The sequence below is a fragment of the Phragmites australis genome, chromosome 10, assembly GCF_958298935.1.
Source record: "Phragmites australis chromosome 10, lpPhrAust1.1, whole genome shotgun sequence".
In the NCBI taxonomy this organism is placed as follows: Eukaryota; Viridiplantae; Streptophyta; class Magnoliopsida; order Poales; family Poaceae; genus Phragmites; species Phragmites australis.
In genome coordinates, this window is record NC_084930.1 from 3290490 (window position 1) to 3416647 (window position 126158).

General features: G+C 44.0%; 12 protein-coding genes and 1 pseudogene across 24 annotated transcripts; 5 read left to right on the plus strand and 8 right to left on the minus strand.

Moving 5' to 3' along the window:
- Positions 1 to 2126: 2126 nt before the first annotated feature.
- On the minus strand, positions 2127 to 3783 carry LOC133931428 (protein IRX15-LIKE-like). The gene is made up of 2 exons (XM_062378301.1): positions 2705 to 3783; positions 2127 to 2567 (listed from the first exon to the last, which is right to left on the minus strand). Exons 1-2 carry the CDS (start codon positions 3424 to 3426, stop codon positions 2300 to 2302), a joined length of 990 nt encoding a protein of 329 aa, XP_062234285.1. The 5' UTR covers positions 3427 to 3783; the 3' UTR covers positions 2127 to 2299.
- Positions 3784 to 7367: 3584 nt separating this feature from the next.
- On the minus strand, positions 7368 to 11938 carry LOC133931429 (uncharacterized). 4 transcript variants are annotated; one of them, XM_062378302.1, is made up of 10 exons: positions 11505 to 11935; positions 11295 to 11357; positions 11039 to 11123; positions 10865 to 10927; positions 10415 to 10490; positions 10188 to 10254; positions 9776 to 9882; positions 9632 to 9701; positions 8562 to 8644; positions 7368 to 8087 (listed from the first exon to the last, which is right to left on the minus strand). In XM_062378302.1, exons 1-10 carry the CDS (start codon positions 11793 to 11795, stop codon positions 8039 to 8041), a joined length of 954 nt encoding a protein of 317 aa, XP_062234286.1. In that variant the 5' UTR covers positions 11796 to 11935; the 3' UTR covers positions 7368 to 8038. The 4 variants fall into 4 exon arrangements, 2 of the variants coding, with proteins under 2 accessions (XP_062234286.1, XP_062234287.1); XM_062378303.1 differs by having other exon boundaries at positions 10218 to 10254; positions 11505 to 11933; XR_009911903.1 differs by having other exon boundaries at positions 8028 to 8087; positions 9632 to 9693; positions 11505 to 11938.
- Positions 11939 to 19460: 7522 nt separating this feature from the next.
- On the plus strand, positions 19461 to 26058 carry LOC133931427 (probable methyltransferase PMT9). The gene is made up of 7 exons (XM_062378300.1): positions 19461 to 19869; positions 19968 to 20132; positions 20241 to 20423; positions 20512 to 21106; positions 24400 to 24512; positions 24615 to 24835; positions 25516 to 26058. The coding sequence occupies exons 1-7, from the start codon at positions 19663 to 19665 to the stop codon at positions 25829 to 25831; spliced, it is 1800 nt and encodes a 599-aa protein (XP_062234284.1). The 5' UTR covers positions 19461 to 19662; the 3' UTR covers positions 25832 to 26058.
- Positions 26059 to 27111: 1053 nt separating this feature from the next.
- Positions 27112 to 31045, plus strand: LOC133931430 (protein PECTIC ARABINOGALACTAN SYNTHESIS-RELATED-like). 2 transcript variants are annotated; one of them, XM_062378304.1, is made up of 11 exons: positions 27112 to 27598; positions 27690 to 27740; positions 27847 to 27937; positions 28391 to 28467; positions 28795 to 28883; positions 29001 to 29120; positions 29475 to 29591; positions 29693 to 29836; positions 29921 to 30044; positions 30153 to 30344; positions 30538 to 31045. In XM_062378304.1, exons 1-11 carry the CDS (start codon positions 27281 to 27283, stop codon positions 30898 to 30900), a joined length of 1686 nt encoding a protein of 561 aa, XP_062234288.1. In that variant the 5' UTR covers positions 27112 to 27280; the 3' UTR covers positions 30901 to 31045. The 2 variants fall into 2 exon arrangements, with proteins under 2 accessions (XP_062234288.1, XP_062234289.1); XM_062378305.1 differs by having other exon boundaries at positions 27463 to 27598; positions 27690 to 27748.
- A 187-nt stretch (positions 31046 to 31232) lies between these two features.
- On the minus strand, positions 31233 to 41124 carry LOC133930408 (ras-related protein RHN1-like). 3 transcript variants are annotated; one of them, XM_062377049.1, is made up of 8 exons: positions 41089 to 41124; positions 39914 to 39919; positions 32625 to 32702; positions 32361 to 32528; positions 32004 to 32052; positions 31717 to 31790; positions 31515 to 31608; positions 31233 to 31428 (listed from the first exon to the last, which is right to left on the minus strand). In XM_062377049.1, exons 1-8 carry the CDS (start codon positions 41122 to 41124, stop codon positions 31325 to 31327), a joined length of 609 nt encoding a protein of 202 aa, XP_062233033.1. In that variant the 3' UTR covers positions 31233 to 31324. The 3 variants fall into 3 exon arrangements, with proteins under 3 accessions (XP_062233033.1, XP_062233031.1, XP_062233032.1); XM_062377047.1 differs by lacking the exons at positions 39914 to 39919; positions 41089 to 41124 and adding an exon at positions 32801 to 32907; XM_062377048.1 differs by lacking the exons at positions 39914 to 39919; positions 41089 to 41124 and adding an exon at positions 32797 to 32907.
- LOC133930407 (uncharacterized) lies at positions 40035 to 44219 on the plus strand. Its single transcript, XM_062377046.1, has 6 exons — positions 40035 to 40420; positions 40724 to 40856; positions 41137 to 41240; positions 41639 to 41783; positions 41884 to 42024; positions 42124 to 44219. Exons 1-6 carry the CDS (start codon positions 40380 to 40382, stop codon positions 43837 to 43839), a joined length of 2280 nt encoding a protein of 759 aa, XP_062233030.1. The 5' UTR covers positions 40035 to 40379; the 3' UTR covers positions 43840 to 44219.
- Positions 44220 to 56336: 12117 nt separating this feature from the next.
- On the plus strand, positions 56337 to 57021 carry LOC133931437 (uncharacterized). The gene has a single exon (XM_062378311.1). It carries the CDS (start codon positions 56472 to 56474, stop codon positions 56733 to 56735), a length of 264 nt encoding a protein of 87 aa, XP_062234295.1. The 5' UTR covers positions 56337 to 56471; the 3' UTR covers positions 56736 to 57021.
- A 219-nt stretch (positions 57022 to 57240) lies between these two features.
- LOC133931436 (probable serine/threonine-protein kinase At1g09600) lies at positions 57241 to 61679 on the minus strand. 2 transcript variants are annotated; one of them, XR_009911907.1, is made up of 4 exons: positions 61550 to 61679; positions 58576 to 58797; positions 58132 to 58450; positions 57241 to 57653 (listed from the first exon to the last, which is right to left on the minus strand). XR_009911907.1 is itself a non-coding variant. In XM_062378310.1 (4 exons), exons 1-4 carry the CDS (start codon positions 58732 to 58734, stop codon positions 57616 to 57618), a joined length of 399 nt encoding a protein of 132 aa, XP_062234294.1. In that variant the 5' UTR covers positions 58735 to 60805; the 3' UTR covers positions 57241 to 57615. The 2 variants fall into 2 exon arrangements, 1 of the variants encoding a protein (XP_062234294.1); XM_062378310.1 differs by lacking the exon at positions 61550 to 61679 and having other exon boundaries at positions 58132 to 58244; positions 58362 to 58450; positions 58576 to 60805.
- A 447-nt stretch (positions 61680 to 62126) lies between these two features.
- Positions 62127 to 64947, minus strand: LOC133931435 (non-specific lipid transfer protein GPI-anchored 9-like; annotated as a pseudogene).
- Positions 64948 to 66254: 1307 nt separating this feature from the next.
- On the minus strand, positions 66255 to 70631 carry LOC133931438 (uncharacterized). Its single transcript, XM_062378312.1, has 9 exons — positions 70012 to 70631; positions 69237 to 69481; positions 69078 to 69162; positions 68423 to 68608; positions 68168 to 68335; positions 67866 to 68081; positions 67151 to 67322; positions 66887 to 67058; positions 66255 to 66799 (listed from the first exon to the last, which is right to left on the minus strand). The coding sequence occupies exons 1-9, from the start codon at positions 70324 to 70326 to the stop codon at positions 66706 to 66708; spliced, it is 1653 nt and encodes a 550-aa protein (XP_062234296.1). The 5' UTR covers positions 70327 to 70631; the 3' UTR covers positions 66255 to 66705.
- Positions 70632 to 76863: 6232 nt separating this feature from the next.
- LOC133931440 (auxin response factor 18-like) lies at positions 76864 to 80399 on the minus strand. 3 transcript variants are annotated; one of them, XM_062378314.1, is made up of 5 exons: positions 80167 to 80399; positions 80000 to 80058; positions 78803 to 79909; positions 77775 to 78676; positions 76864 to 77251 (listed from the first exon to the last, which is right to left on the minus strand). In XM_062378314.1, exons 3-5 carry the CDS (start codon positions 79892 to 79894, stop codon positions 77182 to 77184), a joined length of 2064 nt encoding a protein of 687 aa, XP_062234298.1. In that variant the 5' UTR covers positions 79895 to 79909; positions 80000 to 80058; positions 80167 to 80399; the 3' UTR covers positions 76864 to 77181. The 3 variants fall into 3 exon arrangements, with proteins under 3 accessions (XP_062234298.1, XP_062234300.1, XP_062234299.1); XM_062378316.1 differs by lacking the exon at positions 80000 to 80058; XM_062378315.1 differs by having other exon boundaries at positions 78803 to 80016.
- A 19432-nt stretch (positions 80400 to 99831) lies between these two features.
- Positions 99832 to 106982, minus strand: LOC133883745 (synaptotagmin-3-like). Of its 4 annotated transcripts, none has more exons than XM_062323163.1 (12): positions 106585 to 106982; positions 104651 to 104749; positions 103578 to 103628; positions 103323 to 103446; positions 102841 to 102959; positions 102665 to 102766; positions 102519 to 102593; positions 102328 to 102404; positions 101667 to 101916; positions 101158 to 101511; positions 100236 to 100364; positions 99832 to 100133 (listed from the first exon to the last, which is right to left on the minus strand). In XM_062323163.1, the coding sequence occupies exons 1-12, from the start codon at positions 106687 to 106689 to the stop codon at positions 100005 to 100007; spliced, it is 1614 nt and encodes a 537-aa protein (XP_062179147.1). In that variant the 5' UTR covers positions 106690 to 106982; the 3' UTR covers positions 99832 to 100004. The 4 variants fall into 4 exon arrangements, with proteins under 4 accessions (XP_062179147.1, XP_062179148.1, XP_062179150.1 ...); XM_062323164.1 differs by having other exon boundaries at positions 104539 to 104749; positions 106585 to 106634; XM_062323166.1 differs by lacking the exons at positions 103323 to 103446; positions 104651 to 104749; positions 106585 to 106982 and adding an exon at positions 104539 to 104556.
- A 12007-nt stretch (positions 106983 to 118989) lies between these two features.
- LOC133931397 (uncharacterized) lies at positions 118990 to 121376 on the plus strand. The gene has a single exon (XM_062378270.1). It carries the CDS (start codon positions 119484 to 119486, stop codon positions 121230 to 121232), a length of 1749 nt encoding a protein of 582 aa, XP_062234254.1. The 5' UTR covers positions 118990 to 119483; the 3' UTR covers positions 121233 to 121376.
- The last annotated feature ends 4782 nt before the right edge of the window (positions 121377 to 126158 follow it).

Below are 126158 nucleotides of genomic sequence, written 5' to 3' on the forward strand. Positions count from 1 at the left end.
ACGGAAAATAGCAGTACTATTCATCGATCCTGATGTCTTTTTTCTTTATTTTTTAATAGACGGATCAGAAAATTTTTAACGGCTGACAACCTGTCCACCAGGAGAGGATGGGAGCATGAACCGGTTTGCTGTCTCGGCGAACTGACCCAGGAAACAACGAAGTACCTGCTGATACAATGTGATTTTGCGAAGGCTGTTCTGAATTTTGTAGGCACATGGATGAACATGGAGGACCTCCTGCCAGGTTTTCGTCAAAAATAAAATAAAATAGACGTATCTTGATGTCTTGTAAAACAAATCTAGCGCACGTACAGTTCAACTCTAAAGTCAACTTTTAGTCAATAGAAATGTTAGTTACATGTCACAGACGCCATGAATACGAGCTCTGTTTACGAGACAACTATAGATGCCAAACCAATCCGTCGTTGTTAATAGGGAAGGGAAAATTAAACTAGCTTTACGCACGTGTAACCTATCAAAATCGTTTATTTAACTTAAAATTTGTGTTAAAAATTATAAAATAAATAAGAGAATCAATCAAAGGATAAATATCAGATAAGATAAACGAGTGAACAAAATAAACCAAGTGGCTACACTCTATGTGAAGTTGTCTCTTACGAATGCATCAGCTTCCACAAGCTACTTGCATTGGCTTACACATTGCAGCGACGACACTTGCACGTACAGTCCATGCCATTTCGAGTTTTCGACGTCTCAGATATGCCTCCTGTCTAGCACACTGCATGCATGGCAGGGGATGGAACATCCGAGTCCGCGTCGGTACGTGGAACAGCAACAGCTCGACAAGCAGCGTCCGGTGCTTAACGTCACACGCGTCACAGCACGGCAGCATTTAGTAATTCGATCTTCAGAATCCAGTTCGCCGTGCATCCATTCCAACAGTGGCTGGTCCAAGAACTCGTGACGATGGACTTTGCAACACTCACTTGGCCCTTTCCGCCCAACGGTGCACCGATCGCGTGTGTTCGAACTTACGGTGCTCCCAACTTTTACTGTTCACTCCACTACGAAAGCGTGAGCCCGTGCTCTACAGAAAAGAAAATTCTGTTATATGAGCTGTCAGAACTATTATTTATATTAAATATTTGTACTAGAGAGATATGTAAAAAATCGTAAGATAACTAGAGAAATCAGATGAGAAAAATAAATGAGCGAGATAATCTATATTTCTACGGTCATACAAAATTGTTTTTTCCCCTTCAATGTGTGATAGGAGGCGCACTCGCGATGTGGTGGAGCGAAGGCGATGGATGGCCTCGCAGGCACGTTGTGTGCCAATCGAACACGAAACTTGTCGATTCTTCCACCACCCTGCCGAGCCTGCACCGTGTGTCGCGTCAAGCGTGACCAGGAGAGGAACGAGACGAGCGAACAGTCGCCGGACCGGACGAGAGGCTCCACTCCCGCCGCCCATTCCGCTGCCGGCACGGCCGGCCATGACCGGACTACGCGCGTCTTCGCTCCAATGGGGACGATGATGCTGTCCGGTCGGGAAGCAGTGGGCAGTGGATGCTGCGGACAGCGAGGCCCCGCGTCAGTGAAGGGTACTCATGCTGCAAGGCTAGAGAACCAAAAATGGCAGCATGTTAATGCTGCCAATTCGGCACTCACTCCATGCTTCCTTCATTGCGGTCGCGAATTCAGATTCCCGGCGCTGCTACTGGGTGTATCTGATACTGTGATGCACACATTCTGGGTGTATTCTGGCCTCCTTCGCACTTGAGAACTAGTTTACAGAAACTTTTCAGGGGAGTTCATTTGATCCTCATTTGCCATACTGTCCCTATGACTTTTCCAGTCTTTATACGAGGAGGAGAAAGTTGAGTTCCTAGCAGCTGCAGATCCAGAGGGAAGGCCCCCTACAATTTTTTGATACGAAAGAGTAAAAAGAAGAGGGGAGGAAGAGAAAAAAGAAGAGGTAGGGAAGGAGGAAGAAAAAGAGGAGAGGGAGAGCCCTACTTCTACTTCTTAGCTCTGGACCCGTTTAAAGATCCTGGCATCTTGAGAATTTGATTTTTGAGGGAATTTTGGTGGTCCTGGCTGTGGTGAGGAAACGTGAAAAATTCGTCGAAAAAGGAAGAACAGAATCAACCACCACCAAGGAGTCGTCGAAGACAGAGACACATTCCTCTGCTTTTTTTGTCACACCAATTTTTACAGCCTTCACCATTCACCCTTTGTCTTCTTTTCACGCATACGACAGCAACATCATCATCATTAACCATCACTCGTGAAGGAGGTTAAAAAAAAGTAGAAGAAGATGAAAGTAAGGGTAAATCTAGTGGGCGGCCGCAGCCGCGCCGCCGCAGAAGGCGTCCCGGAGAACGGCGCTCCCGCCGCGCACGACGAAGTGCGCGAGCGACCGCGTGCTGGTCTCAGCGACGCGGTTCTCCTCGCACAGGAACTCCCTCGAGCACGCCCGCTCCACCTCCCGCTCGTAGTCGTGCACCAGCACGTCCGTCGCCGCGCCCTCCGCCGACCGCGTCCGCGCCAGCACTCCCGCCGTGAATATCGCCGACATCCTCCCCGGTGACGACGCCGTGTACCTGCAACGGACAGTGCAGAGGGGGATTTAACTGGCTGCTGTAGCACGAGCGAGAAATGAAGCTGATAAAAATTGCATGTGCTATTGGAGAAGACGATAATAAAAGTTGGATCTTGGATGGTAGAGTCGAGTGGGTACCCGCGCGGGCCGTCGACGAGGATGACGTCCCAGGAGACGTCGTAGAGCTGGTTGGGGAGGTCGTTGATAGCGAGGCGGCAGTCGGAGAAGAGGAGGTTCTGGACAGGGCGGCACTCAGCAGCGTGTGCGGCGCGGGCGGCGTCGAGGAGGTCGGGGAACTCGCGGACGGTGGTGGTGTAGGCGACGTCGTAGGCCTCCAGACCCGGGTGCCGGCCCTCAAGGTGGGACACGTAGTACTGGTTCTCGTCGAGGAACACGGTGCGCCCTCCGTGGTTGAGCGCGCGCCACAGCGGTGTCTCCCCGCCGAGCCCGAACACCAGCAGGTTGCACGGCGCGCGCCGCTTCAGCACCGCCGCGATGGCCCGCACGTCAGCGCCAGGCATGCTCGGCGTCGAGTTCCCGCCCGCCGATGCGTACTGCACCAAGGCGTCGAACACGTACCCCGGCAGCCCCGCCTCCGCTGCCGCGCCGCCGACACCAGCCCCCGCCGGCACCGCGAACGCCGCCGACGACCTCCCGGATGCCCCACCCGCCCCCGGGTCCCGCGCGGCCGACAGCAGCGTCGTCGCCAGGGACACGCACGCGAAGCAGGCCAAGAACACGGCGGCGCACACCCGGCGCCGCGGGCCAAGAACCGCGGCCCCCGGGGACCCCGCGCCGCCGGACGGCTTGTTCGAGGACGGGTGGACCAGCAGCAGCTTCGGCCCGCTCAGCCCCTTCATCTCCTACCCCCCCCCCCCCCTCCCCAACCACAAGATACGAGCTTGGAACAAAGACAATGGCGAGGTGGAGCCGACGTGCAGGTGGTTGTGACGAATTTAACCGGACCGATCTACTCCTCCTTGTGCTAGAGAGAGTGTGAGTTGGGAGCGGAGATAGATATGGAGGAGGTGGTGGTGGCCGCGTGCGATGGGGACGAGTAGGGGAATGGATGGAGTGTCAGCTCAGGTGGAGGAGGATGAGCAACCGAGCAAGGAGAAGATGGGTTCGGTCAGGGTAGTTGGAATGGGGGGAAAGGAGTTTAATCCCGCCGGGATTTGCGGTGGGTGGTGCTCTTCGTTTTCGTGTGCGACACTTGCAATCGGCATGGAGCCATGGAGGATTACCATGGTTAATGCAAATTTCTTGCGTCTTAAAATGTTGAGACAAAAATAGCAGTAATACTATTACTACTAATACTCATCTCTTTTCCTTAGAGTTTTTTCATCTTAAAAACTGCTTGAATTCACTAGTGATGCTATAGAAAATGACAAACTCTTCTACTATTGCGAGGAGCATATCTTTTGGAACGAAGATTTGTAACTGTTTTCTGCTTAATTAGCTGATAAATTAGCTTCTACTAATGAATGGTTTAGTAGTACTGTGGAGGTCAATCTGGTCGTATCAATGTCGTATGACGCGAGTTTTGTCATGTGGGAGGAAATCTCTCGTTGTTAGGCCGTCAATGCTCCTTTGAACGGACGAAATGTGGAGCCAAGGAAGCCATCGTTTTCTGCCTTCATTCAGTTGCAAGTCAGCAGGAGAAGTCATGAGTATAAGTCAGCAATAAAGGTCATGCAATATGCTATCAAAGTTTGGTGCCAGGAAATGAAAATACGTTTGACGAAAATCTGCACTTCTCGAGCCCAAAATGGGTTAGATGGGGAGATGTTATCAGTACTCGCTGCTTGGAATTTAAGTCACGGGCCTGACACGTATGAGCCAATTTGTCCATCCATCGACGTCCATTCTCTGCATCGCCTTCCAAGTGACGCCTCAAAGAACACAAGCTGCCGACGCACTGACGACACCATGCGGTGCAGTGCTGCCATCCTGAAGCATACGATTTCAGGGTCGGACCGAGCATGACAGTGTCCGGCTCTTTACAACTTTACAAAAAATGACAAAGTCTAAAGAAAAAATTAAGCAGTGCCCTCGCTAGCTATATGCTGGATCTGCCCATGTATGATTTTGCCTCCTTGTTCTTTATTTTTTTAAGAATGGATTCGTGAGCCATTGGTATTTGTTTTTTGCGTGACCGAGAATGAAACAATTGTAAGCTAATCTTATATTAGTATAGCAAGCCCCGACAATTAACACCAGAAAGATTTGTCTTACTGGTACGGAATGCTACGACATTGCATCAGAGTATCAGACAAAATACAGAGCTAGTTTGTACTATTCTACAGAATCTTTGTGTCATGAAAAACAGTGTTATTTTGATACCGAAAACAGGGCTTTGACCATTAATTTCTCTGAAAACATATTTATTTATATTTGGAATTAGATAATATTATGATATTACAATCTATGAATACCTGCAGATATTGTAGGCTGGATTTAAAATTGACGGACAGCATGCTATACAAATGGTCACTTTTCTGTGACGCGAGGCAGTCCAGTACAGGCATCAAAAGTAGGAGTTGATTACATCTGAAGAAAGGTGAAAACAAGCATGCTGTCTTGGTCTTAACATTGACGGCCATATTTTTAAGGAGGATTCCCGAGAATGTTTGGCGTGTCATAACGCCATGCCGCTCCCTTGCAAGAGGAAAAGGAGAGCTGCTAATCTGATGCTACTCCTCCACCAGACGATAAATTATTAGGTTGATAATCAAAAGCAGGAGCATCGAAAGCAAAGTCTCGCCTTCTTTTCAGATCTGCTCTTAATGGATGCTGTGATTGCTCCCAGGATCAGAATCTTGCTGAAAGGTTTGGAATGGTTTAGTTTAATTCAATCCTGGTAGTTTGCAGTTTACTGCTCTTATTTGATACCTTTTCGCAGTTTAGGTTTCTGAGAATGGATAGAAGAAGCTAGAAAGTTTAACCAGCTGGGATGCAGAAGGCAAAACCTCTGAGAGCCTTACACTTAACGGATTCTCAAGTAGCCATGCTTAACAAACAACAAAGTGTTAGATACAAATAGATTCCGACAAGCATTGATCGGAATTGTTAAGTTGATGGCAAATTGGCAATGCATTTTGCCCTAGCATTCCAAAATGAAGTGCCAGCTAACTGAGTTATTGCAGAAAATCTGGACAGGAAAATAAACAATGTTATTGTCAGTTTTAACAATAGGAGCAACGAACATGGCAAATGCAAGCAGACACCATTTCGACGTACCTATAGACTACTTTCAATCATACACCATTTCGATGTACCCATAGACTAGTTTCAATCAGACACCATTTCGATGTACACATATACCAGTTTCTATTTTTCTCACCCAACAGTGGCCACCACTAGCACATTGCTGTTCCTGCATTTCACAGGGCTGATATGAACTCTGACTGCACTACAGCACTAGTACTCCTTCACTAAGGTGCAGCAACATCGTGCCGGAGCACAAGACCGGAGATCAAAGCAGCAACATCTGACACAGCTCTTGTGAACAGCACTCGCGTTAGCTATACGATTCCTGAAAGCACCAAAATGTATATGTACTTATTTCTCCACTCAAATAAATGGTATTATTATTTTGATTTCCTTTTGAAGGGGATGATGGCTATACAGGTAAGTGGGACAAACCAATCACCCTGACAACCCGATAGTTTCTTCGAAACAAAATGTCAAACTCAACCACTCACTAGAGGTACAAGATCAGGTAGCTTACGGGTTCTGTTGCAATAATAGAAGGGTCGACTGATGACTGCAGTTAATAGCCCAAATTTGACTGAGCTCGTTGCCTACGTTCAGTCATATCCAATAATTGTACCTCGATATTTGCTTAGCAAATCATAAACAGGGCTCATCTCAGCTATTTGGTAGGACAGGCATGCAGAAGATAGAGCAATGTGAACCTTTCCGGTGCCCGGTAGATTTACCTACTAATGAATTGTGTGAACAATCATAGTTCAGATAGGGGAAAAGAAAAGAGTGGGTATAGTTCAGCAGAACCATCACTATTAGATACAGTACTTTTACGCAGAAAGTAGGACAACCTGCGAAAGAGCCAAAATATACCAAGATAATGTTTGAGTCTCTTTCCTTTTATTTTCTAGTGCATGTTTGAGTATTTTGAGGTGGAGGATAAGAGACGGCACTCCAGTGTTACGGCAAGTGCCAGGCCATAAGTGTCTTTCTGTTGAACTTTATGATATGCCTCCAAAATTTTCCATTGAATACGAATTGATCAAACAATCTGATATAGACGTGGCAAAGTGGACGCTGAACAACTAGTGTCCCCGGCTATGATACAGAATGTATCTTCCCAACTACTAGTATAAACCTTGCAAGCTTCCTACTTAAATGAATGGGCACTTGGGCAGTGCTCCTGCTTTTTTTTTTTTTTTAAAAAAAAAGCTACTAGTATAACAAAAGAAACGCACCTGGAAGGCAAAGATGTCCTATGAGCACTGCACCTGATTGGTTTCCTGAAAGGTACACATAAACAGGAGACGCTAGGTTTGGACAATCCATTCGGTTTTTACCACAGATCAGCTTTATGAACCAGAACACACATAATCACAGGGAACACTACATCAAGCTTGGCCTTCCCTGAATTATAATGAGAAGCGGCAATAGCACCAACAGCAACACTCCAGAAGAAAACACCAACAGTTGTATGCAACATAGGCCCATACCGCAACAAGACCCTTGTTACAAGGGATGGGTGAGAGAAGAGCATGCACAATCTAGTTTAGGCACATGCTAACCTGAATGATAATAAACAACACCAAGAACATTTCCCTCAAGTATATTCTTGAAGCGTGAAGGCTGCAGTTAAGATAATATTACAATCTTTCTGCTCTTATTAGTACCTTCAATAACAAACTCCAGTATCTCAAAGGTATTTAGCATGAAAAGATAAAATACAGATCACATACAGAGAACCTGCGACCAAACCTACCATCTAATATCTGTTTTTCATATCAGGCACAGTAATTACAAACACCAGACACACACCATTCACCAATCACCAGTACATTCATTAACCTTTCTAAATGATACCCTAATTGGATCTTACTCTGATATCCACCAACAAGTACAGCAAATTCTCTGCTGCACAATTGATTTCTTACAACTATCTTAAGCACAAGCTTTCTGAATTCAGCTTTAAATAGAGAACAATCTAACTTAATTTTTGTAGAAGACACAGAAACAGGATCTGGAAAAACAAGTGATACGTGCAGACGATAATAAGGGATTCAACCAAACCCTGTTACATCATGTCATATTGTCATGCATCTGACAGACCTGCACAACCTAGCATCATGAGCAAGACATTCGCTGCATAAATGTCTTCGGACTAGATAGCATCAGAACGACCAGTCATAAATCATTAATCATGCTTGGCTGCCACTTCTACTCTTCTACTGTATGAAAAACAACAGCTGCCTCATCCTCCAGCTGTATTTAGGGGCGCTTATCATGCTTACGGAGGCCCATCCGTGATTTGGCATATCTAAAACATGTTAAGGAACTAGATTATACATAAAAGAAATATGAATGAGAGTTAGTGAGGTAATATTTGGTTACTCTTAAAAGCTCTAGAATTCATCAATTGATTAGAGCTACAACTAACTAATTTAAACGAGACAATAACTGCTTGCACAATGATTGTGTGGATTGGTGAAACTGAGACAAATAAAAATGGTTTGCTTCATCGTTAAAAGGTAAGATTCGACTTGCAGTGCCGTGCTCTATTAATTGAGGTGACACTAAACAAACATGAATTAAAATCAAACTAGAACTTTCTAGAGCATTTGCCTAAATGAGCTGGTGATGCACTTGAAAGTTCAGGCATAACAAAGGTATAATGTCACCAGCTCTTATCAAATGATACTAGTTAAAGCAACAAAATAAACCATACGAAAAGAATTTGCAACCAAATATTATTGCAGCAAAGTTAAATTCACAATTCACTACTTTAGGATACTCTAAACGAATTCCCTCGCCAGGTGATGAATATAGGATAACTCCTTGGAGACGATTTAGGGCTTCAGTTGAACTGTTCACATCCTGCAGGCAGGAGGAATTAGGTTTAAGATTTAATTTGGAAAAAATTTCAAACACACAGATACTAATAGTAACGTTGGAGGAAATGTGACTACAGGAAAAGCAACATTGCATCACAAAAACATAATTCTAGTTTCAGCTGTCTAACAGTTGCTAGCCACTATTTCATGACATCGCATCAGAATAGCTTTGTATTGACAACTGTGTAGGCAGCAGCAGATCAATATTCAATGGGATCCATATATATTATAAGAACAATTAAAGTAGAAAAAAGTAGATAGAATCGCATGTCACAAGTATTAGGGAGAGCAAGTGATCTCTCATTAAAAAACAACCTGGAAGCGTCCAAATTATTCAAAGGGCAATTACACACACATCCTAAATTGACTGAATTCATCTTGTTTGTTAACATGCCAAACTGAAATTATCAGAATTCAGAGCTATAGGGTGGGTTATATATGTTTTAATCTCAACAACCCTACTTAACTAGAACATTTACCAACAGCCCATAACTATATTTCCTCAGTTCCAACTTCTTGGACTCCAAAACGCATTAAACAAAGAGAACCTCCACAGCATTTAATCTTCAGGAGGTAATCTAATTAGATACTCACATCGTTTGAGATGTCTCTTTGGCTCAATTTATTGGGCATTGTTGTTTCACAATACCCACTGATGAAATCAAGTGTGTGGTTATTGTGGCCCTTCTAACCTATTCTTTTAAATTTGGAAGAAACTGAAAGGCCAACCATAATAGAATATTTTACCCTATATATTATAAGCCACCCAACAAAAAACCCATTATTAGTCAACCATAGTGGCTGGACAATAAGAATAAGATTAAAATAGTTTACATAACTGAAACAGTGATTCACAGAAAATAAAATAAATAGATTAAAATAGTTTACATCACTGAAACAGTAATTCACAGAAAATAAAATAAATAAAAATCAGGAAGACAGGAAAATTGTGCTACTCTCTATGGTATACCTTGAAATCAACAAATGCAACTGGAGCTCCAGGCTTGTTTTGCATCTTCAGCTTCACAAATCCTCCACAACTAATCATGGAAATAAGCTTGTCAAAATAAAAAACTTTATCTTGTGTCATGAAGCACCAATATATTTGACATACCTCAAGAAAACATCTATTAGCTCTTGCTCTGAGCAAGTTGGACCAAGGTTTGCAACAAAGAGTGTAGGGCACGGAGGGTTATTCTGAGGGGCAAATGTTGATGGGTCCTGCAGGCAAATGCACAAGATAAGGAAGCATTGCATCTCTTTCAATAAAGTCTTTCATCCAAAAAAGGAGGAAATGGTCTAAAAGCTGAAATTATCAAAGCATTTCTGTTGCCAAGATTTTAAATTTTACTGTTCCTATTCGTAGAGCCATGGGACCTTTATTCAATTTTCCATTCAACTACTTCAATAGTTAATATGGCTCACTTCAAAGGTATACATATTATTGGATAGACCCCCTAAAAATGTAATATTGGTCTTGTAGCTTCAAAGACAACAAAGCAAGCACTACATAAAGATATACATACCAAGAGGCAAGGCGCAAGAACATAACTCACCTTGCTGAGAGTAGTACTAGACTCAAGGTTTGTGTAACTGCAGGATGGAAGCAATATTAATTATAATCATGATATTTCCTAAAAATATAGCTTCGATCTAGTATTGATCGTGTACATTCTAGTATCAGTTAGAAGGTAGCTCAAGCTGATTCTCCTAACAGATCAGATAAAACTGTGCTCAAGTAGTGTGCCGTAACCTTTGTGCAGAAGGATAACCATTCAAGCTGTGTGAAGAATTACCCATTCCAGACATGTGAATATTTCTTCCAGCACCTGATAGGGCGCAAAATGTGCCAAAGATGTGCAACGTGAGTTTTTTGTAAGAATGTTCAGCAACGTGAGAAAAAGAGGCACTTCAATGAGGATATCAAGTCACAGATAACACATACAGTAGGACATGAACGCAAAGAAATTAGTGGAATATAACTCAAGATAGTTGTTTCCCCTGACAGTGAGACAAATCATTTTACAGACTGCTGGGAGCGAAAAGAAATGTGGATTTGAAACAGCCTATCGATAGTTCAAGTGATCATAATGGAGCTACCATAAGCATGAGCGTCATAGTGGATAGATCAAAGGTGTGTGAACTGTGAAAAGACAGATGATTTTCTTCATGACACTAGTTCTAAAATCTACTTGAATCATACCTGAATCTGAAAATCCCCTTGGTTTTCTAGTTTTTTCCTCAGAAGAATAAGGTAAAGCATCATCTGGTGAAAAGAAAAGTATGTCAACAGCAATGAAGAACCACATATTACGGTAGGAATTCTGGAACTGAAGGCCAATTGTTTGAACTTTAAAACTGAAGGATAATTGGCTACCTGATCTCAAACGCTTTGATCTGGAATTGGATTTTGCAAGATCTACATGGAGAGTACAGTTCTTCTCAAGGTCAAATATCATTCCCTGCGGCAAGAAACGGAGAATCATTAGTATTGTTGGTCACTTGATATAACAGATTGTTTGCAGCTGTAACTTCTGACACGGAAAGAAACACTTCAGAGCAATGGTGCATCAAAATCATAAGACTGAGTATAACTAGCTATATTATTCAAGAATGTTGTACTGAGCTCTTACATTTGTGGCACTCAAGGCAGCTAACGCAGACGGTTGATCTGCAAATACAGCAAACGCATACGCCTGCAATGCAGAAACAGTTTGTCTAGGGTTAAATACAGCTTTTCGAGGAAGGAACAGCAAAAGGGAGACCCCCATGCCACGGGCGCAAGCCCCAGTGTGGAGAAAAAACTGAGTGGTAGGAGGTAAGGAGAGAGGGGGAGGGGGAACCTGAGAGGATTTGCTGGATCGGAGGTGCGACGAGACGTATCCGGGGAAGTCGCGGAAGAGGTTGTACACCTCGCGCGGCTTGGCGTCGCCGGGGAGACCGGCGACGAAGAGGGTGCGGAGCTCGTCGCGCGGCTGCGCGCGGTCGTAGTAGGCGCCGTAGGCGGAGGGCTGCGGCGGCGGCGGCGGCGGCGGCGGCGGGTAGGCGGCGTGGCGGTACGCGCCGTACGGGGAGGTGCCCGGCGGCGGCGGAGGGTAGGACGAGGAGGAGTGGTTGAAGTAGGAGGCGGCCATGCGGCGGCGTGCGCGGATAGCGGAGACAGGGAGGCAGGCGGTGGCGGTGGCTGCGGCTGCGTCTCGGCGCCGGCGTGGGCGGAGGAGTGGCGGAATGGGGATGGTTTAGCTGCAGTATCTATTTATACGCGTACATACACTTCTAACACAACAAGTACACGCAACTTAATAGATCACGTTTATAAGACTCTCTTCAACGGTTTTTCTTCGACGAGAATCCTTCACGAAATTTTTATTCCCTTTAAATATTAAAGGTTTCTCTTCCCAGTTATTATAAAAAAAATTCTAAAATTATTCCCTTCAAAACAGGATTATAAATAAATAAATAAAAATACAAACAAAGAAGAGAATCGAGAAAGAAATGAAATAAAAAAAATAGTTAAGATAGTCTAGGGAAACAACGAGAACATCACAATTTTGTTTGATATCACACGTGAGGGGTAACAATTTTAATTTTAAGTGCAAGTCCTGGTGAGACAACCAACCGGTTCTCAATTAGAATAGTTTTCGAGTGTCTATGTACTGTTTGGGCTCGTTTGGGTTCGGTAACTTTTGGCTGCCGTAGCTAGTCACATAATAATATTTGTATTGCTTCTCGATTTCTAGATTCAGGGTGCGTTTTAACAGTGCCTAGCTAGCCATGCTAATCCGCTGGCTTACCAAAAAATTAGCGGAGCATTTGGTCACGATCGTTTCACCGCGCGTGGACGTTAAAACAAGCCGGGCGTAAGCGTGAAGACGTGAATGAGCTAATAATCGACGTCCATCCAAATCCACCCTTAGTCCAAACGTGTCCGAAGTTCTGGGAGATCCCACGCACATGTGTTCCTCGAGACACATTTAACGTTTACCTATACATTTACAAAACTGTGATCATAAACAAACTTATAGGGACAATAAATATGGTAATATCGGCTAAGACGGATGTGTGGTAGAGAGGCAATGACATCGAAACAAGGTGGTCTATCGCGATTGGAGCGTAGGTGTTTTCATGGACACATATCGTTAGGCAAGTAGGCATTAGGCAAATCTAATAGCGGGCTAGCGATGGAGTGGACAATAACCGGCCACTCAAGGACAGAAAATGCAGCCCAACAATAGTTGGATAGAAAGCAGAAAATTGAGATGTACTAGTTATTAGGTTCATCTACGTATGAGTATTAGTCAGAAGCTGCAGTAGTTAACCGACGTGTATGTCGCGCAACGCGCTGAGGAGGTGGGCGCGCGAGCTATAGGTGAAACACGGGAGCGGAATATATACGAACAGAGTAATAAAGATTGAGTGGTATGAGGAGTTTAATTTCTTCAAAGTTTAGAGATAGTTTGTAGAACTAGAAGTAAGACATACTACTTGGTAAAAAATCACTATATTTTTTTTAAATAGTAAAGATAAACAGGATACTTAAGGAAGATATATAGAACTACAAGAGCAAAGCGATGCAGCCGGTTCAGCCTGAGATTTTTCATGCAGAGCTCTCGCGATTGTTTCTCCGGTAGGTTTTCGTAAAGTTTCCAGTGGCGTCACGTTTTTATTATGCCTTTCGTTTTTAAAACTCTAATAGCGGCTACCATAGTAGCTGCCACATGTACTTCTTTCCTCTTAAATCTTAATGAATGGCAGTGCTCCTGCCGTTTCATGTCAAAAAAATAAATATCAGTTGGATAGTGAGGTTTAACTCCTCCTCGCATGGATTAGAGTTGTTTACAAATAAAGACTCTACATATAATATCACGAAGAAGCACGATTCTGTGCATTCAGAGCTGTGCCTGTGCCGCTGTTGTTAACACGATGCAACTCATAAAACAAACTTCATTCTGCTCTCTCCGTAAGATCTGCATCAGATGGTGTGCAAACAGGCTACACAAGACCAAGCTGTAAGATCGAATGGCCCTGCAGCGTCGTCGCCGGCAAGCGCGTACACAGGAGGACGACGCGAGGCACCAAGGGTGCCGTAGGCCGTCGCGCGTCCGACCAAAAGTCCGAAGAAAACACGCGCTACCCGGCACCGGGCGCGTGAAAAGCTCCCAAATTCCTCCACACCCGCCGTAATCCCCCGAACAACGGGTTTGACACATTGTAGTTTGGACTTGATGGCCTAATGGATGATTGGGTTAGTCAAGTTAGAGCTTAATTACTGCTTGGTCCGGCTGTTTAGGAGATGACTGAGATGTTGATTAATCCATTCAGACGTCAACAGATTGAGACGCGCATCGCATCTGAGAAGCAAAGAAAAGCAAACCAGCTGCATGGGACTTGCCCTCAGTGATTGGCAGAGACAACCAAAGAGCTCATGGATCGGCATCCCCTCCAAATACATACAAATATACTTATATCTGCTGGCTACAATTCCAACTGTCGTACCGCATGAGATCAAACCCGACGGCGATTGCGCGTGTGAAGATCTGCATGGGAGGCTTAGCGTGATCAGCTTGGAGATATACTCGGCTCAGGATAAAAAAAGATACGTAACTAGTATGACCAAGTAGTAGGAGTTGTACTCGGATTAAAAATTAGAGATAGAGATTAAGCATCTGTGATTGGTTGCTTAAGACTAATAGGACAGGTCTTTCGGTCATGGAAATATTGGAGATACCGAATAGTGTTGCACTCGGTCTAAGAAAATAGAAGGGATTTTCTATATATATCAATAGGTGACCGAGGGTAATACGATTTAGCATGTCACGAAGGATGTGACCGAACAAAGAATCTTCGGTTTATAGGATAGAAAAAGTTGTCCTAGATTAACACCGTAAAGTCCTACTGCCCTATATATATGCATGAGGGGTGCGGCCGATTGAGGATATCCAACAAACGATCGATAAAAATACAATTTGCATTATTTTTCATTTTTATCTCATTTTGCCTTGATTTCCTTTTCAATCTACATTGTTATCCGTTCTTGATCTCGACGACAAAAAACAAGCCATCGTCCATCTACACTCTAACAGGGTCACTCCTAAACGTGGGTAACGACGAAGGTCCAGCGACGCGGTACCATGACTAGGGTTCCCTAGGTGCTGCTCGTCGGATAGTTCTTATCGGAACTTCCGATTTTTCCTAGTTGGAACTTCTGGTACAAAATTATACACGAAATGCTTAGTGTTTGGCACACGGCACTTCACTCGTCAACACAGTAGTAGGCAGTTTAGTCCATTTTTGGCATCGTGTAAGGCAGTGTAAGTGTTTGGAGGAAAGCGACGTTTGAGGAGACGTTCGACGCCTGAGTGAGCAAGATGCGTGGAAGGGGCAGCAGGCGCTCCAAGGCTGGCAATTCAAATGGTTATTACAGTAGTACGCGAAGTTAGTGTTTCAGCCATGATTAGTGTTGTGGTTTGCGGGCGCTCAAACATATTCTTAATATGTCAAACAAACTAAGCATTCACAAGTTTGTTTTTCTCAATGGATACTCTTACACTGACGCTTGATCATTCTCTGGGTTGTATGGATGAAGAAGGAGATCACAAAACTGGTTTGGTAATAATGGAAGGGGGTGTGTTATCGGCGGCACAGTTGATTGCTCAATTGAAAAGAATAGTTCACAATACATGGAATTGGGAGGTGGATGTTGTTGATGCCTCATCTTTCATAGTACCGTTCCCATCTCAAGATGACCTACTCCGGACCATAGCCTTTGGAAGTGTAGACATTAAAGAGCATATTGTGAGGTTTAAGTTTGCATAACATAAGGAGGAGCACGAGGGTTTCCCTCTACCTACGTATGGATATGGGTCCTCAATCTATCAAAGAAATTGAGAAAGCATCATATTCTATGGGCCTTGGGTACTATGTTTGGAGCTACACAAACGATAGATATGGCAACTACAAAATTCAAGAATTTTGGGAGATTTCAAGTGGCAGTACTCAATCCAATCTTAATTCTAGATACTATGGATGTTATCATGGGACTTGATATTTTGAATTAGAACTTATTATTGAGCAAGATACAATAGAGGGTTCTCCACAAGCCCTTGTTATGGATCATGATGGTCATGGGGATGATGTTTCAGCAAATCATGGAGATATGCCAATGCAAGATAGAGAGGCTAAAAGAACTAAAAATGGTGGAACCAATGGGGGTCCAGGGATGCTTCGAGTCCAACTACTAATGAATGATCTACTGACGCTCCAAACATAAAACAAAATGACAACAAAATACATGACATGGTGGAGGAGTTTCTTGATATGGCTTTCCAGAAGGCTGTTCATAAGATTTGTGATGATGTCTTGGCTAAAGAAGAAGTGATAGGTGTTGTAGAGGAGAAGGTGCAGGGAGTTTTGACAACGGAGTTGTTGGGAGTTGGGGATGCTTCCTTGGAGGAGGAACACACAGCTGACTACAGGTGGTCAGGTGGATGCCATGTCGCTGACCCCAGCAGCTCATTCTTCTCATCCTACTCTGGCTGAGGTGCTGGCACTTTCCCAGAAGTAGGTGGGGCAGGTCGAGCTGGGACAACTCTTGTCTTCCCTGATCTACAGGTCATTGGCACAAGGCGTGGCCACAGATGAATAATGATAGATCTGATGGTAGTTTTATTTGGGCTAACTCAAGGCCGGTTCCTACTTTTGAAAAAGCTAGATTGTGTTCTGGTTACCACGGAATGGGAGCAACATTTTCGTTTAACTACTATCCAAGTTCTAACTAGGGATATTTCAGATCACACTCCGTTATTGCTTAATACTGGGAAGGTGACTCATGGTGCTAACTAGCCTTTGTTTAAATTTGAACTAAGTCTGTTTACACATGAGGTTTTTTTTGAGCTAGTGGAGGAAGTGTGGAAAAAAGAAACAAGAGGGGACACACCTTTACAAAGATGACATTTCAAAATCAGACGGCTGCGACAATTTTTGAAAGGATGGGCTAAAAATTATATAGGGGTTTCTAAAAAGGAAAAACAAGCTTTGCTACAACAGTTAGATGATTTAGATAAACGAGTTGAATATATGTTGTACAAGAAGTAGAATTAAAACATTGTCCAAACAGAGGCTAGCCACGTTGTTAAGAGAAGAGGAGATATATTAGCCCCAGCACTCTAAAACAACAGAGTTGCTTCAAGGAGACAATAATACAAAGTATTTTCAAATGGTGGCTAACGGTAAACATAGAAACACTCACATCTTTCAACTTGAACACGATGATGGTATTATTGTAGGCAAGGAAAATCTAAGGAGATACATTACAGATTTCTCTATGGATGAGTCGCTCTCAGATGATAGCCCACATTTATCTAGGGTTGAAAATGATTTGCTAGAAGAACATTTTTTTTAGAAAAGGAGGTTAGAGAGGCTATTTTTCAGATGGAACATAACAAAGCACCAGGCTCTAATGGCTTTCTGGCAGAGTTTTACCAAAACTTCTAGGAAGTTATTAAGGATGATCTTATGCCAATGTTTGACGCGTTTCATAATTGTGAACTGCCTCTATATAGCCTTAATTTCGGTGTCATAACTCTATTGCCAAAAAAACAAGGAGTAAAGCAAATCCAACAATATCGTCCGATTTGCTTGTGGAATGTGAGTTTTAAGATTTTTACAAAGGTCATTGCGAATAGAGTTAGCTTAATTGCGCAGAAAGTTTTATGTTCAACACAAACTGCATTTTTAACATGTCGTTTTATTATGAAAGGTGTAGTGGTGTTACATGAAACCATTCATGAGATGCATAGAAAGAAACTGAATGGTGTAATTCTTAAGATAGACTTTGAGAAAGCCTACAATAAGGTGAGATGACTTTTCCTACAACAAGCTTTACGTATGAAATGTTTTTCTCCTTGTTGGTGTAATTGGATTGAATAGGTTGTCTCAAGAGGAAGTGTCATAGTGAAAGTGAATGACAACTTAGGTCATTACTTTCAAAACAAAAAAGGGTTAAACCAAGAAGATCCTCTTTCCCCTATCTTATTTAACATTGTCGTGGATATGCTTGCAATTTTAATCAAGAGGGCTAGTGAAAGTGGATAGATCAATGGCGTAGCCCGCATTTACTTGATGATGACATTTCTATCTTACAATACGCAGATAACACCATTCTTTTTATGAAACATGATTTTGAGAAGGCTAAGAACATGAAACTTTTTCTTTGTGTATTCGAGCAATTATCTAGCCTTAAATCAACTTCTATAAAAGTGAGATATTTTGTTATGGGGGAAGCTAAGCAATGTGAGGGGGTATACTCTCAGATCTTTGGATGTCATATGGAGTTGTTCGCGTTTAGATATCTTGGGATTGCTATGCATCACAAGAGGATTAGTAACAGAGATTGAATAGAGGTTGAACAACATTTTAAAAAAAGCTCTTGGAAAGGTAAATTGATGTTAGTTGGAGTGAGACTTGTGTTAATCAATCATGTCTTGTATTCTTTCGATGTTTATGCTATCTTTCTTTGAGGTGCCAAGAAGGGTTCTTAAGAAATTGGATATTATAGATCCAGGATTTTTTTTGGCAATGTGAGGAGCATAAAAAGAAATATAGATTATCAAGATGGGGTATTCTCTATAAGCCTAAGGATTAAGGGGGGCTTGGAATCCTAAACATTAATACCTACTGAGTAAATAGTTATTTAAATTAATAAATAAAGATGGGGTGTGGCAACAAATTTTGAGGAATTAATATCTACAAACCAAAACTATTGCTCAAGTTGATAAGAACCCAGGAGACTCACATTTTTGGTCGGGTCTGATGAAGGTGAAAAAGACTTCTTATGCTTGGGCTCTTTTAATTTGCATAATGGGAGACAAATTAGATTATGAGAGGATGTTTGGATAAGAAATTCGGCCTTCAAAGATAAATATCTTGTATTCAACATTGTTTACAGGAAAAGTGCCACTGTATTAGATGTGATGAAGTTGGTACCTCTAAATGTTTCGTTTCGTAGACCCTTATTTGATGACAAATTGGTTGCTTGGCATGATCTAGCTAGAACTATTATTAATGCGGAACTACATGACTAGCGAGATAACTTTATATGGTCTTTACATCAGAATGGTGCCTTTTCAGTGCAATCTATGTATAAGGTTTTAATCAACAATGGTGTGATCCCCCACAAGAATATTATTTGGAAGCTATAGGTATTTCCGAAGATTAAGATCTTCCTTTGGTACTTGTAACAAAGAGTAATTTTAACAAAAGATAATATAACAAAAAGATAATGGAAAGGTAGCCTAAAATGTTATTTCTGTTATGCTAATAAGTCCATACAACATTTATTTTTCAACTATCCCTTCACTAGTATTGTGAATATACCAGATACTTGGTTAGGAGAGATCAATCATAACCTACGTAAACAAAATTTTATTGGGGCAAGTGCTATATGTTAGGCTATTTGGTTGAGTAGAAATGAGGTGATTTTGATAAAATATCAAATCTTTCTTCTATGCAGGTTGTTTTTAGGCACGAATTGAACATGTTTCTAGACTGTTTTGTAGAAGGAAGATAAACCTCTCTACTTGAAGGTTGCATGTCGTCTTTTGAAGATTAGAGTAATGGGAGTTTTTATCAAGTATGGTTGGAAGTTTAGTAATAGAATTTGTGTTTGAGTCTTTAGTTTATGGTGTAATAATAAACGGCTATATAAGTCTATATACTATCTTAAAAAATCTGAGCATTCTTATATTATGCACGTTCTAGGACACGGGACCACGGCTCACCCCCAGCCCTTCCCTGCCGCGTTGCCACCCTGCTCCCACCCCACCAATCCGCCGCTCTCATTTCGTTTCCCACGCGGACACGGCCACGCCTGCCTTTTCCCCTTCCGTGTTCGTGTCCGTGAGGCCCACTGCCCCACTCTCCGCCGCCGCTATCACCCATGCCAACGCCGCCCAACCAGTAGAGCGCACGCGGCGCGGCGCAAGCGAGCGAGAGTGAAGGACGATGAAGCCGCCGCCGCCGCTGGGCAGGCGCGCGTTCGCGTCCCTCCTCGCGGCGGCCGTCGTCGCGCTCGCGCTCCTCTGCCTCTTCTACGGCACCGCCTTCGGCCCCACCCTCCGCCGCGCCCGCCCTCGCCTTCCTCTCCGGCTCGGGCTCCGGGCCCAGACGACGGAACCGCTCCCCACCGACCTCATCCTCTCCTCCATCCCGGTGCGCTAGTTCACCCCGCGCTTTCTGCTTCACTCGTTCATGGGGGCCGTGATGGTTTGGTTTGCTAACCCCGCGTGCGTGTTGAGGGGTTTGTTCAGGTCTGCGACGCGCGGCACTCGGAGCTGATCCCGTGTTTGGACCGGGGCCTCCATTACCAGCTTCGGCTTCGGCTCAACCTCTCCCTCATGGAGCACTACGAGCGCCACTGCCCGCCCGCGCCGCGCCGCCTCAACTGCCTCATCCCGCCACCCGACGGCTACCGAGTGAGAGAATCCATCATGTGTTTGTGTTACGTTGCCGATTGCTCTATTGCACCTTGTTTGCTTTTCTCATGCTGATCAGCTGGTGTGATGTGTGCGATGCTTACTTAGGTGCCCATCAGGTGGCCGAGGAGCAGGGACGAGGTGTGGAAGGCCAACATACCCCACCCCCACCTTGCCGCCGAGAAGTCAGACCAGCGGTGGATGGTCATCAATGGTGATAAGATCAACTTCCCTGGTGGGGGCACCCACTTCCACACTGGCGCCGACAAGTATATTGTGCATCTTGCGCAGGTTTGATATACTCTTGCAATTAATCAACCATATATGATAGCTTGCCTTCTTATGCTAATGAGACCAATGCTGCTTGGTATGGTGCTAGATGCTGAATTTTCCAAACGACAAGCTCAACAATGGAGGGAACATTAGGAATGTGCTTGATGTCGGCTGCGGGGTTGCCAGCTTCGGGGCTTACCTTCTTTCACACGATATAATTGCTATGTCTCTTGCCCCCAATGATGTGCACGAAAACCAAATTCAGTTTGCCCTTGAGAGAGGGATACCAGCAACCCTTGGGGTGCTGGGCACAAGGAGGCTGCTGTATCCAAGCCGCTCATTCGAGATGGCACATTGCTCCCGTTGTCGGATTGACTGGCTGCAGAGGGACGGGATATTGTTGCTGGAAGTGGATAGGGTTTTAAGGCCTGGAGGATATTTTGTGTATTCGTCACCGGAGGCCTATGCTCTGGATCCCTTTAACAGGAAGATATGGAGACAGATGAGCGATCTTGCTCGAAGGATGTGTTGGCGGGTTGCATCTAAGAAGAACCAGACAGTGATATGGATCAAACCATTGACTAATGGATGCTATATGAGGAGAGAGCCTGGAACACTTCCTCCCATGTGCGAACAAAGTGATGATCCAGATGCTGCTTGGAATGTGCCCATGAAAGCATGCCTAACTCCATACTCTAAGAGTAAGCTCAGTTCCCTGATTTTCCTTGAGATCACCAAATACTACAATCTTTTATACTGCCTCTAACTTTCTTGTGGAGTTTAAAATTATTATTTATTACATGTGAAGAAAATACATGGTGCCAAAACGGTTTTGCTTGGGCCGCCCATTCACCTACCAATAGGCTCAAACCCAAGTCCCATTGTAAACCTCACAAATTACTCTTATCTTTTTTTTCACGTCGTTGGTCACACCGATGTGGTGATGTCCCTAACTCACCTTCGTTGGCTTATCATGGGGCCTTTTTGGTACTTTTTTCTTAAAATACCTCAAAATGTTTTATTAGGAAGTCACAATACATAGTTACTGCTGATGCTATGTCACATGTTAAATGATTTACCTAGAATTGTTCCATATTTCTTACTGTTAAACAATATGACCTGTCATGTTATAGAATATCAGTACATCTTCCATGCTGAACTGACATATAGTTTGAGAATTATAGGACTACTAGTTGAATACCCGTGCGTTACAACGGGAGCAGAAAATAACATTGTTGACTCATCTAAAACCAGCCACCAACTCTGAGTAGAAAGAAAACGGTTGAAAAGTATTGTTAATCAAAACTTTCAGTTACAAGTTATCATCATGTTGTGGCGCTTGTCCACTAAAAAAGGCAGTAGTGCTAGCACGTCACTTGGCACCTTGGTTGAGCAACCAGCAGTTCTCTATCTCCAATAATGCCCGTGTGTTGCAACGGATCCCAAATAACTTTTTGTGACACATTGCACACATATATGGTTCACAAATTTTGAACATTGATTTTTTAGTAAAATTGTATGTTTCAACCAAATAAGATTATGTATATTGAGAGTACCTTCCATTGCGAATATATACACACCGTTTTTCATGTGAAATATAAACACATATTTTTTCTTAGACTTAAGTGGCCTCCTGGCTTGTATTGCAAGCATCCATCTAGGTTCATACAAGAGAAAGTAAAGCGCTGCAAAATGAAACTGGAGATACCTCTTTATATTCTAACCAAACATCTAACTAAAAAACATGTATGAAAAAACCGGAGATACCTGTTCCGACAAATCAATTTGTTCTCAAAAACCATATAGTTCATAGTTCCCCACATTGTCCAGCAGACAGCTGCTCGACAAAATAGAAAATTAATCTTCAACTTATTATTGCTAGGCAAATATAAATATGTATGCAGATATAATGTATCAAATTTAAAGCTGGTTGATTGCATCCTCCCCAATACTCATTTTTCTTTTACAGAAGGGAGTAAATTTATATGTTACCGGTAGAAATAATTAAATGTAAGTAGAAAATATTCTACAACTAGCCAATCTGATTCTTCCCGGTTTTGATATCACGATAAGGGAGCAAGAGCAATTGCAACAAGATCCTTAAAGATACTTTAATATCACTAAATTTGCTCAACATGTGAAAAAGGTTAGATACACAGAAACTTATACCTATTTGGACATTCATAGTATTGTTCCTTCAGTGTTGAACCAATATTCTTCTTGAGGTTTGTAAGATCGATGAGCCCAAATCACACTTACTCTGGTTGAATAACCTTTTCCCCAGAAAAATAGGACAACAAGAGCAATCCATGCTATACTTGAATTTCTGTAAACATCACTTAACAACCATAAGGCTTCATTCAGAGCACAAATTTGGACCTAAGAAACATAACTTCACAATTTTAGCACAAATTTGGATCTGATACATTACACTGAAAGCACAACCATTCTGAATGTGATCGTAGCACCAAATGGAGCATAAAGAACTTCATTATAGGTTTATAGCAAGAAGCCAAAAAAAATCTTTAAAAGTTCACAAACTGTAAACATCCCTTCTTGCACTTGCACAATTGTGATTTGCAAAAGTCTTAGAGACGCAAACCAGACGTATGGTGAGGTCCTTGATTGCTGCAGAGCATAGGGAGCATTGGTAGTGCAAAGGACCTCCTCCAGGATCCATCATTTGCCATGTCGAAAAAAGAGGCGCCAACAACAAATTGAAAACAAGCATGGGCTTGCCAAATATCATAAGCAACCATCTATATGTCAAGCGGCCACCAGCAGCTGAAGCCCTCTCTTTCACCACTGAAGCCACCATAATCTGTTGCGATCACCCATAGAAATGCATGTCTTCAGAATATCAGCTCTTGCAGACTCACACACCACTGCCGACTCCTCTTCCTTGAAACGTGTCGCCGTCAGAGATTCGATCTGCCCCTAATACAACCATCACATGTCATCCTCCATAATAGCTACAATTTATGCTGTTGTTCATCAGGATAAACTTGTAGCATCCTCCAACCAGCACCTAACCGAGAGAAGACGATCAGGATAAACCATCTCCGTTGTGGCCTGCATGGGACTCTGAGTCCTTCATGATCTCCATCGTCGCGAGGCCGAGCAGGAGGCTCCATCTGTCGACGATGCCATGACTGGTTCATCGTCGTCCACTCGCGAGGGGTTTGTGGCTCAGCCTCCTCCATGCCCGATCCTGACCCCGACGACGGCGTCTCGAGCTCTGATACCGATGGCGACGTGGCCAGATGCAAGAGGTCGATGGCGGCGGGTTGCAAATGTAGTGGATGTGGCAATGGTGGAGGGGAAAATGAGTGGATCCGGCTTTCTCGGGATTTATCGGTCAGCTGGGGTCGCGGCGCGCGGAGTAGTTGGGACGACGCAGAAGAGGTCCGGGAGAAGGACTTGGCGAGGAGCGCGAGGGAGGACGGGAGCGGAGAGGGCAGCGACGGGGAGCACCAGTGGAAGAAGTGCAGCGCGAGGGAGGAGGCGTCGAGGAGGTGCGGCGAGGCCTAAGCCTGACAGTGCGGCGGCGAGACGCTGCGGGCCGGAGTGGTGGCGGCGGAGGAGGCGGTACGCGAGCTCCGTGGAGGAGGTGAGGCTAGGGTCGGTGGCGGCAGAGAGGGGGGGGGGAGGTAATTTGGGAGATGAGAGAAACAAACGGGAGCACACGGTCCCACATGTCGACACACGATGGTTCCGTGGGGAGGGCAGGACGTCTTGCCTGGTGCGGAAACCATTGCGTATTTTTTAAGTAGTAGAAATATTGTTGTATTTGTCGAGTCATGGCATGTATGTTCTCCTGGTTCTGGAACTGTTGATCAATGGATTCCCCTTGCATATTTTTCTAAGGCAAATAGCCATTTATGAACTCAGTTATCGTTCTATCATAAATAGCTCAGGTATCAATCATGTGCTGGCCCCCTGTTGGTTTAGCACACCGGTATTCTGATCATGGCATGTTCTTTTGCCTAACCAGGAGTTAACAAGGTTAAAGGCAGTGAATTGCTTCCCTGGCCACAACGGCTCACAGCACCACCACCTCGCCTGCAAGAGCTTGGAATCAGTTCAAACAATTTTACTGAAGACAACGTGAGTTATGCAATGGCATGATTTTGCAATATGAGCCCCCCCCCCCCCCCCTCCCCTCTCTTTCTGATGGTGACCTGTTTGTCCTTGAAATATTGCTTGCAGGAGATTTGGCATTCTAGAGTAATTCAGTATTGGAAGCACATGAAATCTGAGATACGAAAGGACTCCTTTAGAAATGTTATGGATATGAGTGCTAACCTTGGTGGATTTGCAGCATCTCTGAGGAAAAAAGATGTTTGGGTAATGAATGTAGTTCCTTTCATGGAATCTGGAAAACTGAAGGTTATATATGATCGTGGTTTAATGGGGACTATCCACAATTGGTAAGAAGTTTTTGTCCTATTTCCCATCTATTTATTTAATTGTTTCAAGGTTTAATTTGCATACTCAGAATTGTTAGATATTTTGTTGTTTTGCGGCATACAGTTAATAGTTTTAATTGTGGAGTACATTCTACAATTTAATAGCCAGAAAGTATAAGTTGTCAGCTTGTTTCTTTTGTGGTTGTCCATATAAGTTTGTTTTCATGCATGGAAGGGGTGGTGTTGTCTTGTTTGATTTCTAAGTGGTAACAATGTGTAATTCTGTGGAATTCCTCAGCGGTATGACTAGAAAAAAGGTGGCAGTTATACACTCGGTTTTCAGAAACTGAGGTAGTCCAGCTGTCACATTTTAGAACATCAAGCTGTAAATGGTATCTGATTGGGACTGGAGTTCTCTCCATAAGAAAATTTCCTGCCTAGCACTCATGTGGTGCGTAGGATGCATTGATATTACAATTACACAAAAATGAAAAACCTGCTGCCTACCTCCACATCTGGTCCAGGTGCTCCGTTCTGTTGTTTCTTTCCATTTGTGCTAAACCCTCTTCCATAATTAACCTATGCCTGACATGGCAATAACCACTGAAAGAAATTTCTTTCGCATTGTTCTGTGTTTCTTCACTTGATTTTTTGTATGGTTGCTGCTTAATTTCTTTATTTACTGTTCTTTTTAACCGAAGGTGTGAATCATTCTCGACATACCCGCGCACCTACGACCTCCTTCATGCCGCCCTCCTATTTTCTGAGATAGAGAAGCAGGGGTGTAGCCTGGAGGATCTGCTGATTGAGATGGACCGCATCCTTAGGCCTCATGGGTATGCCATCATCAGAGACAAAGCTGCTGTCGTAAACTACATCAAGAAGGTTTTACCCGCACTAAGGTGGGATGACTGGTCATCTGAGGTGAAACCTAAGAAAGACGCACTCTCATCAGGTGAAGAAGAAGTCTTGATCGTGAGGAAAAAGCTATGGAAGCAGACATCGCGAGCTTTGTAGCAGCCGTACCTCTTGTTTTGATCATAGCTGTAGCTAACTGAGTACTGTGATTATAGTCCTCAAGTGTAATATAGTTTTCCAACTTTTATATTTTCCCCGTTGTGCTATCTCACTGTCTGTGATGGAATATTAACAGTAGAGTAGCATGAGTATCAGATGCTGCTTCAATGATTCATAAGACACAATACACAGGAAATAGAGTTATTTTCCGAGCAAGAGGTGCTACACCCCGCTTGTCAACCATTTGTTTTGAGAAATCCTTGCGAACATTCAGTGTCTCAGCTGTCACTCCCAGATTTTGCAATGACCGAATGTGAACCGTCTTCGAGGTCGAGCTGGTCTGCATTGCAAATTCTGAATCACAGACCATGCCGTGCTACAAGAGAAGTCGGTAGCCACGGCACGGTACCAACAAGGCAGGAACTGATGTGTTTTCGTTGAAACTCTGCCGGAGAACTGACCTGAAGTTCTGAAATGTCGAAGTTCTAATCAATAACTGGCAGATCCAGTAAAGTTGGTCAAATGTTTTTAGATAGTGGAACATGAATCCCGGCCAATGCATCCATTCAAGTAGGTCAAATGAGTATTGAAAAACAAATGTGATCGAGTGTTACAAACTTGCTAATTGGAAGTTGCAATATTACTACCTGTCTGAAAAGCAGAAACTTCGCATAAAACGGTTCAATTTCAGATGAAATCCAGATAAAAAGGGACTTTTTTCCAAATCAAATAGGGGCCTTAGTTTTTGGGTTCACTCGAAGCCTGAAGCCGTCCTGAAGACCTGAACAGGAAGGCACGGCCGTAACCAACCTGTTGCAGGGTAGCGCGATTAAGATCCTATGACTTCATGCTTACAAAGTCACGGCATGACTTCACTTAAAAACCATTAAATCTATGGTCAACATCTAAGATTGAATTTCAGTTGCACTGGAGTTCAACGTTTCCATCATTTACGTAATATTTTTCAATTTCGTAACTAGTTCAACTTTTCTGATTAGTTATGTAATATTTTTCGGTTAGTTATCTAATATTTTTTCGGTTTGAAGTGAAATCACGACGCTTCAAATCATGTTTGTTTTTGCTTTGATTTGTCACAATTTAGGTTCGGTGGAGAAGCTTCTTCTCACAAGGTTATGGATTGTGGAATTTCGTAATACAATTTGACTTGTAAATTATGAGAATCAGCTTTTATAATATAATTATTTATTTTAACTTTTATTTTTAAGACTAAAATCTATAATCAAAATAAAAAATAAATAGAACCTCCATTGCATGAAGTCTATCCTGATCCAGCGCAGCCAGTCAACGAACCCGTCCTCGCCTCATTTCACTCGGAAGATCCCAACAGGTCGCTGCCGCCGCCGGCGGCGCGATACTTTCCGCAGCGCCGTAGGGAAAGCGGCAGATAAAGGAAAAGGCAGCCCCGCACCGACGCCGCGAGGCGGCGCCATGGCCGAGCTGCGGCACGCCACGGCAGCGGCGGCGGTGACCCGCGCCTCGAGCTCCCCGTCTAAGCGCGACGCCGAGGCCGCGTCGGCCTCGTCGCCCGTCGTTGCCTCTCCCCGCAGCGGCAACGGCAAAGACGGGCCCCGCGCCTCCCTCCCCCTGCATCAGCGGTGGCCCCTCCCGGTCCCCGTCCGCTCCCTCCTCGCGCTCGAGGACCCCAGGTCGCCCGCTGCCTCCGCCTCCTACCGGATCCTGGTCGCCGCCGTTGCCTGCCTCGCCCTCGCCGCGATCTTCTCCGCCCCTTCCGTCTGGTCACGCCTCGTCAGTCCTTTATTCCTAGTTGATCCATCTCCATTACGTTTCATCGAGATCTCTTTATTTGCTGCTTACACGTGCCGGTGCTATACCCTAGAACGCGCCATACCTATGCCGGAAGGAGGGGATTCGGCTCCACTGCCCCCGGGTAAAGAGGTGTTCATTTGAGCAATGCATTTGAGGGAATCTACTTGTGTATGCAATGTGATCTGGGTATGAATTGTGATTTTGTTTGGCTTGGTATGATGCTCCAGGTGAACGAGCGGGACTCTCTGTGGGAGAATCCTCATGCGGCGGCCACTTCGTGGAAGCCGTGTGCTGAACGCCACAGCGACGAGATTTCAGGCAAGTATAGAATCTGAGTGTTCCAGTAAAAAAAAAAAAGTGGATGCTAATTGGGTGAATGCTTTAGTTCATCCCAGTTTGTTTTAGTGGTAACCTTCATTTGTTATCAGTAACTTTGAATGCAAGGCATGGTAGTTTTTGGTTGGATGATATGCTAAAATAAAGTTCATTTGCAACATCACTTTCTGAATAACTAAAACATGAATTGCAATCTTAATAACAGCAGAATAAAGTTAATGGTAAAAGAACCATCCGAACATTAATTGTAAGAGTGCTCCTCTGATCCTCTCCATTTCTGGTTGCAAATGCCAAAGGCAGCTTCTCAGAAAAAGAGCTTTTTGAACTGTGTTGGTTGCTCATTCTGTTTTTTGTTTATCAGTCCGCAACTTATGAGCACATGACAAACATTCACTTGAATTCATGGATCCAGTTTTGATTTCCTCTATTTTGCAGATCTCGTGCCAGAGAACGAAACCTCTGGGTTTATTTTTATTCATGCCGAGGGCGGATTAAACCAGCAACGTATAGCTGTACGTGTGTGCCCTTTTCACATATTTAAGCCCTTTAAGTAGTTGTCTTGTAAATACATGATTTATTAGCCAAGCTTAAACTTAAGAAAAATGCTGACCTAACCGAGCCTTTTTACTTGATAATTATTTTTTCCTTTATGATATTCAGTGCTTAATACTAGTGGATGTTGGAAATTCATCATTTTGTTGCCAGCAAATTTTGTCACCTTCTTATGAAACACTACACTGCATATTGTCTTAGTAACATTGTGCATACTAAAATCTGCATATTGTCTTAGTAACATTCTGCATTTATTAATTTTTTTGCAATGTTTGACTCATTTGCAGATATGTAATGCTGTTGCAATTGCTAAGATAATGAATGCCACACTTATTTTGCCAGTGCTTAAGCAGGATCAAATATGGAAAGATCAAACGTAAGTGATAAACTATAGTTTTCTTATAAAAAACTTCTGGTCACCCTTTTTGCATACATTATGTGTTCTTTTTGCATGATTCCTTTAGAAGTTGAGAACTTTTATCTCTTTGTGCAGGAAATTTGAAGATATCTTTGATGTTGATCATTTTATAAATTATTTGAAGGATGATGTGCGCATTGTTCGAGATATTCCTGACTGGTTCACAGAAAAGGAAGAGCTTTTCACCAGTATCAAGTTAGTGGCTTCATTTTCATCTATCCCTTGAGTCTGAACTCTTGATGCTAAAAATTACACGCATGGTTGATACTGGTATCAGTAATACTGTTTTTTGTCATCTCAAAATAAGCACTACTATTGTTAGTGAGAGGGTCATTGCACCTAAATGTATTATTAGAACCTGAATGTTCTCTGGGTAACTGCTGCTGCTTGCTTGTACAGTTGCACCTTGCAACCTTGTCACCTAGTCATTTACACATGCACTGTTCACTTATGTTTACGCGGCTGTTATTATCCTTGTACAACATTGATGCAGCTAGAGATTGTGTTTTTAACTCTTGCCTCTAAAATTCTCTATTTTTGTTGTAACAGGCGTACTGTGAAAAATATCCCAAAGTATGCATCGGCACAATTTTACATTGACAACGTGCTTCCAAGGATCAAAGAGAAAGAGATAATGTCCATCAAGCCGTTTGTTGATAGGTTAGGGTAAGTATCACTGTATCGAGATGACTGTATAATTAAGCTTTTGTCCTACACTTCTCATACATCTGTAGATGTGTTAATTATATATAAGCGTGCCATTTCAGGTATGATAATGTTCCAATGGAGATTAACCGGCTCAGGTGCAGAGTTAATTATCATGCTTTGAAGTTTCTACCTGACATTGAAGAAATGGCTGACAAGCTGGCAACAAGGATGAGGAACCGAACAGGCAACTTAAATCCGTACATGTAAGCTTACTTCACTGTCTTCTATCCATCTTGCCTGCAGTTTACAAATTGATAGCTCATACTCAATCACACTTGGTTCCGAAGGGCTCTTCATCTGCGGTTTGAGAAAGGAATGGTGGGTCTTTCTTTTTGTGATTTCACTGGAACTAGGGAGGAGAAAGCTATGATGGCTACTTATAGACAGCAACAATGGCCAAGGCGATACAAGGTGATGTGAATTTGCAGTTTTCTTAATATCAGACAATAACATGAACCCTTAAAAAGGGTGCAGAGTGCAGTATCTCATTATACATTTTTCACTTTTCCTTGCATGCAGAATGGATCTCACCTATGGTCGTTAGCACTGGAAAAGAGAAAAGAAGGCCGCTGCCCACTTGAGCCTGGGGAAATAGGAATTATTTTGCGTGCGATGGGGTACACAAAGGAAACTCAGATATATGTTGCATCCGGGCAGGTGTATGGTGGAAACAATCGAATGGCACCCCTGAGGAATATGTTCCCCAATATGGTATGTGCTTCAGTAGTTTATCCAGCTGTTTTTTTTCTTTGGTTGCTGCCTTTGATGTTTCCTCTTGTATTTAAAATATAGACAGAATGCAAAAAAAATCCAAAAGAATATGCATAATTGAGATAATTACCTTACGAGTGTAGATTGTAAAACCTGTTCATGAAACAACTGGCCAAGCCTTTGTTAACTGCAGGTTACCAAAGAAGATCTTGCAAGCAAGGAGGAGATGGAGCCTTTCAAGAAGCATGTAACCAACCTTGCAGCGCTGGACTTCCTGGTATGCCTGAAGTCGGACGTGTTCGTCATGACCCATGGTGGCAATTTTGCCAAGCTGATCATCGGCTACCGCCGCTACATGGGACGCCACCGGCTCAAGTCGATCAAGCCAGACAAGGGGCTCATGTCCAAGTTCTTCGGCGACCCTTACATGCCATGGGCGACATTCGTGGAGGACGTGATGATCACCCATCAGACACGAACCGGCCTCCCTGAGCCCACCTTTCCACACTACGACCTATGGGAAAACCCTCTCACCCCTTGCATGTGTAGAGCTTAAATTATACACTACGAGTGATCATTGTGCATAGTTATTCTTTGTTCATATGCTGATATGCAAACTGCAAACTTTGTATATATATATATATATATTTTGTCACTTGCAATGTGGATCAAAGCTCAACTGATGCACAATTCTAAGCTTTCTTTCCCTCCAATTGCAGGCGAAGCGATGATATGTAATTTACTAGAGTTTTGCATCTGATAAAAAAACGAGATTCTTGTTAGTGAACTACTGAAATCACATAATCTTGTAGATCATCAATCTGAACAATAAGATTGCCCTAGTTGTTCTTCCACACATGGGAAGGTTAATTACGTTGCAAAGCCATCCTAGTACAACGTCTGCACATATATGTAACATCACTCCTCTGATGGTAGTGTTCATCTAGTTGTTTTGACAATCTACGCCTACAAACAGGGCGTCAGCCGGAGCAGCAGAATGGCCACCTTCCGCCGCCGCCACGCCGGCCGTCGTGCAGAACCATTCCGGCGGGACGATTAGGCCGTAGCTTCACCACTCTTTCAGCTGGCAATGCACAAACACGGTTCCCCGATTAATCAGGCGATCGACAGATAACAATTCTCAAAACTGAAGATGAGACGAGCACTTGCCAATCTCGTAGAACAGCTCGCTGACGTTCTGCGCCGTCTTGGCCGACGTCTCTGTGAAGAACAGGCCGTTTGCTTCTGCGTAGTCCATGGCTTCCTGAAGGAGTCAGGATCGCAGAACAGATGAAGCCACATGAGAGTTAGGACTTAGGATCTGCACCTGCAGGCTGCAGGCATCGATACGTCGTCATACATGTACGCGTACCTGTGTCCCAACCTGCCTCCGTTCTTCTAAATCGACCTTGTTGCCCACTAAAGCCATGACCAGATGTGGATTCCCTGTTTTTCAGCTCGTGCAAATAATAAAAAAAAAACTAAACGAAAATGATAATTTTGTTGAAGGAGGAAAGCAGTTGAAGAAAAATAGCGTTGCATTGGGAATTGCAAAGTAATACTGCTTGATGCATGTGCAAATGCCTAGTTTCACGCACAAGCACAACTCTTAAAAATCAAACTGAAACACCAAAAATGCAGATGAAATGCAGCATGTACCTTGCCTCTGAAGCTCGTCAACCCATCTCTTCGCTCGCATGTACGAGTCCTACCCCCCACACAACACGAAACAAACAGGGCATAAGAACTATATTATTCAGAGCATCGAAACAAATGGCACTTGGACCAGTAAAAATAAGCATGTGTTCTGAATTAAAATCTTAAACGATACTAATAGCTACCGAGATTGCCACTTCGTAAGTTGAAACTGATGCTTAGTTGGCATCTGAAATTTTAAATTTTGTTTAAATTTTGTCATGTATATCTGATATATCCAATAAAACATGTTTACCTGCGACATTCGTTAAATTTTATTTACTGGTAAAAAAACCCCTGATCTGAATTGAGGTCACCCACCGTGCTGGAGATGTCGAAGACGACGATCGCCGCGGCGGCGCCTCGGTAGTACATGGGTGCGAGGCTGTGGTATCGCTCCTGGCCGGCGGTGTCCCAGATGTCGAGCTTCACGGTGGCCTCATCCAGGGGCAGCACCTGCGAGAAGAAGGCCGCTCCGATCGTCGACTCCTGAAAAACGCAAACTGAATGTAAATTTTGAACTATGCCGATCGAGTTTGCCATCACCTCGCAGGGTGAAGACGATATAGCAGCGTCATGTCGTGCCTGGCACTCGTAGTACAGTCCTTTGGCGAACCGAACGACGATGCTCGTCTTCCCGGCGCCCAGGTCCCCAAGAAGCACCTGCGAGAAGCCATGAACAGCCAGCAGCTACGCGTCACGGCCATGGCAGCAACGCAAAACGCGAGGCACGCATGTGCTGTCCTGCTGCGTGCACCCACCAGCTTGGCCTGGACGATGACATCGCTCCCCATCGATGAACGCGCCTGGGTGAATGGCTGCAGATGGACGTCGTGCTTGGCTCGCTGGATCTCCTGTGACTGTCAGACAGGAGTGGAGAATGGATGGAACAGGTGGAGAAGAGGGAGCACGATCGACGAGCTGGTAGGTTTCGCTGTCTGACCGTTAGGTACGTTCGTGGGCTTCCAGGCCTTTCCACGTGCCGTCTGGAAAGCCTATTTTATGGGCTCGTTTTACATGGGCCGACTCGGCCTGGACCGTGTCACGAGACTGGGCTGCCTTTGTGAAGTTTAGCTTTCTAGTCAAGTAGCGATTTTTATTTATTTTTTAATCCGAAAATTGTAAACATATGTGTCCGTTTAAAAAATAAAAATGCAGAATTTCAAACACTATCGAAATAGTAATGAGGAATTTTTGAATTTTGAGAGATTGAAAAACTGTATTTTTATTTTTTTTAAATATATCGTTCGTTGGAAGGACGGTATGGGTATCGAGTTGCAAAATTTTAAAATGGATATATATATTTGTAATTTTTCGGATTTAAAAAATATATAAAAAATCATCAAGTAGTCATCATCCACTAAAAAAAGTCAAGTAGTCACTAGAGAGAGAGGGGGGAGAGGGAGGGAGACCCACTGAACGGAAGTAACGGTGTTCCACTTACAAAAAGGATCGTTACATACAGAACGGAGCAAACTAATGGAGATTGTTACACGTAGAGGACCGAACATCAGGGCATGTACAGTGGTACAAAGACAGCTGTCATCTATATTACGGTTTCATGTCACTTATATACAATATAATGGAAAAGTCATTGTATAAGTTATATGTAAGTAGTATTAAGGTCCTATTTGTTTTAATTTATTATTATAATAAGGTAGTTTATTTGTTTTGAGCTGAAAAAAACAGCTAGTTTATTTATCTAAATTATTATAAGTTGAAGCTCAGATTATAATAATCCCATAAGCTGAAAAAAGGAGTTTATTTTAGCTTATTTTTGCCTTTTACTATATTACCCATTAAATTTAGGGGAAATTACCCGCTAATGCCACTTCACCCACCCTACACCTGAATCCCTCGCCCCTTATTGAGGGCATTGCAGACTTTTGCCAATAATCCAGACTCCAATAATTTAGGTTGTCAAACAGCTCACAGCTTATTTCCCTCTAACTTATCATAATCCAACTTATTATAATCCACTATCTATAAGCCGTTTATTATAATCCTAAGCTAAAACAAATATGACCTAACTAAACGTCTATATGTTGTAAAGAAAACACAAATATTAGATGTGGTAATATTAAGTACAAACTCAAGATATGTAGATATAGATATGTCATAGGAGCGCAATCGAATGAATATATCGGGAGCGATATCATAGTATGATTTCAGATGAGATAAAAAAGGAGAATATCAGCTAATTTATCTTCTAATTTATTTATTTATTTTTATTAGTAAAACGGGTTCTATATCCGTAACAGGTAACGAGATAAGGAGGTTAGAGGATGATGAGAATAGCAAAAGTGGGTAAATTATTCAAAATTTAAGAGTTTTTATTAAATGAGAGGAGAGCTAGGAAAAAAGTAACGAGAGAACCAACTCGTATTTTATAAAGTAGAATTATATGACACCTAATTATTAAATGATATATAAAAAATTGAGACCATAAATAATAGACAATATCTATATAATAAATAAAATGATGTCTATATGAGTATTTCTCTTATGCTATAGACTGGCTGATAATTAACAGATGATATTTGTGTCTATGTTGTTTCTCTTTTGTCTATCTTAGTTTCTCACAAAAAATCCTAATCGCCATATCTTCTATACGACTGACATCACCTGATTGTACGCACCCTGTGGCGACTGGCTCGCTGTTTCCCTATATTGCTCTCCACCAAGGCATCAACATTCAACTCATCGACCAAAATGGTCGTGCTTGGGCCTGTGACAAAGGACCTGGTTGGAATGCCTATGTCAGTTCTTCTATGGGGCACGAGCAGCTGGTGGCGTTACTAGACGAGATAGTTTACACAAAGGTGCGATGAATCCGTCAGTTCCTCATTTGAGAGATACCATGAGTAGTTTCTGGATATCTGGCAGTTATATTAGAAGACGTTTTATGAAAGAGGAGAGATCGACAACAAATAGAACTACATTCTCATATGTCCACTGCGCATGTTGCTTCTGAGTTTTGCCGCTCCTCTCTCTATCATGCAACAAATCGAGGGTGAGCGATATCTTCAAACTGACACCAATGATCTGAGACCTGCACGAGGGACCGACGATCTGGTTTCCAAAAAGCGCACTCACGCAACCACTCCTACGACTTCCTCTATGACATCTATATCTACTTCTTCGTTCATTCATCTTCCACCTAGCAGGATCCGCTATAAATTCATTCGTATGCAATGATGATACATGTATTAGGTGCTTTATCTATCTATCTATCTATCTACATATGTCTACGCTGATAATATATCTATTATAATGTTCTTGTATATTTTAGGAATCAAATTGATCTGGTGCACCGTTAATTTTACAACAGTCTCAAATTAGGTTTATCGTTATTTTGTCCTTTTTTAAAGTATATGATATGAATAGCTATCGAAATTGTAAAAGCATGGATCGCTGTGAAAGAGAGAGCAGTGGGAGGAGTTATATCTGAAGCAGGCAGCGGGACGAGGTTCTTGTAGTTGAGCGCACGACATAAATGGCCTCGCTGCGACGTTGGACCCCAGAAAGAAGCAACTCGAGTTCGGTGGATCTGTTCTTATCTTTCTTATCTACTTATAGGGAGAATATTGTCTCCATTTTGAGGCCTAAACTATCAGTTACGGCAATTCACCATTATCCCTATATGTACCCACTGGAATGGCAATTTAATTCGGCCAATGCCATTTTTAAGGTCAATGCGGCTTTCTTTCCTCTGTATCTCGTCGTCACTGAAACGGTCTTTGTCCCAAAGAGAGATGACACGGCAAAATTAGTGATACAAAGAGAGATGCATATATACAGGCTTCAAGCTATAATAAACCATGATCTTTTTGCCATTGTGAAGTCCCTAGCAGTTCTGCTTCTGACTTCCTCTCTCTGAAAAAGGAAAGGAACGAAACTGAAAAATGTTTCTTCGGCCCTACCGCCGCGGGACTCGTATCCTCTGATACCAGAATGAACAGTAATTTAAGTCTGGATAAATAGGATAAATAGTATTGTAACATTATTTACTGTAAAAATTAGATACACCCGTCTCAGATCTAACGGTTGATGAGGGGTTAATATCACCGCTACTGTTTACCGGTGACATTGCTTTAGCAATATTAAAGGATGCGAATCCACCGCTGCGACGCTCATCCCAGATTCCTAGAAGGACCAATCTATACGTAGTCTGCTTGTGCCGAGTGCCGACCAACCATCTCATCTTCAAGCTCGCTTAACGATGGCAGTGCCTGGATTACTCCAAACAAATGGCATTGCCTGCTTGAACCGCGCTTAGCACATCAGCACTGCCAATCGGCAACAAACCTTGCAGTCCCAAAGCATCATGCACCGTCGCCATCCACCCGCGTGCGTCAACCAGCTCTGCTCCGTGCCCCGCCGAGGAGAGCGCGCGTGCATCCGCGATGATTTCCAGTAAGTGGTCCAGACAGTGGCTGTCTATAAAATCAATCCATATCATTTCTAGATAGTAATGAAAATAATACTTACCATATACTACTGTCTAGAAAAATGGTAAATAAAACTTACATATAACACTATAGACATCAACAATTATTTATACAATGGTTTATAAAACTCACATGTAATACTAATATACCGTCTCTTGAATACTAGCATCATTTCTCTTTCTCCTCTTTCTCTCTCCTCCACATCATCTAAAATTATTTTTACAGAAAGGTCACGTGATGGTATAACTGTTGGTGTGGATGCTGCAGTGCAGGTAGCTCCGGAAAGCAGCTGCGCTGCGCGGTACCACTTGTCGGCGCGCAAACTAACCGTTCTGACCGTTGGGACTTGGAAGACGGCCGCTCCCTAAAGTCCAAATGGGGCAACCCAATTTCTTGGGCTGGCAACTCCGGCCGGCACAAGGATATGCGTCCGTGCGTACACTCCAAATGGCATTCTGGGGACTCCACTACGCCGGCCTAAATGTTTGGTTTCTTTATAAATCCTCTATTTCTGTCGGCAACCAACGCTTCGGCTTTGTTCGTTAGACTTCACAAGAACCTCAACCTGTCACCTGGCCACGTCCCCTGGTGATTTTTTTTTTAAACATAATCGATAGAAGAGCTGTTGAATTATATTAAAAAGAGAAAACCCGACGGGCTCGCTTACAGAAGCAAGCAGGCGGTGCCATTATACGGTAGCCTCAAACCCGGCAAAACGCGAAAGGAAAAAAAAAATGTAAGCTAAGGACTAATCTCACGACATGAAGCACCTAAGTGGATGTCCTGATAAAAACCCAGATTTCCACCTCTTTAAGGATGATGGTCAAGATCTCGACAACCAATTTTGCCCTGCTCTCGAAGGCGCGTCTATTTATCTCCTTTCCGATTTTTCATGAGATCAATATTATGAGTGTCCTTAGTGCCTTTCTAGTTGAGGTGATGCAATTTGTCATCATGGAACATCAGGCAGGGATTGAGGTACTATTTGATTAAATCTGAGGAAGGATGCTCGATTGTCTCAGTTTACTTGCCAGCCTTCTCCACACTTTCTGGCAAAAGTGCATTCTGCCGGTAAATGAAAATAAGTCTTTTAGAAGTGCTTGCATAAAGTGCAAATAAGATTACAAAACCATTCTCTACGGGCGAGACGATCCGCGGTTCATAGGCTATCCTGAAACGTGAGCGAAACAAAGAACTTATATTTCAGCGGCAGCCCCTGATGACTTCCTCCAATTGCATAGGAGAATTAGTATTTTTTACAATTTCTATGGTAATGTATTCCTTCGAGATTGTAATGTTACAAGTCATCTTTTTTTCCTGAAGTGTTATTTTCTCTCTTTGGCATGCCTTTGACGGAAAGAAGGTTTTGTCAACGGCTAAGACAGGCACCTAGTACTAAGTAACTACAGGAAAGACACCTCCTTTTCGTTCAGCTTGTACTGTTGTCGTAGCTGTAGCAGCAGTACGGCGCCCCCAATCCCCAATCCACATGGGGAGATATGCCTCTAACTTTGAAATCTCTGTCCCCAAAAACTCTTTAAAAATCCCTTTTGCGTTGTGCCCTAGTATTTCATTGTGAGACATAATTCGGTAAAGAAAAGTTTGGCAGGTGACAGTTCTGTATCACATTAGCTTATGGCCATACCAAATACCAAGTCCCACGTACTCCCTTTATCATAAGTGCATATCATTTTAAGAAAATATTCGGTCAAACTTTTAAAATTTTGATTAATAATATTTTTTTAAATATTTAGTTTGATAATCTTAAAATCGTAAGTATATATTTGACTTGAAAAAATCTTTCATAATATCATAAATTCAATAAACTTTATAAATATATTCTAATAAAAAATAGTAGTCAAAATTATATATCAGATATCATATCTTATCTAAAATTACGTATATTTATGATCAAAAGAGTACTTGATTTGCTGGAAGCTGAGACAAAAAATCTCTCTGTATCAAACAAAGTATCGTGGCGCACAGTTCTTAGAGAGAAAGAGTGTGTGTGTGATACAGGGCCATCTCATAATGAAAGCTGTTCCGTCTGTGATCTGTGGTCCCTCCTGCTGTCCGTGAGCTTCCATGGCGCTTTACCAAACGGAAGAGGCACAAATGATGAGGGTGAAGCAAGCACCTGACATCTCCGTCTCGGAGTACGCGAAACCACTCGTGCTAATCACTCTGTTATCCCATGCGTCATGAGGATAGTATATATAGACTTGCTACTCATTTTTTGTTAGTGTAGCAGGAGAATATATATATATATATATATATATAGGACACCTATTCTATACTCCTAGGAGTATATACTTCCACATGCAATATATCACCTAAACAAACACTTTATACTCTTTTATCATTTTTAGTATACTCTAATACTAATTCTAAGATACTCTAATGTGTATGTACTCCCACCTCTCATATACCACTTTTACACGTGTGTTATACTTCTTTATCACTTTAAATATACTTCATTAGTAATTATAAGATACTACAATACAAATTCCACGAAAATTTTTATGAAATTCCATGATTTTTATCATAATTTGCGTATATACTTCTTTTATGTATAAAAAAGAGTATATAGCAAAAATGAAAGGCTAACATTGAATTTTTTTTCATACAACTCATATTGGAGTATCTTAGAATTAGTATTAGAGTATACTAAAAATGATAAAAGAGTATAAAGTGTTTGTTTAGGTGGTATATTGCATGTGGGAGTACATACTCCTAGGAGTATAGAATAGGTGTCCTATATATATATATATATATATACACACACACACTTAAAATAAGAACTCAGCATTATACAACTTGCAGCTAAACCTTAAAATATTATAATATAAGATTTACATTACTTGCTTGGAACAGAGATTGTGTGAAACAACATGTCGGAATGTTGTTGGATGGTCAACATGGGCAGATAGTATGTTGGCAAGTAGGCAACTAAAAAAACTAAAGAATTTCACAACAAAACAGTTGAATTCACGTAAGAGCTAGCCAGGGATTTGCGTGCTTCGAAACAGTGTTGGAACATGTGTCGTGTGAAAATTTGTAAAGCTTCGTGCACAAATTCAAGCATTTCAGTCGAACTCTTCAGAACTGTCGTAACAAAAATCGACAACATCTGGATAAAAAAAGAAACAAATTCAGGTAACATCTCTTCATCTCTTATCACCATCTAAATTTAAACTGAATATCACATGATTAGATACAATTTTCTATAGAAACAAATTCAGATAACATCTCTTTATCTCTTATCGCCATCTGAACTTAAACTGAATATCACCATCTGAACTTAAACTGAATATCACATGATTAGATACGTTTTTTTTTAAAAAAACAAATTCAGATAACATCTCTTCACCTCTTATCATCATCTGAATCTGAACTTAAACTGAAGATCACATGAGTAGATACGATTTTCTAAAGATGCGCGGTGTGGTTATCTCCCATTGCGATGGACGGGCCACTGCTCGATTAGGGCTTCAAAATTCGAAAAGCGGTTGCTTTATTCCGCAAGCTTTCCTCGCCTCGTTTGTTAGGATCCTGCCTCGTTGCCGTCCCGGTCTCCGCTGTCGCTTTCCAATCGGACGCCTCACAGTCGCCCGAGCCCCCTCGCCGCCACCTGGCGTCGCCTCGCCTGCAGCAACCAACAGCTCACGTCCGTTCTGTTCTGCTCTGTTCCTCCTGCCCACCACCTCCACTTCGTCTTCCCCCAACCGTCCCCTCCTCCTCCCCTCCTCCTCAAAGTCTCCTACTCCTCATGCCTTGACGGCGCCATTGGTAGCTTTGCCTGTTGGTCAGAGAGCAGGGGAAGCGAGAGGGAGGGGTCGAGGAGGAGCAAGGAGGTCGGACGTGCGTGGGCGCGGAGGAGGCGGGGAGGATGTTTGATAGCTTGCTCAACTCCAAGTTCTACAACAAATGGTACCAAAAGATTGCTTTTTTTGCTAGATTTTCTGGTTCTTTTGTTTCTCAGTTCTTGAGGCTGGTTTGGACTGGCTGGTCCGCGGTTGAGCCTCCTCTGATTCTTTAATCTTTTGGATATTTTCTTGAGTTCAGTTCGGATTGGTTTTCTTTTCCTTTTTTTTCTTGAATTTGCTCAATGTGGCTTCCTGCTCCATGTTCTTGACGATCTGGTTGCGTTTCTTTGGCTGGAACTGGATAATCGCCTTGTGTGTTCTTGGATTGCGCTAACCAATTGTTTGGTTTCTTGGACAACGGATGCAGCAAGCATGCGTTCAAATGCATCCGGACGCGGATGGCTCCCATACGGCGGAAGAAACACGCCATGATTCGGTTCTTGAAGAAGGACGTCGCCGACCTTCTCGCCAATGGTCTCGACACCCACGCCTTCGGAAGGGTACGTTTATCCTGGCTCTATCTTGCTCAACATTGCGTTTGCATTTCTCTAGCGTTACAAGGGATTTTTGTCCTGGGGGCGAATTTGAGAGGATTTTTTTCTTGAGGGTGAATTGGAGAAAATTGCACTATTATTTTCTTTCGTTTTCGAGTGGAAAGCTTGCACCTTTTTTGGCGCAAGGTTTTTACTGGTTGGTGGTCAAACCAATTTGGTAGATGAAATCTGTGCTGACTGAATTTCTAATCTTGTTTCCTGGATATACGTTCATTCTGGAATGCAGATGGATGGGCTGATAGTTGAGTTAAACCATGCTTCTTGCTATGATATGATCGAGCAGTTCTGCGACGGCATCGGTAAGCAACTCGGCAGCCTTCAGAAGCAAAGGTATACTAATTAACTCAACTGACTTCGATTCCGATTCCATATTTCTGTTGTCAACGACTGGCAATCATTGTAACACCTAGCAATCAGTCTACACAAAATGGCACTGTTAATGGTCAAGATGGTTATGAGCCTTATGCCATCCCATGTCTTTACGGCCCGGTGTGTTGCATTTGTTAAGCAATCAAGGCAGTAGGACAATAGCACTAGCATCCACAATATGTATCCATATGATACTTCTACCTGTCGGTTTTGGTGTTAAAGTAAGTATCTGTTGGAACTTAAGTTAGCCAACACCCAACTACCCATTACTAGTGTGCGATGAGTGCAGATAGGAAAGTATTTCAATTATCTTGATGCTGCAAATGATTACAGCATTGCGTTTCTTTCTTTCTAAACAGGGAATGCCCTTCAGAAACCAGAGAAGCTGTGTCAACTCTGATTTTTGCTGCTGCTCGGTTTCCTGATTTGCCTGAACTGTGCGACCTAAGGCACATATTCACAGAGAGATACGGCAATTTTGTTGAGCCTTTTGTTAGCCTTGAGGTGTGCAAGATGTGATGATTTTTTGTCATTGAATTGCTTTCTGCTTTGTGGTCTTCTACTTCACGTCTTTACTGTATTAATTCAATCCTTCTGTTCGCAGTTTGTTCGGAAACTCGACAGTACAGAGTTCACTGATGAGGAAAAGTTGCAAGTCATGCAAAGTATTGCTGAAGAATTATCTGTTAGTTTTGATGCCAAGGAATTGGAGCTCAAGTTATGGGTCACACCAGAAACTGAACATGTAAGTGCTAAGTGAAATTGTTCTTTAAATTTACTATCTGAACTATGATTTAGGAAGACATTTTTGTCCTTAACTTGGCATCATGGAATGTGTTTTCAGGATATGATTGAGAAGGATTCAAGGAAACGAGTGGAACCAGCAATGCCTTTATCCAACAAGCAGAAGTGTGACGAGGATGCTCCATGTGAAAGAAAATATAAGGATATGGTTGACAAGGGTTCAAGGAAGCCAGTAAAAATAGCAATGACTTTATCCAACAGGCAGAAGGTCGATGAGGATGCCCCGTGTGAAAGAAAATATGAAGCTACACCTGTGCGCCATAAGGAGAAAGTGGAAATACAGTTGGGCCCAACAGGTACTCAGGCTGTTGCTGTTGGCATCCATCGAATTGATGAGAATTCTAGGAAGCAGCATTCTGATAAATCTGATGAGATGGAACATTTGGAGATATCAGTGTCTCCTGTGGACACAAAAATAAGGAACACCCAAAAAGATGTTAAGAAGGTTAACAGAAAAGATAACCGCCCTTCTGAAAAGGAACTGATGGAAGCAGTGGAGCTTGATCTCAATGGTCTTCCTAAGCAGGGATTTGGTGCTGTCAAATTTCCTGAAACAGGAAGCAATAAAACAGCTCAAAATGCCAAGCCAAAGGAAGCTGTGAAAGAACATCATGTTGAAAAAGAGAATGAGGAAGTCCTTCGTCACCTCCACCCATCACGTATGCCCGGTGGTCCCGATCACAATGGGAGACATGCAAATTCAGGGCTAAGACCTCAGTGCCCAGAGAATCAAGAACGTCCAGTGAGTCCTTTGAACGGTAACACTAGAAACAAGGTTCCTCCTTATGCTAAGCTGAATGAGGCAAATATGAAGAATCCTACTGAAAAACAAGCGACTTATGGTTTCTTGCATGATAAACCGCAACATTTAGCTGATCTGGGACATCCGGTGCAAAAAGGACAAGGAATGACAGAGAGGGCAACTACTATGCGACCTCCTTATGTTAAACCAAAATCTGGGATGCAACCTGTGAATGGTGATCCTGAAAAGCGAACTCCTAATGACTACAACAAGTACAATATCCCTGGACAAACTGATCTCTTGGACGACAAAGATGTGGTTCGACCTGTTTCTGTTAGGAGGAAAAGTGCAAAGCCACCAGCACCCGTTGATGCTTATGCTGAGGCAACTAACAATGAGAAGGCCACAAGCCCAACACCCAGCAGTCACAGAAGGCACTCAAGCAGGCAGAATGGTGCTAAATATGACTATGACCAGAAAGGTAATGTGACTGATGACATTGTTGGTGATGGGAAGAATGTTCAGAGGACTCCTAGTAGCCGACCAAAGCACACAGGCAGGAGGAATGGAGCTTTGCACAACGATGGCTATGACGGGTACGTGCGGCGTAGGCAAACAGAAGCGGATGAGACTGCTATTGATTTTGGTAATCTTTTGCCTCGCAACGCAAGCGGGCAGAGGAAACACAAGAGTGGGCGTATCGGGGATCATGACGAGGAGGAAAGGATGATGGACAAGCTTCTGATGCACTACAGCAAGAAAGGTTTAGATCAGACCAACAAAGATGCTCACGACAACGAAGCTCAAATATATTCTCAGCAAAAGGTTTCCTTGCATCCTCCGGGAAGAGCTATCTCTCTACCGCCTGAATCCATCAACCACGGTGAAGATGTGAAGTTTCCTACTCGGTCCATCTCGCTGCAGCCAGACTGTCCTAGGAGTGTGCGTGTGCACCCGAGAATGCCGGACTTTGATGAACTGGCTGCCCGGGTGAATGCTCTGAGGAAGGCTTGATACCCAATAAGATTGTCTTTGGCCTTGTATACACGTTCTTTCAGCCGAAGAAGTTCTTGACAGTTCATTCCTTGCAAGTCACAACCTTTCTTGATGTGCAGCCCTCATATGAGATTAGACAGATTTGTGTATGTGTTTTTTTTATAGTACCCTTATTATAGCTTTTTCTTTGCACCAGTTGTTTGTCTAGAATAGGACACTCGTTTATCTATACAGTTGATAGGGATTTCCATTTGTTCTTTATTTGTTTGATAGGGATTTGATTTGATATATTGTATCTTCAGATTTCGATTGTTTCATGTACTAATTCACAAATTCATGATGAGAAGTATGTAAATGGTGTTGATAAAATCAAAGTCACAGAAATTCTTTATCTGGCATTCCCCAACTCTGTATGAGTCTACTGTATGTTTGTACATTAGGAGCTGGATTTACGCTCTGCAGCCTGCAAGGTACTGAATAATTCTGCATCCTAGTTCACATGTACTCTCGTTTTCTCCTGTGAAAACCACGTGGGACAGTGGCAGTAGCTTCTACCGCAGTGAAGTGGCGCTCGCAGTTCCCAGTTTCTTTGTTCTGAATTCTGATCATTTTTTTTATAGGGGTAAACTCAGCAGGGGAGGCCCCTACTGAGAAGTCTGAATTCTGATCATGAACACAGTTTGGAGAAAATGCCAGAGTAAGCTCAATTGTTAAACTTGAAGCGACCTTTTTGAGCAAGCTAAACTCATCGATAAACTTTCTTGGCTCTTGAGGAAGGTACTACCGTACTAGTAAACATGGTCTGTCTCTGTCTGGCACAGCAGTTGCACTTTGTACCTCTAAAAGAAGTAGAAAGTAAGTAAAATCAGTCGACCCCGAGAATCCAAAACAGAATGCAAATGATCAGCATTGTAATATGCAACTTTCTCTATCCGAATCCACGTTGAATTCCCTGAAACAATGGACTCTCTTTCTAGGCAATCTACATCTACAGCAACCAGGAACACAGCCTGCCTCTTTGCATGGCAATGTACACGACCAGCAATGATACACATCTAGCAGAGGCACCGCATCACGCCGACGACGAAACTCGCGATGTAGCTACCACCCCGGCCGTGGCCGTGGTCCCGGACGAGCCGCTCCAGGCCCCGGTTCCTCGGCAGCGCGCCGGCGCGGTGCAGGATCGTCGCCGCCGCGGCCGCCGGCCCGCCCGCCACCGCCACGCACGCCGCGAACCGCGCCACCGGCCTCAGGAACAAGGGCAGCAGAGCCTGTGGCGGGCGCAAGCAAAAAGACGGCAAGGTCAAACTCAAACCACGCGACGGCTCGAAACCCCCGTGCCAAGACACAACAGAGACCAGCGTGCAGCGATCGTCCTCACCATGCGTGATGGCAACGTCGATCGCAGCTGAGGGCGTTGCCGACTGGCGACGACGATTCCAGCTCGAACTGTCGTCAAAATGCAAGCTGCAAACTTGGAATGTTTAATGTCTCGCTTCAGGGCTGCAGGGTCCTGGATGGCCGGATATATACACGGCAGGAGGAGCCGGAGCCGGTGCCGGTGACGTCGATGGATAGATCGATGCATTGCAAGCGTGAATCATCTGATGCATGTCCGGGTGGCGACGGAATCGGTTGGCGATGGTACGGGGGCCGGCCCGCGCCCACCGTGTGCGTCCGACCGAGCAGGCAGGCCGTACTACGGACAAAGAACAGCTCCAAGACCTACCTGCTTCTTTACTCTTGTGCACCAACGCATGCGCCCACCGTGTGCATCAACGCATGCGCTGCCTGCTTCTTTGCTCTTGTCATCTCTCGCTTCGGCCTCTGTTGCTTCTGGCCCGCCGCCCGCGTGGCATTCTGCGTAGTGGTTTCTTCTCGATTGGATCAAAGGATAGGGATAGATAGATAGATAATGGACTATCACCTGATATATATGTACGGTGTACCCCACAGTACACTACTACACAACCGATTATATATATCGGTCCATCACTATCGGTTTGTAATGAACCGGTAGTGATAGTGTTTTACTGCCGGTCCATACATCTCGCGAGAAAAATCAGTCAAAATAGCTTATTAACCAACAGTAACAAAGGGATTTCACTGTTGGCTGATAAATTATGCTAGCAGTGATGCCCTTCACTGCTGGTTTATAGGACCAACCAGTAGTGAAGAGGTGTGTGGACGTGAAATTTCATTCCACTCTGCTTTTGGCTCGCAAACTTTCACGTCTGGCTCTCTCTCTCTGCCTTTATCTTCACGTTTGGCTAGCTGTTTCTCTGCCTTATCCACCTACCACATCCGGCTCTCTCTCTCTCTCCAACTTATCTCCCCCACCGGCCTCCTCCCCACCAACCTCCACCTCTTGCCCCCTTCGCACGGCCACCACCTATGCCCATGGTCGCGTCATCGGTAGGGTTCCGGCGAGTGCCCATGACGGCGCTGGAGGAGCGGCTCGGCACAGGGATCGAGGAGGTGCATGCGTTGCTCGGGCAGAACTAGCGCCTGGCTGCGACGCACGTGGCGCTCGTGCAGGAGGTCGCTGCCACGTGGCACGAGCTCAACTGCACTGCGTGCTCTCTCGCCGCCGCACAAGAGGAGGACGACATCCTCCTTCGTGAGGTGTGGATAAGCCAAGCCGCCACCACGTGTCACTGGCGGCAGGAAGTGGAGCTGGGCGCTAGGTGGTGGCTTCCATGGCAGGCTGGCCAACATTGTCGAGAAGAAGGAGAAGGGCGCTAGGTGGCGGCTTCCATGGCGGGCCGACCAATGTCGTCGAGAAGAAGGAGAAGCAGCGTCGGCTAGGAGCATGTCGATGCCGCAACACTCGAGATTTTTTAGAGAAATTGTGATTTTTTCATGTTTGCATGTTGCCTTCTGTGTATGTATAGATAAAGTATGATTTTTGTGTTCGATGTGAACAAAAGAGGGGAAATGACTTTATCTGATCATCTGCTCAAAGTGAGTGGTCGCGGCAGCGGCGGAGCTCGCACGACGGGGGCACGAAGGCTCAAAAGTGCGGCAGTGGCGGCAACGGCGATGGCGACAGCCGAGCCGGCTCGAAATCAAGCCGAATCGGTTTCTTTTTTTCTCCCGGAACCACCTTCACTACAGATTGTACAACCGACAGTGAAAAGCGTGTGACTTTCACTACCCCTTACGTACTGCCGGTTTAAAACTAACAGTGAAAGTCAATTTAGAACCGACAGTACATAGGTGTTCTATAGTAATAGTGATGTTTTAAGAAGAGTAAAAAGATGGAAACGGCCTAATAAGCATAGAGCCACTTAATATAGGGTCAATGCAGAAGTTTACTTTTAAGCAACACCTAGCTCAGTTGGTTAAAGATATGCACCAAGCTTGAGTTCTCTTTGATGTGGATTTGAATGCATATTCTTCTTATATAAAGTCACCCATTTCCTCCTAGTTTAGTCTAGCTTTTCAGAAGTTCAGTTTTTTTTCCATTGAGGGAACGCTGAAGACTAGGATTTTTAAAATAATATTATTGTATTGAAAAATTACAAAATATAATTTAAAATGAAAAAATTATAGATATAAATGTAAATCAACACTCTAATTACCGACTAACCACTATTGACAATCAAAATACCAACATCTCATTTGGCATCACAACCTTAGGCTTCTATTGAGCTAACGAGTCCGCGGAAAGAAAATAGAAGCCCATCACATGGTGCATAAGCCCACTATACCAAGCCCGTGAAAAGCCCGGCCACAAGAATGCAAGATTCCCGCGGCCCCACTTTCTCTCTCTATATACACGCCTTCCATTCTCTCTCCTCTCTCGCCTTTCCCAATTCCCATTCCTCGTCGACGCGGCGCTCGCCAGCTAGGGTTTCTGCGATCCCGTCCCGTCCGCCATGTCGAAGCAAGGTACGTTCGTTTCTTTGTTTCCCTGCTCCTCTTGCGAGATCCTGCTGTTGTTTGGTTCCGATTTGGTTCTCGCGGCTTCTGACGGGTGGTTCGGGGTGGGTTTGGGTTGCAGGAGGGAAGGCCAAGCCTCTGAAGGCGCCCAAGGTCGATAAGAAGGAGTACGACGAGGTATGTGATCATGTTGTTTGACCTTCACTCCCCGATCCGTAGCTCGATTGGTTGTTCGATTAGCGATCTGCGCTGCACGGTAACGTTAGGGTTTGACTTTTGAGGTCACTGTATGGTAGATCGGTTCATGTTCGTGTTTGGTGCTCAATTTATAGTTGATTCTCATGAGGAACTGGGGAATTTGCTGAATTACTATGTGTGTCTGCCGATTATGCTGGGCGAGAGGATTCGCGGGTTCATCAGTTCATGTCAGATCGGTTTTTAGTTGAGTGCGTCTTTCCCTCTTGGCTTAAGTGAATTAATCCTTCAAATGATTACGACAGTTTCAAACCTGGTCATCTTCCCCCCCCCCCCCCCCCCAATTGTAAAGGGCTTGTCTAGCCAGCATGGCCATAATTCGTACGTTGTGGAATACTTTCTGTTAATGTCATTTGCGTCCTTTGTTTCATGGTTGGGAATTCTGTGAACAAGGAGCTGTTTGTTGGCCTATTTATTCCCTCCGTGTCATTACTCCAGTATGTTGGAATATAGGTCAGGGGGGATTAAATGTCTTGAAAGGTCAACTTCGAACCCTAAGTCTAAACCAAAGAACAGATGCAGTGATAAAATGAGAACTGGCGATGCTATTGATTGTTTTGCAGGTTAATTAAATATGCTTGTCTAATTTCATGATAATTAAACAGAGCTTAATCCAATAAGCATTTTAAATGTTGTTCGGCCAAGTATTTGGGAAGGGAGGAGAGAGTTGGGGATCTGACTTTGATATTGTCCATGTCTTAAAGATTAAAAGAAATTCGTTTTTTTTTTATTTGGAGAACTAGTGAATAGAACCACAGACAGTACGGGATCATATGAGCTGCTTCAGTGATCAGTAACAATTGGCCTCCACTTTATATGATTCTGATATCCTATTTCTTTTCAGAGTGATCTTGCATATTTGCAGAAGAAGAAAGATGAGGAAAAGGTGAGACCTGTGTTCAGTTTTATATGGTATTTCATCCAATTCTGCTTAGTTCGGGTCCTTATTTGCTGATGTGAACTGCATCTTTGTTGCATGAACAGGCACTGAAGGAGTTGAAGGCCAAGGCACAGAAGGGTGCGATTGGAGGCTCTGGTCTCAAGAAAAGTGGAAAGAAATGAGTCCGGTCACCCATCTGTAATACCTAGAAAATGATAAACCAGCTGCCTATCTGTGCTGCGCTTCACTATATGTGAATGTAACGATGCTACCTTAAGTGATTTCCATGTTTAGCAATGTTGCAGTCGGTTGCTTGATCCGAAGATGTTTCAGCCTCTCTTCTGCTCGCTATGATACAGATGGTTGCCTGATCATAATGACCATATTCTATGATGGGTACAACAAATGTTTGCATTCTGGGCTTTTTATTTCTGTGGTATTTTATCTTGGCTTGATCTGGTTTTGCTCCCCTTTTTTATCTGTTCCCCAACTTGAAGCTGATCCTTCTTCCATTTTATCGTACTGATCAGACATCCCTTTACATGTTCATATCTAGTGGTAACTGGTATGATTCGTCCTGCAGAAACTGCATCCTGAATTCTGAAGAGTACCTGACGAGTTTAGATTGTTTTCAAATTCTTTCAAACTTTACTGCCAAATCATGAATATGACCTTGGTCTTCCCAGAAATACAAACCCATAAATTCGCCGACATTTGGCATCGTTTTGGTACCGTCAAGAATTACATGCTAAAGCAACGTGAGACATGAACGCATCCATCTAACGAGTTCTGTGGAAATGATACTGTTTCCTCAGTCCTCATAAATATATTTCGGAACACCAAATTATCTATGCCAACGTCGGAACTGAGAGCCGAGGAGTAGTGACAAGCGTTTCTCACCGTCATCAGTTCGTCAGTCCTCACCTTGTTGACAGCCAACGTGAAGCATGAAAGCATAGCATGGTGGCTCACTTTTGAGATGCCGGATCAGTTTCCCACGAAGCCTCGCCTGCAGATCGATCGAGGACCATTCTCTCGTAAAAGATCTCGCGGTGCTCGGAGTACTTGTTAACGAAAAGGCGGAGATGGGTGGTGGAGCAAGAGCGGAAAAGGTTTGGTTGCTGTCGTGATGAGCTCGATCAAGTGGCGTCCAATTCCACTGGACCGACGTGCGCCCGGCGGTCCGGTAGACACCGCGATGCCGTCGCTGACGGCGACTTTGGGGACACACATGGCCCAGAAGTCGATCTCTCTAGTACAGTATCTCTTTCGCTTTCCAGACGACAACTGTTGCTGATCGATCCCGGCATCCATTACTTTGGATCATGCATGGATAAAGCAAGCATCAGTACTTCCATACTCCGTACGCACAGGCAGACAGGCCGAATTCATGTCTCTCTCTCTCTCTCTCTCTCTCTCTCTCTCTCTCTCGTGCGTCTGGATGTACATTGACTGGCAGTGGACCACTGTTGTAGCCATTGCCGTGGGAGTGGATCCCGCATGGTTGGATGATCAACGGCGGATAACATATTCTCGACTAGCTGAGGAACTATTCATGTCGATCATGGGAAACTTGCTGAGAAACTGTTCACTGCCTTCGGTCGAAATAGCGTGCTACTGGTCCCTGGCGTGGAAAGCTCAACGGGAACGAGAGAAATCAGCCATGCCGACGCAAGTACGACGCTGCGATCAAAATAGCCAGGGCCGCGCAAAGCGCAGCCGTCCACGGCACATGAATCTCACACGAAACCGAGCAAATTTTTCACGGAATCAGCTGGACCCGGATGCATCTTCCTTCAAGTTTCTTGGCCTGATCGCCCGTACTAGAGTAGTGGAGAAGTACTCATCGTGCGGCCAGACGCGCCTTTCCTCCGGCAGAAACGACGCCACGACGGAGAAAAAGGCCAGGCAGGTGACGACAGAGGCATCATGCGTTGTCGTCTATCGTGATAGAGGTATGAGGAAGCGGAAGACCTGGGGCTGATTGGTTTATCGGGTAGAGCACCACTACTGATGGCTTTTCATACGTTCACTGAACCTGACCGGATCGCCGAGCACTGAGAATTCATGTGCCTCTCTTACCCTGGGGATCGTGGAACGTTGTTGCCCAGTTTACCTGTGATCCATCGATCGATCGATCACTTTAGCTCCATCGTTTCGGTGCAATTTTCTTTCGGCAAGATCTGCCTGGGACCACTGTTCGAGGAACTGTGCTCGGAACCTTCTCGTCTCATGTGTCGATGAACGGCGGGTCATGGTCTACGAGTTTCAAAATCACGAAGGAGCTGCAGCTATATTTATTTTTGTTGATTTTGCAGTTGTTTTTTCTGCAGTACCTTGACGTTGAATTATGATAAACTGTATTCTAAAGAAGCTCATTTTATTAAATTATGGATCATAAGATTTTATAGCATAATTTAGTTTATAAATTATAAAAATAGCATTTGGAATGTGACTGTATCGGTTACAAGCGGGAGAAGTGAAGAGCAGCAGAGCGCGGCGGGACCATGGCCACCGTGGCCGTAGCTGATCCGGCCTCGGGAGGCAAGCAACTTCTTCGGATCGCAGTTTGGAAGGCAAGACTATTTTTTATACATGTTTCTTTTTTTTTTCTCTCAGTTGCACGTATCGATTGTTAGATCAGAAAAAAATAATATAAATCAAAATCTCATATAAATATTTTAATAAAAAATTCTATAAAATTTCCTTCCTCACAGTTCTGCTGGAGGGACCAGAGAGCAGGGATGGATGGATCCCTTCGATCTTGTGGTGTCCAATCCAACCATGACCATACCAACAGTTCAATCTTCGCGTGGGTCGCACGAATGGGGTGAGTGCCGCCCCCACTCGCTACAGCACAGCTCCATCATCATTCCCTCCCCCTACAGTCCCTGATGGCCTGCCTGCCTGATCAGATCAGTTCAAGCCCGGCAAATTCACACAAACACGCCCGAGTTCATCGAGTGTTGAAAAGCACCACACGTCTGTCTTCATCCTGTTCAAACTTTCTTTTTTAAAAAAAAGACTCAGCACTCATATTCCTTTGTCACACAGAGCTTGGCTGAAAGTTACGGGGAGGAACGAAAAAAATCAGTTAGGAGCGTGAGAGAGGGTGGAAGGATATTGATGTTGTGTAGAGGGGATGAATAGATATTTTAATAAAATTAAAATTTTACAGTGAATTATATAGAATCTGGAATTTTTGAGTTTAATCTGGAACTTTCGAGTTCAATCCAGAATTTTTAGGTTTAACTCAGAATCTAAACGTGCCAGGTTCTACTAGTGCTCTAACACACTAAACGAAGTGTAATGAGTTAAAATCCTAGAGTGATAGACACGTATAACAATTCTAAGCAAAATATGCAAAAGAGTTCAAGAATTAATATCACAAATATAGATATAAGTATGCAATTCAATTCTAAACAAGATATAAAAAAGAAGTTAGAACGAATTGCAAGCAAACATATAACAATTAAGCACAATAGTGAAGGAGACACGGAGACAATTAATTTGTTATTGAAGTTCGGACACCTTCATTTGAGTTTCTTATGCCTCCGTTGAGAGGCTCGATCACACTTGAACTGAATTTATTTCAGTCATTTTTCTCACCAAACTCGGTCACACTTGAGTTTAGGTTTTCACTCTCGATTTCTTTCCTTGCATAGGTAAAATTCATGCCTTCACAAATTTCTCGTGGCACATCACAACCTTATGTACTCACAGGCGACGCCTAGTGGCCTAGGAGCTTCTAACTATAAGAGTAACAAACTCTCAAACTCGCGCACGATCAACACCAAATACTCAAATGCATACAACCTATGCGACAATTCGTGGGCAACCAAAGCACCACATCCTCTCATATCTCTCTCTATACTCACTAAGACACTAAGACTTGATTCTCACCAAATCTTGTTACAGAGGTAGAGATAGCACTCAAAGGTGGAACACCAAGTTCAAAACACCTCACACTACCAGTACAAATCCAGCAAAGTAACCTCCTCCACACTAGGAGGACAAGGGATACTCACACCACCAGCACAAAACCAACCAAGTAACCTCATTCACGCTAAGAGGACAAGAGATATTTATACACTATAAAAAAAACTAGCCGTTAGACAGATTCTGCATAACCTAGAACTTTCGGGTCATAAGAATCCCAACGGTCAGAAACTAGTCGTTACATGACATTCTGGCCTAATCCAGAAATTCTAGGTTAACATAACCTCAGCAACCGAGAACCCCAACTCGGAGATTTCGGTGCAGGACACCAGAATCTGGAGGTTCCGAATCAATCCAAAATTTCCTGTGAAAATAAAAAGCTCAAACCAAGCACATATGCCTAGAGCTTATTCGGAGGTTTCAGCTACCCGGAACTTACGAGTTCAGAACAACTGACCCTCTGAAAAACGATGATAATTTTTGATCCCAATGTTCGATTTCGGTGAATTTAGACTCTACGAAAAGCTTATTCAGAGGGATACACATCCATATTGAATTCATGATCTTAAACACATTAGATTAAAATAGGAACACTTCGAAACTCAATTCGAACACTTTCACACTTTTGGCACCGGACTCCTAAAGCGAACTTTCAACACAAACACATCCCGCCCTAAGCACATAGTTTGAGCACTCGACACCACAATCGAGCAATGCTTTCGGCAGTCCCTCTTGACAGTGTGGTAAACCTATAACTCGGTTTCCTACCAAACACCTTGAGACCGGTAAAACTAGAAAACCTATTTTAGTTATATCTTTGCCTTGAGCAATTCCATCAGACTTGACGAACACATCATCAAAGTCACGATGCTTCTCGTAGCTCTTCAAGGCTTGTCATCAACTCTTCACCTAAGCATGATGATGATGTTCATCCTCGCTTCTTTTCTTGATCTTCATGTGATTGATGCGAATTACGCATAACTTCCCATAATACCGCACGATCCATTGACAAAGCCTTCACTCATCCTTCACCATCGGATGATCAATCGCACATGAGTATTGTTTGCCCTTGACCGCCTTGTCATAGAAATCCACTTTGTATCCGACATCTTCACACTCTTCACTTTGTTAACCACCGAGGCATGAACGACAAGTATTCAGGCATATAAGTTATCCACAGAGCTTGTCCTGATCTTGTTTTTCCAACTTAGCATATTGCATATCTCAATTCAACTCATGCCTTCTTATTGAACTTAACCCCAACTCACCCTCAAGCACAAAGCATGCGGGTTAGTCCATAAAACCTAATTGATAATTTCATACCTTAAGTTACTCGATCTTCACATGCAACTTGGCCTTCACACTTATTTTCAATTTTCATATGAAACCTAACCTCACTCACTCTCAAGCATATAGTGCATGGGTTAATCCATAAAACGTAATTGATAATCTCATACCTTTAGTCACTTAGTCTCCATAAGTGACTTAGCCTTCACGTATATCGTCAATCTTCTTGAGCTTCTCCTCCTCATGAGCATCACTTAAAGCTCATTGATCTTGATGCATATCTCTCGATCTTCATAACATTCCTCAATGAATCCATTCTCTATCAATCATGTATCACCTATGAAACATACTACAACCAATTCTCAACCAAGTATTAGTCCATAGGTATTGATATTAATTACCAAAACCACACTTAGGGGCTATATGCACTTTTAGTCTCTCCCATTTTGGTAATTGATGACAATCTCACTAGATGATTACATTTGAAAATTTAAAATTTTAGGTATGCATTTAATCCGAATACGAATGTATACAAAGAAAAAGTTTTGGGTGCTCACCGGTGACGCATAGCCACCTAGAAGCTTATAGTTCCAAGAGTAACAAACTCCTAAACTCGCGTATGATCAACACCAAGTGCTCAAACACACGCAACCTATGCGACAATCCGTAGGCTACCAGAGCACCACACCCTCTCACACCTCTCTCTCTACTTACTATCCACCAAGGCTTGATTCTCATCAAATCTTGTTAGAGAGGGAGAGAGAGCACTCAAAGATGGAACACTAAGTTCAAAACACTTCACACCACTAGCACAAAGCCAGCCAAGCAACCTCCTCCACGCTAGGAGGATAAGGGGTATTTATAGTCTACTCTCAAAAACTAGCCGTTGGGTAGATTCTGTACAATCCGAAACTTCGAGGTCCTAAGAATCCGAATGGTTAGAAACTAGCTGTTATATAGCATTCTGGCCTAACCCGAAACTTCTAAGTATAACCTGAAACTTTCGAGTTAACACAACCTCAGTAATAAAGAACCCCAACCTAGAGGTTTTGGTGCAAGACACCATAATTCGGAGGTTTCAAATCAATCCGAATCTTTCGGGTAGAACTAAAAAGCCCAAACCGAGCACTGTTGCCCGGAGCTTATCCGGGGGTTCCAGCTACTCTGAACTTTCATATCTCACCTGAAACTTCCGAGTTCAGCACAACTAATCATCTGAAAAACAACGATAACTTTTGATTCTGATATTAGATTTTGGCGAATTTAGACTCTACGGAAAGCTTATTTGGGGGGCTATATCTCCCTACTGAATTAATGTTCACAAACACATTGGATAAAACTAGGAACACTCTAAAACTCAGTTCGAACACTTTCACACTTGAAACAGCAGACTCCTAAAACGAACTTTCAACAGAAACATATTTTGCACTAAGCACATGGTTTGAGCACTCGGCACTATAATCGAGTAATGGTTTTGGTAGACCCTTTTGATAGTGTGGCAAACTAATAACCTGGTCTCCCACAAAACATCTTGAAACCGGTAAAACTAGAAAACATATTTTAGTTACACCTTTGCCATAGCAATACTATCGGATTTGACAAACACATCATCCTAGTCATTATCATTCTCGTAGCTCTTTAAAGTTTGTCATCAACTTTTCACTTAAGCATGATGGCGACTTTCATCCTAATTTCTCTTATTAATCTTCATGTGATTGATACGAATCACCTATACTTCCCATAATAGTAGGTAGAAGAAATAACGAGGGGCATTCAATACAGATCCAACGGCTGAGATGTTCGACTGTAATAGTCTCTATCCACATATGTCTGCATCTTAATTCTGGGTACGTGGGTTACATTACCGAAACAGAACTGACGAAACTTTAATTCTTAAGTTTGTTCGTTAAAAAATTCTTAAGTTTTAAAACCTTAGGTCGCGGACACCAATAACGATCAAAAGCTGCGGCAGGTTGTTGTTCCACAAGTACAGTGCCCATGCACTGTATGGTCGTACGCGAGTCGGATACATGCGTCGTACGTGAAGCACTTCTCTACAAACTATAGTACCCTTAAACCTTTAACGCAAAGGCCGTAGATTCTTGCGCTAAATCTGCAATGGAACCTACATGCATGATTAAGAAACACGAGGCCATCCTTTCCGGTCGTAAAGGAGAAACAAAAGGGCTGCCTTTAGCATAACCACAAAGCACAAGGTGTTCCCTGAAAATCGCCTAGCAAATCAAGCACAAAAACCCACCCCTTTATCACCTCCCTCGCACAATTAGTAGCTTCATCACACCCAGCTCCCCTCACCACTCTCTCACTCTCCACACACAGAGCCAAATCCAAGAACAAGAAGATCGGCAGTGGCGTAGCCAGTGGCGGCTGGTTCCGAATTCCGATGGAGAAGTGCAGGTCGGTGCCGCACGAGCACTCGTCGGCGTACTACGGCAGGTACGACTACGAGGACGTCGGCGGCCAGGGCGCCGACAAGTCGTACAGCTTCAACGGGCCGAGCGCCCGCGACGACCCGGAGGCGAAGCGGCGGCGGAGGGTGGCGGCGTACAACGTGTTCGCGACGCAGGGCCGGATCAAGTCCACCGTCCGCGGCAGCGTCAAGTGGCTCAAGTCCAAGTTCTCCGACGTCCGCTACGGTGGCCTCTGAACCTCCTGCTTCACCATATGCATGATCGGTGCTCATGTGCATATGCATGCCGAATTATATGTGTGCTAGCTACATACGTGCATGGCCAAGTGTATGTACATGCCATGTTTATGCATGTTCGCATGTATGAACTCTGTGTGTGTATGTGTGATCTTAAGTTAGATCGGTCTATGTGTTTTTTGTTTGCTTTGTGAGGAACGGAGAGAGAAATTAAGAAATGGTGGTTGTACGTACCCTGCTTAAATCCGCAAATCAAGTTGTATCATGCACTTGCTTTACTTTGGGTTACTTTTCAAATTCTCTATTTTCTTTTTATTTGTCTTTTTTTTTTTTTGAAGTGGAGAATTTCTGTGGTTGGAAATCACCTTGCTAATTTGGATTTGGATGGTTTCTGTAGATTTTTGTTGCTCCTAAATTTGCACAAAAAAATTCGAAGGATCTGTTTCTGAAAAAGGTGTTCTTGTACACAAAAACATGCCTTAGTTGCAGTAAGATCAATAAGGAATTGAATAAAACTAATGATTCTTCTTTTCTGAAGAGATGATTATTCATACATACAAAGCATCAGTCTCTACAATTCAGAGGATGCTCAATTGTAAGAACAGCAGTCTTTGGTTACATCAACCGCAAAAGGTATTCAGAATCCAAACAATTTCCGCTACCTTTCACTCTCTAATCAACAGCCGCGGCCTACACATGATCCACAAGAACGTACTGCTTGGAGGGGAGTTCTCCTGATCCACGTTGCGCCGCGGCAGCCGCGTCGAAGTCCGTCATGGAAGCCGGTGATCTGCTCTCCATGCCGCCGCTAACAACACCGCTGCTGGCCGATGGCTCGCCGTCCGGAGCTAGAAGAGGCCGGTGGTCCTCGTGATCGTTGTCACTGCCTGTGTGGTTGCTGTTTGCCCCTGGCTGCTGCTGTTCTTGAGCCGCAGCAGGTGAGTATCATGTATGTGAGATAGAATACAGATAGATCATGAGTACACAAGAGAATGCAGAGTTTTTTTTAAAAAGTACATACATGACGCACATAACTCACTCACATCATACTCACGCTCAACACATGTGCACGTCTTAAACATACACTACAGGTAGATACTCGCTAAACGTATATGCATGTGCATACTCCTAACTATTAGGAAAAATTTCTAGTGAGGCTCGTGAATGACCTTAGGAATCAAGCCTACGACCGACCGTCCTTACCATCGAAAGTGAACCAACTGAGCTACCATTCGATCCTAGGGGATGCAGAGTTGCATCTCCCAAGGAATTCTACATGAAACAAACAGTTCAATTATTGCAGGAATTGATAAAAATCCCCGTGTTCCAAACTTGCCTAAGATGCTGGATCAGGTACGAGATGTGAGGGAGAAAAGGATGGCAGTTCGTGCTGTACCACTTTTTTTGTCAGGAGAACCGCCGTCGATCTTCGGTGCTTCATCTGACTGCTGCTCATCGGCTATCTGCTTGCCGTCCCTCCGTTTCTTAGAGCGTTGTCTCAGTTTAGGCCTGCACGCAGGAACAGATAAATAATCCATGAGCCGAGGAAAAGGCGCCCTGCAACTGCAATTCGATCAAACGAAACGAAAACATCGTCTGGCTGTTTCAAGCCTCCAAAGTTCTCACTTCCCCGAAGAAGTGGGATCCGCGACCTCCTCCTCGTACACGACGGGCAGCGACGGGAGGTCGCACGGCAGCGGCGGGGTGCTGAAGAACTGGACCGGCAGCGGTAGCGAGTGGTCAGGAAACCATCAAAATGAGCCCAATCCGACAGTGTTTGTGCGTCAGATTTGAGGTTTCGCGCGATGCAAAAAAAAAAGTACAGAGGACGTCTGCGTACGTTGCTCTGCAGGGCCTGGGCGGCAGTGCCTCGACCGGCGGGCTCGAGCGCGAGGAGCGTGGCGAGGAGGCCCAGCGACGACGGAGGCAGCTCGCGGAACTTCTCCGGCATGGAGGGCTTGTACGCCTTGGGAGGGCGGAACGACACGGAGAGCTTCATCTTCCGCCGGTAGTCGTCCGGCGGCGACCCGCACAGGTTGAAGAACTTGAACAGCTGCTCCACCTGCAATGCTCAGTGAAGCCACGGTTCAGGGCCATTCCAATCAATTACACCCAGTTTGGTAAACAAAATTTATCGGAAGTAATCGGTAAATATAATTTATCGGATATACCAAATAAAATTTAAATAAAATATCAGTAAATATGATAAAAAAATTCTACTTAGGGTTTATCGTTAGACCCGGTAAAATGTATATATAGCCAAAAAAATTCCTTAGGCAGGAATATCAAAAGATACTACTATTTCGCAAGAATTTAACAATCGGGACAGGGTAGGATTGGTCGGTGACGACCTTATCACCGGACGGGAGTGCCTTCCATATCGAGTACGCCGCCACGGCCGTCAACAATAGCGGCAGGCCGTCATCGGCATCAGATACAATCATGCGAGGACGAGGTTGTCATGCTCAGCTCTGTTGCGTCTGCTTCTCATCCAATTGCTGCCTCTAAGTTGCAGAAGAGCGAAAGCTCAAAGCCACTAAATTTCTCTCCATTTTCTGGTTTGCCTGTGTAACTCATCTCGGGCACGGAGAAGCTGATCCAGTCCATGATGCTGCCGGAGAGCTCCAACCGCGGCATCCATAGCATCCAAGATTATCTCCTTGGACCGGAAGAGGGAAAATATGGTTCTAGGGTTTGAGGCTGGGAGATGACGGATGGGTTGGTCGCAGGGGTGAAGCTAGAATTTAAATTGTGATAGTGTCAAATATACAATCCAAACTAAATATTAATCACAAAGCCCAATTTATCATGATTCACATATGGTCAAAATAAGATAACTACTATTAAAATTTTGATTTACCCTTATGCCAGTACACCAGGATATCTCTATCTAGCTTCGCCCCTAGTTGAACGGAAAGGGCAACGGTCGTTGGCGCTGGTGAATCCTCGGACGGGAGAACAAGAAGCGAAATGAGGCATTCATATAAAGAAGAAGGCTTACTAAAATTATCAGGGGTCTTTTTGCAAAATATTGAATTACGATTAATAATCGTGATCCAAAATAGGGGTATCTCCAAAAAAATACTAGATCACTATAAATAATCACGATCCAAATTAGAGGGCTTATCACAAAATATCATATCGTGGTTAGTAATCTTCTTTAAGTTAGGGAGTTCCTACAATTCACTATAGAAGAAAAGTTGACCCAATTTATAAAGTAAATCGGATCTAAAAATCTTACAAACACACGGTCAAGACTCACGTCACACTACTCACTAACAACCTATAGATGTCAGAGCTCAACACAAGTTATCGTTGCAAGCTCATCGCAATAGCGACACAGCAACTCCGACTTCTCACGACGAACCTCAGCCTATGCCTCATTATCATTGCACCCACGCACACAGCTACCACCAAAATAGTCTCAAGAAAGAGCGTATTACGCGCCATCATTGCCAAGCTTCATCCCACCCTAACAATGTATCAGCTCCGACTCTACACCAACACGAACAACCCAAGTCTGTCAGCCATTTGCGCATGAAGCGTAGCTCCAAGGAAGCAGAAGCCTCGTCATCACCCCAGGCCTAAATCTCATCACCATCAATCTCAACATTAGTCCCAGCCAGCGCAGGGCAGGGAGCTCCAAGGCAATCCCTCTATAGAGGACATGGCTCAAAGACACTGCCATTGCCCAACCTCAAAAGAGGTTAGAGTTTTCACTCGGAGGATCCTCTCGGGGTGGGGGAGACAGGGATCTCGTAGCGACACCTTTAGAAAGGATAACGACACCTAAGAGCGTCATCATCACCAGCATTCGGTAGATCCAAGTTAGGCTTTTGCCCAAAGGCCCCACACCACCCAACATCCTGCGCAGCGACAAGGACAAAGTCGCCGGTCACCGAGCCCCATGGCCACCTCCACCGCACTCCACCACGTCGCGACGAGGTAGACGCAGCCGACGCGGCACGCGGGGAACTTCGTCGGCAAAAGCGTGAACACGTAGTTCCAGGACCTCACAATGGTCCCCACTGGGAGCAGATCTGCCGCTCTCCGTGGCAACCAACCCGTAACACACCACCGCCACTGCCACCACCTCACCTCAATGACATGCCCACCATGCCTAGCAGCAGCATCGACAGCATCTTCACCTCTAAGAACTAGCCCGTGCGTGGGCCACGCACTAGCGCGTTGCCGTGCTCCCGATCGAAACACCACCCAGTCATCGCCGTACTCCATGACATTCAGCCCCATCGCCAGCACTAGCTTCCATGGTGCATGTGAACTTTGCCACCACCGTCGCCACCACCGCTAGCTAGCTACAAGCCACCGCCACCACCTCTGTGGATGCCTCGGCCCGGTTAGATCTAGCCATCATGGCGCGCTGTCACCTCCTCTGCCGCTGCCACTTCCATCACGAGCCGACCGCACATATGTCCCGGTCACCTTCGTGGATGCCCTGACCTGGCTAGATCTAGTGAGATCTTGTCGAAACGAGGCGCACTGGCGCGGATTCAGACACCCCCAAGTGTAGCACCGCCGGACCCTTCAGCCCCTCCAAACGCCAAAAGGGAAAGGCCGCGCCGCTGTCGTCCTTGCGTCCAGGTAGATTTCTGGTGGCATGCTCAGAAGGCAACGAGACAGGGACGCCGAAAGAAGAGCCTGGTAGTGCGATGGAACGGTGGCCGCCCGAGTCGCCCCCTAAGGAGCGATGTGGGGGAAGAGCCCTTTTTCTTATAAAAGTGACATAATTGCCTGAATGATGAACATCGTGGTTAGTAATCGTGATCCAAATAAAGGACCTTATTGAAAAATACCAGATAGCAATTAGTAATCGCGAGCCATCCCTGTCGTTGTGCATCTCGCGCCGCAATCCATCATCCGCACTCACCCAGCACCCACGCCGTCGGCCCCGCCACCGCCCTCAATTGGATCCACCCTCGCTGCAAGTCCACGACGCCGCCATGGACAAGAATGAGAAGAGAGAAGACAACGAGAATCGAGGGAGTCAAGAAAGCAAGGCAAAAATCTAAAATTAGACAACATACATAAGCGTATTTACCGAAATAGACAACATGTAGTCGTATTTACAAATTTAGCATTCGCATTCGGCGCATCATTTAATGAAAATAGATTTTCGGTACACCGTACGCCGAAAAACTCATATTCGGCACACCGTGTGGCGAATACAGCACTGTAGTCCTGTATTCGGCACACCGTGTGCCACGGGTAGACAACCATATCTACCATCGTTCCCCGGAGCTCCACTGCTCCCTCCTTCCCGTCATCCTCGACTTCTTTGGAGACCTAGCTGTCACTGCAGCTCTACTGTAGCAGCTGCTTTGTGCTTCAGGTCGACAGTGATTTGTGATAGTAGCAGTATGAAGTACATGGTAGCAAGAACCTTTGATTCAATTATCCCAAGTCTAAATACAGCACAATGAAGAAAACAATGGAAATTTATGACTCAAATACATGTCTTGTCTACTGACTGACAATATCAATACACAGCAAAACAAATGTTGATTGTATCAGAATACGCAGCGACAGCATCACCATCTAGCAACACCGTGGTAGCAAATCATCTAATGTGGGGGATACGGGGAAACATTCTCTAAGTAACAGCGTGCTGAATTTTATGCCAATACAGACCACAAGGCTAGGAACAAGCTCATCAATCCCGGGACACCGACTGACAGAGTGCGATGACCGGAGTTTCTGCCACTGCCCCCACCTGATGGAGAACGTGCAAGAAAGAGATGATGACTGTGAGGTCTAAAGCGCATTGACACGGTGCTGTTTGAAAACATAGAGGTTTATACAAGGGACAGTTACTGTTCAAAAAAAGATGCAGTTGACATATGTTCAAAAAAAAAGATGCAGTTGACATATGTTTTGAGCTAATCCACTTGAAGAAGTTTCATTGTCAAACTGAGCACATTACATTTATGAACAGTGAGAAGTATCTTAGAACTCAACAAAGCCCATTAGTTTGGGTGTGAAAGTTTGCTAATCCCATTGCAGAATCAGAATCCCTTCCATTAGTTTGAATCATGGCAAAAAAAAAAAAAAAAACTCTTTGGGAACACTGACACACTGTTTTGCAGCACGAGGGCTGGAACAATTAACAGGACTTACAAGTATTCAAGCTACTTCATGGCAAATTGGCAAGTGTGGAGGCAAGCATGTGAAAACAACATTAGTGAAACACTATGAGCATCACTATGTTAGGCAGTACTAACATATGGTTAATAAAATTCCAGTTTAGCACAAACTGTTCATGTGAAGCATAGCTTGGCCACCATCAATTATGCTAAAACTATACTCCTAATATAGTGCTCTACTACACTAGTTGTTTGGTAGCAATCATAAAAGCAGCATCACTTCAAATAAATTCATGCAGACAGCAGTTCCTACTTACTATGTAATGCATTTATTATCTATATTAGTAGCTAGTGGATTCCACGCATAACTGCTTTTCCAAATGGATATACACATACAGCGGCGATCCAATCTGCAAATGAATGCGCTACATTGTTGGAAATAGTAATCCTTGGGACCATGCCTAACCATACAGAAACTTTAAGCATGTCGTTGTGTTTTCACTTGATTAGGGGCATATTTGAATGTGCATCACCCTCTGTTAAGTAATACCTGAACTAAGTACTTACTTGATTTTGGCATATCCCATTATAAAAGAGTAACTTTTATCATAGAACCATGTACTAGTCCTAGTTTCGCATCAAACACAAAATGAGTTATTGTGTATATTTTACTTGCGTCAATTTGCCACTAAAGTTCCACTTGAAATTTCATAACACAAGAAGCTATTATTTGGTAATTAAGGAAGTTTTAGTTAGTAAGGTATAACACAACAAAGTATTGTAACTAAGCAAAGCAAGGGGATGAGCAATATAATTTACCTGGAGGAGAATTCGTAGGAGAACCTGTAAAATTGGAATAGTAAAGCATTTATCAGAAAACCACAAAAAGGTATAGATCGAAATTATTAGAAGAAAAGACTAGCTATTGCTAAAGTTGAATAAAACTGGGACACTTGTATAGATACAGCACACGTGGTACAAAGTGCAATGCTTTCTTATTTAACTTCCAGAGTTGAATTCTGAAACCCAATGAAGTTTAAACACGTACAACACGAAAGTTCTGAACACAATTGCAGATCAATTTTCACGGCTCTATTCCGTCGGGTCAAACTAGATATTTTCTGAATTGACGTGTAAATATTATCATAAATGTCAACAACTAATACCCAAGACTGGGTTGGGAGCCTGCGGCCATGGTATTTTGATGGAAGCCAAGGCGGCACATAGCTAGATTAAACCAAGGTTATCACGGGACAGAGTGGGGAAACATAAGGCATCTCGAATTTTTACGCCTCCAAGCCTATTTTCGACACGGATCATGGAGATCATTTCAATTTTCACATCTACTAGACGGCGATGGCAACGCAAGCCCAACTTTCCTACGCCACTAGCAACAAACGCGGAAACTCAACTTACGGGCCCTTTGCACACTTGTCCGGCCTTATGTTGTTGCCTGCTTAATCGCATGAAACTAGTCTAGCTGATGCTTACTCACGCAGATCGATCACTGAACATGACAGTTCGATCGACAAAGATGCTTGCTTTAAGAACTGTTCTAACTGATCGCTGTAAACTGGATGCTAGAAAATCCCATCTGAAGAGCAATTTGTGCGGTAAAGTGGAAAGGAGAGTTACCGGAGCAGGCGGTGGTGGTGTCGCCGAGGCCGCAGCGCTTGGAGAGGCGGAGGGCGTCGGTGACGTTGATTTGTAAGGCCTTGAAGATCTCCGGCGAGGCGTAGAGCGCGCAGAGGCAGGGCAGGTCGTTCTGCACGGCGTCCTTGAGCGGGCCGCAGCAGGTGTCCGGCGGCGTCTCCGTGCCGTTCATATACTGCCCGCAGGGCACAGCTTCGACGCGCAGTTGGCAGTGGTCGGCGTCTGCGCCGCCGCGCCGGACGCCAGCATGGTCACCGCCAGTAGCGCCACGGCCATCTGCATCGCCATTTCTCTCTTCGACCTCTCTGCCTCTCTCTGCAGCCGAGTTTTTCTCTTTTTTTTTCCCTTTGTTTGGGAAGAGCAACTGAGCGAGCAGAGAGGAAGCCAGCAAGGTGGCTCCTTTTTTAGCAGTACTGACTCTTGGTGGTAGCCGGTTGCCCGGTAGCTGTGTCGTGCGTGTGAGTGGAAGATTTTGCTTTTTCTCAACGGGGAGGTGCACTTTGTAGGGAATATTCAAAGATGGATTATTATTTTTCAATTCCCTTTTGTAGTTTGGAAGTTGGCAATTTTAAGAATATGCTTTTCATTTGTTTGAAAGTTGGCAGCTTGCCACCTTTAAATTTTACATTTTAGCAAGTAAATATATTTAAGGTGCAAGTTCAATCCCCCATATTTGAACACGGTTTCTCTGATCTAATTGTACTAGACATATCGATGGCGATGTTATCCTATACAATTACTTCAGAGAATCTCTTCTTATATTATTCATTTTATTTTTCTCATTTGAACCGTGATATGATATGATCTCAGATCTGCGGTCGATAGCAACTGCACCAAATGATCAAAGGGACTAGCATATTTTTAGAATGTTCATACCATACGATTGACCGTTCAAAGCAAATGTTTGACTAAAAAACAAGCCATTGGTCCGACTCAAGCTCAGCTCTGACATCTGAGCAAGTCTTGCAACGAGCTGGCTGGCAATACCCATGGATTCCGAAGCATTGACTTGACTTGTGTGCTCCATGACAAGGAAAAAACGGCAAAACTGAAGCAGCAGGAGTCTAGTCTTCGATCAATCTTAAGGACATTTCTGCGAGAACGTGGATGATTCTCGTGTGAACATTTGAAGCAGGAATTTGACTAATTTTACTTATCAATCATACCGGGAAAGAAAAGTGAGAGAATTATTGTTGCGGTGGTCACGGAGGTAACTCTGAGTCCACGAGCGAATTTCGCATGAATCATCATGTGTTTGGTCAGAGGAATTAACCCATCCTAGGTGGGATGTTCATCATAAGTTCATCCTACGAATTTTTATGAGATAGAGAACATCCCTCGTGTTTATACTAAATAATTTCTTGTAAGGAATAAGGTGATGATAGATCAACTCATTCTGCTGAGTTAAACAGTCATTCCTCACATAAGAGATTAATTGCACTCATTTTCCATGGATCAAGTACAAATCTGTTGCATGTTTTGAAGTTTACCAGCACGCGCATGTTCCGCCACAGTTTAAGAAACCAAAACCGATCTGGCTCAGTTCTGACACAAATTTACTAGTCAGATTCTGCCACAGTTTAACAAACATGTTTTGAATATGCATACTATGACGTATGATTTACTAGTCAGATTCCAGGTATAAAACACAAATTTCAAAAGCCAGATGACTTCAAGGACAAATATGACATTGTGCATCGCGTACAACAGCTGAATTTCAAGTAAACACCACTTACAAATCCAATACATCTAGAGCACAGCAGCAACGTCACAATCATACATGGCTTAGCTTAAAAGAAAAGGCTTGAACATTATCCCCGAGAATTTGTAACAATTAGATGTACTCTCTGTGCAGTTGCATACAAAATTACTTTACCAGCTTCAAGCCCTAGTACTGTAACGATTGAAAGCGAAATGATTCACAACAACAGCTACATGCTACACAACAGTTGGAACTTGGAAGGGACATTTCCTCTCTAACCAGCCGGGCATCCAAAGCAACTCTAAAAAATATCCACTGTTCCGGTCACTGTAGCATCAGTACAATTCCTCAAGCTGTGTTTCCCAAGGAACTACTTCTGAACTTGAGTAAAGGAACTACCAAGTTTTTGCCCCACAAAATTATTTCGAAAATAAGGACTACATGGTAATACTAGGATCTCTGTTAAGCAAAAAGACTGGCTATGGAAGGCTACATCATGATCACTGTCCATTGTTCATTCGTGCCGCTCATATATTTGCATGTAGGTTTCTGAAAGAGCTACCATTTGAGGAAGAGTCTCAGTGACATGTAGATCCTGCATCTCATACCTGAGGTGAAGATTACCAATGGTTAAATGGGGTTACCGTATTTAGGCTCAAAAAATATCTCTGTTAAGAATGGGCTGAGGAACATACCATGCCTCTTCTGATTTCCGCTGTACAAATACTCTGTAGCATCCTTCGCCTGGTTTGCCATCATGGACAATGTTTGCTATGAGGTCGTACTTTGAACGTAGCTTATCATTCTCTTTTGGCTTAGGTAATGGAATGTAATCCTTCAATTCCAAGTTCTTCACAGGAAAATTTACTGCCACGTTGAATATGAAAACCTCTTAGAACTAGTGAGTTAACAGAGAACTGAACAGAGGCACACACACAATCAAGCAAACACAATCTCACCTAGAGTAGGGTTTTTCTCAACAAAGAAGTTATTTTTGGTAAATCGCCGCATATGAAGGATCAGATACTTTGGCAGTCTAGTGACTCGGTACCTCATCCGAGCAATAGATGGACGTACAACCTCTGTCACGGTCTCACCATCAAACTTCTTCAGTATATTAAACAGTGGCACCTGAACAGCATGCAAGCTTTTGAAATCCAATATACCAAATTACAGCAAACTAAAACAGATAAGTTCAAAGTAGAAAAGTCCGGCAAGAGATGTCAAACATTCATGTGGTGTGTAAAATTGCAAGTAAGCATTACTCACCGTAACAATGAGCTTCTTTATCCTAAGCAAGAACAAAAATAGAAGCATAGTTTTACACTGAAGTTAGTTTGAAGCTCTAAGCAGCAAGATTTGTATAACAGATAGGGTCATACATTTTTTTTTTCAAAAAAAAGCAGTTTTATATGTTACTTTGAGGTATAAGAAATCTTGAGAAACACCGTCCCAGAATAAGTCTAGAAATTCAGACAGAGTCGAACCTCACTGATATGTTAATGTTCTGGCTAACTGTAATACTAGTTTCCTTGGCTCTCACATCACCAACCCTAGAAATCTTAGTAGCGCACATTATTAATTTATTATCGTACTAGAGTTCCACATTTATACATGTTAAAGCTAGATGAGATTATAACCAGACAATTACATAGGTGCTTGTGAAGGACAAACCTGTGGAATGATATTTTTCTCCATGGCGTCTTTGAAAAGAGGTGGAGGTGGCAAGTCAAGACCGAGCATCAGGAATGGGACCCTAGATGTTTCAGTGACAGTACCATCAATTGTTGTTCCAATCTCTGAACCTGCCACATCATTCTGCTCATCAGCACCTTCATTCTTTTCCATTCTATGCTTCCTATGCATCTCCTTGATAACTTCAAGTTCTCCCTGCAAGAAAAGTGACTCTAATGTGAACTGATAAGTGTTGCTGAAGTGTAATATCAATGACTCTGTTGATATCATGAAAAGCTAACCTGAAAGCAATCATGTATTATGCTTCTGTTTTTCCTCTTTGAGCTTTTTAGTTTCGCATGCAGTGTGTTCAAGAGCCATGATATAAATTCCACTGGATCATGTACACCAATCTGGAACCGCTTGTTGCTGGCCTTCATAACTGCTTGCAGAAACTCATGTGGACTAACCTGAAAAGAAAACAAAATGTTAATACGGATACGTGTTGAGGTAAAGGGATAGCACCAAACAACCTGCAAACTAAGTAATAAACCAACCTGGCCTTTGAAGTTCCTAGCATGCCATATCTTGCGTGTTAGTTCCCCAAAACGATGAACCAATGACGATTTGCTATGCTGATAATTTTCAGGGATGAGAAAGAAATTTCTCAAAGGAGTAACTCTCATTAATGACTGTATTGTGACATTCACAAAATCAGTCTCCTTAATATTGTTAAGACCAACCTGCACAGAGCATAATTATTTACACGAGATAAAAGGCATCAATAGCCAGAGTCCAAACTTCCCAAGTGCCTACAAATTCCCATGTGCATTCAAGTGAAAAAGGCAATGTAAGCATGATCTTAAGATGTGATATAGACACATACTGACACTCTTATAACAGAAAAAATGCAATCAGTGAAATCAACTGAAAAAAACGCTAATGACCAATCAAGTGGCCAGTTCTTTGTATGCTAGTCCACAAATTTTTCAGGCTTCAATTAGTACTACAATGTATCTTTTCCCACTGCATTTGTTCACTGTTTCAAGATACAGAAACAAACAAGAACTTTAAAAGAAATATTTTGGTAGAATTAGTGAATATTCCCTTAACACGATTCCACAGCATAGCGCAACGAAGCACAGCAGGCAAACCACCCCTTTGGGAAAAAGATCATCTAAGGGTCCTTATGTCAGTTTCAAGGGTACATACCATTCCAGGTAGATAATTGGAGCCATCAAGTGCTCTAGACCACTGCTTGTTCTTGTCAAGATTTAGAACCTGCTCTTTCGTAAACCTGCCAGAACAGAACTGGTTACCAAAGCCATCAAGTACTGTTGGAATGTAATGTTGGAAGAAATGGAGAAGCACCTTGGATTGAGAACATGTCGAATATCTTCTAATGAAGGATCATTTATCTCATATCCATCAGGAAGACAGTAAGCCTTCTCAGTTTGAAGGTTAATGAACACATGATGGCCTGCTTCAAGACTGTGCGTATATGCATGAGATTTCAAGCCTCTTCCTTGGAAATACTTTCCACAGACCAAGCACGCATACACATTCAAATTTGACAAGGAGATTGAGCAGAACTTTTCAAAATCAAAATCAAGGACCTACAACGCATAACAAATTGTGTACTCAGCTATCAATAATAATCAGAAGTAACAAAACAATGTTACGCAGAATGGTTCGAAAAAGAATTTGAACGTGAGGATAGAATACAGATACACAACGGATACTGAATGAAAGTTATCATACGTAATTAGTCTGAATAAACAATCATATCATGCTAGACAGTAAATCGTGATAAAAACAGCCAGTATATGATGCGGCTAAATGTCAGGAGCCATTAAGATGTAGATCACGGTGTTGGGATTCACTCTGAAAAACTGCTAGATTAAATTGTATGTTAAACCATTTGAATTTTACATGTTAATCAGCTGCATCAAATTACAATTACCACTGATTAGCTTTCAGTTCGATATACAGTTCTAGCACAATATCAGCGATTGATACTTAAACAACTAGAATTATAACTACTATATCACGGTTAACTATCGAGCTTTGAAGAAAATAAAAAGGTTTTGAAGATAAGATAATTCCCATCAAACCACACGAAATTGAGTCTGAAATGCAACTATACCTGTCGGTTCACGGTGTCGAGGTAAGGGCAGTCCCGGCGCAGCTCCACTTGCCTCGGCCTCCTCTCCGGAGCCCTCCTCACGTCGTCCTCCTCATCATCATCCTCGTCCTCCACCACCTCCTCGCGGCAGCCATTCGCGTGGCCCCTAGCCGCTTCCTCCTCCTCATCATCCTCGTAGGTGGCCAGCCCCAGCAGCGACGCGCCCTCCGACCCCTCCGGGCGTGACCGCTTCTCCGCGGCGCCCCCGTCGGCGATCTCCTCCTCCTCCTCGCGGTCGCGCTTCCGACCCGGGGACGGGTGTTCGTCCGCGCTCATCGCCGCCGTTGGCCGCCGAGACTTTAGCTGGCCTAGTGCGTGTGGGGGGAGGTGCCCGTCGGCGAGGACGGCGAGTGGCGGCGCCGGTGTAGGGTGGGGCCGCGCCCGAGAGGGTCTAGGGTTTGGGGGCGTGGCGGCGGGCGGCGATGATGGTGGGTGGATGCGTGAGTTAGGGGCTCGGGCGGTCAGGGGGCCGTAGATCGCCGTGGATCGGTTGGATGGCGTTTGGGGGGAGGCGGAGCCGATGAATCGGGGAGAACGCTCAGCAGTGCGCCTAGCCACCAACAAGGCAACAAGTGGAGTTTCGCGAATGTTCAACCGCCTTCATCTGCCGTACGAAAGTTTTAAAATGTTTACATCTGTCGTATAAAAAAAGGACTTGTGACTTTTTCGTTCCATCCGATTCCAGTTTCACTCTGGTATTCTAGTTTTCGCTCCTCTCATTTTTATTTTGCTTCTTCGTCGACCCACCAGCCATACTATCGTTGCTAAACTACCTCGTCTCCCTCCATCGCTCGACTTTACTGTCGAGATCTCCTCTCCAACCGTTGAGATCCTACACTCGTCTTCCACGTGGATCTTTGCATCACCGCGGTCTCCTCTGCCCCCTTGTGGGTCGTCACCGTCGTCACAGCCACCCCACATCTTTCCATCCTTGCCCAACGTCTGCGACTCCCTCCACCCCACCTCTCAAACCAATGGACCCGACTTCTCCGCACGTCCATGTGCGCCTTCGGTCTCCTAATCTGCGCACCACCCTCACGCCAAAGCCGTGCAACCCTCCCTCACGGCCCTGGTCCGCTTGCGCGCTGAAGCTATCACCTGCTGCCCTGGTTTGCATCCCTTTTCCCTCTCTTCTTCCCCCATGCCCAGCAGGCTTGGGAAGAGGAGGAGAATGGGGGAAGTATGGGCAACGCCAGCGGTCAGGAGGATGACACAGTGGGTGTGGAAGGCGATGGCGCCGAACTCAAGGACGCTGGCGAGGATTCGTCGGTGCGGTTGTCGCAGCGTGGCTTCCTAATGTACGGCGGCAAGGGCACAACCACGTGCATCGCATGTGCTCGGTGGGCGTCGTAAGGGATGACGGTCGCCCGGGAGCCCAGGCAGCTCCTTCTCGCCGCAGATGTTCGTGCCCCAGGTCAGTTCATGAGATCTCGTACTATCATGTTGGTTCTGTTAGGGTGTTGCTAATACATATCATCTGTGATTGGCCTGCTGCGGTGCCAAGCCGTGCCGCTCCGAGCGTAGGTGTGGACCGCTGTGCTAGATGGCTTCCACTTGCAAGAATCTACGCGCTCCACAGTGGGGATTTGAATCTTGATATCCACCATCCAACAACGTATCTGTAGCACATGTCTGTGTTGCCACGGCCATCGAGTCTACAGAGCTTATCGGATGCTTCACTATCATCGTTAATGTCATGTACAAGCATGCGTGTGGCGTTGAGTCACCGTGGGATGTCTACCTCTCCTTGCTTCCCAACTACAAGCCATTGTGGCTTGTGTGGCCTACCAAGTCCAACACCTCCTCATGAAAGCTAGACAAGGTGAGATTATTTAGTTATATTGCTATCTATGTCTATGAAGATGCTAAGATGCAGTGATTTGTTGGTATTTTAAATTAAAGATCATTGGTTATACCTCATTTGTCATTGCACTTTTTGTCTGATGCTTTGTGCTTGGTTGCGACATACAAATTCAAGTTATTGTTTGGATGGCCTGTTAGTTGTGATCTACGAGTGCACATAGGTTGTTTGACTAAATGATTAAATGGATAGTTATGTATAATTTTGTATTTCCTAATTCCTTCAAGTGAATATATTAACTGAGAACAGGAAAGCTTGGTTATTTAGATGTATTAGTACGAATCATAATCTTAATCTACAATAATCCTTGCACTGGTTGTGAATACTAGGATAACAGAAATTTTATAATATCACCGGTCTATGGAACATATGTCAAATGGATATGCTTAATGAAATACCTCGGTGTTTAATCTATTTGTCGGTGAATCAGGAATCAGGGGTCCCTGAATCCCGAGGTCGGGCCAGCAATCTGCCACGTGGTGCCCTCCCGCGGGGATCATCTCCGCGAGGTACGAAAAGACTAAGTCCCGGGAGAGGGCGCTCGGGGCCATGAACAGTGGTCCCCGAGTACCCGGGTTCCTCGATGATCTGCGAAGACTAAGTGACCGGGAAAAGAGTGCTCGGAGTTATGAACAGTAGCCCCCGAGCACCCAAGTCCCCCGGACCAGAGAAGCCGAGTTCCGAGAAAGGTGTGATTGGGGCCGCGAACAGTAGCCCCTGAGCACCCGAGTACCCCAAGGACCCAAGGAAGGTAGTTCCGGGAGAGAGTGCTCGGGGCTGCGAACAGCGGCCCCCGAGCACTCGGTTCCCCGAGGATCCGAACAGTCAATTTCAGGAGAGAGTGCTCGGGCCATGAATAGTAACCCCCGAGCACTCGGTTCCCCGAGGACCAAGAGAGGGTGTTTCCGGGAGAGAGTGCTCGGGGAGGTGAACAGTGACCCTCCGAGCACTCGGTTCCCCGACGGCCCAAGAAGTCCTTCGTCGGTGGCCCCCACAGGGGTCCAGCGGTGAAGTGTCAGCCTGTGAAAGGCACGATGCCGCATTTAAGAGGGCACGTGGCCTGTCACCTCCAACTGCTCCTGTCATGCTCGGTGTCAGTTCCTGCCACATTCTGGCAGAAGGGCGTGGGGACATTTAATGCACGGGTCCCATCCCGTGTCATCCGGCGCGCCTTAGGATAGCATCGCAAGGCCCAAAACGCCCCGCCTGCCGCCCTGCGGTGTCAGACAAACAAGATCGGGCGGGCACGCCGGGTCGCTCGGTGGCTGCCCGGTGGGTCCCCTCCACGGCGTCCGTTGCCAGCGCCATCATGACGACCGAAGACAGGGCGGGGGGGGCGCGTTTTCAACCCCCCGTCACTTCGCGCAGAGGCCATGATGACTGTCTTTCCATTTATAACGCCTTGGAACTCGTGCCCTCCCTTTCGGGGCACGCTACCGCCAGCGAGTATTTAAGGGAGCCGGCGGGCACGGACAAAAATGACCGAGAAGAACTCAGAGACACTTGCTCAGAGATTGAATAACATCTTTCGTACAAGCATAAAAGCTGAGACCACCGAAGAACAAGGAGCCCAAAGCTCTAGGATAGACAAAAATTCTTGTAACCAGCAACATCCCTGAGAGACATTCTCAGGGCATTTATAGCCTCCACACATGAGTAGGGTATTACGCTCAGTGCGGCTCGAACCTGTCTAAAAATTCCTCCAACACATTTACTGCATCCTGCATTCGATCCTTCCATCCCACCTGCCATCGCATTTACATCTATTTATTTCTCCCGCAAACATATTCAGAATCATCCCCGGACCGAATCTAAAAAAGGAGTCCCTCAGGATCCCTGCGATAGGAGTTCACCCTCCGACACTATTGAACAAGTAATATTTAAGTAATTGTGCAGTACATCTCTTTCCTTTTAGATTGAATTACCTATGGTTTTCTGACAACAGCTACTGTTGTCGCAAGCAGCTATATCAAAAGGTCAAGTATATTATAGTTTCTATTTTTTGCTATTATCAGACATAAGCAAGGCATGGCATCTTATCTTTATAAACATGTCTAAGTTCTAAAAAATTAACAATTAATATGCTGGATAATTTGTTTATAATCACGCATAACAAACTAGTAGTAGAATAGCCTCACTTATGAGTATTTGTACCCTTATTGATGCAATAACTAAAAAAAGACCATCAATGCAATATAATCCTCTGTTGAGGATATATGAATGACCCAGCTTTGTTATATTCTGTTCTTCGTAGTCTCATAGTTGCATGTTTGAGGCTTATATTGCATTAAACCCGGAGAAGTCATTGCCCTCATATTCACCTCTGGTTCTTATAACAATTGTCTGGTAAGATCTTAATATGTGGCCCACTATTGTTGGTTGAAATAAGTAAATAGTTTCACTTATTCCTATCAAATTGAACATTATTGTCTGGTGATATATTCTATTGCATTGATAATATATTATATTGCCTTGGTACTATCTCAATATCTTGAACGTAATTGTAGTGGCCCTATGGTGAGTGTCAATTGGAGGAGCTCGAGCAGTGGAGAGGGCGGCCAAATATGGGCATGATTTCATCTCCAGTTGATGGCGCCATGGTATTTCATGCAATCAAGTAATGTGTGTGTCCTTTGTTGTTGAATTGTGTGGGAGATAGCCAATCCTATCTACTTGTTAATTATTATGATTGATCTATCGTTTTGGTAGAGCTATGCATCATAGTGAGATCTTGCACTACCATGCTACTCTTTTTTTCTCTTCAAGTATCACACTGAGTTCCAATAACAACAGAAACAAATTATGAAAGACATGAGAAAATAGTATATGTGGTGGTAGTGAGCGTACATATGTTCTTCAGAGGAGACAACAACAGGAGGATATTGACCCCCCTTAGAAGGAGATGCTGAGGATGTCGTAATGTTGATGCTGAAGACAATGGGATAAATCATATCGCGAGCGGTCATGTTGAGGGCTTTTAGAAAATCTTATTTGTCCTCTCTCGATGTAAGATCTCAAAGACGATATGTTCTAGATATCTGCTCTCCAAATCGCTAGCGCATGCTGACATGCGCGATGGAGTAATTTACCTGTGACGGCATAACAGAGAGAAATAAGCAAAAAACCTTAACTCGTGTGTACGTTGTGGTGATGGTCGGTAGATATATATAGAGAAAAACCCTAACTCGTGTGGTTAAGATGTGCCACGATTGAACTCTCAACTGACATGATCTTTATATTTCATAACCGTATGGATCGTCCCTTGTTACAAAATAAAACTGCAAAACGAAAGACACACCTTCGCAAGGCATTTGATCAGATTTTAGCGGATCATTTATGTAGGGGCCGCGCCCTTCGCCTCAGCCACGACCCGACGAGGCAAGGCGAGCTCATATATTCTTTCTAGTCATCCATCCATATGAGCTAATACGATAGAGTACATAATTTTATTTAAATTGATTTACCTGTAACTCCACTACTAAGTGATACTAAATAGATATATAATCACTTTGAATGATTGGACCTTTAAGATTTTGCGGAATTATAAATGGGCTGGCCCATATATTTGACCCCGGAACAGTGTACGCCCCATCCGCAGCGAGCGCCACGAGACGTGGACGCAACAAGCGAGCGACTGAGCGAGCGGCAGGAGAGACGAGTACGTACGTACGCGGCGGCAGAAAGGAGAGAGCCGCCGAGCCACGCTATCTGCATCTGCTGGACGGTCTGGGGCAGGAGACGGCGACTACTGTAGCTAGGTACGTCGTGTCTGCGCGCTAAATTCAACACGGGCCTTTGCTTCTTCTACGTACTCTTCATATAAATTAAACGAAGCTAGCCTAGCTAGCATTTGTCTTGTGCATCCGTGCGTGCATGTGGATCGATGCGTGCATGCGTCCTGCTGCGGTTTTGTTTTCTGAATTCCAAGCTCCGTGCGGTTGTGAAGTTACGTCTGTTTGGTTCCTGATGTTTCAGCAGTTTCCTTTCTACCTTTCACCCGTGCAGAGGATATAACTAACTAAGGCTAATTTCAGCAGTGAAGTTATTCAGTACTACAGTACCTGTAAAGTACTGTACCACTAAAAATCGAGCGCCAACAGATACCTATCTGGCGCTACAGTAACGTAGTAATATTGTAGTAGTACTGTTCACAGAGTTTTCAGTGGATCCGGAGGGAGGAAAAGAGAGGTAGAAAATAGAGTAGCTGCTGGAGATGAAAAAATAAAGATATTATAATAGTAATAGATGATACTGTAATAGTATTTTTAAAATGAAAATTTGAAGTAGCGGTTAGAGATAATCTAACCAGAAAACACCGCAGTACACTAGTACTGGCGCGTACCTCATCTTGCAAAGCTTTGAGCGCGGCATGGCCGATCGCTTCCCCGGACCCCGGTAAGGACGGGACGGGACACCCTGCATCAACTCCCCGGACCCCGGTAAGGACGGGACGGGACACCCTGCATCCACTCCACTCCTCCCCTAGTCCGGCGCGTTGCGCGCGCGATCTCCGTAGGATTCTCCGGAGCAACAGCGGATCGAACTCAACTAATCAATGAGCGCTGCTGCTACGTCAAAACATTCTTACAGAGCAAGCAGCAAGACAATAAGTTGTAGCATCTGTTCGCATCTGTTGAGCCGTTGACATTGGACAGGACAGTGAGGGTAAAGGAAATGCTGGCGCAACGGAAAGCGACAGAGTAGCAGTGAGCGTCGCACTCGATCCGGCGACCTACTCTCCGGTTACTGCACATAGGCTAGGCACCAGACACAAGACCGACATTACACTCCATTTTTCAGATCATTAACGTGAATTGAAATAACAGTGTGCATTTGAAGTCTAAACGAGGTCCTCCAATTTCGACCATACCGACTTGAGATCACAGCATGTCACTGATTTGATTAAGTACAGACACAAATGGATTTTGGCATTACAGACAACTCAACATCTATATCTTCCAAAAATTTCAGGAATTGCATTTGCAGAGCAGTGGTTCGTGCCAGAGTACATAATACTGATCAATTGCAAATGCAACTGCTATGATCAGTTCAGACAACAATACGGTACATAGAGCTTGTCTGATAAAACTCAGTCTGCCGATAAATTATGGGTCCTGGATTACACTCGGTCCCTTACCGGGAGCTCCAATCGAAGAAAACCGAACAATTAGACTGCCTCTTTGGACTTGCACCAGCACTTGGAAGTGGCAGTTTACCTTATAAATCGCTACCCTCCTCCAGCTGTACAAATGACAACAGCTTTCTCCTTCCTACCTCGCTAAGCTATCGCTGCTTATGTCCGTTAGTATGGTCAGCCTACGTGCGGTTTTTGTGAACTCGCTGCAAATTCAGAAGTTTTGGAGTCCATTAGTTTCTTCTGAAAACAAGGGAACAATGTGGGAGTGAAAATAAAATGCAGCAGATGAGATTACAGAATGATGGTTCATCCAACAATATGGATGCAAGATGTCCTAGCTTGAAGCCATTTAAGTCAAAGTACCATAAGGATGCTTCCAAGGAAAGAACACCTAGAGTCTGGGGACTTCAAGATAATCATGTCTAGATGCAGTACTAATTGAAAGGTCTAGCAAGATCACAAATACTACTAACGCAGCCATTTCCATGTTGTTGCTATACATGCTCACCTTGTTGATGCTATCAAGTACATATTACTACTACAGATATTATCAAGAAAATTGAAAGATTGTACCTACCCATGCAATGTATTATGGGTTTCAGAAAATAGGGGAATGGCCCCTCTATTTGAAAAGTGTCTATGAGGGACAGAATATCTAATTGATTCCTAAAACAAAAATTTAATGCTTGAACAGAAACAAACATTTGAATTTGAAATCATACGAACCTGAAAGGTTTGTCTCCAGTGTGTTTCAGTGCCCCAGACGCATCACGGTAGAAAACATGACTCATCAACTCAGCTTTCTCGATACCAAACATGTCAGCAAGCCTCTGATATAGCTCCTCATATGACCCAACAACAGAGAGATCAAGTGTGCGCCCAACATCCTCTGAGTGCATGAATACCTTGCAGTGCCCGGTTTCCAAACCGAGATCGAGTACCTTGTTATCTTGGCACAATGGGACTCCACAGGACAAGTTTTCTGTAGTGTCATCCTGATTGCTTCCAGGGCTTGAAATATCGGAGTTACTCACCGTCTTTTCGGCATTGCTATCAGGACTCTTCTTAGCAGCTGCCAGAGGGAAGCCCGAAGCGTTACCTAAAGATATCTGCTGCTCAGTGTGTATTGGTTTTCCGAAAAGCATCAACTGCGGTGCCGCCTTCTTGACATCTGATTTCTTGCTCTGTGGGGTACCAATGGTAAGCAAGCACGGGATATCATCTCGAGCTGCTGGATGACCGATGATAAGCCCAGCAGCGATACTCGGCTGCATGCCGTGATCAAGGTGGTGAAGCCCGTGGGGTGACAGACTCGACTGCAGTTTGTTAAAGTGGAGATCTGAGAAAGATATACCAAATTGAGCATGCCTGGCTCCCTGTATGCCTGCAGGAGTGCCATCCGGGAAATAGCACATAGGACCAACCCCACGGCCGAGCGGGCTTCCATGGAACATCGGTGCCGGAAACTGGCCGTCTAGTGGAAGCTCGGGGTACAATGGAATGCACAGCTTCTTCCGGGGAGGCGAGAACGGAGCAAGATGTATGGCTGGCATGTTTGAGACAAGCTCAACCAGCCATGGGCTCACTCTCTTCACATTCTGTAACAAGTCTGGCTCATCCCAACTAACCTGAAAAAGTCACTCGAACAATTGTTCATCATTGTGACAACCTTTGTAGACTCCTAAACATTAACTGATAAGCTGGAATTTTGTGATGCCGTCCTTGAGAGGACATTACCAATGATGGAGGTTTACCTGAAGAAGCCTCCAAGGTGAATTGGGCCATCGGATGGGGTCAGCCACCTGCACGGCCGAGACAGTCCCCATGAACCAGCTGATCCTGGACGAGTCCTCCGTCTCAAAGGCCATCTTGAACCTCATGCCGGCGCACCACTGGGTGCGCATGGCCGCCCGGACAGCTTCCGCCTTCACGCAGATCTCCGGCGTGCTCGCCCTCGGGTAGTAAACCACCTCAAACGGTTGTCCACTCACCGCAAGATTGGCGGCCTCGATGACCTCCTCCGGCCGCACCCGCACTCTCACCTTCCCCCTCGTCGCCATCATCTTGTTGCCGTCCTCTTCTCCTCTCAAGAACATGGAGAGTCCCCCGTAATTGCCGCCCGGCGGAGGCGGCTGATGCAGAAACTCCGGCCCTCCGATGCCGCCTTTCTTGGCGCGCCGGATGCCCACGCAGAGGTCCCCGTTCTCCGTCCTCATGAACACGATGGAGTCCCCGGCGACGAGCTTCTTCTGGTTCACGAAGGCGCTCCACCCCGTGGTGAGCAGATGGCGGCGCGGCGTGCCGCGGTAGATGTGCCGGAACTTCCAGACCACGCCGTGCACGTCCTTGGCGAGCACGGTCTGGACGGGGGGATCGGCCGAGTAATCCAGCCGCGGGAAGATGGTCTCGGCGCAGTAGCGTGGCACGGAGAAGCCCCCGCCGTTGTTGGCGTCGGACTGCGTGAGCGTCTTGGCGAAGGACGCGGGCTTGTCCTCCTGCGCCGCGGCAGCGGCGCCAATGCCGTCGTCGGCGTCGGCGGTGTATCCCGGCTCGTTGGGCCGGACGGGGGCGAGGAGGATCTTGGCGAAGACCTCGTCGGTTTCCGGATCGGCCATGAACCTGACGCCGGCGACGCGGCAGAGGACGAGGGCCGGGACCCGCCCGGCGGGGAGCTCGACGGGGCCCTGCGCGTGCTCGGCGTGGCCCTGCGGGAAGTAGTACACCTTGGAGAGCACCGGCGGTATCTGGACCATGCCGCCGGCGCAGGCGTGCCACAGCTGCGCGTCCAGGCACTTGTCACTCTCCCTCTCCCGCTCCATCGCCGCCGAGTCCACGAAAGTTATCATCTTTACCTCCCAGAGCTGCGCGGAAGCAAGGATTTTAGCGGAATTGAGCAATTCCCACCCACCGCGATAGCTTTTATGGAGGAAATTTCACGCCTTTCCCACTACCGCGAGAAGCTTTTCCGCTGCAGAACCGCCATCATCATCAGACCTTACAGCTGACAAGGCTGGGGAAAAGCAGCAACAGAAGGGAAAGAGGAAGAGAGAATTTTGCCTCAGATATCTTGCAGAGAAAGGGAACCCAACCAGCACCACAAATTCATCCGGTTACTCACCTTTGGAAGCAGCTCAGATCCCTCCAAAGGAAGAGTAACGACGAATTGGGGGCAATTCCGGAGCAGTCGAGCCCTCTTCTCCCTCCCTCTGCAGCTCTGCGGCGTTTGCCTCCCCACAGGCTTTGCAGGCTCAGATTCCCCCAGACTGCAGCTGACTTGGGGGCAAAAGAGCTAAATAGAGAGAGGAGAGAGAGAGGGAGGGTGAAGGCAGTCAAGCAGGAAAGCAGTTCTGCATCTCAAGCAAGTACCACTGCCTACTAGTACTACTAACTCCTGGTTAGTGGCTTAATTAATTATTTATTATTAGAGTACTTTTCAGTTCCACAACCAAAGTGCTCTACTAAAGATATTGTGCACGATTAGCTGCATCATTAGCTCATTGTCCATTACTGTCTCACTGCCTTTCACTTCTTCAAAAAGATTTGGGGATTTTCTTTGAAAAAAGGGGAAGAACAAGGAAATCGGAATCTATGCTGAACCAACAAATTGTGTTGTTTTCAACCGATCTATTTCGCGATCTGATGTCGTCCAGATCGCATCTGATGGATGAATGGAGTTTGTGCATATGTTCGACATGGGGTTTGTGGTTGTACATATGATTGATACTTCCTAATTAGGTGTTATAATGCATGTTTGTTCAAATAGCCGTCTTGAAAACTAAGGGACGTTTGGATCCATGGCTGCCCGCTCGTCTCCTTTTGCCGGGAAAAGAATCGGTCAATTACTCGCTTTAATTTGTTTGCTAGTTGTCTTGGTGCTTACGGTTTTTAGCTTTTTTTTTTTCGTTTGTCGCAAAATTGACTCTTCATCGCTGGCAAGACGGACGAACCAAACGGGCCAAAGCCTCAAAACGCATGAATTGAGTCTGGGTAGACTTACATGACCACACATGACTAGCAACCTACTTCAACAGCTTTATTGTGATCTCAACATAAGTTTGAGCAAACAGATAATTTACTAGGTTTTTCCTCTCAACAATTTTTTTTGCGGTTTTCGTTTGTAAAAAATAATGTTAAAACTATGCCTAAAAGTTTTCCTTCACCAAAGAATTTTTAATGTTATTCTTTTTAAGACAGGATTTTTTTTCTTTTATAAATCTTTTCGAAAATAAGCAGTTGAAAATAAGTGAAAATAAAGAGAATAAAAATGGAGAAGGCTGACAGAAAAAAAAAATGAAGAAAGAATGGTTCGATATGATTAAAAAATACGGTGGTGGTGTGCATACGACGGAAGTGCTTGTGCGTGTGCGTGTACGTGTGACCGTGGGATCGGACCCGAACAGCACCCAGCCGCTGCGCGACCGCGACCGCGACCGCGGCCACGCCACGTGTGGTTCGGGAGCAGGAGGACGCGATCGGATGGGATCGCGAGATGTTTTGGTCGGGGCCGTCGGTTGCCTCGGGATTCGCGTGGCCGGCGCGGGCGGGGCGTCCGGGCCGGTGCAAGTTGCGATCCATCCACTGCTCCACCTCCCTCCTCGGCCGCATGCACCTTCTTTTCCATAAGAAAACTCATGCTGACACACGCACCGCTCGGCTCGTCGACACATGACGTTTTTTTGTTCCGAAGGGCGGATGGATATTTATTGGAACGCACAACCGTACACCCTGGGAATTTCATAAAGGTCCACAACAAAATAAAAATTAGAAACGGAGGACATATCATCTTACTCTTCGGCCAACCTCGGTTCACCGCTCGCCGGAGCACCCGACGACGAGGACAGGCAGTGTTAGAAGCATACGAGGACAAGCAGTGGTATCGTCAAGACACACCGAAGACTTAAATTTTGTTGAACAGCCATAGTAAAAACATATGATCAGGCATAACCGATCGGCTGAGGAACTCTCGTATGTGAAAAACCAGATGAAGTAGTATCAGTCATCATCTTCGCTGCCATGGCATACCAGAACGTCGGTGCCAAAAAAAACTCAACAGCCCGAAAAGCAAATCCCAATCAGGAAAAGAAAAGGCTCAGGAAAGTAACCCGCACTAGTGGTGCACGCCGGAGAAAACCATAGCTGCAGTCGCCGGAGAGAACCACGAGGAGAAAAAGACCCCGAACTCCGCAAAAAGCTGAGAACTGGAGCCACCAAAAACAAATCTCCCACCACCGGAGGCAACATCAAGTAGCAAACATGTGACCATCAGGCTAGGAGGCAGAGGCATCAAACTCTGCACGGCGGCGCCGCATACTGCATGCAGCGGCATCGAACCTATCGTCTCGCCGGCTCGACGTCCCGGCCGATAGGCCGCAACGCGAACGCGGACGGGGATCGGATTTTTTAGCTCATGAAATAGTGGAAACAACGTAGAAATCACAGGTGTGCGTGCACGCGCTATTTTTTTTTTCTCCTAGGAAATGTAAAGATTTATTGTCCAGAAGTTGCAATGTTCGGTTACTCTCATGCATGCACTTCCTGAAGAAAAATGGAGAAAGGACGACACATCATCCTCAAGGAAAAAATGAAAAAGAAGAACATCGATCGATTACCATGCAAATGGGTCAAGTGGCAAGAATGTACTTGACCCATTCTTAATTTCGACGTACATTTGTGCCGTTGATGGTGTCAAAATCTTGCTCAACCACCACCGGAACCCAAATACGGTTTCCATTAATCTCCTATTTATATTTGGTCCGAAACAACACGCAGGGTTGGATGAAACAAGACAAGCCTCTTCCATCAAGAAACAACGGGGATAAATTAAAGCCATTTCCTCTGGTTGTTGCTGCTGATCGAGCACTTGATATCGGTCGAGGATCGACTACCAATCACCTCGCTTTCCTTCGGTTATCAAAGCGTGAAAGTTTTTTGGGTCTCCGATTGGACTTTTCTTTGACAGGGTCGATCAGAAAAGGAAATAATAGCCAAAAAATGAGAGGAAAAACAAAGGCGATAGCTAGGACTGGAAATGGTACAGGAAATTCATCGACGATTTTGATTGGTTCAAGTGTCGTTAAATGATTTGGACCGACAGGCGTGTAAAGATGTGGTCAAATCATTCGCTTTCGACAGTATTAATTTGCTGCCTCACTCCCTCGATTGGTCGCGTTGGAATGACCACTGTAGCGCTCAGGTCACCATGGAATTATCTGATCAATATTTTGTCGAGGATTTTGTTATCTGATCAAGGTGTGAATGGAATTGGTGAAGCCATTATTTAGTCATGGAGGCATCACTTACTTAATCGGTAGCTGAAGCTTAAGAGAGGGGCTAATTAGACTATTGGTAGTGTTGAGATGGCGTCTTTGGGACATGATTAAGAAAGATCCTGCTCCAAATTATTGTCTCATTCCTCGGCGCCAGACAACTTGTAGCCCGGCTGGTGAGCAACTAGATCCCCTGGCAAGAGACCAATTAAGCTGGGTTTAAACTGGTCTCAATGCCTGCAGATTATGCTAACCCTTTGGGACAAACAAATCATTTGCACTTGCACCTCGATCTTCTCTCTCTGGAGATCCTTGCTTTTAGAGAACGTCTGAAGATCGAGCGTTGTCTTATCTTACTAGAATCTTGCTGTGTGCACTCCAGAGAGATTGGCAGTAGCATTTGGTACACCAACCGTTGTGACGTGCACTTTGTTAGTAACTAGGATGAGCGAATTGCTAGATGGCATCATTATATCAAGGAGGGCTAAACCCAACCATGAAAGATACATAAGCTTGGCAGTTCAGTCTAGTCTAGTTATTAGATAAGTTCATGCACTATGACATAAATAAAAGAGGCTTAGAAGGCACAAATACTCAAAAAAGGATTGAATATGCTTGACTAAATGACTAGCTAAACAGACAGGGAGGGAAGAGAGAAGCTACAGTCAGCAAGTTTGATGCATGTCCATGTCAGAATCAGTTGTCATCTAAAGAAAAAAAGATGAGAAACAATTGTTTCCTCCATCCATAGGATGTCATGGATTGGAGAGGCCTTGTTTTCCTCTCACTTGGTAGCACAGCAACAGTACCAAGTACAGCTGACAGATGGCCACTTTATGCCTGCCTGGCGCCTACCCCCATCTTCTAGTAGTTCATGTGACACATCAAAAAATGATGTCGGATGGGTGGATTGATTAGCTAGGGGCAGGAATATCTCAAGATCTCCAAACCAAAATAAAAAGGCATAAGTATGCATGTACTGACTGCATGTGTACATGTCACCTATGCAGGCAGGCTTGCAGCAGCACACAACTGACCAAATGGACAGCAAGCGGCCAAGTGACGGCGCAGTTGGCCATGTGCTGCCTGCCGGAGAGCCTCTATTGGGATCGGAACACCAGACGCGGCCTGGGCCAAGCTGTCCTCGCGTGCTCCGCCACGCTCGGCGCTGGACACACGCTCGCGGCCGGGCACCATCAGGGCTCCCCCACTCTGCCGGCCGCTTTTGACCCCGGAAAGGTAGCTAAAGGCGGAGGAGCACTGCCGCGACACGAGAGGGAAGGATCATTGCCCCGGTGTGGTCACGTCGACGGGTTAATGAGTTGCTCGTACGCATGCACACATACAGACATGCTTGTAACTCTCAGCAGTGCTAATGTCGATACATAAAACGCCATGTGTTTATGGCCGTATGGAGTAGGAAATTTTCGGTTAGTTTCAGCGTCTTTCAACGTGACCTGGGTGCGGGTTTATGCACTCGGGGTTCTGGATGAATGTTTATGCACTTTTTACTGTAAATCCGGGACGTCCATTTCCGAATGAGTCGCTCTTGCTCCGTGTGTGGTTCTTGTCATGCGGTCGCTGCTGTTACAAGCAACTACACATGCTTAAGCAACTACACATTTCTGCAACGTTGCTATCTGCAATGATGCGTTGCGTCGGTTTCCTTGTAATAGAAGTTGCACATTATATATTCAGGCACAAAAATATTTGCAGTTGTTCGTTCCAAACAAAATATATATTTGCAGTTAGTCACACAGCTGTGGTTGCACCAAAACCCTCCTGTCCCGCGCACATGGCTGATCCAAGCGCTGAACCCATGATGGGTGCATGACCCAACTAACAGTGTGTTTGGTTTAATACGTAAGGGCTAACAAATTAAGTTGAGATATATCTTGATTGGACTATGATGAGTTATTTATAATATTCGATTTGAGTTGAATTTGGTTATATGTGATTTTGTTTATGGCTAATCTAAGTTGGAGTTGGAGTTTCTGTTTTGGGTCTAGGAAAAAAAAACTCATCGGAATATTTTGTGTTTGGAAAGTTGGCTTCAGCAGATGGTCCGATGTGGTGCTGAAGTTGATGCCAGAGCAATTCTGTGCCCAAGCAAAAATGAAGATTAAAGCATCGAATTGTCCAGCGATGGACTTAGAGAGCACTAGACTATTTCCTGTAGAGAAGAAATTTTTGGTGACATGTGGAAGATCTCATCGGATGATCCGATGATGCAGTGCTGGTAGCGCCGGAGTATTTTTCAGTGCGTGGCAAAATTTGAGTTTGGCGCCAAATCTGAAGAAGTCGCAGGATAGTCCGATGTGGGAGTTTGTGGACACCGGATAATACACCGGACTAATTTTTGCAGAGATCTTGCAGAAGGAGAAGATAAATGAGTTGGGTGGTCCGATGACAAGAAAGTGAGCACCAGAGCTTCACACCAGACCAATTTTTATAGAGAACATTTTTTAGTGTGCTGAATAGAAACACACTCACCGGATGTTCCGTTGCTCAGTGAGTGAACATACCGGAATATCTGGTACTCATGTTTTCTGCATCATGAGTTCTGAACTAAGAATTTGTGTTATGGGTTAACTAGAGATATCATTGGAATTTGGAGATATGTATTTGCTTATTTTATGTCGTGCATGTGATGGATGCAACTTGACGGTTGACGGCAAGATGATCGGGACCAAACGAGTGCTTGGTGCCAGACGATCAAGGAGATCGGATAAAATCAAGGGTGATCCTAGCGGTACATGTGAAGTTCAAGCAAAGCATAGAGATGATGAAGAATGAAGACGGCGTATGACAAAGTCAAGCGAATGGGATGCCAGTGCAAGTGATAAGACGACCCGATGAATCGGGAGCGGAAGAAACTTGCGGGAGGTCAAGATCGCAAGCCGGAGGATATGCATAGACATCAGCGCGCTTTCTTGAGGCAAAGCAAGTGACGACTAGTCACGCTTTGAGAAGCGTTAGGGTTTCGCGGTTTGGCCATAAAACCACGAGAGGACTAGAGGGTCACGTAGCACCATCATGAATCTTGCATCGAGGCAAAGCTAAGTCGTGAAGAAGTCATGAACGTTTGATAGAAGGAGCGCAATCTGGACTAAAATGCTCTGATAGTAGGTAGGAGTGCACTACCGGTGAAGGGTATTTTGGAAAGGAAACTTAAGGGGCAAGGAAGCTCTCAAGTGCTATAAATAGAGTGGTAGAGGTGTGGAAGAGTCTTGAGTTAATCATTTGAGAGCCTAGTGATAGGTTTTGGATGAGAGCAGAGAATACGCTTAGTCATTAATACGCTTAGTCATTATAATATGCTAGAGCTTTTGTGAGAGAAATGACTTTGTAATCTATTGAAAATAGGACTAACCTCTGTGCTTAATGAAGTTTAGTTTCTCGCATGAGCTTGTGTTCATCTCCTTATAGTCTCCTATTTTTAGTTCTCTTGCCATCACTGCAAGTTTTTCGATATTTTTGTTGATTTTCGTTTTTGTCTTTGAACTACGATTTTTCAATCTTGGAAAGTTATTCTTCTTACTGCTAGAGGAATAAATGTTTATATACTCATATATTTGAGAGGGTCTTGAATCCCCTTGCCTCTAGACTATCAACTTGGAGAGTTGCTTCTTTGGTATATGTCATTTGTTTTATTTTTCGTTCAAGTTTCAAGCTCTTGTACACAAAGACACATAGAATGGTCTTGAATAGAGTCTATGGCTCATATTCCATCTGTGAAGTCATGTTTCCTTACAACTTTGTCTCTCGCTTTGTGTCTCTAAAATTTATGTTTCTGTTTGTATGTTTTTGAGGAGCGTTAGGTGAGCAAGGAGCAAATCATCTATTTCACAAGAAATTTGTAAGGCGTCTATTCACCCCTCCCCTCTAGTCGTATATCTCAATCCTACAAGGGTGCCCCACCAGGTGGATGCCCCGCTGTCAAATGTTAGTTGGCAGATGAATATCCTCAAGACCATAACCTCACCTTACGATCAGAATAAGGCTCCATCGACCAGTCCTCTGATCAAGGATAAAACGTAACGACCAGTACCTACTGGTCGTAGGGTAGGTACTCACATAACCAGTCAATATTGCATTCAATGCCGTTCACTCAAGTATTTTCCTTCCTCGTGTACCTCCTTTCGACGAGCAGGGTTGTAGGTAGGTGTGGAGATAGAGCGACCCATACCATAGCATGTAATGCTACTACATAGCATCACAGGCGAGCGTGACGGTTCTCGACGGATGTGACAAGACTTGCAGGACAAACAGAGCAAGTTGGATGTGCCTACCCCTGTCATTATAAGCTAGGGGTAGGTCTACTATCATCAGGAATATATCGGCTACGAGGTTTGGCCCTGTACGTTTGTACGTTCTCCTTTTTCCTTGCTATAGGGGAGACTGAGAAAAAATATATTATGTAACAAATTCATCCAATTCATAAGAAAAAATATATGACTATAGCTATTATCCCACGAGATGTCTAAACCTGGATAATCCCCCGTACGTTCCGGCGTTCTTTCGATCCAACCACCAGAAACGCCAGATTCATTATTAGGGATCATCCTCCTGACACAGTGCGAGTGATCTTTACTAAGGGTACAAAGGAACGCACACTACCCACGTGATCCATACACATGCTAGAAAAGGATTGGGAGGCTCGAGGCCTTTATTGCGCGGAAACATGCACGTGTGCACCCTAACTTAATCCGAACCCAATATGAACGCTGCTGGGAAAAACCTAGCGAGACGTACGGGTTTCTCAGGGATCGAACCCGCGCAGGCTGAGCAAACACCATCACACAAAACCAACCGAACCCAGGTTCTGTTCTCAACAGTGCGAATGATCTTGACACCACATATGTATGTGCAAGGTCATGGATGGTTGATTCAGATGGCATCAGACAATAGTGTTGGCAATATTGCCTTATGTTACCTTCAACAGATACTTAAAAATTCATTATTTATAATACTATTATAACATTCTCTAACACTATATAGCATCTTTTATTTTTTTCATGTCCAGTAACTACATATTTTCTAACTTTCATTACTCTCCTACTTATCTTGGATCCATAGTCATCCTCTATAAACAGTGTTGTGGGAAAGAGAGAGGCCGGCAAATATGCGGATGGAAGAGGGCAGACATATCGTTGTAGCTCTACTGTAGCAGTGGATACATCCTTTGCTGAACATGCAGATGTGGCTACAGTGATGCTACACTGATACCTTCCCATGTTGCTACAGTGATGCGGCTGGCTTAGCCGGTTTTGCTGGAGACACTCTTACAGGGCAAAGCTTTTGAAGGGTCCTTGCTGTCAGAATGAATATGCCAACGACCTTTGTTATTGGCTCTCCATCAATCTCGACGGATTAAAATTTTACCAAAATTTTGATGAAGGTTTTGCGAACTTCGAAAATTTTGGAGATGGACGAAATATCTAATTAAAAAAAAAATTCACTGATATGAGATACACTTAACAAGAAAAAAAATGACTGAGATTTCAACAAAATTTCGCTAATTTGGATTTTTTTTTCTCCGGTGAAAAAGAATTGCAAAAGTAATTGAAATCATGCATGCATCGTCTGATCGTCGACTCTGCTGCAGATGTAGCTGCCCTCACCGAATACGATTCTCCCAGGGTTTTTACAATGGTGTTCGATGACGATGACTGGAGAGACCGGAACAGTTTCCTAGGAACGCTTGTGCTTGTGCTTGCACTGTGGCGCAGTTGCTCACTCCGAAAGCTTTTTTCTTTCAGTTTTTCACACGTACGTGCTCATCAGTGATTCAGTGAACCTAGTACTTGTACAGCTGCACAGTAATGCAACTCGCAGTAACTCACATGAGATATGTCGTACGCGGTGCACGCGTGTCAGTAGTGTACGCACGCACGCATGATCTCCCTGATCCAGTGCTGACACTGATACTGTACATTGAGGACAAAATGGGAGTGCTGCTGTATTTTACATTCTACTTTCTAGTACCACGTACCAGACCGGAACAGCGTAACTGCGCATGATTGGCCAATCCTTTGAGTACCTAGATTGACAGTATTTTGATACGGCCGTGCAGGTAACAGACATATGTATCTTGCCAAGCTAGGACATGTAGGAGTAGCTCTTGTACACAGACAGTTGAAGCACGACGCGTCGAGATTCGGGACAGAAATGATCGCTGCATTTACAGTCTAGCACCCTCGTATTCCTGGCAGCGTGTGATGATGAGTGTATCATTTGAGAACGTACGTACCTGGGTATTTTGATACAGCCATACAAGTTCCTTTACGGTGAAAAATGATATCGTGAAAGAGAGTATCATTGTTAATAGAGTATTTCAATATTAATCTTATTATTTGTAATATTACGACTAATTATTTTTAAGGGTAATTACGTCTACATTCTTTTCATTAAAGTTTGAAGACTCCGTGCAGATCTAATTGTTCGGTCGCGCTTCAGTCCAGTTCTCGTCGCAGGCAGCCGCCACTGCACCGGTCATCTCCGCGCGCGCCAGCGAGTAGCCCTCACCTGTGGCAGTTCGTTGCGACGCCCGTCTACGAGCAGCCCCACCTGCACCAGTTCGGAAAACAATCTAAATAGATGGAAGTACGATTCGTCAAATATCCAAATGACCCGAAACTTTCGTGCCTGTTTCACTTAGCCGCCGGCCAGTGACAACTAAACTCGCACGCCACGAATACGCCGCCGCCGCCGCCGCCCACAAAACTCGTCGCCGACGCACGTAGACGTCGCAACACCCGGAAACATGGCAGGAAACAAGGTAGCAGATCATTACAACTTTTGCATCTTAAATCGTAGCCCTAAATTTACTTAAGACTACGCACGTCTCATGCAGGTAAATTCGAAGGTTCTCGATCCATCGCCATTGCCGTCGAGGACTAGCGGCATGGAGTCCAACCAGTGCCCGTCATCTGAATGTCTGAAGAAAATGTCTCCGTCTGCAGAGAACTACTCATCAGATCCGTGCACTCCTGCAGGAGCAACACCACGAGAGGCTCGCCTCCGCCATTGCAGTGAAATGGCATGATATCCTCCGCAGCATTCGAAGAACCCTAGTACGATAAAGAATCCTAGCTTATAATAAACCAATTGACATGAATCCGTAAAAAACAATTCAAAATTATGATTACTACTTTGTCCAATTTTAAGAATGATATTGACGATCAGAGAGGAGTGAATAGATGTCTCAACAAATTTCTTGTAAAATTGATAGTCTTATCCTATTTGGATTATCCAACATAACTCAAAACTCAAGCAGAAGCGAAAATAGAAAGAAGTTTTAACAATAGAAAATCAAGACAACACGAACCATATGTTTCATTTAGGATTAATCTATATGTCTTAGCACTCGAAAGATCACTATTTGTAAAGAAACAAGAAAAAAAAATCGAGCAACGAAACTCTCCAAGTTGATTATCTAGAGGCAAGTAAATTTAAGACCCTATCATATAAACGTGTATATGCGAATTTTATGCCTCTAGCAATAAGAAGAATGATCTCACAAGCTGCTGAAATTTCAACCAAAAAATCAAAACAAAAATCAAATCTGAAAACCGAAAAACTTGTAAACTTGCAAGAGAACCAATAAAGAGAAACTAGAAAGAGGTGAGGACAATAGCATAAAGAAAAATAAACTTTATTGTAGCAGAGGTCGGCCTTATTTTAGGCATATTATAAAAAAAAATTCACGAAGCTCTCACCTAACACATAAGCTAAGCACTTCTCTTCCTCTCATCTAAATTCATAGCATAAGTTTCTCATATGGATGGCACTGGGGGTTTAAAATAGCTTGTTTATCTTCTTTCATATTTCTACCTCTCTATTTATAAGCCTAAAAAAATTGATCTCTAAGTTTTCTAGCTTTTTACTAAAATACTCCTCTCTTGTAGTACATTTCTATCTACCATTGAGAGTATTTCGGTCTATTTTTTTCTCGATTTATCGGACGACCACAACGCCTTTACGACTTAACTTTGTCTCGACACAAGCTTCGCAATGGTGCCGTGCAAGTCATCTGCCTTCCATGCTTTGCTTGACCTCCACGCGTTCAGCTAGTATCACACTTGACTCCGTCCAACCTCCTTGATCGTCCGACACCAAGCACTCCGCTTTGTCCTAATCATCCCGCTTTCGACCGCCAAGTTTACATCCATCATCTGCACAACATGAGACAAGCAAATACATATCTACAACTCTAATTCCAGTTAGTCCATAATCAATATACTCAAATAAAATATCAAATCAATTCAAATCACATCAAAGCTCATGCAAAACCGAAAATCATCAAACCAAATAAATACCAATATCAATAACTCATCACAAGTAAAACAAATCACATTTCAACTTGATTTCTCACCTTTAAATTCAATTATTTATAAGTTTAACACTCATTCTATTTTTATAGTACACTTACGATACTCATAGATGATATCATGATACAAGAGATGATAAGAATATCATTAGATTGATCTAAACTGTCCAATCAAATAATTTAATGATGGTCTATATTAATGTTATCTACCGTAAAAATACTTAAAGAAAAAACATGTATATCTTGCCAACAATCAGGACATTGCTAGCTGAGTAGCGTATATGCATACAGACAAGGCTTTACAAAATCAGGCACACTTCCGGGCACAAATGTCCAAAAGATCTTGCTGCTGGATGCAGAATTGCAGGGGGAATATTTTACTGTGTTTCAGAAATTCTGATCTCCCAAGTACGTGCCAACTTGTAGGACGACGATCTTCACGTCCAGATGGTACTCCTACGACGCGTGCTAGCTTATCTGTACTGCAGTGGAGAAGAAAAGGCTTTACGCGTACGCTGAATCCATCGATCCGTGTGTCCGGACGGTACATACATCTATACGTCTAAACAGCTCGATCGTAGTGTGTATTAGCAGGATCGAGTAGCGTGTATCCGTTTGTCCCTGCGAATGCATGTGAACTTGAAGTGACCGGGTGCAGACAAGGTACGTACTGCTACTGCGCGATCTTATCGTCTGCGATGTGGTCTAAATGATCAAAATGGTACGTACCTGAAAATCGAGGTTAGTTACACTGCATGCTGGATAATCTATCGTACTTGTTCAGTTCTTCTCGATGAACCATAGGTCTGCCGTCTCACTGCAAGCGGGGGGTAAAAAGTAAAACAGGTGAGATGTGCAGTGCAGCTCTGCTCTGCACACTGGCTGTGTAAATCTAACAACAGGCGTCACGGCCACTTGTTGTGAGGCACCGAACTCACGACCATTTTGAGTGTTGGATCGAGCAAAATCGTATGGCCTCAGGCCAACCGGTAAATACAACGGGTATCACGAGTATAATTATGTCTTATCTGTATACTTATTTGATAGTATTTTTTGTCCATATATTTACTCACGGATACAAAATGTTACCTATACCTGATTCTATTAAGTTATTTACCTATGTATAAACGAGTAATTGAGTAAAATTGTCATCTCTAATTCCAGCAGGACCAGAGCAGGCATCTTTTGCGAACCGAGCTAGGTTCTATTGATTAGTCCTCCTGATGGGGAGACTACCTGCCCGAGCTCAATCCCGCGGTGTGCACCAGAGCTTGCCCCTAAATATTCTTTCAGTTAGCATCAAGCGTCTATGGACCACAATTAAAAGACGGTGTGTCAGTCGTGGAGCGTAAGGCTTAGTAAATCTCTTTAATAAATATATGTGATATATGCTGTAGATCTAGCACACTTCTTAGAGTGTGTATAGGTATACATTTGGACATGCGTGCATACACTAGCACACGTCTTAGGAGTGTGTATAGCTTTTGGACATGCGTGTATAGGTATCCTGCGTTGAGGCTAAAAAATCAGAGCTGCATCTTTTAGGCCTGTACGCATTACACTAGCCACTGCAGTTTTAGCATAGAGTATTCACGCGCACGTGAGACATGTACGTGCCGTGACGACCACGCGCGCGGCCGCCTCCGCCGCCGGCGCGCGCTGCCCTGGCCGGCCACCTGCCGCCGTGCCGACCACTGCTTTCCGGCCTCCACGGGCAATCTCGCCTCGGGATCCGAACAAAATTAGTTCAAGCAGTTCATACACTCCGCATGCAAGTATGCAACCAAGGGGATACCAAGTGCGGCTGCCATGCTAGACAAGCTCAAGTTTCCAGCTAGTGACAGATTAATCTCAACAACAACAACAAAAAACTAGTGGCAGATTTGTTATGTGTGAGTGTGATATTTGTATCTCATAAAAATGACTGATATCCAAGGCATGAAATGAACATTTGGTTAAAGGCAGGCAGGACCAGATTACACGCACAAGTCTCGCTGTGTTTCTTTCTGCTTGCCATGCATATATACATCAATATTTTTTCCTGATTGCTGCACTGCTCTTGTTACTACGAGTACAGTCTTACTGTTGAGTACTGCTACCGGGACTGGCGTGTTGAACTTTTGGATTTTATTTTTGAGGAATCAGACATTTGGATTTATGGAGACGGCTGGTGAGATCCCCGGATGGAGACTGCCTGACCTTTAACTGTGGCACCAAGCTAGCTAGGTCCCGTTGCTGTTTACGGTCCAGCGACAGCCAATAGGGAACATATGTGATCCCAAACTAAACAAAGCAAGGGCATGAATAATGTCAGGTGTTTATAGTTATTTGCTTAACAAAAGAGGGTTAAGCACATATATAAAAATTATAATTTCTAATACAAATAAAGATTACACATGTTTAAATATGATTAATTATCTTATTAGCACTAATATAAACAGCGGTGCTTAATTAAGCATATTGCTATTTGCCTAAGCACATGTGCTAGTGCCCTGGAGAAAAAATCTCCTTTTTTTCATGAGCACCTCTAAATTCTATATTGTACATGCTGTTTCTGTGTCCTGAAGTGAGAGAACTAGCTGAGTTTGACCAACCTAAAAAAAAGAGAGTTTGACTAGGTAAAATTAACCCTCCTTGATTACTGTAAATCAACTTCTTTTTGTTGGGAAGCATGCATCCATCCATCATCAGTGAGAGTGAATCTCTAGGATTTCTTTTTGAGAGGAAATTAAGCTCTAGGATTTTTAACCCATGTTACTGCTAGCTAATCGTTTTCGTGATACCTTTTCCCTTCCCCAGCAGATTCTGCTTGGGTCTGTGTGGATGGAACGTGAAAATTTCATACAGGCCCACAATTACATGGAAGCTATAAGATTTGAACGGCTTGAGACGAGATGTACTCGGTGCATAGACTTGCTACTTTGCTACATAGAAATAAGATTACTCCTCCATGTTCTCCAAACATAAAAAGAGTCGATTACATAGAGCTGTAGACCATGGTTACAGCAAGTAGAAGATATCGTATGACTACCCATTTTGGGAACAGGTTTGGTGATCCAACGCCTGTCTGCACCTGACTTTCTTAACTACGATTTGCGTGTGCATCGGATTAGGATCATCGGGATCCGATCACTCTTTTATGCCGTCGCTAACTCCATGCCTCCGATCCATGTGCCGTGGTTTTTATCGCTTTTTGGGGATCAACGCATGCACAGTAAGCAGGTCGAGTGGCCCTGAATCAAGGTCCAGTGGTTCGGACTAGAGAGGAGCAGGAGCCCGGCATAAACGTAGGAAACTGCGGACGTTGCTGGGTTGGGTCACTCGCAGTCGTTCAGATGGGAGCGTTTGGTTCAAGCAGACACAGGCCACGCCTGCTCAGGCGTGATAAGCAATGCAACGTCTGCTTGTGTCATTGGTAATTATTGGCTGAACTAAATGTTCGCATACCCATTTTCTGAGCAAATTTTAAAAAAAATATTATTATTAATTGAATTAAAGAGGACCGGAGGGTATTTTTAGATTCACCAATTTACACCATCACTTGCAGGTTTTGTTTCGGCATCCTACGGTCGACATGCCTCGAGAATGAGTGTAGTGGTGTTTTTTTTACATCTCTCCACTAAGTTACAACTGTAGTATCTATTTATGAGTGTGGTGATGTTTGGTTGGTTAATTGGAATGCGTTCAGCTCGGTCTGAAGTCTATGGCTCACTTGGATAAATGGGTACATCTAGTTCGTGGGATTGGACTGAGTTGGATATATTTGGTATTTTTTTATGTGGGTTTCACTGCTGCAGTGGCAAAATAAGATGGGTACGTAGGGCGACCTGAGTTAAATCCCAGACGCGTTCATCTCCTGGATTAGATCCCACGTAAATTATGGGTATACATGTGTACGTATTCAGTGATACTATATGGTTATCTATTCGCCGATACTACTGTTGCACAAAAATTCTGAGAAAACTAAATCGTGAAGGTGAAGCTTGCGTCAAGTGAAGGTGAATAGTGAAGTTGTCGCGGTCGTTTGATGGACGGAGCAAAAATAGATCAAAATACACTCAGTGATAGATATGAATGTACTATAAAAGAGGAGTATTTTAGTAACAAGCTAGAAAATTTATGGTCAAATTTTGGAGAGAAAAATACGTGGCATAAATAATTAACTGCAGTTATATGTCTCTAAATAGAGTAATATTTTATTGCTATTTTAACATTTTAATCTGTATTCGGTATGAGAGTTCATTTGCTACCCACCGGCTAGGGTTAGCGATTCGACGTTTGCGACGTTTGCAGCATCGATCTTTCTATTAGCAAAAATATGGTGGGTAATTTTAACAAAATTATCATAATTATCAAAATATCTAATTACGTGGATCGTCAGATTAGATTTATACTATCTCTTACCATTATGTAGTATGGACTACTGTAAAAGAGATCATTTTGTATAATTTTTCGGCGGTGACTTGGAGCGCAGATAAGTGATTCACCCTGCGCTCTGGCTGTGCGGTGCAGCGGAAGGCCGGGGGAGGGAAAGCAGCGAACTGGTGCATGATTTTGGCACGCCGCTGGTGAATGATCATAGCCTACGCAATGGCTGCTTCTCTGCAGCTGCTACTGCTGCCGCTGGTGAATGATGCACCGGTTGAGTGGAGCCACATGCTGCGAAACGCCGACCACCCCAGGCCCAGGTCCCCCTCCCCCCTGCTTCCGTGCCACGGCCACGGGTGGCGTCAGGCCGTGCGCGTGGATTGGAATTCAGGCCACGGGTGGACTGCAGCAGCGCGTTTCGCGCGGCACGCGAATCTGCGCCCCGTGTGCGTCGGCGGCCCGCCCGTACACGCCCTCCACTCGCCTCATCGACCGATCCACGTACGCCTATACGCGGAGCGGCAGGCTCCCGGCCGGAGCTTGGCTTGCTGAAGCTGCACCGACGGGCGTGAGACATCGGCGCGGAAACGCGCTCGCGGTCGGCGTTTGGAGCAATGACAAACGTATGGTCAGTGGTCGGGAATTTGAACACCGATCACCGGACCACCCTGGTCGGCATTTTTTTAGAAACGAGATTAACTGGTTTTTATTGGAAGCCAATTTAAGACAAACAATCATAGAGTTTATCATAGAAAAGAAAAAACAAAATACGAAGCTGGGGTTACCATCTTTCAAGAGAACACTACCAACAAATGACCACAAAGACTCCTAATAGCTCGCCCATGAATAAGAAAAGTATAAAGTCTAGAGCACTACCAACAAACTACAACAGATACCATCAAAAGATGAAAATAGTTGTTTTGAATGTCGAAGTCTGCTGAAGAAACTTAGGCACAATTGACCCCAAAGTCTTCTTATCTTCCGGTTTAAGAAAAATCTTTCATTTTTGCAAATACGAAATCCCAGAAAAATCACATTAATGGGAATAGCAGGAAATTTCTTTTCTATCATCATCCTATTACGAGCTCTCCAAATCGCACAAGCTAAGCCTGCAAAAAGGAAAATACCTAGTTTTTTTAGCCTTTAAAAACAAAAAGTCAAACCAAGCTAATTATATAAAAAATCTTCCATAGATTTGGGCTACGACTTTCAATCAAAATACTCCATGATACAACACCAAACAAAATAAGCTAAGGAACACTTAAAAAGTGAAGTATATGGTTAGTTGTTTTCAAATGACCACAGAGACAACATTCATGCTTTCCCTTCTAACCCTTTTTTTTTTCAAAGCATCAGCAGATTATAACCTATTATGGAAGACCTATCAGAGGAATATCTTAATCTTCATAGGTAGTTTGCACTTCTAAATCAGATCAGCCCCTTTGTTGATAACACCCAAAAAATGATAAACCTATATAAAGATCTAGTTGTAAAACTTCCAATTTTATCTAGAGCCTAGTAACTCATCCTCATTATCATTTATTTTCACCTCTTGCAGCCTCTCATATAGCCTTTGTAAGCTTTCATGCTCACTCTGGTTAAGAGATCTTCTAAAAAAAACACTCCACTGGTTATCTATAACATAGTCCTCCACTACAATATCAGGGTCTTTACAAAGCTTATACAAATCAGGATATTGAATATGAAGTGGAGTATTCCCCCAACCAAGTGTCTTTCCAGAAGCAAATCTTATCCCCCTATTGACCTTATACTGAGCACCCCACTTAAAGATATGTTTGACTTTATGCAGTCTCTGCTAAAATTGGGAAGTTCCTTTCCTCTTGGAACTAAAGAACAAACCATCATGCATATATTTGGCTTTAAGAATTTGACACCATGTCTCCTTACTGTTCCTAATGATCTCTAGATCTATTTCACCAGCAATCACTCATTCATAATCTTGATATTTGCAATACCCAACCACCAAACTCCTTAGGTCTACAAACTGCATCCTATTTCACCATATGATATATAAACTTATCATTAGCACCTTGCCAAATTTTTTTTGCTCTAATGGAATTCATCTTACCATGCACCTCTACTGGTAAGAGATAGAATCCCATATTGTATATGGGGAGGCTGCTTAAGCATAAATTGGTTAGAATCAACCTATCACATGATGACATATTCTTCCCTTTCCAAGGGGTCAACCTTTTATATAGCTTTAGTTTTATAGGATCAAAAACCTTCACACCAAGATGATGATCAGAAATAGGGATGCCCAGATAACTAAAAGGAAAAACTTCCAGCTTACATTTCAGCATATTAGCAATCTTTTCCTTGCCTTCTTGATCATACCCAAAAATAAAAACTTCATTTTTATGGAAGTTGATCTTAAGCCTAGATAACTATTCAAAACAGTATAGAATCACATTCAAATTCAAAATGAACTAGTCACTTCCATCAACCATAATAATAATATCATCAACATATTGTATATGAGAAACCCCTTTTGGTATTAAGTGGTCTACCACCCCTGAAATCAGCCCTTTGTCTATTGTCTTATCAATCAATTCCCCAAGAATGTCAACCACCAAGTTGAACAAAATAGGTGATAAATGATCCTCTTGTCTTAAACCCTGACAAGTCTTAAAATAGGAGTTCCTTTGCCCATTCACATTTATACAAACCTGACCCACTTAGACTAATTGCATAACCCATTTGATCCATAAAGTAGGAAAATATTTTCTCTCCAATACTTCCTTAAGAAAGTTCCATTTAATTTTACATAAACTTTCTCAAAGTCAAATTTTAGAATAACACCTTGTTTTCTACTATGTTTAATTTCATGCACCACTTTATGTAAGATCACTACTCCTTCTAAGATATTTCTCTCTTTAACGAAGGTTGTTTAGTACTGCTTAATCAATTGGTTAGCCAAAGGACTGATCTTATCAGTCATCATTTAGTGAAAATCTTATAGTCAACATTCAGCAAGCAAATAGGCCTGAATTGTTTGATGTACTTGCATCTTTAACCTTATAAAGTAAAGTGATAACCCCATAATTCAATCTCTTGAGATCAAGACTCCCTTTCTGAAAATCTCTCACCATATCTATAATATCCTTTTTATCACATTCTAGAAATTTCTGAAGAAGGATATCCTAAAACCATTTGGACCAGGTGCAGTATCTAACTTTATATTAAACACTACACCCTTCATCTCATCTTCAGTAATTTTCTTGATCAAGGACTCCCTATCTTAATATTGGATCTGCTGCTCCATGCTAAAAAAATGTCCTTGATATGGATGTGATTTTCTATATTAGAGTCAAACAGTGTTTTTGTTTTTCCAAATCAACTTGTTCTAAAATTAGACCATTCTCAGACTCACGAAAAAATGTGATATTTTCTTCTCCTACCATTGGTATAGCGATGAAAAAACCCAACCCTGATCGGCATTTGGAGCAACGACCGCGCCTCGGCCCTGCTATCAGAAATAATCAGCCAGCCGGCCTGAATTAGCGTTTAGGGAGATAGGGGCGCTGCTCGCCCGGCTCGTCGAAAGCTGCCGCGGCCCCTCCGGCCGGTGACGACCCATTCTCTCTTCTTGGCACCCCTCTCGGCACAACATTAGGGGACGATATTCTCATGTTCCATAGCAAAACTCATCAGTTTCTTTTTCGGGGATATGGTTGCTAATATATTGAAAACGAGGTAGCACTTGAGGACCTATGAGGTTGACTCGAGAATTTGTCACTCGACGTCTCACTGAATGTCTTCAAACGCCTATCGGTGGAGTGAGATAAATCCTCGAAATTCAGCAACCAGACAAGCTTATATACAAACGAGTCGTCACACGCCGTCGGTTGTCCATCAATGTTACAACATACGCTAAAAGCGCAGATGGATCATTTCATTACAGGAAGTAGAGTTACAACATACATGTACAAAGGAATTGCGGCGGCCAGCAGGCCATGTACGACAGACTCACACAGTGCTCCATTTGATTTCGACGTGTATCGTCCCGTTTCTCGAGTTGATCAGATGGTATTTCTCGTTGATCCGGCCATTGTTCACGACGTCCACTAGGTTTATATCCACATGCCCCAGCGATTCCTGAAATGTTGTTGAGAAGATTGATTGATTCAGAGGGCATTGAGACAGCAGAAAGCTGCTGCAAGCCTGCAACCTGCAGGCAAAGTAACGAACGTGGCTGACCTTATTGCGGAAGGGGAGGCCGCGGCGCTTGCTTCTGACTTCGATACGGATCTTATCAGCCACAGGAGGCTCGTCTACCATGAACTGGAACTCCTCACTCCATCTTGGATCTCTTGTTTTCCTGATCACCTGCAAGAGCAAGGTAGATATAGCCAAGAAATGGTTGTCGGTTCATAATGGATTTTGGTTCCTGGACTGCACGCCAATAAGTTTGAGTTTTTGTGTAGTTGAAGAATTTAGTTTCATACAGTGTTATCACGTAGCAGTAAAGTCGTGTGAAAAGTGAAACCCCTAGGATGCAACACGTCAGGTGCTGTGCAGTTTAGTCAGATTTAAGTGCTTTTCTATCTCTTTTGTCACCTTCGATGCAAATGATTATGGTGCAAGATTCTATTCAGATGATACAGTCATGATAGAATGAACTGCACCGGTTACCGTCGTCTTCCGTATTTTCATGTCAGAAAAATTCTGGATCCGTTCTCTAAATGAAACTTTAGGGTGCACAGAGGAGTCACTCCCATCATCCACAAATTTCTGCACAATAAGCATTCTACAACAATACTGGACAGCTTTCTACAACTTCAGCCTAGCAGGGCAAGAACCTAGACATTTTGTCAAGACAATAAGCATACTCTACAACCGACTCTGAAGTCTGGACGCTACCACTTCTCAACTCAGACACGGTTACCAAATTAAACAGTTCAATTCACCTGGCTAGTAAAGTGATAACCGTAATGGATAAAAACAGAGGAAGTCTCAATGGGGTTAGACTGTCATGGTAACCTATCCTTAACCATAATTTGTAACTAACAGCGTGTCAAATAGGGTTGAACTCAAGAAGTAGGCTTGCTATGTTTGGCAACGCAAATTTAAAAAATAAATGAAACATTGTTATATAAGCAAAAGGATTTCAAATCCTTACCTTTGTTTTCTTCCGTTCTCCCCTAAAAAGAACCTCAGCATATGGATTTGTGTGGCGTTTCCCTTCGACATTTTCTGCATTTTCTACCGAAACCAACAACAACCCACCACCGGATGAGTTGTCCCTTCTTAGGCTGGCATTGCCTTCACCATCTGAAGTCACACTGGCCCTGCTATTGTCTTCTCTAAAGGGATCAAATGTCAACTCGACAATGAGCTTTCCTCTATTCTTCTTGTTATGTGGATCATTTGGGTTCATGCTTTTAAGAAGGTCGAGTGTAAATAACTTGCTCTCGTAAGGAGTAAGCAAGCGGAGGGGAATTATTTGCATACCCAATTTGTCATGCATTTTGACCTGCACAATCAGAACAGGGAAAGGTGATTAATTGGTGTCTTGACTCTTCTGCCAATGCAAATCAGGAAAAGCATAGGATTGTCATCAAGATGAGGATTATGGGGATATCAGAAAGTAGAAAAGAAGGACGATAAGTTTAATGCAGTAAGCTAAACCTTTTCCCAATCAAACATGTGGAGCTCAAGGACTTGCGTCTCAGGATCCTTGACTATGAACCTGAAGTGTTCATTCCATTCAGGATTCAGGTTGTTCATCTTAACAGATGTTTTCTTTGAGGGAAGTCTCTCACCACTCAGGCGCATCTTGACATAGGGATCAGATTTTCCAAGCAAATCCATCTTGAGAAGATTCATGGCTCTAATTACCTTCACGTGCAATATTCCAACTGGCTTCATTGTAGCACCACTGCAATATGGTCCATAAAAATAATTAATGATTTAAGTTCAAATTGGTTGGAGAATTTGTTGAAAAAGTTAAAGTGGAGCTTGCTTCATTCAATAATATAACCATCTACTTAGAAACAGGGCCCCAAGGATTGCTGTTGTTAAGAATTTTAATGATGAGGTTCCCTCCTCCAGAGAGAATCTTATCACCAAATTATGTGTGGAATTTATGTTTTAAGAAAATATAGTGTGGAATATGAATGCATCATATGTACGTAACTGACGATAATCAGGAGGGATCGAATTGATATATATCTTGTTGCAAGCAGGATAGCTATAAGCAACTTGATTATGCAAAGTTTAAAGATTGTGACCCATAAAAATTTAAGCTACAAACAATAGTTGTCTGGATGTCATTACTGGAGAATGTCACCTTGCTCCATCTAAGATAGGAATCTGTATAACCTTAGGCCAGTGATACAAAATTGAAATTTGCTTTGATATTTGATCCTGTGAGAAAGGGAGAAAACAGATAGCTAATAAGACCAGGGAGAACATATTATATGGTTTGTTACTCAAGAGTCTGTTTGGGAAATGTTTTATCCAAGGCAAACGAGCAATTACCTGAACAAACCGATACAAGCCTGGAATTGCCATGACATCTCCCCCTAGCAATTTGAATCCGAAGTCGATATGTGGCTATATCCATAAAACTTGAGTTAGTATTATTTAATGAAATTAAGTGCACACCAAACGAACATATTTATTACCTTCTCCATTAGTGAAACACACAAGTTAGCAAAGCCGGGAAAGCTTGGCACAAGTGGTTTCAGAGTCAGACGTGGTTTTACCGTTATATGCAAATCTACGAGCTGAAAACGGCAGTATGATCACGTCAATGGGCTACCAAGCTTGTCTGTATAATGCAGCCAGGGACAAAGCTAACCTGAACAGGCACTTTGAAAGAATGCACCTTCACGTCAATGATTACATTTGTTATGCTAGCCCACCGAATCAAAGGCTCAATTACCAATTCTTTTTCTTGCATTTGGTAGACTTTAATTCCTGTCTTAACCAAGGAAAAATATGGTGAAGATATATTCAGATCAAATCCGAATACAAGTTGGAAACCAAGTACAACAAACAATAATACATCTCAATTTCTTTCAATTTTTTAATGAAATATTGCACTAAGTAAGAGTTAATAAGGCTATTTTCATCATTTAAATAAGAGTTGTTTGAGGGAATGATGCGTGGAACTGCATTATCGATTTGATTTGTTCATACCACACACTTGAGTTGTATGAAATTGGAAAAAAACTTTGTTCTTTTATGTTGTAATAATAGTCATCGTTTGAGGAGACAACATTGCTGTGTCACTGGGCAAATTGCACCCAAACAGTAAGCTCTCTAAGAGAAATTACAGACCTTGAAACGTAGGCGGAAGAGCCCCAAGTGTTAACTGTCTAAATTCAATTGATTCTATACCATATGATCCAATATATTGATCAAATATTGGCCTTGTCGCACGTTTTATATTGTTGCATATTGCCTGTGTTCAATGAAGAACATTATTTTAGCTGGTCATGCTTCCAACTAAAATTTATACAGCACACAAATAATGTTGCCGTGGATAACACACTAAAATTTGTACAAAATAGGCCATATGAAAGTTGAAAGAACCTTATCCAGGAAAGGCCACATGTCAAAAATAAATGTGTTCATCCAGTCAACCTGCAAGACAATAAAAATGTTATGAATTCATCAACTAAATTTTGTGTCTGAGCATTGCAACATCAGTTTCCAATTTTTTTTAAAAAAATTCCCATTAAAAAACATTAAAACATCAGTAGAATAGTGTTCAAAATGGGTGAAGAAATATAAATCATGCTAATCGAACATAAAACAACCCATGTTCTTATCTAGTCACCTCAAGAACTTTGGCAATTTTTTTACATGATACCTAAGCTAACAGGACTCAGTGACTCCTATCTTACACTATGATAATGGAAACGCTCATTGATGACAAGGTATCGCTTCCTAAATCTCATTTTTCAAATTGGGGGATTCATAGTTCACATCCATCCTTAGTAGGAATACTTGTTTTAAAACTGGTGTCTCTCCAAAAGGTAAACATGGACAAAACATTTGCCACGTCAATGCTGATATTTGAAGGTAAACCCATCACTGTCAAGTTGTGTTGTTTTAATGGAGAAACTTAATAGTAATATATTAGGTGAATTTCCCTATTATGGGTCTCTTGTAACGTTCTGGCTTCTTAGTGAGTGGTTGTGTGCATCTTAGTAATGCAGAGGCCGGGGGTTAGCTTTTGTGTGTTTGTATCAGCTTGATATAATGATGAGAGTTAATAAAGCTCTATTTCCCCCCAAAAAAGTGAATTTCCATGAAAATTGTTGTTCTATAGATAAAAATCTATTTGTTTCCAACTAACAAACATGCTTATGCTCAGTATTTGATTTATCACTTTATCTGTAATGACTGCTTTTTTTCTAAGCATAATTTGCTTTTGAGTAAAAGCTGCAACAGTTTCCATTTCTTCCATATACTTCATGATGTTCGTACAGAGATGTTCCTCAAGGCTATAACATTGTCCATCTTTTCAACTAACATGCAGTTGACTTACATCTGCATATGCTCGCCCTTGTTGCACACCAAACAGAGACTGATGTACGATGAACATTACCTTGAAGAAACAAAGAATAAATAATTGGTACACTAGAATAACAAGTACCCACCCGTTCATAGTCTGGGCTCTTCACCCATAACGGAATATCTGGTATTGCTGTCTTCAAGGTTTCAGAATCTAAATCTCGTAGAGGTCTAATGACAGGATCCTGCAAAGTCAATCACGAACAACCAGATCACGACACATCCAAAATGTCAACGTATATGGAAATTTACGGATTCGTCTTATTATTGGTTACTATAGTCAGGGAAGAATATCGTAAAGAAAAAACAAACGGTGCTGATATTTTATGGTAAAGTTAATCTGAATTCCAGACCATTATTTTTTGGATTCATTTTTTAAAAAGGGAAAATCCGAAAAAAGGACACTGAATCAACACTTGAACCTACAATCACATGATCTCAGCTACCACAGATTACCGATACTTCAAAGCAATTTTCCAAGAACTGATGTACCTTGATGAAACAGGATCTATCTTTATTGGCAATTCATGGGTACAAGGCTGGCATATATTATGTAAGAACAAAAGGCGACAAAAAATTAAACAAATGTTATATATATATTTTTAAAAATGTTAATATATGTTAGACCTGACTGAATATTGCAGCAGTGGACCTCAAGAGGATTAGTTGTCTGGAATCTGGACTCTGGACTCTTATATTTTTAAAAATATTAATATATGTTAGACCTGACTGAATATTGCAGCAGTGGACCTCAAGAGGATTTAGTTGTCATATTATCAACCTTTTCTTTACTTAGCATCGTGGATTTGAATATTTCTTTCCTTATGAACTAAGGCATCCAAATGTCATTTTAGTCTCAAAAGAAAGGGTTCAACAAAGTACGCTAGATATCTTAAGTAAATTTGCAAGTTGGATTTTGTTCCCAGCATATTCAACCATGTCCTTTTCATTCCTATAGGCTAACTGCTAAACTACCTGTGACTTAGTGCAAACCACATGGCCTTCCAAGGCAAATGATTCTAAGCCCATTAGACAACTACAAAAAAAAAGTATCCTCCAAGTTTCTTCTGGACTAAGCTAATTAGATATGTCACTGAGCATCGATTGATATTCTGTATCAGTCGGCACTCATCCCATTTCACACAGGCAACCGCATTATACAAATGCATACAGATATTTCTTTTTGTCATGGGCTTGGCACATTGTTTTTGCAGCCCGTGGTATCCAGTGTCCCACACGGACGGAGACACATAATCCCGTCGTCATTCCTCCATCAGAACTCCCCAACTTGATTTCCCGAAACCTCCAGTGCAGCGATTTCCTAGTCTAAATGCCTCTATATCAGCTGACATGTACAATCCACTCGTGCTGTATTCTAGAAAAAAAATTCCGTTCGTGCAAATGCTTACTGGGGAAGCATATAATCCGTATAAGGCAAACCGGAATCGGATACGCGAGCGAGCAGGCAGGCCATTCAAAGCTGGAAAAGTACTTTCCGCTGGCCAAATATTTCTGAAAGGAACCTACTGGACAACCAAAGACCAAAGAGGCGTGCTTAGCCAGAACTGAAAACTGCAGCACCCGAGGCAATCAGGCATGGACTTCTGAGGACAGCAAGCACACAGAAAATATAGAATACACCAACAACTCACTACGTACTTGGTGGCTATTTTTCCTCCAAGACGCGAAGCTAGTTAACCAATAGGAACCAAACATCCCAATCAAATCTTCCCCAACCATGTGTGGGGTTAGGAGCTTGGGCGGCCGGTGCCCGGTGGCCTACCCCTGCAGCATCTGTACGGGGGAAGCTAGCGTGCTGATGTGCACGCCTGATGCGGTGCTCACGATCTAATCGTTTGAGCTGATGCGCGCACGCATTACTCACGGAAGCTCGTCGTCGAACTAACCAGTAACCAACGCGATCGATCAATCAATTCGAACTAATCCAGAAGCGGAAAGGCAGGGTGGAACGTCCAACTAATCAACGGAACGGAGCAACGGATAGAGGGGAGGTGATCACCTGGAGACGGCGAGCGGCGAAGTAGCGGAGGTAGACGAGGTAGGCGGCGGCGAGCCCGATGGCGAGCCCGAGCGCGAAGCCGAGGACGCCGCCCACGAGCCCCATCGTCCCCGCGATCGCGAATGCCGCCGCGCCTCCCACGGCGGCAACCGCATGGGAAGCCGCGAATCAACAGCGCGGGAGGTTGGTGGTGGTGATGGGTGGCTTGCCGCTTACTCTTCCTCCTGCTCGGAGACGTCGAGGCGAGACGGGGACAAGCGATGAAGCGAGCGGGGAGGCGGCAAGCGCGAGGCTAAGCTAGCTAGCGACGGGCGCGGCGCGTTGTTTATTGCGAGGGTGCGGAGAATGAGATGCGCGCGGCCGGCGGAGAATGGGATGCGCGCGGGGGAGCCGGGAGCGGCTGGCACTTGGCAGGTGGGTTATATAATTAATAACAGGGAAAAATGCAAAAATCCTGCTAAAAGTCAGTTGGATTTTGACTTTACTCCAAAAATTATTTTATTGTAAAAAAACCCCGAAAATTTGATTTTATTATAAAAAACCCCGAAAATTTGATTTTATTATAAAAAAACCCCCCAAAAATTCTAAAAATAAAAAAATCGCAAAAAAATTCTAAAAAAAACTAGAGACAATTCTAAGACCTTATGTGAAATTTGTTTTCAAAAATAATATCCTTTCCATCATATTTCATAGAGAGGAAGTTCGAAAAAAATGTGCAGCTCATTTATTAACTCATGTTATTTTAACTTTGTCATATCCACCATTATTTTTCCTACACAAATAATTGTTTAAGTAAATTAATAAATGTGGTTTCACTAATTTTGGAGTGTTATGGATTAGTTATGAATTAATATATTTGTAACACATTTACTCAATCTTGCATGTTACAATAACTATTTCAAGATTTCATGTATTTTTAGAAGATAGAGGATTATGTAAGAAGACTAAAAAAAATTATTTCATGATTTTTGGATTAGTAAATAATTAACTATGCATTTAACTCGAATTAATAAATGAGCTGCACGTTTTTCTTTTTTTTTCTAACTTACTCTCCATGAAATATGATGCAAATGATATTATTTTTGAAAACAAATTTCACAAAAGGTCTTAGAATTGTCTCTAGATTTTTTTAGAATTTTTTGTGATTTTGTTTAATTTTTTTTAGATTTTTGGGGGTGTTTTTGCAACAAAATCAAATCTTTAGGGGTTTTTTTTTCAACAAAATAACTTTTGGGGGAAAAGTCAAAATCCAAGTGATTTTTGGGGTTTTTTTTTTGCATTTTTCCCTTAATAATATGTTAATTAAAAATTGCAAAAATAAAAAATAAAAATAAAAATTATAAAAATATGTGTGAGTGGGACTTGTATGTGTCGGCACGCGGATACTGCCTAGACACTCGTTGACATTCGGAATACCGACTAGTATGAGCATAGTTATAGAATCTGAGCAGTTTCTCTAGATTTATAACATCATCTTGGGCGATGCTGCTGTCCTAAAACAAAGCATACACATGCTAATCAGATAAAACAAAGACAGAGATGTAATTGATTAGCTACTGCAATTAGAATCAAAATTGACAAGCACACTCTGCAGTAACAGCAACATCCAACCAGGAATCACCCAACAGGTAGACCCCTGGAGTTCAGAATCAAACATGTCTCGATGCACAAGAATAGATCAAGAACATACATCGACTAAAACATCCAAGGCTACCAAAATACCGAGAGACTGAGAATGCCTGTGTCTATCTATTGTACTCAGAAATCATGTCCAGTCTCAGTATCAACATACATCATCAAGCATCTACAAATATATAACCATGTTGTCCAAAATAGAAAGGAGAAGAAAAACTCACAAAGTAACTTGCTAAAACGCACAAATGACTGAGGCAAGGCATGCCTTTACAGCCGCTATCCTAGAAATCCGATCACCCGTCAGTTACCACCGGTGAGAGGAAAGACAGAGATACAAAGCCTCAACCGCGCAGTCACTACAAGTGCGAGCAAGTCTCGACGTTCACCGCTCCAATAAGCCCCAACATAGGAGCTCCACCACCAAATCACCCGAGTACCGAAGCACCAGAGCCAGAATTGGAGTCCCTCTCCAATCAAGTTAAGAGATGCAACCGAAAAACAGGGAAAAATCAGTAGAGATCCAAAAAATAGGGGAAGTTTTCTACTCTTTTACCGAGAGAAGGAGCCAACCCTCTAATAGCCACGGCCTCGCCCTCCAGCACCCCCCCCCACCCACAATCCCCGAAGGAATCAGGGAAGGTAGTTGTGCCCCCGCCGCTGCCCAAGAGTCGCTGCTGGCTCTCCTCTCTCTTTCTTATTTTCTCTTGATTTTTCTTAACCCTAGCCAATCAGCATCTGCTGTCCCATTTGTGCAACCAGCCCGTCATGGGCTTGGACCACATATCCACTAACGGGCCAGCAAAACCAAAGAAAAAGAGCCCAAGAAAAGAAAATATTAAAATTCATATTTTTTTCAATAATCCCTACCAAATTTTAATATTGGAGTTAATCTTATTTGATATACAGGATTTAAGTAAAAAGTATCTTTTGGGTTTGAACAAATTACCTAGTCGTATATAAATTGGCTCATACAGAATGAGGAGGACTAAACCTTGATCCCTAGCCTTGGTGCGAGAATCTCCTCGTATGCAACACCCTGTATTAGGCTGTTTTTGTCTTAGCTCTTGGATTGGACGTTACGGTCATATCCATGTACTTTAATTCATGAGTATCACATAGATGTGTGACACAATTGATAGTCTTTGGTCTTTTTTTTTTTTTTGACAATGGAACATGTACTTTAGCTAAATAGCCTCAAGTACGAAGAAATGACATATTTGATTTTCTCCCCTTACATCCTTCATAAAGGGTTGCCTCGCGGTTCTCAGGAGCGACCATCTTCTAGATATAGTTAACTGTAAGAACAACCTCATCTTACCATGAGTTAATCATACAAAAACTTTGTAATAAGGTGTTAACCAAGTCACAAATTATTCGGTTCTTTCTTTCGGCTACTCCGTTGGAGCATCATATTTATCAAAACACACTTTTATGAATTTCAGTTTCATTGGTTCTGAAATTTGTGATCTAGCTGTTGGATATTCTGCATATACTATGCTAAAATGCCTTTTAGTTCCAATTCCACACTTGATGCTAACGTTTGGGCATGAACGTACACCAGATTGTCTACTATTTCAGTATATCCTCATTGGTTATACACTTGCTACTGATGTAATTCTGGAGCATCATATTTGGCTCGGGTTAGCGTGGTTTATACAACCCCAGTCCTAAAGCCTAGTACTTCACTATCACACTGAATGTGTGAAGATTCCAAATTGTGCTGCTGCTGCTGCAGCAAGTCGGGATACTAATAGCATCCCTTTGTACCTCTAATGTATTGTGTTTTTTTTAACGAATAATGGATTGTAGGTTTTTATTCATCAGCCGGAACTCTGAAGCGATCGAGCGAAGGATGACAGTATGAGGGTTGATTTTTTTGTTTCCTGATGAATTTTACTTTGTATACTGGTGTGCAGATGCAGAGCAGCTTACAACCAATCACCAATCTACTTGTATTGTTCTCGTACGAGCATTTTATTTGGAGATATAATTGGTCAAAAATGAAAAACGAAGTGACGAGAATTTGTTAGAGAGGAGTAGTATAGTTTTTTTAAAAAATAATTGTCATTTTGATGACGGATGCATAAATATGCAGGAGGATTTATCTTTAAAATGAAACCATATAAACAACAAAATATCCTAAAAATTCTAATAATGCGAGGGGAAAAGGTAGAAAAAGAAATGGGAAAAAGAACTTGTCTAGCTCGGTGTTGGGCAGGGCCGAAAATAACACGAAAATACGATGGGCCAGGTGAACTCTAGGGCTATCTCCGCGGATTGAGCCAGAAGCAGCACCATGGCCGTGTAGAGAGGACTGGGGAGGGGGGGATACAACCCAATTTGTGTCACGAGCCAACCAAAAAAAGACACATGGCATTGTGTTATGTAGAACCTTGTGTTATGTATGACCCGATGAAATTGTGAGCTTATATGTGCTGTTACGCAGCGTAAGATCTTGTGTTATGTGCTGAACTTATCTGTGCTGTTATGCAGTGTAAGACTGAAGAAGCTATTATGTTCAGTTATTCCAGTATGTTATGCTTTGTGTGATGTCTGTGATGTTATGTACTCAATTTTCATGGACCAGAACTGGTGTTCAATTAAGTCGGGGTGCGCGAGCTGGTCAAGTTGGACCCGGAACAATTAAAGCAGCATGAGGGGCAAAATGGTCCATATGGAAATATGGCAGTGAGAAAGCATATGAAATGGAGCTAGAGACAAAAGTAATATTATGAATCTAATTTCAGGAGATTTGTAACGGTATGTCTTCAAATAGCGGATTTGTAATGGTATATTTTAAAACCCTAACATTTATAATGACGTATATCTAATTTCCCTTTATTAATCAAGCTGAACAAGATTGGATGGATCCAGAGTAGGGCTGGAAATATAGCTCGGGCTCACGAGCCAGCTTGGGCTCAAAAAGGTTTAGCTCGGCTCGAAGGCCAAATGAGCCGAGCCTGCCCAAGCTGGCTCGCGAGTGACTCATTGGCTCGCTCGCTGGCCCAGCCCATGTAAAAGCCTGGTGCCTGATGTTGTTTCTTTGCCCGCTGCCTCTCCACTCACCCGCCACCTCTCTATCACCTTCGCCTCTCCACCGTTGTCATCTATCTGTTGCCTCTTCACCCATCACCAAGCTCACGAGATTGAGATAAGAAAGGTATATTGAGATTAAGAGAGGAAGAGAGGTGGCTAACGGTGGAGGGGATGGTGCCCTGCAGCAAGCTAGGTGACGGCGGCAGCCACAAGCAGCAGTGGGAGGTGTAGTGCAAGACGGTGAACTCAGTGAAGGGGCCTCAATGGACAAGCTTGGTCGGGAAGGTGCTGGCAGCGAGCAGCTTGGCCTGGCGGCGCTTGGCCAGCTAGGAGAGGCGTGCCGGTGCTAGGTAGAAGATGATGGAGCATGCATGAAACGTGCAACTGGATGTAGTGATGCTCACTATGTGGCTAGCTGGGACAAACAAGTTGTGGACTGGCAGTGCGTTGGTGAGGTGATGCAACAACTGCTAGAGACAAAGAAGAAAATGGCGCCGAGCTCAAATCTGTCAGTGAACTCGACAAGATGTGAAGGGAACAACTCTGGGATGCCTCATGCAGCTCCTCTTTGGGACCTCGGTCCTTGGGGCTTGGTTGGTGTGGATCTACACTCGGTGGCGTCGGATTTGGGACCTCGGTCCTTGGGGCATGTTGCGCTACTCTGAGTGTTGTGATCTGGTTTGCTCGAGGAAGAGAGTGAGGGAGCGAGAGAGAGAACAGGGTTGGAGGGTAAGTAATGGGGCTTAGTTCCCTCCACTTGACCCTGGCCATGGTGTGCTACTGGCCTGGCTCATGCAGCCACTGAGCCCAAGCCAAGCTTGAATTTCAGCTTGGTAACTTGACATAGCCGAGCCTGGCTCGGCTCGCTCACAGCCGAGCTCATTCAAACCGAGCCGAGTCAGGTTCGACTCGGCTTGTTTCCACCCCTAATCCAAAGAGGTCAAGAAAGGGAATGGATGGATCGCTGACACAAGGAAAATCGAGCGGCCGTAGTGAGACAAGCACTCAAGCAGCATCCAACGGCAAATTTTTTAAAATAATATTAATTTCAAAGAAAATTGCAAAAATAATATCGGTTTCATGAAAATTGTGAGAATACTGTCACCAGACTAGTCGGCAACTAGTGACATGTCGCCATACCGTCTGGCGATATGATGTGGGCCACAATAATAAATTCGTTGGCAAGTGCGATATGTCTCATGTCGCCAACCCAATGGTGACAAGATTCCTCTCGCCAAACCATGTGACGACATGATGCTTTTAAGGCATCAAACCGCGATGCATAGCACTGCCCACGCGTGTCGCACCGCTGCTCCACGCTTGCTGCACCGTCGCCTATCGCACGACGTTGGGCTGGGTCGGCAACGATATAGTAGGAGGAGGAGGTGAGGAGGAAGGAAGGAGGAGGGAGGAAGAAGAAGAAAGGATGGGTAAATTTTACAGTGGCTAAATACTAAACAGTCACAAGCTGATATGTTCTTCCTTCACACTGAGCATCGAGTCGCTTGGAGACGTTTTCATGATATGGAAGTCGATAAGCGGATGGAGGTTATGCATAAGTGCATTCAGAGCAGTAGCATAAGATGTGGGAGGAACGTAGATGTATCATGGCGGAGGCCTGTGAGGCGGAGAGGGAGAGGAGGCGCGAGAGGGCATGTCGAACGCGTTAGGTAGGACTGGAAGCGGTGAAGAAGAGAAACTACCCACGTTCCACTTAGTAGATCAGATGGTGTAATCTTTGTTGTTTACATTCTCCAAATTATGTTAGGTTTAGACACAATACTTGTTTATGTTAGAATGATCGTGTACCGTACATACCAGCATCCATGTATATCGCAATTTCCATTAAAATCAACTTGTTCAACTTTCTGTTTTCGTCAAATCCTAGTATCCAAAATACCGCACAAATATCTAATGGCACTAGACGATTCTACAATAAAAAAAAAAATGATTCACATACGCCTCTTCTGCCATTAATTCAGGCAAATCAAGGTAGCCTATTTTTTGCAATTTTTTGAAATGCACACACACATATACATACATATATATATATATATATATATATATTTTAAAAACACCGAAAAATATCATATAACAGTTGTACAAAATATAGTAAAGAAGTCACCAAAATATGTCTGAAAAGTCTATCTTTCAAAACACATACGTTTCTGAAAATTTAAGTCCATGTACAATTATTTTTTTCTCAGTGCTAACTTAATAATATATTGGTTAATAGTCTGAAAAATTAAGTACAATTACATCTTCTTTTTTAATGGTAAAAAATTTCAAAACAAAATCATTCAACCCCAAATAAAAATGGTAAAGGTCATTGTCGGTGAATCAGGAACCGGGGGTCCCCGAATCTCGAGGTCAGGCCAGCAATCCGCCACGTGGCGCCATCCCGCGGATTCTCCTCCGCGAGGTAAAAAATATTAAGTCCCGGGAGAGGGCGCTCGGGGCCACAGTCAGTGGTCCCCGAGTACCCAAGTTCCCCGATGATCTGCGAAGTCTAAGTGCCGGGAAGAAAGTGCTCGGAGAGGTATACGGTGGCCCCCGAGCACCCGAGTCCCCCGACGATCAGAAAAGCTAAGTACCAGGAGAAATCTACCCGGGGCCGCGAGCGGTGGCCCCCTGGGCACCCAAAGTATCCCGAGGACCCACTGAAGGAAGTTCCGGGAGAGAGTGCTCGGGGCTGTGTGCAGCAGCCCCCGAGCACTCGGTCCCCCGAGGATCCGTACAAGCGTGCCCGGGAGAGAGTGCTCGGGGAGTTGAACAGTACCACCGAGCACTCGGTTCCCCGAGGATAAAAAAGGGCATTCTTGGGAGAGAGTGCTCGGGGAGGTGAACAGTGACCCCTGAACACTCGGTTCCCCGATGACTCAGAGAGCCCCCTGATAGTGGTCCCCGAGGGGGCCACTGATGAGGTGTCAGCCAGTCAAAGGCCCAAGGCCGCATTTAAAGAGCACGCGTGGTCTGTCACCCCCAACTGCTCCCGCCATGCTCAGTGTCAGTTCCTGCCACATTCTGGCAGAAGCGCGTGGAGTCATTAAATGCACGGGTCCCATCCCGTGCCATCCGACCCGTCTCGGGATAACGTCGTAAGGGCTGAGGCGTTCCGTCTGCCGCGCTGCTATGGCAGGAGAACAAGACAGGACGGGCACGCCGAGCCGCTCTGCGGCTGCCCGGTGGGCCCTCTCCACGGCGCCCGTTGCTAGTGCATTTATGGTGACAGATGACCGGGCGTGGGGCGTATTTTCCACCCCCGATCACTTCGCACAGAGGCTATGATGATGCCCTTTCCATTTATGGTATCTTGGAACTCGTGCCCCCCCCTCCCGTTCAGGGCACGCTACTGCCGGCGGCCGCCGGCAGCACGGACAAAAGGAGAGTTTCTGAGAGAGTTTTTTAGAGGCTCTGAAGTGAATCAATCACCCACAAGCAAAAGAGGTTCTTGAAGCTTTGAAATCTCTGAGCAAGCTAAGCAGCAAAGAGAAGAGAAGATCGAGAGCACCCAGAGCTAGCAGACACACGCAGACCGAAGAACAAGAAGCCTCAAGCTCTAAAATAGACAAACATTCTTGTAACTAGCAACATCCTTGAGGGACATTCTCAAGGCATTTATAGTATCCATACAGGAGTAGGGTGTTACGCCTCCGTGCGGCCTGAACCTGTCTAAACACCAGCGCATTTACTCCGTTCCGCATTAGATCATTCCACCCCACCGGCCATCGCATTCATACCTATTTATTTCTCCAGCGAACATATTCAGGATCATCCCCCCGGCCGAATCTCTAAAAAGGGGTCCCTCAGGATCCCTGCGACAGGAGTTAACCCTCCGACAGTCATGTCACCATGATTAGCGACAGGAAGCTGCCTATGTCACCATATGGGATAGGTCCTCTCACCACACACGCATGGCGACATGATCCTTCTGTTCGTCGTACAATTTGGTGACTTGGTCATGTTGTCAGACGATATGATGACATGTCACTAGTCGTCGACTGGTCTAGCCACAGTATGCTATTTTTAATTTTCCTTAAACTGATATTATTTTTGCAATTTTTTGAAATTAATATTATTTTTAAAAAACTTTCTGGCGACCGGGTGCTGATCGGGAGTGGAGGAGAGCAGAGAAGGAGGCGAAGTGTTGGGCTGCAAATAGCTCTAAAATGGTGATGCTGTTCAGTGCTTCGAACTCGAATAATCGACAGGAATGCCATATCCTGCCTCATCAAGATGTTGGCAGCGGGTGATGAGGCTGGAGGGGTGCAGTCTGTGAGGCGCCGGATTAGGGGACTACCGGCTTGGGAGGCGCTGGGTCGGAGGCTGTCGGCCTAGGAGCATCGGTCGGTCCATGGGAGCTCGGTGCGGATGCATGCCGAGTCCGACCGGGGCGAGGGCTGTCCGACGCAAAAGGGGAGCCAGTGGTGGCAAGGGAGTCGGCTGACGGAAGCGAGCGACGGGTAGATCCGACGGCATCATCTTGCATCCATCTAACTGAAGAAAGAATAATCTTTCATTGTGTTTAGTCACTACCTTATCATTTTCATCGTGAATTAGGTCTCTAGCCTTAGACCATCTCCAACGAATTCTCTTCGCGAGTCATATTTCCTTCGTAAAGGGATTTTCATTCACTTCAGCGCTCCAACGGGTTTCTTTCACCGTTCTCTTCACAAAAGGATTTGTAAAGTCATTCCCTTCACCTCAAGATTCTCTCTCCTTTCCTTTCGTGAATCCCTTCGAAGGAAAGCTATTAGAGATGAGAAAAAAATAAAGAGAATAAGAATGATGAATGGAATCAAGAAGAAAACAAAATAAAAGAAAAATGGTTAGAGATTCTCGTTCTCATTCACTTAGCGAAGATATTCTTGTTTCCTTCAACACTTCAACGGTTCCCTTTTGCGGTTCACATCACGAAGAGATTCTCACCTTCATTCTCTTCACTATGAGATTCGTTTTTTTTTCTTCATGAATTCCCTCGAAGAAAAGCAGTTGGAGGTATAGTAGCAATAAAAGGAAATATGAACGGGAGGGAAATTAGGAAAGAAATAAAATGAAATGAATATGATTGAGGATGGTTTTATAAGATATAGTGGCAACCCTTTTTCTTAATCCTAATGTTTTCTTTTCCGTATGTCCAGCAAACAAGCGAGTTGACGCACAAGGATGCTGGTTGTTTCTGATTGGACTCGCAGGATCATATTCGGGAGGGATTCAAGCCGAATCTAGCACCACCGAATGCATGCATCAGCCTTCTGTACAGGGGATACTGCTGAATAATTGATGCAACAGACCCTGAGCAAGCAGAGCTGTTTCTTGTCATTTTCTTGTCCTGCCAAGGAAACTGCTATCATTTTCTGTGTGGGGCACGGTGTTCCTTGCTCCGGCTACATGGCTCTCAGCATGTGAAGCAAATTTGGAACGATGAAGTCACCTTTTAGCCATCACGGAAGCTTTCTTACTGCTGTTGTTGAACTATTCTATGTGAAATTCTGGGTTCGTCATCCACAGTTTGTATGCATATTGTGCAAGTTCAATGTTATGAAATCTCACCATCCCCAAACCAACCAAATGAAGTCTCATGTGGTTAAGTAACACAGCTCAGATGTTCACTGCCAGTAACAGGCTCAGGCTGATAGCAATAAACATCATGTTTGCCTAAGGGTAGCCATGGAATGTAGTACACCACATGGTGTGGCCATCCATGTTTACGAATGCGTGGTCCTCTCGGCCAATCGAATGCTAGCACCGCACTGCAGAGCAGGGTGTTAGTTACTGTTTTGCAAACGGTTACTGGTCCCGGTGGTAACGGTAACCGTACAGTACTTCGGTGGAATTCGGTAGAAACCGATCGAATTTTGTTAAATTTTTGAATTTTTAAAATTTTTAATTTAAATTTGACGGTAACTGCTCGGTTTATAAAAACGATGTGGACCGAATCGTTTGATAAACAATGATAAACGAGCGGTTATTAACGATATTTTTAACGGTGCTGCAGAGTGGTCCATTTGCAGCTCACGCCGGCCTCTTCTGCTGCCGGCCCCTTCCCAATCACGTGCACTACGCCCTCGCTGTTCGACCGTTAGTTATTACCGGTTGTAACCAATCTTGGATTTACTTGAGCAGCAGCAGCTTGCAGAGCATGTGTAGGTTCTCCATCACGTTGTTTACAACTCGGACAGAGCAGTGGAGTTCCTGAGTATGGTCGGTTGATATATTGGATGCAGGTGTTTTACTGGAATTATACAGGAAACAATTTATTTTTCTTTAGGAATTTAAAGAAAAAATCCAAGTTACAAACAAGACCCATAAGATCCTAGCTGTGCTATTGTTTTAAGCATGGATTTAAGGTGTGTTGAGGACACATGATAATTTTTTTAAAAAAATTTAATTATTTGTCACTGTCCCGATCTTCATTGGATGTTATAATTTAGTAAACTTCACCTTAAACACAAACTGCGAAAATCTAGCACCTTGCTCGGCCAAATGCGAGAGCAGGGCTCAAACCCTCGACGTGCAGGCAGCACTCACCGTGTGTACCGTCCGAGTGTGAGCTAGTTCGCACATGGTAATTTTTCTCCATTTCTGCAGGAATCGAACTATTTCCAATAAAACTGCTCTGTCCAAACATGACATGTGAATGTTTTCCTTTTTCTCAATCCGGTGACTACTAGACAAAGCAAGGGCAGAATTACAAGGTAAGTTTACATCGCTGAGACAGATGATGCAAGACACATATGCAATCAATACTGCATTCTGTGATTTAACTTTGGCATCTTGGTAGTACTCTCAAGGTACCGTCCTATAAAAACGTTTTCTTCTTCTATTTTATGCTAGAGTTATGGTACAAACGTGCATTTACACCATCCAAATCAATGCCTGTCTCATACCTTTTCATCATAGGAGGGAAAAAACATTAAAAGCAAGGACAAGTAGGGCTCCTCGAATGCTTTCCCACAAAAAAAAAAACTCTCAACTCATCTCCAAGCTTAAAGTTCAAGTGTCCTTTGTACACCTTACTAGATTTGCACGCACTTGCGAACTGATTAGCCTAGCTAGACCGAGTGCCTTTGTTTTGCCGCATGTCCTGGCCCAGATCATGCACTCACAAGCTAATAATAAAATGGTAAAAAAGAGAAAAGGAATAAAGAAGGACACATTGTATTTTGGAATTGAGGCGATTTCGTGTATACAGGCCACTGAATAACTTCATGTGTTCACCATATGAACTCATGTCACACTGTGTGGACTAATATAGAACAAAATGAACACACATGTAGGAGGAATTGCATATGTAATTGATAAAGCAGAAATAGTCACCCAAATTCATTGTCAGATTCACTGAGCGTCATATTGTTCATGTTGGTATTCAGTGGCATATGTGATTTTTTTTAAATTTTGTTGGCGTTTGATGAACTCATTATCAGAATAGAGCGAGTAGCTGTTGATGTACTGTGACTTTACCTTCACGTATCATACAGTTGCTACGGAGCAGGTTAGGTGCCCAACAGCACAGCTTCCATCTCCAGGACACAGCTGATGCCTAACCGACAACAGAAAGAGAAGCGTAAAGCTTTTTGCTGTCATTTTACTCAGGGAAAGGTACTTGATGCTGCCCTCACAATTCATAATGAACACTGCATAATCAGCAACTCAACTGTAGTTCATGACTCTATTCCAAGGAGATGATAAGCCAAGCAGCATTCTTTAATCCTTTCTGCACACTCACCCAACCATCATCATTCCATGCCATTCCATTGCTCTCATTACAGCAACTTGCAGTGATCTGCTGAAAATACATTAATACTAGGCAAGTAAACTACTGGTGAGATGGGAACATGACAGACAAAACAAGCGACCAGGCCAGAGTTGGAGGTTGCAGATTGCAAGAGGGCAGCAAGATTCCAATAGAAGAAACCAACAGGAGGCAGCATAGCAGGAGTAACTAGAGGACAGATCAGAGATTGGTGCACTGCAGTACCAACCAGCCTACCCATCTGCCCTCACAGTGCATACGTTGGGTAATAGTAGATGCAGTACAAAACTAACATTTGTCACATACTTGCAGCAACATCTCATCATTTATACTACTTCACAGTCCCCCAAGTCCCAACTCCTTGCACCAGCAGAGCTAACAGCTCTCCCAATCCCAAGAAACACCTCGAGATGCATGCTACATAGATAGAGATTGGTTTTGTAGTGTTATCAACTGACCATCGGGTGAAGAGATGGGAGAAGCAGAAGAAGCAGTGACAGCACCAGAAGGCAGCCATGGCGAGGCACTGAAGCTTCTGCAGTCCTTGGCCTCCTCTTCGCTGGCCTGCTCCGTTACGCAGTTCCCAGTGAAGTGGCAAACGATCAAAGACAAGCTTCAGCAGTTCTGCTGCAACCTGAATTCATTGTGCAGCGGCGTCGGCGCCAATGGCGGCGACGATGATGGAGAGAATCATATGCTGGTTCAGTTTATGCAGTCAGCTTCAGCAACCGTGAGGAGCATCCAAGTTATTGCTTCTCAGTGCAGTGAAGGGTCCTACAAGGGTGGAAGGCTTCGTCTGAGGAGTGACCTGGACAACCTGAGCTCCAAGCTTGATGCACACATGAAGCAGCTCAAGGAGATGGCTTGCTCCGGGATGCCATCGGCATCGAGGGCCATCATCGCGGTGAGGCCCGGCATTGAGGCCAGCATAGGTGAGAAGACGTTCTACCTCAAGGATCTCTTCTCCAGGATCAGGATTGGTGACACTGTCCAGAGAGGCCAGGCACTGGCCACCATTAGAGAGCTCTTGGCAGAAGATGAAGTGTGTGCAAAGGTTGTTGCTCTTGACACCGAGGACGGCATCGCCTTGCTCACCGGGTTTCTCGAGTCGAGAGATGTACGCATCCAGGAAGAGACTGCAGGTGCCGTCGCCATTGTTGCAGGTTCCGAGTACTACAGAGGAATGCTGGTTAAGGCAGGGGTGATTGCTCCATTGGTTCAGCTGCTGGAGAATAAAGACACTGCCAGTGAGCTAGCCAAGGAGAGGGCAGCTCAGGCACTGAGGGAGCTGACGGAGAACTCCGACAACGTGTGGGCCGTCTGCGCGAACGGCGGCCTAACCACGCTGCTGCACTCCTGTGCCAATGCCGACAGCAGCAGCAAGCTGATCAGCTCATCTTTTGCAGTGCTGAGGAATCTGAGCAGGGTGGAAGAAGTGAAGATGTTCATGGTGGAGCAAGGGGTGGTCACGGAGCTGGTGAAGCTCTCCCAGAAGAAAGAAGAAATCCGCAAGCTCGGTGCCGTCGAATTGCTCCATGCCATGGCTCTGGATGATGCCGATGTCAGAGAAGAAGCAGTCAGCATGGGGGTGATCCAATCACTCCTTCAGTTGATATACCCTGACCTTCCATACTCCTACAAGGCCAGGGAGGTTGCTCTTGCAGCCATTTGGTTCTTCTGCTTCTCTTCTGCAAACTCATTAGATGACCTAATCAGCTCGGATAGTCTCGGCTGGCTGCTCTTCTACCTCAACAATGTCGACTATGCTGTCCTTGAATGCACCCTCAAAATTCTGAGGCACCTCTCTGAGGTTTCAGAGGAGTACAACAGGATGATGGGAAGAGCAGGGTATTTGAGCGCCCTGGCAAGCCTGCTTGGAGCGAAATCCTGTCGAGTCCGGGAAATGGCAGCTCAAGTGCTTTCCAGCTTACTACTGCTTCACCCCAATCGCGTCATTTTCGTTCAAGACAGCGACAATTTGAATAGGCTGCTGCAGCTGCTTGATCCGGCTGAGGGCAAGCTGATGGCAAAAGACTTGATCCTCTCTGCTATCATGTCCTTGGCAGAGACCAACAGTGGAAGGAAGAAGATTGTGACATCCGAGCACTTCAGCAGCCTGAAAGAACTGGCAGACTCTGGCGACTTCGACGCTAAGAAGGTCGTTAGAAAACTATCTGCTAACAGACTGCAAACCATTTTCAGCAAAATATGGAGTGCTTAAGTTATTTCTGACACAAATCTTCTCTGATGTCTTTACTGCGTAGTTTATTTGATGTCCATAGTTCTTGTTTTTCTTGTCATCTCGTTTTAATTGTTATGATCCCTTTACGTTGTACATTGCAACTTCAGTCAATTCAAGGTTTTTTTTTTTTGGTTAGTCTATGGTTATCAGTTTTTGGAATGATTTACTGTTTATTCAGTTATGCCAAGTAAATTTAGTGTTACTATCTTACACATAATCATGTAATACCCTGAATATTATGAGAAATTCAATGCGAAAATTATGAAATAAATAGTGTTGTCCGTGCGATATTTCAAATGGGCAAAATGTGTTTTTTCGAATAGCAACTCGGATGAACGGTTGGAGACCGCGGATGCGTGTATCTTGTTGAGACAAATCCATTTTACTATTCAAATATCCCTTTTAGATATCTTGTGATCCGTAGCGAGCCTAATAAATTTAAGAAATTAGGTTAAAAAGAAAAAAAACAACTGATTGCCTATATATAGCCTGAGCCTGAGTCATGCTCGACCGTTCCCAAGCCCAGACCGGCCCAGAACCCAAACCATAACCCTAGCGCCACCGTCCTACGCCGCTGACCTTGCCGGAGAGTGACGTTGCCGCTGCGGTTCGGCTCCACCCGTGTCATGCTACCCGCCCGCCGGCACCATCCACACCGTAGCCACTCTGTCAACCGTGCTGAGTCACACTATCGCCCATCGTTGAGCTGTCCCTGCTGCGTCATGAGCTACCACGACCGAAGCTCGCCGGAGCCAGAGCCGCCGAGTCGGTGAGCTGCTACCTCGGTGCAGAGAGGAAGCAAGCACCGGGAGGAAGGAAGGAAGAAAAGCAAAGAGAAAGAAGAAAAAGGAAAGAACAGAGAAAAGGAGAAAAGAGAAGAGGGATTTCACGATTTCATCGGATTTGTTTCAAATTCGCGATTCACACTACAAGGTTAATATCTAATTAGTTTCTAGAGTGTTGTGGATTCATTTGGATGGAGTATTTCGTTGCCGAAGTATGCCCAATAGTTTGATAGTAATGCAACGGTGTTAGTTTCGAAAGCTGGTATTAATCCGTATGGAATCAACTAATGTTGTCTAAAGAAAAGTTGTAGGCCTCCTCCATATATTTCTTTTGGGGCTGGTTTCGTTCAATTTGGATAAGCGGTTTGAAATTTATCACCAAAACCATGTCATTGTGCGGATTCAAAACCCCGCGTAGCAGTTCTTCTTTTTAAATTCTGGGCACGATAGAGGTCGAATTAGAGTTTTCGCGCAACATGAAAGTTGTAGATAATTTTCTCTAGATGCTTTAGATGTATTTATTTGGCATGTTTAGATAAGAGGTTTAAGAGTCATGTCCAAAATAGTGCAGAGCAGTTAATAGCCCTTCATGTGTTCCGGCGGTCCGACCACGAGCGTGGTGGTCAGACTGCTAATCGTACATAGAGTTTTCGGCGTTCCGAAGGCTTCACATGGTCAGACCGTTCGGGGTCATGGTCGGATCGTGAGACGGGGCGGTCAAACTGCCTGCGGACAGAGACCCTTTAGGGTACTACATGTTCTAGCGGTCGGACCGCCAGGAGAGATGTTTTTCGACTGACGGAGGTTGCAAAACGTATTCCCATCAGAGTCGATTCGAGAGCGTAGTTCAAGCATACAATTCATATTCCCGTGGACATTTCGGAATAGATCTTGAGTACGTTCTTGTTCTTTAGGTTTCGGAAGTGTCGGTGTTAGCGGTGAAAGACATACTTCTTGCCACGGTTAAGGCAAGTGCATGATGAACCTGTGATTTGGCACAATTTGCTCGTTGATTGTTCCTACTGGTTCTTTGCAATCGTGTTCATTCCATATTTGAGATTTCTTATGTTCATGTGATTCAAGTTCAAGAATGTGTTTTAAGATTCTAGTTTTGAATTCAAGTTATTCATTTACATTCCATTCAAGTTACCGATGATACCGGTGTGCAATTTGGTTCTCATATTTAGATCTCTGTGAGTAAATGCTGGTCTCACTTGCATGGCTTTACCGGTAAATGCAAAGAAAAATTCATGTCATTCATCTCCGACGGAAACTAAAGGGGTTTATTGTTGAATTCAAGTTGTCCGTCTCAGACAAAAACTAAAAGGGTTTATTGCTGTTTTCAAGAAAAAAGAAAACCCAATATTTATTGTTCTTCATTGATACTGTTGATGCGTATGTTCTTCCAATTTCATACTATATTTGTTGAGTGTTTTTACTCACTCTCGTGTTCTTTTGGTTTTTAGGTACCTTTGATCGTATCATGTTTGGAAGAGGGACATAGCATCACGTAACGGCAAGGACCACACTTAAATCATACCTTAGCGTCGTGTTTTGCTAGTTAGTTAAGTAACTTGTGGCTGTTTTGGTGTAATGTATCATACCCTTGAGTTGTTTTGGTACTAGTTTTAGACGGTTATGGTTATCTTCCGCTTATAAATATCTTGCATGTGATGATTGTGTAGTTTTCGTGTCGAGGGAAACAACAGTTTCAGTGAAAACTTTGCCGAAATTTCTAATAACTTTCGGACTTGTTAGGTTTGTAGATTAGAGTCGGTAGCAATCCTAAGTTTGTTGAAATCCGGGCGTTACAAATCCGGACACAACTTAGGCATCCTACCAATTTGTAAGATCTGCAGGAGACACAGCTTAGGCATCCTACCAATTTGTTAAGACCTGCAGGAGCAAGTGGGAGTTAGCAATGGTTCATGTAACTTTATTACTGGAAACAAATATGTGAAATTTAGTACACAATTGACATGCCAAAACAGGCAAATGGAGGCCAAACAGAAGTAGCATTAGAATACTGATATCCCTTTCATACCAAACAATTATCAATAAGTATTAAGACAAAAACAGGTTGTCGTGTTCACCTATATCTTGTTTCTCTCCTATCCTTTCGATTTGGCGTTCCCGTGATGCCTTCAAGATGTACACGTGAATCTCCAGCAATGACTGTTCCAGGCTTCTGTATGAAGCCCAAATATAGGTAAAATATCAGTGCAAAGCTGACCTCTACCGTCTAATTGTTTGCATGCCTCCAAGCTGAATCAATGGTGAATTTGGATTCACGGTTTGCTAGTCCTTATAACAACTGCTGCTAAAATGTGCAAATGCCCCCATTTTCGCCTGGTATTTCATTTTGTCCCATCAGTAAACTATGCATGAACTGGAGAAGTACTGAAACTAGAATTCTGTCAGCATGCATGGTTCTGGTACAAAATTCAGAGGGAAAAATGGGACATTTTAGAAAACTTACAGGTGTTACTGGCCAGTACTTGTTCATATAAAGGACAGCGATTCATCAATCTCCAGAGCAGGATATCCAATTGAATTTCAAAATCAAAGGAAGCAAAATGGGACAATAAGGGGGCAGGGATATAAGAAACCATACCATGATCCTGTACTTCATCGAAACAAAAACACACTTACACTCTCTCTTTTCACAAGGTAGCACACATTTACTAGTAGGGTCTTAACAAAAGAAATGGGGAAATAAGCATGAGATATGAATGTAACAGTAGACCATGTAGCACACTGCAAAAAGGGCCTCACCCAAAGCTCAGGTTAAGCAGGCACTTCAAGATGAAGAGTGGGGGGGAGGGGGGGTGGGGAGCTGATGGAAGGAATGGATCAAAGCCACACCACTTCTCAAGCTTCTTCTTCTGCTGCTGCCGCCTCTGGTGATTCAATGTCGACGACCCGTGCCTGGTAGGGCGTAATGACATTGCCATCGTCCACTGCAGCCGTGAAGAAAGATCGCTTCCCAACCAAATCTGCAACACGCTTGGCGCACCCCGAGTCACGAGGGCTCTCATCAGAAGGCATGCTGGTCCTGATCCTTGGGAGCAGCTCTGCAACATTGGCGATTGTTTCAGGAGACAGCTCACCATTCGACAGCTTGGTAACCTTCGCTCTGATCTCCTCCCTTTGGCTTGCTCCACCAGCCGATCCCGGGAGAGACTGCTTGCGCCACTTCTCTTGTGTTCCAACTCCCAGGGACGAGCCAGGAGTGAGGCTGTAGCGACTCGGGACGACCCTGACCTTGGAGCTCCCCGCTGGCCTCTTCCCAGTGGCTGCAGTGCCGGTGTGATTGACCACGCCTCCGGGCTTGAGTTCATCAACAACCTTGTTAGCCCCAACTGCTGCATTGCCTCCCCTTGTCTCAGTAGCCTTGGCATTGCCTCCCCTTGTCTCATTAGGCCTGGAAGTGGACTGCCTCCTGGACATGGGGCTCATGCTCCCGGTCCTCGCCTTGGCCCTACTTGCTGCAGTTCCTTGCCTAGCATCCAGTGGCTGCCTGGCATTGCTCGATGGCCATGGTTTGGCAGGGACGGCGTGCTTGGAATGCTGGCCTTCTTCTCGGATGGCATTGAGCTTGTTGAAGAACGGATTGACCCGCGCCGCCGGCTTGCTGCCGACGCCGTGGTGAATCTCCAAGGGCCCGAGGCTTACGCCCCTGCGCCGCTGCACCGGGGGCTCCTTGATCGGCTTCAGGATAGGCCGCGCGGCGTCGCACTCGCCCTGAAGCTTCCGCTGCGGCGCCGCGGCGGGGACCCTAGGGTTCGCGGCGACGATGTCGAGGGGCCCGAGGCTGAGCCCCCTGCCTCGCGGCGCCGGAGGCTGCTGGATCGGCTTCAGACCCTGCGCGGCGCGCGGCGGCTGCTGCTTCTCGGGGATCATGGTAGGGTTGACGGTGGCGGCGATGACGTCGAGGGGCCCGAGGCTGAGCCCCCTCGGCCGCGGGCGCACCGCCTTTGCCCCGGGCGCGACCTCTCCGCCGGGCTTGGGCTCCGTCTGCTTGGAGGTGCGCAGGTGGTGGAGGCGGGAGGAGAGGCGCATGATCTCCGCCTCGATGTGGTCGATCTCCGCGTTGACGTCGACAGCTTCAGGCTCCGGG

Coding starts and splice junctions, on each gene's coding strand:
- LOC133931428 (XM_062378301.1), bottom strand. CDS start 3,426: ATGAAGGGGCTGAGCGGGCCGAAGCTGCTGCTGGTCCACCCGTCCTCG. Junction 2,568..2,704: donor CTCGTCGACGGCCCGCGCGG/GTACCCACTCGA, acceptor TGTCCGTTGCAG/GTACACGGCGTCGTCACCGG.
- LOC133931429 (XM_062378302.1), bottom strand. CDS start 11,795: ATGGCCGCCTCCTACTTCAACCACTCCTCCTCGTCCTACCCTCCGCCG. Junction 10,928..11,038: donor ATCAAAGCGTTTGAGATCAG/GTAGCCAATTAT, acceptor TCTTTTCACCAG/ATGATGCTTTACCTTATTCT. Junction 8,645..9,631: donor TTGCATTTGTTGATTTCAAG/GTATACCATAGA, acceptor TCCTGCCTGCAG/GATGTGAACAGTTCAACTGA.
- LOC133931427 (XM_062378300.1), top strand. CDS start 19,663: ATGAAGCCGCCGCCGCCGCTGGGCAGGCGCGCGTTCGCGTCCCTCCTC. Junction 19,870..19,967: donor TCATCCTCTCCTCCATCCCG/GTGCGCTAGTTC, acceptor GGGTTTGTTCAG/GTCTGCGACGCGCGGCACTC. Junction 20,133..20,240: donor CGCCACCCGACGGCTACCGA/GTGAGAGAATCC, acceptor ATGCTTACTTAG/GTGCCCATCAGGTGGCCGAG.
- LOC133931430 (XM_062378304.1), top strand. CDS start 27,281: ATGGCCGAGCTGCGGCACGCCACGGCAGCGGCGGCGGTGACCCGCGCC. Junction 27,599..27,689: donor CTTCCGTCTGGTCACGCCTC/GTCAGTCCTTTA, acceptor GCTATACCCTAG/AACGCGCCATACCTATGCCG. Junction 29,592..29,692: donor CCGTTTGTTGATAGGTTAGG/GTAAGTATCACT, acceptor GTGCCATTTCAG/GTATGATAATGTTCCAATGG.
- LOC133930407 (XM_062377046.1), top strand. CDS start 40,380: ATGTTTGATAGCTTGCTCAACTCCAAGTTCTACAACAAATG. Junction 40,421..40,723: donor TCCAAGTTCTACAACAAATG/GTACCAAAAGAT, acceptor CAACGGATGCAG/CAAGCATGCGTTCAAATGCA. Junction 41,784..41,883: donor AGCCTTTTGTTAGCCTTGAG/GTGTGCAAGATG, acceptor TTCTGTTCGCAG/TTTGTTCGGAAACTCGACAG.
- LOC133930408 (XM_062377049.1), bottom strand. CDS start 41,124: ATGAACGTATATCCAGGAAACAAGATTAGAAATTCA. Junction 32,529..32,624: donor GACTGTACTACGAGTGCCAG/GCACGACATGAC, acceptor TGCGTTTTTCAG/GAGTCGACGATCGGAGCGGC. Junction 31,609..31,716: donor GGAGGCAGGTTGGGACACAG/GTACGCGTACAT, acceptor TGACTCCTTCAG/GAAGCCATGGACTACGCAGA.
- LOC133931437 (XM_062378311.1), top strand. CDS start 56,472: ATGGAGAAGTGCAGGTCGGTGCCGCACGAGCACTCGTCGGCGTACTAC.
- LOC133931436 (XM_062378310.1), bottom strand. CDS start 58,734: ATGAAGCTCTCCGTGTCGTTCCGCCCTCCCAAGGCGTACAAGCCCTCC. Junction 58,451..58,575: donor CCCAGGCCCTGCAGAGCAAC/GTACGCAGACGT, acceptor CTGCCGGTCCAG/TTCTTCAGCACCCCGCCGCT. Junction 58,245..58,361: donor GATCCCACTTCTTCGGGGAA/GTGAGAACTTTG, acceptor TCCTGCGTGCAG/GCCTAAACTGAGACAACGCT.
- LOC133931438 (XM_062378312.1), bottom strand. CDS start 70,326: ATGAGCGCGGACGAACACCCGTCCCCGGGTCGGAAGCGCGACCGCGAG. Junction 69,482..70,011: donor TCGACACCGTGAACCGACAG/GTATAGTTGCAT, acceptor TATGCGTTGTAG/GTCCTTGATTTTGATTTTGA. Junction 66,800..66,886: donor CGGAAATCAGAAGAGGCATG/GTATGTTCCTCA, acceptor TCTTCACCTCAG/GTATGAGATGCAGGATCTAC.
- LOC133931440 (XM_062378316.1), bottom strand. CDS start 79,894: ATGATAACTTTCGTGGACTCGGCGGCGATGGAGCGGGAGAGGGAGAGT. Junction 78,677..78,802: donor CACCTTGGAGGCTTCTTCAG/GTAAACCTCCAT, acceptor TGACTTTTTCAG/GTTAGTTGGGATGAGCCAGA. Junction 77,252..77,774: donor ACTGGAGACAAACCTTTCAG/GTTCGTATGATT, acceptor CTGAATTTGCAG/CGAGTTCACAAAAACCGCAC.
- LOC133883745 (XM_062323163.1), bottom strand. CDS start 106,689: ATGGGGCTCGTGGGCGGCGTCCTCGGCTTCGCGCTCGGGCTCGCCATC. Junction 103,447..103,577: donor TGTGGCCTTTCCTGGATAAG/GTTCTTTCAACT, acceptor CATTGAACACAG/GCAATATGCAACAATATAAA. Junction 102,960..103,322: donor TCTTCCGCCTACGTTTCAAG/GTCTGTAATTTC, acceptor TGGTTAAGACAG/GAATTAAAGTCTACCAAATG.
- LOC133931397 (XM_062378270.1), top strand. CDS start 119,484: ATGGGAGAAGCAGAAGAAGCAGTGACAGCACCAGAAGGCAGCCATGGC.